This window comes from Nelumbo lutea, chromosome 2 (assembly GCF_056320005.1).
Source record: "Nelumbo lutea isolate HS-2025 chromosome 2, American lotus-T2T, whole genome shotgun sequence".
NCBI lineage: Eukaryota > Viridiplantae > Streptophyta > Magnoliopsida > Proteales > Nelumbonaceae > Nelumbo > Nelumbo lutea.
In genome coordinates, this window is record NC_142685.1 from 10,697,831 (window position 1) to 10,842,009 (window position 144,179).

The 144,179-nt window shown below is 39.6% G+C and overlaps 5 protein-coding genes, 1 long non-coding RNA gene and 1 pseudogene across 16 annotated transcripts in view; 4 read left to right on the plus strand and 3 right to left on the minus strand.

Annotated features, from left to right (window-relative positions):
* The first annotated feature begins 1,022 nt into the window (after positions 1–1,022).
* LOC148868519 (CHUP1-like protein) lies at positions 1,023–4,100 on the plus strand. Its single transcript, XM_088974120.1, has 5 exons — positions 1,023–2,261; positions 2,397–2,713; positions 2,895–3,006; positions 3,468–3,596; positions 3,691–4,100. The coding sequence occupies exons 1-5, from the start codon at positions 1,611–1,613 to the stop codon at positions 3,793–3,795; spliced, it is 1,314 nt and encodes a 437-aa protein (XP_088830246.1). The 5' UTR covers positions 1,023–1,610; the 3' UTR covers positions 3,796–4,100.
* Positions 4,101–6,747: 2,647 nt separating this feature from the next.
* LOC148868520 (uncharacterized) lies at positions 6,748–8,051 on the minus strand. Its single transcript, XR_016108354.1, has 2 exons — positions 7,231–8,051; positions 6,748–7,057 (listed from the first exon to the last, which is right to left on the minus strand). It is a non-coding gene; the product is annotated as an uncharacterized LOC148868520 (long non-coding RNA).
* A 13,029-nt stretch (positions 8,052–21,080) lies between these two features.
* On the plus strand, positions 21,081–57,004 carry F2KP (fructose-2,6-bisphosphatase). 7 transcript variants are annotated; one of them, XM_088974122.1, is made up of 23 exons: positions 21,081–21,610; positions 21,751–21,814; positions 21,925–22,220; positions 22,655–22,873; positions 25,207–25,416; positions 25,572–25,667; positions 27,450–27,548; positions 27,664–27,693; positions 32,023–32,076; positions 36,319–36,372; positions 36,448–36,525; positions 38,810–38,901; positions 39,035–39,092; positions 39,212–39,286; positions 40,295–40,342; positions 40,765–40,862; positions 42,141–42,219; positions 50,118–50,180; positions 50,445–50,536; positions 55,953–56,021; positions 56,131–56,194; positions 56,284–56,349; positions 56,651–57,004. In XM_088974122.1, the coding sequence occupies exons 1-23, from the start codon at positions 21,425–21,427 to the stop codon at positions 56,726–56,728; spliced, it is 2,268 nt and encodes a 755-aa protein (XP_088830248.1). In that variant the 5' UTR covers positions 21,081–21,424; the 3' UTR covers positions 56,729–57,004. The 7 variants fall into 7 exon arrangements, with proteins under 7 accessions (XP_088830248.1, XP_088830250.1, XP_088830247.1 ...); XM_088974124.1 differs by lacking the exon at positions 56,284–56,349 and adding an exon at positions 56,395–56,443; XM_088974121.1 differs by having other exon boundaries at positions 42,144–42,219; positions 56,284–56,443.
* A 9,490-nt stretch (positions 57,005–66,494) lies between these two features.
* Positions 66,495–69,797, plus strand: LOC148868522 (receptor-like protein 7; annotated as a pseudogene). Its single transcript, XR_016106957.1, has one exon. The product of XR_016106957.1 is annotated as a receptor-like protein 7 (transcript).
* Positions 69,798–75,160: 5,363 nt separating this feature from the next.
* LOC148868523 (receptor-like protein 7) lies at positions 75,161–78,998 on the plus strand. Its single transcript, XM_088967823.1, has one exon. The coding sequence runs from the start codon at positions 75,384–75,386 to the stop codon at positions 78,792–78,794; it is 3,411 nt and encodes a 1,136-aa protein (XP_088823949.1). The 5' UTR covers positions 75,161–75,383; the 3' UTR covers positions 78,795–78,998.
* A 20,455-nt stretch (positions 78,999–99,453) lies between these two features.
* On the minus strand, positions 99,454–104,162 carry ZIP6 (ZIP metal ion transporter family). The gene is made up of 2 exons (XM_088970230.1): positions 103,223–104,162; positions 99,454–99,879 (listed from the first exon to the last, which is right to left on the minus strand). Exons 1-2 carry the CDS (start codon positions 103,925–103,927, stop codon positions 99,565–99,567), a joined length of 1,020 nt encoding a protein of 339 aa, XP_088826356.1. The 5' UTR covers positions 103,928–104,162; the 3' UTR covers positions 99,454–99,564.
* A 38,614-nt stretch (positions 104,163–142,776) lies between these two features.
* Positions 142,777–144,179, minus strand: part of LOC148868525 (putative N-acetyltransferase HLS1-like) — a 14,343-nt gene continuing 12,940 nt past the window's right edge. For all 4 annotated transcript variants that reach the window (XM_088970231.1, XM_088970234.1, XM_088970233.1 and 1 more), the window contains exons 2-3: positions 144,129–144,179; positions 142,777–143,950 (exon numbers count right to left, since the gene is read on the minus strand). The exon at positions 144,129–144,179 is cut by the window's right edge and continues 129 nt beyond it. In XM_088970231.1, the coding sequence (XP_088826357.1) occupies positions 142,961–143,950; positions 144,129–144,179 (1,041 nt within the window). In that variant the 3' untranslated portion in view covers positions 142,777–142,960. The remainder of the gene's footprint in view (positions 143,951–144,128) is intronic.

Sequence of the window (144,179 nt, forward strand, 5' to 3'; positions counted from 1 at the left end):
TATTATCAAAAATGAAATTCAAAGTTATCATATATATATTATAAATAACTATAGACAATCCAATTATTTCGATTAATAATTAGTTCGGTTCTGATTCTGGTTCTAAATTTTGTGTCCCAATTATAATGTAACAGGCCCAAGACCAGACCCATTGACAGTTCTACCTACCAATTAACTCGTCCACCCAAAAGTTCAAATCCAGCAAAAATAAGATTAATTACAAAAAAAAAAGTCCAAAATTAAAATAAAAAGCTTTTAAATTGCTCCTATCTGGGAAGTTGGAAGTTTGCAATCAATCAAATGTCATTTGCTTTTTGAGCTCATCATCAATATAACACGACTCGCTGTTTTCACTTTTTGAGAGAGGCTATGTTTAAATTTGAATTTTGAATTAAAGCCCCAGTTGATTACATCATAGATTAGATTTGTGTACATGTTTAAAATACTAAAGCACTGGATGTGGATGCACCGACACGGGAACACCAGGTACGCTTAACTTGCACTCCAGTCTCACGGATACCATGTTTATACGACGCAAACAGGCCACCAAATTAAACTCCATAGCTCCTCCATATTTACAGAAAATGAACAAAATAAAACAACTCGCCTTGTTCTACCGAGTCCCGAATCCCGATCGATAAAGGAGTTTATTAGATACGTAACAAGCAACAACAAAGCAAGCGATCGACTCGCTCGTGTTAGAACTTAGAATTGTAATGATAGAAACTAATAAAACATCCCGACAGAATGACGATGATCTTGCCAGTTGCCAACTGTAATGATCATCATGGTCAGAACTCAGATGGTCCTAAATTTTGGTTTCGGTTCTAATGAAACCGAAATTTGGGTTTTGGGGCGAAGATATATATATGTAGGTAGGTAGGTACTATTACTAGTAGTAGATGATCATAAATCTGATTAGGCTACTGTTAACACACATGGAAATGAGGATGGGGCCCCAGGCAGGCAGAAGGTAGCCAAGCTACTGCTTGTACAAATGTCCTCTCCTTATCATTCACGTAGTTCCAACTTTGAAAGTGCACATGAGAGCAGAGAAGAAAAGAAAAGAAAGGGGAAGGAATCAGAATTAGCAAGCGTCTAAAGAAATTTTTGACCGGCCTATGGAGGAGAGAGGTACCTAACTTGGGCTTTTACTGGGACAGCTGCCTCCCTCACGCTAGCAGCAGCTTTTATGCTAGCTAGCAAGCTCTCAAAGTCTCATCAATCTCACCTACAATTGCAAAGCCACATAAAGATAAAGATGAGCCTGAGTCTGATGAGCTAAATTAAAGCATCCTCGCCTCGCCTTCCCCAGACCCAGAAGATATCATACACTTCTAAGTCCTACCTACGTACCCCATACCAGCATCATAGACATCCAATGGCACGAACTTAACATCAAACCATGGCTCTTACGTGCAACTACTGCCTTGCTTCAGAAGTTAGGCCGCGCGTATATTAGAACTGGAACTTTTTTTCCAAAAGGAGAGAGAGAGAGAGAGAGAGAGAGAGAAGCTCTGATCAGAGAGAGAGGTTGCAAATTATAACTGTAGCTCCTCCCATCCCAGTTATCATCCATTTTTTATTATAGGTAGAACCGGAAAGGAAGAATGCAAAAAGAAGTAGCCGATGATCCACGGTTGGCCATCCTTGAGGAAGAACTCAGATCCTCCCTGGAGAAGAACCGTTCGCTAGAAAAGGAGAACGAGCAACTGAAACAGGAGTTGGTCCACCTCAAAGCCCAACTCAATTCCATTAAAGCACGAAATTCAGATAGTACTAGATCTGCACTCTGGAGTAAGCTACAGATCTCTGTTGTCAATGGCGGCAGTAATAATACAGATGCAATGCAACATAAGCCAAAAGTTCTTATCGACTTGGGTGAGAACCCAACAACGGAAAATCTGTGTTCAGGGCGAGTTTCTCTAGAATCTATTGGTAGGAAGGAGAGACAGCCGAGAGTTCCGAAGCCACCTCCAAGGCGCACTTGTACTACTACACTTCTACCAGACGGAGTACATGGAAACAAAGCGCCACCCCCTCCACCACCACCGCCGCCGCCACCATCATCGAATTCGAAGTTGTTATCTAGGTCAACCACCGCACTGCGGAGAGTGCCGGAAGTCATGGAATTCTACCGCTCCCTTACAAGGAGCGATGCAAGGACCGACAACAGAGGCAACGTAGCAGGGATCCAAGAAGCTATAAATGCTAAGAAAATGATCGGAGAAATAGAAAATCGGTCGGCATATCTCTTAGCTGTAAGTGTTGTAGCTATAAAGTGATAATTCTCTAGGGTATCAATCTCCCTCCATTACCAAATATTTGGTTTATTGATCCACTTCTAATAGTCGACTATCTCCTAACCGTAAAGCACATATACATGTGGGCGGCAGATAAAATCTGATGTGGAAACACAAATGGAGTTCATCATGTTCTTGACAAGGGAGGTGGAGAATGCAGTATATACAAAGATATCTGATTTGGAAGAGTTTGTTAAATGGCTAGACGAGGAACTATCCTACCTGGTTGATGAGAGGGCCGTGCTCAAGCATTTCCCCCAGTGGCCAGAGCGAAAAGCAGACGCAATGCGGGAAGCTGCATTCAGCTACAGAGACCTGAAGAACCTCGAATCGGAGGTATTATCCTTCCTGAATAGCCATAAACAGGCCATTACTCTCACCCTTAAAAGGATACAAGCGTTGCAAGACAGGTAGGGATATGATATAGATCAAACTGAAGTATATAACTCGATATATCCTGATTGAACATCGATCACCACCCACGCACCATCCCCCAAAATTAACCAGCTGCATCACCACCATGGCACACAGAACAGAAGCATGAAAAATGAATTAGACATGCACCTCACATGATGAGTTTTATAATTGCAGACTGGAAGGAAGTGTTCACAACATTGGGAGGATAAGAGAAAGCACAAGCAAGAAATATCGGGAGTTCCAGATCCCCTGGGACTGGATGCTAGACGATGGCATGATTCGTCAGGTAGGCTTCATGGTCGATTTATATTAGCTTAGGTAGAGTAGCTATATAATTTATCAAGATTGGGAATTTGCCATCTACAAGTTTGTCATGATACAATCACATATCTCAACCTGCTGGTGGTGCTGGCCAATAAGCTATATGTTAAACACTGAAGAGAATGATGCGGCTGGATGGGGAGAAGCCATCGTCGCAGCATCTGATGTATGTAATGCAGCTCATGTCGAGGATCTAACGAGAGCCCCGATTCAATCTTTAAACCGACGTTTGATCAATTTAGTCATCTTTTATATTGATGCTTTAAATTTGTCCATCCAGACCCTGAAAATACACCCCCCCCCCCTAGCTTCCTCCCATCCTCCCAATGGATGTACATGTGCTTCAAATATCAAAATTTTAGAGTGAGGAAAATTATATATGGATTATATGATGCTTATTTTATTGTCTTTGATCAAACTTCAAAGCTCAAACTTTGCTCGCTGCGGCTAGCCAAGGAATACATGAAACGGGTTACTAATGAAATGAAAATCAGTGAAGCCTCACGAGAGGACCTCATGCTCCAGGCTGCTCGATTTGCTTTCCGAGTGCACCAGGTTCGTGATAATGCCCATCTCCTTTCTTTCTCCATCTATTACAGTATTACTCCTCCCCTCTCACCGTTTCTTTACTAACAATAAGTGTTTCCAGTTTGCTGGGGGTTTCGATGTGGAGACCAGGCATGCATTTGAAGAATTACGACAGGAAGGTTGTCGCAAACAGCAAGATACGGACGGCACGACCCACTCTTGTTAGCGACGCAAAATTGTTCTCAGCGGCATTGTAGATTTGTAGTAGTTCACACTTCAGTGTGTACATTGGAACGATAGAGATACTGCATATTTCATATTTCTGGACAAATACTCCAGATGGATTGCTCGAACACATTTTAAAACATTAGCTCAGAGGCACGACGAGGAAGGATGAAGCTTCAGTACCTTTTCTACTAGTAGTAATTAGATGATTGTACAGGGGGAGAAGTAAGACCAAACCGATTGGTACACAAGTAAAGGTTGGTACAATGAATCAATCAACTGAATGACATTTCGTTCCTGTGTCCATAATCATGATTTCTCTTGTTGTCTAAAAGAATTCGTTAAAATGAAGTTTGATCGTTGCTCACTCTCATCCATTTCCACCGTGGCCAACGTCAAAGTAATGCCGGCAATGACAAATCAATTCATAGTGTTTTGGTCTCCAACCACTACCATGTTTAAAGCAAAAGCTATACAACACAAAACCGATTTAACTGAAGGCTAAGTTTGGAAGAAAAGACAAATAGTACAAAACCATGTATTTTGTATTATTTTTAATGTATTTGCACTGTACATAAAAAATAATACAAAATATAAGGTTTTGTAATCTATATATTTGTATTTATACTCTTTCCAAACTTAGCCTAAGCCTCAGTTTAAAAATAGTAAATATATATTCATTACAAATACAAATATGTTCAGGGCCCTTGTATATGGCACTTCTAGACCTATTTATGCTGTTCCCATTGAAATTTAACACAAGCAAAACAAGCCATAGCCATTAACAGAGACGGGAAAACATTTGTTGTTTCGCTCCTGATTGATATGGAATAGTTACTAGTATTATACCATTAGTCTATTATCTCGCCTAAAAGGCATACATCCACATTTATATGGTCACAAAATGGTCACATGTGGGCAATCCAGAACAAATTAAAAGAAGTAGCCAATATAGAATAAGAGACACCTCTAGCCAAGCCACGTCAAAAATGGATAAGATAACAAAACGCTTGATTGAACATATAAACAGAAACAATCAAACAACCAACGCTTGCAGACTATGGTAGAACAACCGCTTGTGGAAATTCAAGATCAAATAGGCCATTTGGGCTTTCTATCAATTCTTTCTTATTTAAACATTTTATTTCTAATGTATATTGTAAACAAACATACAGGTTTTAGATCATCCTATCTAAATGCATCTTGTTTACATATGCACTTAAGAATTCATAGGATCCATTTACTAGTGTAAACATGCACTTGGTAAATCCATTACTTGTTGCCTTTAAACTTAAACCGAATTCTTAGGACAGACTACATTTTCTATTCAGAAAAAGAAATTCACTTTTCAACTCTTTATAAGAATATGTTGCCAAGCAATTCACAACAAAGGCATAAATATATGATATCCTAAAATTTTCTGACGAATCAACTGGTATCATAAACAAGGTAGCCAATCAGGTGTTATTTATCAAAATTCATGGGTAGATTTTGATTGGTCAAAACTCTTCAGATACCATGTCTTTCCCGTGTCATACATTGTCCCTAAGTATATATATGCAATTAGTAAATCCCACCCTCATCCCCACACAAAAAAACAAATAAATAAATAAGAAAGACAAACAAGTATATAAAAAGGAAACTTGGTTATTCTAGTACATCAGACAAACCGCCTAATTTTCATTGATGAAGTGAAGTGTAAGATTCATTTCAAATTTAATGAAAATAGTGAACAGTGCACAAGTACTTTTGAAAACAAGCTAGGCAGTTCTATGGGATTTCTGTAGTACAACTACAGCATATGTATATTTCGATATGGTATGTCGCCAAACTGATTCAAATTTGTGATAATATTAATTCTGTTTACACTTAAAAATAAATTTTGCACAAGAAAACGAGAGGGGGAAATATAATAGTATGAAAAAATGATGATGTTTTCAACCATTTTTCGAGATACGTATTAAGCAATCCCCATGCGTTTAGTAACCCAAGCATATATTTAATTCAAATTATAGGTTTTATCCTGAATTGTCAGAACCGATAGAGAGAAGGTGTGGTACAGTCTATAAAAACAAAGGAAAGTGCAAAACAAATGTAAAAATTGTCTGAACCATGATTTGCTTAAGTGTTTGAACCATGATTCCTGGTAATAAAGCATGTCTGGAATATGTGCTGAAATGTTTAAACATTCAATAACCATAGTTAAGCAAGATTACTTGTAGTGGAAATGTGGAATGCAGAGGTAAAGACTAAGCATACATCAGAGTGCTCCAGAACCTAAATTGTATCAAAACGAAACCACAAGGTTGTATCCTACATCAATATATAGTTACATACAAAGAAATGTATGACGGGCACCAAGACAAACAGACATGGATTGCATTAGTAGCATTACAATCCCATCGTGTTATGATTCCCCACGACCTCCCAAAACACAAAAAATTTTGCTTTTTCTCAATTCTCATCAATCAAGAATCTACCATCTAGATTTCTTCTTAAAATGTAGGCCCAGAGGCCAAATTTCAAATGAACCATATATTGGATTCTTAACAACTACTTAATCAAACTCTAGGATAGCAATGACTTTGTTGTTACAGTCCCCCAATATACGCTCTGGATGGTCAATATAATCTTATACGTGCCTGCTACAAATAAAGCAACAGAAAGATGGGCTAAAGTTAAGTGAAACACTACCCTCTAGATGAGTAAACACAATATTTTGTATGCACTTTCACTCATCAGCCCCGCAAGAAATATCAAAGACATTTATGAGTAATTTCAGACACAAATGAAGAACTATAGACCAAACAGATGGACGATGACAATTTCTACTCGGTGCATGGAAATCCTGAGTAAATCCATATAGATCTTGAATTACGCTTACAGTTATAATATAGGAGGACAGGTATTAATCAAGTGAAACACGGAATAATCAGAAGTCGCGGCTCATTCATTGGCATCATATCAAGGATGCATTACTGGAAAACTGAAGTTAAACATAAATAAAATCGCATTCCGATTGATAATGTCGTAAAAAGCATCAAAACAACCAAATGCATCAAAAAAAGTTGAAACAGATTACCATCTACTGTTCATCCTTGCTGCCTAAAGAAAACACTAAGAAAGAGAGGGGGTAAAATGAAACAGAAGAAAAAACGACCCTGAAGGTCGAAAGTGCAACAAGCAGTTCTCAAGTTCTACTTGGATCGCTGCCTCATCTTTCGGCGTTTCCTCTTCAATCTCCTCATGCGCTTCTTCTTCCACTGTAAATAAAAATGCGCAATGGAATGAATGACGACCGGACCGATTGCTATCCCGAACGAATAGCAGATAATTAATGGAAAATAATCTAAGTAAAAAGAAAGTAGAGAAATAGATATATGGAGATCGAATGGTTGAATGAGAAAGGAGAGACTTCGAACAGACTCGTTCTTACCTTAGCCCTCATGGTTAGTGTAGCAAAAACCCTTTCTGCAGCTATTCACCAATCCAAGAAAGAAACCCAAGACAGGGCAGGAGAAAAAGAGGGCGTTGCAATGATTTATATCTCGTCATCTCCAACCCTAACAATTGACTGGAGGAGGTCGTGTGTTCGAACTTTTGTCCCTCCTTTCCCGCTCGTGAAGCTAGGAGTGTCCACGGTTCGGTGGCATATTTTTCAAACCGAACCGGTACCATCGATTTTTGTATCAATTCAAATCGAAACAAGCGGTTAATCGGTTCAACGGTTAAACCGATTAACTGGTTTTCGGTTTTTGATTTTTTTTATTTTTTTATTTTCTTATTTTTATTAAAAAATGTTTTTTGTTTTAAATGAGAAAAATAACACAGGAAAAAACCTTATTCAAGCCAAATAGGTATCATTAAACATTCATAATTTAAACAAATTTTGTATGAATTATTTTAACTAAAAAAATCATTTACCTGCAAGTCTACCACTATTGAAATAAGGGAGAAGAAAATCAGAGCCCAAAGATTCAGGTTCGGAGAATGAGAAGAATGGGGGAGAAAGAGAGCCCGACGACGGCGATTGGAGAGGAGAAATGGTTTGGTTCTGTCTAAGAAGAAGAAAGAAGACTATAAAAGGACAGAGGCGATGGCGACGGAGAGAAATAGATAACCGGTGGACCAGACGACGGCAACAGAGGAGAAGAAAGAAGAGGCAACAGCGACTGTGTCGAGAGAGGAAAGGGCGGCTTACTTGCTAGGGTTTATGGCAAGTGGCTTCTGCTGTTCAAACAAGAAATAATTCAAGAGGAGTTTGTTTTGGGGTTCCAATGAATAAAAAACATTTATTTTGATGGGCTTGGGCCGAGAGAGAGGGGCACTGGGGGCTGGGTTGGGTTGGGCCGCTGGGGTGGGGAAACATATTAAAATAAAATAAAAATATATAATGTATAAAAAATGATCGATTTAATTAATCGCTGGTTTTTTGATAGGTTAACCAGAAATCAAATCGATCCTTTGATTTTTTTAAAAAAAACTAAACTAAAACCGAACCAACCGGTTTGATTAACCAGATTTTTTGGTTCGGATCAATTTTCAGTTTTCGGTTTCTTATGGATACCTCTATTGAAGCATACACGCAAACAGAAAGAGGCCCTTGTAAGATACGTGGTTTCGAACTTTCGACCTGAGGCCCTTGTAAGGTCATCATGGGCCGGGCCTGGGACTATAGGCTTTGGGCATTTGTCATTAAAATTATTTTTAATGACATATAATGCATGTATAAAAGTGAAAATTTATGGTACGGGAAGAGTTTTCACCAATTAAAGCATATAGTGAATATCATTGGATCGGTCACTTCTTTTATGATGGCACCATACCAGTTGATTGATTGGCATAAATAATTTTGACATTTTGAAATGTTATTTTATTTTGGCCCTTCATGAAAATTTGGATTTCCACCCTCCTACGGCTGTAAATGGATTATGATACAATCCGATCCTATTCGGTAGAATTTGGATCACCCTTATTTGGATCTTTAGATCGAATAATAGAATGATTTGAATCATCCCCCATCCGGTTCGAGAAGATTCGATCCAATATATATTATATAGTTATAAATATATATATATATATATATATATATATATAATACATATATATGTTATTTATTTATTTATAAGTGTATATATATACATATATTTATATATATTTATATTACATTTTTATAAATTTGTTATATTATTTTCTTTTATAAAGCATGTATATATATGACATAAATAATTATAAATAGTTGTATTTTTTTGTTTTCACTTTATTTAAATTAGTATATTTTATTCTTCTTTTAATAATTTATTAATTTTTAAAGAAAACAAGTCGGATCAGATCGGATCCAAAGATTTGACTCACCAATATGATTTGAATCCAAATCGAGTCCTATCAGATCTGATTTGATCAATTCAAATTCGATCAGATCTTTGAATTGAGTCGAGACTAGCATGAACCTTGTCGGATTGGATTCAAATATACTCTTATTCGAATCTGATCCGATCCGTTTGCATCCCTACCCTCGTCGAACTATCAATGTATGTCAAATATCAACTTTTCATAAATAATCAATGAAATGCAGAGAGAGAACTTTTAGCAGGGATTCGATGGGGAGACCCCTTTGTCTCCTTTCCTTTTCATTATAGCTTCTCAAGTTCTCTCAACGACCATCTCCAAAGCTTTAGAATTGAGAAATTAAAAAAGGGGTTCAACTATGATATCGAAAAAAAATGATATCTGAAAAATTTTTTACCAGTCAACCGGTATCTTAAACATAGCATCCAATCAGGTATTATTTATCAAAATTCATGGGTGGGTTTTGATCGGTCAAAAATCTTCCCATACCATATTTTTCCCACAGCATATATTTTCCCATTAAAAGTATTAAAATTTTCAAATAAGCCCCACACATTCAAACTTTTTTTTTGTTGATGATTGTATCCTATTAAATCTGAAGTTTATTTCAATCGTAATACCCAAGATGATTGCTCTAAATTAAGGAGATAAGTGTTGCTTCCAAATAATTGGGGTTGAATGTAGTCGCGGAGTCAAGAATCTTCTTTTGGGGGACAAGTTAAACAAAAAATGATACAAGGAATAAAAGAGTTAGGGTATGGAGAAAAATGGCCTGAGAAGGTTTGGATCTATTTGTATCTTGTACTTTGGGGCTAGTGCCACTTTGGTCCCCAAACTTTAGGGATGCAAACAGATCAGGTCAAATTCGGATCAAGGTATATTCGAATGTGATTCGACATTGCTTATGTCAGATCTGATCCGATCGGATATGATAGGACTCAATATAAATTCGAATCCTATCATATATATACATGTTTTTTATAAGAAAATATAACAAGTTTATAAAAATACAATATAAATAATATATTCATAAATAAATAACATATATATGTATTATATATATATATAGTTATAAATATATAACACATCATACTGGACAAGGGTGACCCTAATCTAAACCGATTTCTGATTGGACCATAGGATCCAATTTGAAGATCCGACTAGGAGTTATCCAAATTCGACCAGATGGGATCGGACCCGATCCGATCCGATCCATTTGCACTCCTACCAAACTCTAAAATGCGACAGTTCAGTACCTGGACTTTCAAGATGTGTCAATCCATTACCTACCATTAACCAGTTGTTAAGTAGTCGTTAAATGGCATTTGAAAAAAGACACAAAATGCCCTTTGAGTGTCATCTAATTTTCTTTTTCAAACATCCAAATGTTGACAAAAAATTAACAGATTGGATGGTTGATAAAGATAATTAGATGACACTCGAAAGTCATTTGTGTCTTTTCAAATGCCACTTAATGTCTAGTTAACAGATGGTTAACGGTAGGCATTGGATTGACACGCTTTGAAAGTTTGGATACTGAACTGTCGTATTTTAAAGTTCGGGGACCAAAATGGCATTAGGCCCAAAGCACAAGGTACTAATAAGGAATTTGCCCTTTTTAGGGGGGAGGGATGAGGACACACTTTATTATGTTTTTTACCATACAAATAATGGTTTTAACAAGAGGTTTTTGGGGGGAGGGAGGCAAGGACAACCACCAATATACTTGGCTCCGCCCTTTCCTTTAATGGAGTCCAGATCTCCTACTCACATAACATCGATCACAGCCACACATGGAGAATATCTGTCCTCCTACATAGTATTATGCAGGGGGAAATGTTTCCAATTCGCGAGGGTAATGTATCGTGAATAGACGTGGGATAGAGTTCTCATGGGGAGGACATCCCGTCCCTTTAATGCTTTTACAAAAGATTTTTGGGGGGTCCAGGGAGGTAAGGACAACCACCAATATACTTGTCTCCGCTCCTGGTTGAATGTTTAGATGGGAAGAAAGAAAAAAAAAAAAAGTACCTTGTGGAGATGTTGAAGACCACTTCCATTAAAGGATGGAAATGATCTCTCTAACTCAGACAAACAAGAGAAATCTTAATAAAAGAGGTAGTCACAGCCACCCCTTCCCATCTTATGAACCATTTAAAAAATAAAAATCCCCCACCATTCGAACCGTTTGGTTCAATAATTACTTAACTGTTGATCTTCTTAATCTGTCCCATATGATCCATTCACCATCTCACTAAATTGAGGTTCATTGATCCATTAAGGTTTTATTTATTTATTTAACTTTTGGTCTATAGTGGCCCATGCTCGGTTTAGCCTATAAGGCAGTTGGATGATCCATTAAGGTTTATTTATTTATTTATTATTTATTGGCACTATTTTGGTCTATATTTTGGATGTCATTATGATTGGCCCATTTTCAATTTGGCCCATGTTGGCCTATTGACAGTTCAAAAATCAATCCATAATCTCTCTCTGAAAGAAACAACAGCTCATCATCTCATGTCACGACTAGTCATTTACTACTTTCCCTGCCATCGTTTTTGATAGCAGGTTACATCATTATCACATCCGACTTGGAGGATGTTTATCAAATACATGGAGATCAAATGTTTATCAAATACATGCAGATTTTTTATCTCCGTGAGTTTGAGGGGCGTTTTAGGGAATTGAGATGATTCAATTGTTATGATAAGTACCAAGTACCAAAAAGAATAGAGTCTAAATTGATTTAGGACGTCCGCTTTATAAACATTGTTGTATTTATGAGATCCAAGTAATGCAGTATTCATAATGTTCTGAGTTCTAACTTCAGACGAAAAAACCCCATTTTGTCTAGTGTTTGGAATGTCATTGTATCATTTACACCGAAATTCCCTACTTACATTATTACAAGTATTACCCTAAATTCTAAAAGCTCATACTGACCAAGTCAAAAGGACCCATCATCCAATGATGGTCCTGGTCATCTGGTTCTTCTGTGGGGGCCTTGGGGTTGGGGTAGGTGAAACGTTGTTCTAACTTCTAATTCTTTGCTCTTCCCCCGGGTTGTTATCACATGCAAAACAAGAGATATTATCATTCCATTCCATCAACCCATGAGGCTCAGTTTAGAAGGAGTATAAATGCAAATATGTATAGCATAAATACATATAAAATATAAGGTTTTGCATTTTATATATTCGCACTTGTACTCCTTCCAAATTCAGCCTCATTCACAAAATATATATAGGGAAATTCTTGATTAGTGCCTTGTACTTTGGGCCTAGTATCATTTTGGTCACCAAAATGTGACAATTCACTATTCAAACTTTCAAAACATAACAATCCAGTATCTACTATTGATTAGCCGTTAAATGGCATTTGAAAAAGATACAAATGTCCTTCGAGTGTCATCTAATTATTTTTATCAACCATCCAAACATTGACAAAAAATTAATAGCCTCAAATTCTTGTCGCTTCTGTTCAAGAAAGTTGGGGTCACTGGAATGCCTACTCAAATGTGACACCAACTTTCTTGAATGGAAAAGACAAGGATTTGGGACAGTTAATTTTTTGTCAACGTTTGAGTGGTTGATAAAGAAAATTAAATTACACTTGAAGGGCATTTGTATCTTTTTCAAATGCTACTTAACAGTTAGTTAACAACTATTTAATGACAGGTACTGAATTGTCACATTTTAAAGGTTTGGATATTGAATTATCGCATTTTAAAATTCAGGGACCAAAATGACATTAGACCCAAAATACAGGCTACTAACCAGGAATTTTCCTTAAATAAAAAAAAAAGAGAAAAATACTGAACCAATACTGAAAGGCTTAGCAAACATAATATTAACACCAGAATTATTAAACATGGTGCTATCCAATGTGATTTTGTATTGTCACTTCTAAAAAACAAAATAAAACTAACTGGTTTGAAAATATATTGATTCTTAAAATAAAAAAAAAATGCAGAAAATATGTTATTTGTTATGTATGTATTTTTTGTTTTCAAAAATCAAAACTGAAACAAAAAAAATGCATTATTGAAATCCTCATTAATTTGTAGAATGTGTTTTCATATGATTATTTAATATCATATCACATAAATCATACAATCTCTATATTTCACAAATTGTTTTTGTTTTAAAAAAACATTTTTTTTGTGGTTTCAACAGCATGTATCGCTTTCAGAACAAAACCATCTTGTTTTAGTTTTTAAAAACAAAACCACATTTCAACATGTTTTGTTTTTTTACTGATGTGACGATTTAAAAAAAAAAATATGAGAATAAAAAACATTCATATTGTAGAACACCTCCCATCACTTATAAACAAGAAATTCAAGAACATTTTTTGGTTCCAATGTCAATTAATGAAAAACACTACCCAATCAAAGCCGTGCATTTCTCTTTCTTTCTGGTTGATTAACATGTTTATGATACCGTTTTTTTTTTCCAGTATCAAAACCCTTAAAATGAATGGTGGAGGGTGGAGTCAAGTTTCATATCGTTAATCATTATTCTGGTATGGAAGGATTAACATCTTTTGTTTTTTAACCCGTGAGCATGCAATTGATGTACCAATTTCATGCATGAATATAGGTAATAATACGTGAGTGCTCATTCATTTGGGAGGGCTTTTGGAACATAAATAAAATGATTTTTGAGGGTAAAAAGTTTAACCCCATTTTAGTTTTACAAGAATCTACAATGCATTATGAAAAAATCTGGAATTTATAATGCATGGACCAAGAAGAGACCTTTTCTCTCCCATGTCCCACTCAAGGTCATGGCTCCCCCCTCCCCCCAATGTATTAAAAGTGAATCTTGATGGAGTCATGGGTCCGCATTACTCTGGTATTGGAGTTATTATCAGAGACTCAAGAGGAAATTTTTACATGGCCAGAACTATGAACATTGAATGTAGTACCTCAATACATATCAAAGTTGTAGCTTTCCTTGAGAGTATCAATGTGACCATTGAATTATAGATTTCCTCATAGAAGTGTAAATTGGGTGGGGCCGCTTGTGGCCCTACACGATTTTGGACCGGCCTGATATGGCATGGCATGGTACGAAGCACAGCCCACTACGGCATGACCCGCTTGGGAATATAGCCATTGGGCCCCCTCCCAAAGGGGCCCAATGGCTAATTTCAACTTTTGGGGGGTGGGTTTACAAAAATACCCCCAACAACTATAAACAACCATATTAGGGGGGTATTTCTGTATTTTGCTTATGGGAGGTTGAAAAAATGATATAAATGCCCCCAGCAGCTATATGACAACTAGTTTATGGGGTCATTTTGGGTAAAGTTATAAGTAATTTTACAATGACCAAAATACCCTCCCAACAACTAAATAATAAATAGTTTTTTGGGTATTTTGGCAATTGAATAATGTTAAATTCATATAAATAGCCCCATCCTCCACCATTCTCATCACATTAATTCAATAATTCTCTTATTCTCTCTCTCTCTCTCTCTCTCTCTCTCTCTCATACTCATACATTCTCAATTATTTGCAATTTGAGAAATTCTGATTAGTTGATTGTCCGATTCAGCATTCTCCAACTCTCAAGTCTCAACTTTATCGAAGTTTCAACTTTCAACAAGAAAAATGATTGTTCAACCAACTCAGGTATCTCAATTCAGGAGGCTTGGACGTTGAAAGGCTTCAACCATTGAAATCAAGTTAGGATTTTGAACCGGCAACCCAGGTAAGTTGAATTAGATTAATTTTTATCTTTTTAGATTTAAAAAAATAAAAAATTGTCAGCCCTTCTCAAAACCGATTCCCAAACATGTTCACCATGGATGACATTCAATCGCATCAGATAGTATTAGTGTTAACACTGATGTTGATGGAAGTGGAACTTTCACCCCTGGAAATAGTGATACTAGGGGAAAAAGGAGGGCTTCTAAGCTGAGTAGCCCAATTTAGAAAGTTTTCAAAGTAGAGGATTTTGAGGGAAAGGGTAAAAGGGTCATTTGCCAAAAATGTAGGAAAGGCTTTAGTTATTGTAGCAAGGGTGGTACGGGTCATTTGAGCAGACATCTGCTCACACACTAGTGAGAGGAAGATGAAGGGAGATAAATAACCCAAACACAAATTGGGAGGGGGACTAATTTTAGTACTTTTGGATATTCACAAGAAAAAATGAGACAAGAACTTGCTAAGTATATTGTACATGTAGAACAACCATTTATGTTAACTGAAGATCCAAAGCTAGAAAAATGATTGCGTAATTCTGTAAACCCACAATATAAAAAAGTTTTTAGAAACGTTATAAGAACTGATGTTTTAAAAATTTTGTATTCGTATAAACAAAATTTAATTTCTTTATTACCAAATCTCATTTCTAAAGTTGCAATTACTTCAGATGTTTGGACATCTAAATTCAATATTAGTTATATTTGTGTTATCGGCCATTTCATTGATGAAAATTGGCTTTTGAATAAAAGAATTTTGAGTTTTAATAGGCTTGAATGGCCACATAGTGGCCCAACTATTGTTGCAAGTATTTTAAATACTTTGAATGCTTATGGAACTGTTTTCTATTAGTTTTGATAATGCTAGCAATAATGATTATGCAATAAATATTTTAAACTCAATTAAAATCATGCTTAAATGGTAAATTATTTCATATTAGATGTACATGTCACATCTTAAATTTATATATTCAAGATGCCTTGAATATTATTTCAAATCATATTTAAAAAATTAGAAATTGTATTATATATATATATATAAAGTTCAAGGGCAAGAAAACAGGAATTTAAATATTTATACCAAAATTATGGTTTAAAATATAAATATTTTATATTAGATGTAAAGCATAGGTGGAGTTCTACCTATGCTATGTTAGAAAGTTGTATATCTCATAAACAAATTCTTTTTTATTTTTATAATCTAAAGATGCCTAATGATATGATATTTGAGGAAGACTGGGAAATGACAATCTATATAAGAGATTTTTTAAAACATTTTTATGATGTAACAAATGAATGACCTGGAATTTATTATCCAACTAGTTATAATTTACCTATCAATTAATGATAATTAGTGATTGTTTTGCTAAATGTAGAAATAATCCATAATTTCAATGTATTGTTGAAATTATGAAAAATAAATTTAAAAAATATTGGGAGAACATTTCTCCCTTTTATTGTTTACCTACAATATTAGACCCTAGGATTAGGGAAGACGGTTTAGATATTTTACTTGAAACAAATTATGAAAATATGAATATTGATATAGGAAATAAAAAGATGAAATTAATAATTTATTATTTGAAATGTATAGTTTGTATGAATCTGAAATTAATAATTTATGAAATGTACCTTCTTCTTCTTCTCCTTTTGACTTTAAGCCCAGTAGTAGAAGATAAAAGCTTTTTTATTTAATAAGTAGAAGGTAGAAATCTGCTAGTTCTACAACAAATTCATTTATTGAACTTAATTTTTATTTGCAATCAAAATTTTCTAAATTAAGTGAAGTATCAAATAATTTTGAAATTTTAGCTTGGTGGAGTGAACACTTGAAAAATTATATGGTTCTCGCTGCTATGGCACGTGATCTACTAACCCCTCCGGTGTTTATAGTTCTATCAGAGTCTTATTTTAGTGTAGGTACCAGGGTGTTGGATGACAAAAGAAACTGCATGAACGATGAGAGCATAGAGATGTGCATCTGCTTCAAGGATTGGCTAGATGCAGAAGATAGATTACAAGACAAGGGAGGGCATGATACAACACCGGACATTTCACCCGAAGCAGATGATGAAAGTCATGAAATTGACTATTTTTAGAAATTTTCATTTTTTCAAATTATTGTAAAATTTTTAAATTTTATTTAATTTATTTGATATATGTATATATATATATATATATATATATATATATATATATATATATATATATATATATTTAACAATGTAATTTTGTATTTTCAATTTGTAACTGATGTAATGGTTTCTGGTCACGTATCATTTTTTTTTGCTAAGTACCTCGTCAACTCGTTTGCTCCCAAGTGGCCGATGACTCAGAGGCTGAAGTGGAACTCCTTAGTCCTGGCTGCTCATCTTTGTAGATGGTGGGGACTGAGGAACCTATCCTCCCCGCATGAGATGATCTACTCATCATTGTAGACGGCGAGGACTGAGGAACCTGCAACAACCAAATCAGAGAACCCGAGGGTGTATACCCGACGAGGTCACTCCAATGGCTAAGTTAGCATGTAGTGTGAACTGAAAATGATATTAGAGAATGAGAGAGCAAGAGAGCAGAGATCACGCATACCTATATATTGGAGTCCTCGTGGGTTTGGTGGAGCAATTCCTAGATCCCCGTTGTGATGGGACCTACTTTCGTGTTAGGTGGGGATAAAGCCACCAACCAGTAAGGTTGTCCATTTCCGCCTAAATCGGGGAGTGAGTGAGCTAATATAGCCGTTACAAGTCACAATCCCGTAAAATGTGGGGTATGGTGGTGAGTTCCTCAGGATTGTCATGCGATGGTCGGTCTGACTTGGTGGCTAGTTGTTCGTGCAGTGCCGAGTTGTCTAAATTGCCAAGCTACATGATGGTGAACTGCTTGTAAGTGGCGAGCTGCCTAGTTGTCACGAAGTGCCAGGTGTCATAATGTCATTGGAGGGCCAAATCCGCCCTCATTAGTAACCATTTTGTATTTTTTTATATTTTATTAATTTATTCAATTTTTGTATTTCATTCATCCAATTATGCAATGATCCAATCATTGTAATTGTAATTCACTAATTTGTACCATTCAAATTTAAATGAAATAAAATTCCTATTTTTCTTCAAATTTGTTATTCCATCATTCTTATTTCAATTTGGTTAAGTTTTTTTTTTTTTTTTTTTTTTTTTTCAGTTATGTATTAAATAATTTAGATTTCTCACTTCTTAATTTTTTTAAATAGTTCATAATTCCCAAAGTTCATAGGAAAGTTAAATATTTTAGTTTTACAATTTTACTTACAAAAGAAATAAAAAAATAGTGCAGCTCGGTTCAGTATAGGCCTAAGGCCCGCCTTGTGGCCCAGCCCGGCACGATCCAAGCTCACGGCATGGGCCTGGGCCGTGGCCATGCTGGGCCAACTCCCAAAATTTCTATCGGGGAGGATGACACGGCCCGTGGCGGCTTACTGGCCAGCACAGCACAGCCCGCCTTTAGGGCGGGCTGCCCACTTTATACCTCTATCTCTTCCATCATTTCAGAAGGAGATGCGCAAAAGATAGTCTCTCTCCTATTGAACCCCTCCTTAGTGGTTCCCTGGTGCATTCACCACTTGATGGTTGAGTGTAGGAGTCTTTTACAAATGTTATCTCTTTTTTCTATCTCATTTGTCTATCGTACGGGTAATTGTGTGGCTCATACAATTGCAAAAAGGGTTGTTCTTTGTCTAGGCCAAAGACTTGGTCTATCCCACCTGATTTTCTACTACTTGTGCTAATGAAAGTTGCAATGAGATGATTCAGTCTATAGGCTTTTGAAAAAAAAGGGCTTTTTGAGCTAGGCCTCATATGGGAAGAAATTGTATTTGGAAAAAAAAAAAAAAACTCAATATGAACTTTCCAATGCCCAAATCACTGCTATAATAAAAATTATTCTGAATAACTTTTCCGGAATAGATCACTCAATTGTTCTAAATAGAATATATATTTTAACAAAAACAATTGACAAAATATTGTATATGTTTGGTTCTGTGGGTGTTTATAGATAGGCCATTTATTGCTATAAACGTTTATTTGTTCAATCTTACTTTAAATGTTTATTGCTTTCTCTTTTGTTTGGTTAGGCATTATTTTAAATGTTTTTTTTTTACTTTCTTTTTTCTTTATCTTTTTTAGGTAAAAAACAAGAGGAACTATGCAAGACAAGGGTAACTCAGCCCCAAAACGTTTTTCACTTTCTTTTTCTTATCTTAAATGTTTTTTTTTTTTTTTTACTTTCTTTTTTTATCTTTTTTTAGTAAGAAACAGGAGGAGGAGCTATACAAGGTAACTCAACCCCAAAAAGTTTTTTATTTTCTACCTCAGATTAATACCCCATAAAAGTATATCACACAATTAAATAATCTAAACGACAATGCCCCATATAACAGGTGATGTGGTAACATTTTTTCTATAAATACCCATGAAACCAAACACTCTCATTATTCATACCATGAATAAAAGAGATGGAAAGATGCTCAAAATCAAACATTAATAATAATATAATAGTTTTAATTAACATCAATAATAAAAGTAACGACAAGTGACAACATCTGCATATTTCTGGCACTGTTGCAAAATTGCAATAAAACATAAAAACTATGGATCGAATTCGAGGCGGCCTTATTTCTTGGGGGTGGAATCCGGTCCCCTCTCTCTGACATGTCCCCTCCTGTTACAGGTTCTCAAAACATCCCGATCGACACTAGAATCCACTACCGTACAAAAAGAATGATATTCTAAGCATCAGATTCTTCTTCTATCTTAAGGTATTAAGATTGAAGGTCCCTCATCCCCACAACACATTAGAATCCACTACAATCCAATTCAACAAAGTCTCTAAAATATTAACCGTCATGAACAAAAGGTATTTGCTTATGACGTCGCGGCTAACTTAGCGCCAGGTTGGACGGCGACAGTGTATGTCCGTCGGCTTTCGGTGAAATGGGATGTGTTCCGCCTCACACTGAACTCACAGACGCATATTTTATTATGTATTGGAAACATTTTCAATGAATAATAACGTATAAATACGAGAAATATAATGGAATATACATGTGAGATCTTGTGGGGCGCCCAACTGTGTGAGGACCAATATCTTGTTTTCGTCTTTATATTAAAATATATGTTTATTGAGTTTGCATGCACCAAATCCGAATCAGTTACCTTGAACACAAGGTGTTGACTCATGTGATCATTCATCGTTTCTTTTTCAAGTTTTAAGTTTTTAACACATACTATAATAACGTACCGCTACATTTATAGGTGACGCACCTGATGAATGATGATGCTTCAACACATAGTTTTGAGCCCAACCATGTTCTTACTTCTTTGTTACCACTTAAAATTAATTCCACGTAAGAATAAGGTAGAATCGTGATTGGTTTAACATTGTTTTAAAACTAGGGGGTAATGGGCGTGACCATCACAAATTGACCCAAATGACTTGGTTTTTCATTAACTGTATCATCAAATTAGACTTTCCCCTCCTCATTCTTAGCAGTTACTAGATGTTTACAGTTGTTGAAAAGGCTCCCAATCCCATGGGTGATATGCTTTAAGCCATATATATATATATATATATATATTTATATCAACCTTGCCTTTCTTTTCTTCATTTTTTTTTTTGCTCTTAATTAAAAACTCCACACTGATTACACTGATTAGTGAATTTGCTAGCATCATCATTTGAATGATGAAATCATTCACCATTTTATTTTTCTAATTTCAATTATAATATATAATAACCACAGACTAAGCAATATATAATATATAATAAAATAATAAGGCTCCAAAATCCCGTAGGTTAGGTGATACAACTGTTTCACTGATTCAACTTTCTAAATCCTCCAAACGCACCTTGATTGGTGTATCTTCGTGGACTGTGACATGGGCAGCCCATCGGCCATTTAGACCAAAATAATTGGTTAAATAAAACCACGATTCTCTCTACTTACGTTCAGAACAATACTCTATTTACGTTATATAAGTTCTTAATTTTTTTTTTCCTTTGTCTTAGTCGCAGCCCATATGAACGAAGTCCAAAAAGCACGTATGGGCTTGGAACGATAGTGGGGTGGGCCTCATGAGGTCATTGAGGTACGTATCCACTATCCAGTGTGCAGTGTCCACGCACTATTGCAACTTCGCAAGAGATTCGCTGAATCAGCGTCTATTTGCTTCAAACGTCAATCCCATTATCTTTTTTTTGCTCGCTAATTAAAGATAATGCCTAGTATGGCGACAAAGTGTTTCAAGTTTAACCTTCCCCGGGTTTCCCCCCTACTCTCCCTACCCCGGCACCCGTGCGAGGTCCCTCTTATTTACCTTTCTCCATCCCTCTCTCTCTCTCTCTGAGTTCTAAATCTCATTCTTTCAATCTAATTCCTGTTTCTTCATCCACAGAAAAAAGAAGATACCATTGTATATACTTTTGCAGATAAAGCATTAAGAAAACCTAGGAAAAGGGGGACAGAACACAAGCAACGACCCCCATATTAATTTGATCCTGAAACGTGAAATTAATTTGCAGACACAAGGTAAACTATGGGAACAGGTGCTTCCAAGAACCCTGACAGCTCTCACGGCGGCAACCGAGATGATTGCCTGGACCATGATGGTGGTCAACTCTACATCAGTCTGAAAATGGAGAATTTCAAACTCAAAGGCGAACTCATCCCTCACATTTATGGCTCCGTCCCCCTTGTCGGCTCTTGGGATTGCTCTAAAGCTGTAATCAATTCCCATTACCTAATTCGATTCGGTTCAATTGAACTCAAGCTTCTATTTTTTCTTAATATACTCCTTTCTATCTTTTTTTCAAATTCATTGATTTTCTTTTTGTTTTCCCCCTTTATTGTGGATATGTTCAGCTTTCGATGGAACGAGAGTCCAAGTCGATGTGGGAATTGAGCTTTGTTGTCCCCCCTAATCACGGTAATGGTGTTTATATTTCTGCTGCAAGTTTTTTTCTTAAACGAAAAATTTTATGTTCAGGAGTTTGGTTTGGGCTTAATGTTCTGTTTGACTCTCTGGTACCATTATAGAAACTTTGGATTTCAAGTTCCTTTTGAAGCCAAAGCACAGTAATGTCCCTTGTATTGTTGAGGAGGGTCCGAACAGGCTCCTCACAAGGGGAACCTTGCAAGGTGATGCTAGGCTGGCTTTATTTAGGCTTAATGGTGATGAGGTGCTTGAGTATCGTGTGTTCATCAAAGCTGATAGGGTCTCACCATTTGATCTCGCGGCTAGTTGGAGAGCTTATAAGGAGAACCTTCAGCCTTCAACTGTTCGTGGAATTCCTGATGTTAGCATCAATGCAGCACCGGATACTGGTGTTGAGGTATGAAATAGTTTCTCTTTGCTCACAGTTAAGCGTTTGGAGTTGTTACATTGGGATGGGATCTGCATACTCCATGCAAGAAAGCCTATATTAATTATCAAACTACAAGAGGTGAAAGACAATTAGGGGCATTTGAAACTGTGTCCGATAAACCCATCTGAAAATTTTATTTTGACATTTGGAATCATACTTTCCTAATATAAAATTTTACATTACAGGAATTGCTACTAAAAATAGAAATAAGTTGTTTAAGGATTTCTATAAATGAACTTCTTCATTTTGTTAACAATCCCATATTGATTATGATTGATGTCCACTTTAGTTGATGTATCAATCAAATACACCTTAGATGATGGACCCATGCTAAGGCTTCACTGTTTCTAATTACTCGTAATTAGCTTACACCACTAACTTCCATTTTTCTTTTCTTTTAGAATGGCTCTCCAGTAAGTTTGGAGCTTGATTTAGAACATTATGTCATTCCGGCTCCCGTGACTTCTGCAAACTCAGCCCTGGTTTATGCTGCTAATATGGCGGAGAATCCGAGATCATTAACTTGTGGTGGAACCTGGTCCAATAGTTATGGCTCAAGTAGTGCTTCGTATTCCAATAAGGCTGGTAGTGCCTTGGTTGATCAATCTCAAAGTAAAAAGGTTTACCTTTGTAGCTTTTCCTGGAAATTTGTAAGCTATATTAATGGAATATGTAACATGTTCTATCAACTGATTTTATTAGATATTCTTGGTATACTTGTTTTTGATAGGAAACAGTAACTTTCATTAGATAATTGAAAAGATTACAGGCTTACCACCCACAAAATGGATGGAAAAAGAGAATAAAAAACTTACAAACAGGCCCAAGACAAAGCCTCCCTAGTAACTCCTTGCTTAGCTAAAGTGTCAGCGATTCCATTTTCTGACCTTCTTACCCAATTAAAGTGCACCCCAATCTCCCTTGCTAAGCTAATAATCTCTCTTAGAGGCTCTCTAAGAGACCACACTCCCGGGTTTCCAGTTAGCATCCACCCTATTACCAGCTTGGAGTCTCCTTCCACTTCTAATTGCTGCATGCCCCATTGTTTCACCAGTTTCAAACCTTGAAGTAAGGCCATTACTTCTGCCCTTAATGAATCTCCCACCCCAATTGGGCCCGAGTAAAGGGCCAAGACTTTTCCTTCCTTGTTTCTGTACACACCCCCAACTCCCAACTGACCTGGATTACCCAAGGAGCTTCCATCAAAGTTTAGCTTCACCTTGAACTGAGGCAGTGGTACCCAACAATCTTGTACCAAAGGGGAGGAAGGTGAGGTATAACAATAACACCCCAATTTCTAATTAAGTCCGCTGAGGAGAAATCCTTGAAGAGATGATGTACTTTCAGCCAGTACATAACCTCGATGGTGACAACCTCCACAAGTGTTTCCTTGGATTTTTCTTGCCCTATGAAGATCCTATTGTTTCTCTCTTCCCAAATTGACCATAGGATGACAGCTCTTGTTATTCTCCACATTGGTTGTTGGAAGAAGCTAGAGTCAAAAAGGTTCAACACACCCGAGGGGGGGTTCCATCTGTAACCAAACAAAGAAGAGAACCAATTCCACAAATAATAAGCAAAAGGACAAGAAATCAAAAGATGAATTGCCGTCTCACAATTTCTTAAGCAAAGGTAACAGACATGTGGGGAAAGGCACCAATCCAGCTTTTTTTCTTTGAAGTACATCCATAGTATTGATTTTTTGAAGAGCCACTTCCCAACAAAAAGACCTAACTTTTGGCGGCACAGGAGAATACCAGATTTCTTTAGCAGGAAAAGAGAAACACTTAATGAATCATGATCTTTAATGATAAAGAATCATGATCTTTAATGATATTGAATGCAACAAAAGTTCCTGCAATTTGATGCATCTATAAATCGATTGTTTAAACTTTATTTTTTATTTATTCATTGTTGTAACCACAAACTTTTCTAGGCAATAATACCATTTTATTGTAGAAGAAACCTGATATAAAACTGTATATATTTTAAATAAGATAACACATTTTTGAATGTGTAATGAATAAAAAGTCGTCAGGAAAACTTCCAAGTTTTGTAGTCTTGAGGAGCTTTCTAGATGATTTTGCTATCCAATGGTTGAGCATGCACAGGGAAACAGGATCTGTCATTCATTGATCAAGGTTTTGTTTCTCTAAATTGGATCTTTGGATCAAGCAAGTTTTTTTTTTTTTTTTTTTTTTAACTTGATATTAGAGCATAGCAGAGGAAAATATGTTAAAAAAAGATACGCATGCTGGATTTATGGCCCAAGCAAAAAGGAAGAAGCAAAAGAAAAAAAAAAACAGAGAAGAAATGAAGAACAGAAAAACAAGGAATGAAAGAAGAAGGAACCAAAACCTGCTGCCCCCTGTCTTTACACAGTATGTGCAAAAACAAGGCTACAGATAAATCGCTCCACAGTTCAACACAACCAGTCAATCATGTTAGTGTGAAACACAAAAAAGGAAGCAGCACCATCACAGAAAGCCAACAAAAACACCAACACACCAAAATAAAGTGGAGAGAAAAACATTCAAATCCACCATGAAAGCATACCATTCTTCAAACCAACTGACCAACATGGGCTAACTCACAATAGCTAATCGCACTTTTTCCCTTTACCACCTCTCCCCTTACCTCAACAACTTTTGGATGAACTCTTCTCATATTCTTTTTCTCAGTTTTCCTCCAGACACCTTCAATGTAGTCCTGGAGTTTTTCCTTGAACATCTTCTGGTGGTCTATAGCTCCATCACATATTGACTGGCAACGATAAGAACTTCCATGTTCTAAGATTGAGAATCTTTGGATTTAGCAAATTACCTATTTTTCTAAAGCAAAATAATTTGCCACTTCTTTTGTAACTTCTTTTGTATCTTTTGCTGGCACTGTTTTTATTTTGTTGATCTTATGCATTATGCAGTTGATATTACTAATTGGCTTTGTCATATAGGAAACAGAGGTCATGGTCACAGATTCTTCTAAAATTTATTCTACTGCTGGCATGGTTGAATCAAAGTCAGTTGGAACATTTTCACCATTGCAAAAGCAAGATGGTCAGAGGGGACTCTTTGTCGATAGGGGTGTAGGATCTCCTAAGCTTGTGAAATCAACTAGTGCAACTACCTTTGCTACTGAATTAAAGCTGGATACTGAATCCAAGGTTGGTGTACTGCTGATGGGTGTCGCTGGTTCTATTTCTTTTTCCTTTCAGTACTTCTTTTTGATAATATTGGATTCAATTGTTATATCTTCTTATTAAAGTCACTTCCATTCCCCATGATGGTTCTTATATTTTGTTATTTTCTAAATTGTTAGAATGCCATGCCAGCAGCTGCTGGAGCTGTTGCAGCTGCAGCTGTAGCTGATCAGATGCTTGGGCCAAAGGAGGATAGACATTTGGCAATAGTTCTGGTATTTTTTCCTTTATGACTGATTAGCCAGTTCTCTTCAGTAGTTTGATGCTTTCTTTCCTTGTCATTTCTCTTTTGTATTCCTTTCATTAAGTGACAGACTTAATAAGTGTAAAAATATGGTGCTATATCCCTTAGGGGTTAAAGGAGGATAGGCATTTGGCAGTAGTTGTGGCATTTTGTCTGAATGTACGATTAACAATAGTTGCTCATTGAGAATTATGCCACTTGCTGTCATGTGGAGCCTTTGAAAGAAGAGGAATTGGAGGATCATTGGAGAATCTTGAAAATTACTTTCATAGAATTTGCGAAGCGCCTCCTTTTTGTTATGGATTTTGCATTAGTCCTAAAGGAGTTTAAGACATGAATAAGATTTTGTTTTCATAGGAATTATTAGGAAATTGTATGAATTGAAGTAATTTTATTTTGTTGTATTTGCAAGTTTGTTTTGTCTTTTCTCTTGGGTGACTTCTGGTCACCTTCCTTGTGACATTCTTTTTATTTTATTACCAAAAAAATTATTTTATTGGAGCTCTTCGTGCCCTCCTCTTTTGTATGTCACTTGTATTTATAATTAATGAAATATTTGATTAAAAAACATAGTTCCTCAGTAGCTTAATGCCCTTTCCCTTCTCTTTTTATTTCTTTTGCTGAGTAGACGATTTGGTGAGAATGGAAAAAATTGATGTTAGTGTGCCTTTCAAAAGGATTTGAAACTGGGATTTTAGAAGCATTTGGCATGTTGATCTTGTACTTCATGAGTGGACTCCTGAAATCCAATAGGACACGACTTAATTTAATATTTTAGTGAAAAATTGATATTGAGCTTGCTGTTTAGTCCGTCTATCTTTGAATGGCACACAAAGAGAGGGAGAATTATGTGGAAGTGCATACGAGCAGCTTTGTTGTGAACAGTTTGGGAAGAAAGGAACACCAGAATTTTTTGTGAAAAAGAAAGGAGCTTTTCGAAAGTCAAAGAATGTATTCTGACAAGGGCAATTCAGAGGCTGAAAACTCTGAATCCCTTTGATGCATACACTTTTGATGACCTATGGAGAAGCTGGTTAGATGTGGCTAATACTTCTTCCAGGAAGGACAAACATGTGGTTGAATGGATGCCACCTGGGGAGGAGTTTATTAAGCTGAATTTTGGTGGAAGTAGCCGAGGTAATCCAGGACCTTCAGGCATAGGAGGAGTGCTGAGAAACAAAGATAGTAGAATTATATCTTTGTACTCAGGTCTTGCAGGTGTGGGAGACTCTTTAAGGACCGAATTACTTGCTGTTGTACAAGTAATTCAGCTTGCAAATCAGCTAGGCATAGAGCATTTGATTATTGAAGGGGACTCCCAGGTGATAGTGGGTTGGTTGAAGGATCCAAACTCTGTGATCTGGGGTTTTAGAGATCTTCTCAAAAAAGGTAAATGGATAATAAGGAATATGACAATCAGGGTTCAGTGGGTAGGCAGATCAGCAAACTCAATAGCTGATTCACTTGCAAAACAGGGGGTTCTTCAGGCTACTTTATTTTGGGCTTCTATGTAATTTCTTTTGTACTTATCTGTAACAAGTCGTAAAGGAAAGGTCGAGTCTCGTGCCTTTCCATGGGTTGCATGTAACTCTTGTTTGCTGGTTTAATAAAATCTTACTCATTTATAAAAAAAAAAGAAAATTTGATATTGAGCTGTCCACAATAAAAGTTTGCATAGAAATATATTGTACGAACCAAATTATTGAGTTGTTTTCTGAAGATGGATAGTTCTAACAAGTTGTTTATATTTTAGGTTGGCTTACCAGCTCGTGGCAAGACTTTTACTGCAGCTAAGCTCACAAGATACCTCCGCTGGTTGGGTCATGATACAAAACACTTCAATGTTGGGAAGGTGATTCATTGCTATTTTCTGTTTGTTTTTCTAGCATAGTTATGCATCCTTCACCTTATTGCTTCAGTCAGGACTATAGTAAAGTCTGATATGACTCAACTCTTGGTTGTAACAGTATCGTCGCCTCAAGCATGGAACAAATCAGGTATGCTTAAATATCTATACTTTATCATCACAAAATAATTACGTATTTGTTAAAATGCACATTCTTATGAGGATTTGAGTTTCTTAGAGGAACTTGAATTTCCTACTTTTGCCAAAAACTTAAATCAAAGTAGTTGTTAGCATGTATATAATCTAATAAAATAAGTTTTCATTGATTTAAAAAGGAGGAAAAGATCATGCATTACCTCTTAGTTGAAAATATGGCAAAGAGGAAAGAGACAGAGGGTTTGGGTTTTAATTATGTCTATTTTAGGTATCTAAGAGGAAATTGTAATATGCAATAGAATGAAAATAAGTAGGAGAGTTTTAGGTTTTCCGACGACGATGGTGCTCTTGGCAGCGGGAGGTTTTTCTGGCGGTGAGTTTTAGGTTTTAAGCGTTTCTGGTGGTGTGGCTGTGGAAGGGGTGTGTCCAGATGTTTTGTAGGAGGTTTGCAGAGAGATCTTTGAAGGGGAGAAGGAGATGGGAGGCGGAAAACTGGTATTATGGGGGGGGGGAGCAGATGTGAGAGTTAGGGAAAATTTTTCTTATAGTAAGGCTACTGCAGCAATAGGAGGAGACTTCAATGCTATATTATCAGTTGAAGAAAAGAGTGTCAGAAGTAGGACTAGAGGTATGAACCTTTTTGCCGATTTTGTTAACAAATTTGACCTGCTTGATCTTCTTTTAGTGGGTGGTTCCTTCACTTGGACAAACAATCAAGAATCCTCTAGTTAGATTGGATAGGCTCTTCGTTTCTTCAAACTGGGATGGATTTCTTCCCGAATTTCAGACAGGTGATCTTACCTTGACCAGTGTCTGACCATGCACCAATTCAGTTGATTAGTGGTGAACGAGTAAAAGTGAAAACCCCCTTTAAATTTGAAAGTGGTTGGTTTGAAGATGCTAGCTTTATTCCCTTGGTTAGGACTGCTTGGTGTGATTCTAAGGAGGGTGGGTCCAGCTCTTTCTTAATAGCAAAAAAGTTGAAAACGGTCAAAGAAAAAGTCAAGATCTGGAAATTGGAGAAAAATTTAATAGCAGAAACAGAAAAAAAAGCTTTTTTGAATCTGATTGAAGATATTGATAGAGCTGAAGAGGTTAAGCCAATTTTGGAGGTGCGAAGGGAGAAGAGACTTCAACCCAAAGCTTTATTTGACAAGTTGGCAGTTAAGGAGGAGCTAAAATGGAGACAAAGGGCCAAAGTCACTTGGCTGAAAGTGGGGGATAAAAATTCCCAGTTTTTTCATAAAATGGCAATTGCCTGAAACAGAATTTCCTCCACTAGTAAACTGGTTTGGGAAGACAAAGTGGGGGAATCAGTTGCAGATATCAAGCTAATAACCACTTCTTTTTATAAGAACTTGTATAAGGAGAACTGGACCCGCAGACCTCTTCCTTTTAAGCAGCTTAGTGAAGAAGATAAACCTTTCCTTGAAAGGCTTTTTACTGAGGAGGAAATTAAATCAGCAATCAGCTCTTCAGAGAATGAGAAATCACTAGGGCCAGATGGTTTTACAAATCTATTCCAAGCTTTTCACTCAAATGCCTCCTTGCAAAGAACTCTGGATAACACTTTTATTACCCTCATCCCAAAGGTAGCAGGAGCAGTGAACATTAAAGACTTCAGACCTATAAGTCTTTTGAACAGTTTTTATAAAATTTTAGCAAAAATATTGGCTGAAAGACTAAAGAAGGTGCTGAAAAATGTGATTTCTTGTAACCAGAGTGCTTTTGTCCTAGGGAGGCAAATGCTAGACTCAGTCCTAATTGCTAATGAATTGATTGACTCTAGGAAGAGAGAGGGCAAGTTGGATATTGAAAAGGCATATGATTGTGTAAATTAGAGATGTCTGGATTTTGTCCTGGATAAGATGAACTTTGGGCAGAAATGGAGGAACTGGGTGAAAGTTTGTATTTCTACTCCCAAATTTTCAGTGCTGGTTAATGGGCAGTTGGCTGGTTTCTTTGAGAGTTCGAGAGGGCTGAGACAAGGTGACCTCTTTCCCCCCTTCTGTTTATTTGTGTTACAGAAATCCTAACTCTTTTCAGCCTCAAAGCTGCTGAAGCTGGGTTGTGGGAAGATTTTGCTATCAGTCCTGGGGGGTGGGGGGAGTAAACATTCTACAATTTGCAGATGACACACTTTGCTGATGCTACTCCTGCCCAGTTGGAAATTCTTATTGGAATTCTCATCTGGTTTGAAATAGTCACAGGGCTGAAAGTCAATTTGAGTAAAAGCCAAATTATTCCAGTCGGCCAGGTGAGAAATGTGGAGTGTGCCAGAGTTATGGCCTGTCAAGTGGGGTCTCTCCCTGTTACATATCTTGGTCTCCCCCTTGGTGCGCAATGTACCTCTCCCTTCATTTGGGATCCTGTAATTGAAAGAATGGAGAAGAAGCTGTCCTCTTGGAAGGCTAAGTACCTTTCTTTAGGAGGTAGAGTTACACTGTTGAACAGTACACTTACTAATCTTCCCACTTATTTCTTGTCTTTATTTCCAATCCCTTCTAAAGTGGCCAAGAAGTTGGAGACTCTGCAAAAGAATTTTCTTTGGAAGGGTTGGGAGGATGAAAAGAAAATTCATTGTGTTGGTTGGCATCAGGTTTGAGGAAAATCAAGGTCTTCAACTCGGCTCTCCTTAGTAAATGGCTGGAGATTTGCTCATGAAGGAGGTGCTTGGTGGTGGAACCTTATTGCATTCAAATTTGGAGTGATTAGGGGGAGTTGGAGTTTTCAAGATCCCTTCTCAAGTTGGGACTGTTCAATTTGGAAGGGTATCTTAAAAAGTTTCCCCTCCTTTGTGGATGGTCTAAATTTCAAAGTGGGTAAAGGTGATAGAATTTGCTTTTGGAAGGACCCTTGGTGTTTGGAGACTCCTCTGGCTGTTTCCTTCCCTCTCCTGTTTCAAGTTGCTGTAAATCAAGATGCTCTGATTGCTGATTACTATTCCCTCTCCTGAACTGCTTAGCTTGTTTGACTGTGAATTGAAAGAGGTTGCAAGTCTTCTGGCAACTCTTCAAAATCAGATTATTGACATTAATTCAGAGAATGAGTGGAGTTGGAAATGGAGCAAGAATGGGTGCTTTTCAGTTAATTCTTTGGCTTGCAAGTTAAGCAGTTCAGGTGTTGAGAACTTTCCAAATAAGCAGATTTGGACCTCTGTCAGTCCTAAAGTTAACTTTCCAGTTGGACTATGGCCATTAACAAATGCTTGTCCAAAGTGAATCTAGTGAGGAGAGGGGTTCAGATCTCTGATATCTGTTGTAGGCTGTGTGAAACACATCCAAAATCCACTGATCATCTGTGTCTGCACTGTCCTGTAACAGCCGGGGTATGGGCTCATTTTTTCAAGGTGGTGGGACTCAATTGGGTCATGCCGAGAACTGTTAAAGAATTTTTTAGCTGTTGGAAAATCAGGGGTTTGAAGGAAAGAGGAAAAGTGGTGTGGAAGACAATCCCTGCAGCTATTCTTTGGACCATTTGGTCTGAGAGGAACAACAGAGCGTTCTGTAACAAAAAGAAGAGTCCTGAAGAGATTGTGCAATGTGCAGTTGGCAAGCTTGCTTCCTGGATTGCTGTCAATCCATCTTTTAACCAAATGAATGTATCTCATGTTCTGAGAACACAGTCAGTCTTGTGTCTGTAATGGTGATTGTTTCAGCCTTTCTTGGGCTGACTGCTGTTGTATTCTAGTTCTCTTTTTAATAAATTTACATTACCTTCTCAAAAAAAAAAAAGTAGGAGAATTAGTATGGATTAGGTCTGTGATATAGATATTTTGAGTTAAGAATTATAAATTGTCCATAGTTTTTTACTGGTTGTATCCATTGGTATACATATGACTTCTTTAGGTAGGAATGCTTGAATACTGGCTACATCTTCCTCCTTAACCTTGCCTTTCACAATTAATTGGTCCATTATGATGTTTTATGGATAGACCTGATAATTGAAGGGGATTCTAATACCATATAATAGGTTGGCTGAGGGGTGAAATGGTGGATAGGGGAAGTCTCAAACACCAAATTAGAGAGGCCAGGTACCTGGCTCAGTGTTTTCAAGCAGTTTCTACATGGGTCCCTCAGTCTGCCAACGCTCTAGCTCATGTAGAGTAAATAGAGCATGTGGGGAAGTTATACTTTAGACCGAATGTAAAAGATCAATTTATCTGCTAAGTAGATGTTGGTGAGTAGCAATGGGCTAGCTCCACAACACCCTGCTTATAGATATTATTATAAAGACAATATTATAAAGACATGTACACAGATGTGTAACTTACTGATAAAAAATATAATGTTAGCTCTAATAGAGTGTACTTTTTGTGATTCAGTCTGCTGATTTTTTTCGAGCTGACAATCCAGAAGGTATGGAGGCACGCAATGAGGTGAGTGCCCATTGAATGATCCTAAAGGCCATTATTTTCTATGTCCTGTCTATGTTTGCTTTTCCTTAAACTGAGTTTTTTTGTTTCTATTTTAGGTAACATGTTACTCCCCTAGGCTTTTGGTCAAATATTAAGACCTCTTCTCAAGTTTACCTATTAACTTATACTCCCTTTGACTATGAGTGAACTACAGCAAGTTTGTTAATGGAAGAGATGGAACCAAGACAAATAATAAGTTTACCTATTAAATATAGTTTTACCACTTAAAATTTTATTTTGTTGTTTTGTTTTTTCTTAAACTGTTTTCAACTTTTCATTCCCACCTTTCATTTTGGCAGAAAAATTGTCCCTTTAAGAAGTATGACTGAGGGTATTTTTGACCAATATACAAGGATGTATCAAAAAGGGTAGAAGGACTTTTGAAAAGTTTTAAATGTCGTGTAATGTAAACACTTTGCATCACTAAAACTGATGGCATCCTAGTAGAGGGGTGGAATAAATAACTTTAAGTCTCTAAGTTGCTATAAGGTGTAGGTTAATGGCTAAACTTAATGGGCAATCTACTATTTGACCAAAATCCTAGGCAAGGTACAACTGTACAAGTAATTTACCCTTCTATTTTTGTCATTTTTAGTACATTTTCCGTTCCCTATTTCATATGACACACCTCTGCAGAGACTAGGCAATTGTTGATGCAGATATTCATATTGCCTCTTGAAGATCAGTTGATGAATAATGCTTTTCCTACGGTTGTAATCTGTTTATCATGTGGTCAACACCTAGTTCTGGGTGGTTGACAGTTGTATATCTTTAAGTTCAGTAATGAAAGTAACTGTTTCCAATAAAAAATTCTTTTTCTACAGGCTTGTAAAGTTCCAAACTGGTAGATACTATTTACAGTTGATGAATAATTTATTGGCAAATGCAGAACGTACCAGGGGGACATAGTTTTCAAGGCGCCAAGGCGAGGCTAGGCGACAAGGGGGGTGTGCCTTGTTGCCTAGTCACCTAGGTGGGCACCTAGGCAATGGATTTTTCTTTTATGTAGAAATCATAGATCCTGGGGTAGTTCCCTAGGTACCATAACCATATTTCCTTAACAATTATTCATAAGAAAAGTATAGAGTTCATTTTAAAGTATAGAAAATCAACATATTCATGAGAAGAAAAAGAAGGAAAAGAAAATTCAAAAAATATAGGGGCCGAACCCTTATTTTTGTTATAGGAAAAGAAGAAAAGAAAAAGTAGTAGTTGTAGAAAATGTGTTGATTTGACAAAATTTTAAGTTCTTCCTTATTGGTTCAGGTTTTAAAGTCTTTGAGGGTTCAATACAGCATTTAGCAATGTTTTTATTGATTGAACCCTAACAAATAAGAAAATAATAAAAAGAAATTAGTATATAAAAACACAAAATGAATATTTTAGTTCAATAGTGCCTATTTTATAATTATAATGTCAAAAAATAAAGAATACAAAAGTATTTTATAATACATAGTACAAAACTGCTTGGTGATTAGGTGAGGTGAGCCTCAAAGGTCGCCTTGTCGCCTAGGCATCGCCTTGACAGCTATGCAGGGGGATGAAACCTCCATATTTTTATCTGATCAATCACATCTACACATTCTCCTATGCCAGAAATTGATCCAATTGAATGCTTTAGTTGTATGATCAATTGCTTTCTGCTATGTGGTTGTAAATATGGCAAATGGTCCACATAAATATCTAGAGAAAAAATCACTACAATCATCTAATTTGGCCAACTTTTGGTATGAGTTTCTCTGCAGTTGTTTGATTTGGATGACAGATACCAAATATGAAATACCAGGGAGCTTATAAGAGGGTGGAGAGTTGGAAGGGATAATGTACCACTTACACATCTACAATTTGCAGATGATACGATTCTGTTTTGCGAAGGTGGGGATGCCAATTGGATTAAAAATTTGAAACTCTCTATACAACTCTTTGAATAGATGTAAAATCTTAGGGTGAATTTTGAAAAAAGTTGTATAGTTGGAGTCAATATGGGGGGGTTTGCAGATATTTTGGGATGTGTAGTGTCTAATTGGCCGTTAAACTACCTGGGCTTACCTTTGGGAGATAATCCTTAGAGAGATGATTTCTGGGTCCCTGTTGTGGAGAGATTTGAAAAGAGGCTGGCCAACTGGAAAAGAAATTATTTGTCCCTTGGAGGGAGAATCACCCTAATTAGGTCTACGTTGGCTAACCTTCCTGTATATTTTTTGTCAGTTTTTAGGATACCGGTGAAGGTGGCTAATAGGTTGGAAAAGCTAATGAAGGATTTTCTGTGGGAGTCGTGGGAGGAGAAGAGGAACCATAGGGTCAAATGGGAGGTGGTTTGTAGAGTTAAAGAGGAGGGAGGGTTGGGTATTAGTAATATTAGGACTAGGAACCTAGCACTACTAGGAAAATGGTTATGGAGATTCTCACTGGAGAAAGATAGGTTGTGGGTTAAGGTGGTGGGAAGTATACATGGACTAGTAGATAATGGTTGGGATTTAGGAATTCTAGCAAGGGCCACAAGAGCTTCCCCTTGGAGAGCCATTCAAGCCATCTTGCCTTTTATTCTCTCCATGGATCAGGTATGACTTGCATTTTGGTACCCTTATCAAATTTTGGGAACAAGTCTGGGTTGGGGACTTCCCTCTGAAAGATCAATTTCCAGGCCTTTTTGCTTTGTCCTCCCTCAAGAATGAACCAATTTCTTCCTTTATTGCTCCTTCTAATTCACCCTCTGGGTTTGGTTGGAACCTAAGGTTGAGAAGAGGTGTTAGGGACACAGAGATTGCCTGTACCATAGCCTTACTTTCTATCCTTGAAGGAGTCTTTATTGATCCATCTAAAGCAGATAGCAGAATCTGGACACTCACTCCCTCGGGCTCTTATACTTGTGCCTCCTTTTTCAAAGCACTATTACCCTCTCATCCCGCTGGCTTTTCTTTTCCTATTAAAGAAGTGTGGTGTCGACCTATAACTCTTAAGGTTGGTAGTTTTTGTTGGTAAGCCTTCCTGCGAAGAGTTAATACAGGGGACTCCAAAGGAAAAGACCCAGCAGTTGTTTGTCTCCTCGTTGGTGTGTTCTCTATAAGTCTGATGGTGAGTCCAGATATCACTTGCTAATTTCTTGTCGGTTTGTTAAAGCTATTTGGGTATGGTTTACTTCTTTGTTTGGATGCAGGCGGACCCCCCCTTTGAATGTTCAAAGCTTGTTTTCTTCCATGCCTAATTGGCCAACTAAAAGGGCTAAAATCATGTGGAGGTGTGGTAGAGCTGCAGTATGTTGGACAGTGTGGGAGGAGAGGAACTCAAGGATCTTCTCAAGTAAAGAGAGAGGTATGGAAGAAATTATAGAGAGCATTCACATTAGAATGACACAATGGTTGAGAAGACTGGAGCTGTTCAAAGTGTTTTCAGTTGGTGAGTTGTTAAGGAATTGGAAGGAGATTGCAGGTTCTGGCCTATGTAGAAAGTTATCAAAAATTTGCTGGAGTCGTCCACCTATTGGATTCACCAAACTGAATTTTGATGGTAGCAGCAAAGGCAACCCAGGGCCTTCTGGAACAGGACGTGTGATAAGGGATGGAACAGGGAACGTGTTAGCCATGTACTCTGGGCCGATTGGGGTGGGAGATTCATTGAGGGCTGAGATTCTTGGAGCTATTGAAGGAATTCAAAGGGTCAAGGAAATGAAGATCAAAAAGGTGGTTATAGAAGGTGATTCTGCAATGGTGGTGAAATGGCTAACAGAGGACAGTGCTATGATGTGGAAATACAACAATGAAAAGAGGAAATATAAATGGTTAACCAGGGACATGGAAATTCAATGTAATTGGATAAAGAGAAGTGCAAATGCATTGGCTGATGGTCTAGCTGGGCAAGGGGTAAATAGAGACACATTATTCTGGGCTGTTTTGTAATCACTACAAGATCAGAAAGTTCTTGGGTAACTGGAGTTAAGACCTTTTAGCTCCATCCCATTGTAATCTTGTTTTTATCATTAATAAAATTTCACTGTTACGGATAAAAAAAACCAAATATGAAATATCTGCATGTGTCATATGTCCATGTAACAGGAAAAAACTTGTTAAATGTTGAATTTGGTTTTCTTTAGAAAATTGTGTCTTTCGTTTTCTTTAGGCACTGAGATGATTACATTAGGTTTCATCTTACACCTGATTAACTTTTTCTTCTTTCACATAGTCTTAATGTATCACATGCCACTAGGTAGCAGCCCTGGCAATGGATGATATGATATCATGGATGCAAGAAGGCGGCCAGGTAAGGTGCTTATATTTGATTTTAAAAGATTCTTCATGACCTTATTTGCTTATAGTTGTTCTGATTGAATTGTAGGTTGGAATATTTGATGCCACAAACAGTAGCAGGGCACGGAGGAATATGCTAATGAAAATGGCTGAAGGGAAATGCAAGGTAGAATAACCTATCAAGGAATTTTCTAAGAATATTTAAGATACTTGTTAGGTGGATTTTATAGTTCATGGGGCATGCACAGGTGGAGGGATACCTGCTACCATATATTGTTTCCACTTGAGAAGATTTTCTACGCAGAAGTCAACCTGATGAATAACCACTACTGCTATCCAAAAAGGCCATGGTCCAATGCTGGTCCCAGCAATCTGGTCTTGGAAAGAGTGGATGCGGACCTAACCTCTGGCATTTTTAGCACAAAGTGGCCACCCTCAAACTTGAACCCTTGTTTTCATGCTTTCAGCCTGAGGTTTTATCATCCCATAAAGCAATAGTCATTGTTTTTTCTCTTGGAAAATTCCTGTCAACAGTGGTGCCTGAGAAAATATATGGAGTGGTTGACTGCATTCACTTGGCCTTTTTTTTTGAGGATCTCGTGGGTTGGACTTGTTGAGTGACGGTTGTTTTCATTCACTGCTTTTCTATTGTTGGTGGGCTGCTTCTGCTTTTATAGTATATGTTTGGTTCCGTTTACGTTAACTGAGTAAACGGTGCCACATAGGCGCCCCATCAGCAAATGGCTCATTAATTGCTTCTGTATGTATCGATGTTTGCAAAAGCAAACATCGGTTTCTGTGTGCCTCTCCTGTTTCAGGAAGCTTCATTTTGGAGCTTCCTGAAACGGGTAGGCGTTTATTGGCACTTTGCTGATGTGGTGCCTAATGGCGCCTGTGTCATAAATACCCTCATGAATTGCTTTTCTCGGTTTTGCAGCTACACAAGTACAAAACGTTTACTCAATAAATGTAAACGGAACCAAACACCCTGATAATCTGGCTGGTTATGCCAACCTTAGATGTCTCTTTCAAAGTTTTGCCATGCATTTTTCTGATATTTAGGTTTTACTTGGTTAGCAGGTCCTGTTTTTTCTTTTAAACCTAAACATGTAAGAATGCATATTTTTTATTTTTTTTTGAAAAAAGGGTAATCTTCATTCAAGAATAAAAAAAGGTGGTGGTGGTGGGGGGGTTTACAAACACCAAAAAGAACCCCAAACCAATTACAATGGTAAAAAATCAGCACTATACAAAGAATCTCTGTCCATCCCCAATTTTGAAAAGGAATTAATCAAAGAGTTCAGCTCCCTCGGGATCCATCTAAAAATAATACAGCTAAGGTCTTTTGAAATCTCCCAAGTCTCATTTTGGTGATGGGTGATTCTCCAAGGTCCCCTCTTACGGTTACAGGCCGAACCAATCACATTCCTTCAGTTGTCTTTCACAAGCAGAGGATTGGTTCTTGAAATACTTATAACAAATGAACTAGCATCATAAAAGTGGGTGGTATTCGTTAATTTTTTTGTTTTTTTTTTTTTGGGGGGGGGGGTGATTGGTCAAAGTCATAGGTTTTCCCTTTTGTATTTCTTCTAATTAACAACTAGAAAATCATTGTTAAGCTGCACAAAAAAGGGAAGACAAGTAGGAAGTAAGAAATAGAGGCCACTGAGCTGAAGTTAATTCTTAGACAATATTAGTAAGCTTGGTTTACTTCTTTTGCTTTTAATATCCTTCCTGAGATTATAGTTTTCTTCATAGATTTTCACGGATGAGCAAATAAATTGACCTAATACATGTTTGTATTAACTGGATTGGGTCCTATATCCCTAACTATTTAAGTTTCAACAGAACAAAGGGAATGTATTTTCTTTGCATCTTGCCTATTCAGTTGATGTGAGTCATTGAATATAGTCTTTGTTCATCTGGTATCCTGGGAATGCCTTGTTAAATATCTCTGGTCAAGCTAGTTTTGGGCAAAATGGTTTAGGATGTATAACTGTAATTTGATGATGGATATGACACAACAGAATGAAATAGCGAAACATGATTCATATGCCCAACCCATACAGTTGGGACAAGGCTTAGATTATGATGACGATGATGCATAACCAATGTTTTCAAACCGCCATTGACCTGGACGGTCGGATCGTTCAGACTGGGAACCATCTAGGCAATTGGTTCCATTTTACCCCAAACCCGGTCCCCGACCAAAAACCATTGAATTGGTCAATGACCCATTGAGTCGGGTGCTTGAACCGTTGACCCGATCAACGTTTTTGGCCGTTTTTATTTTAATTTTTAATTTTTGTCAGAATGAGCCATCCATTCGAACCGGATGGTTGAACCGTTGACCCGGAAATCAGTGGCTAGAATGGTTCTGGTTCCGGGTTGGTATTTAAAACATTGTGCATAACTGTAATTCCTGACTACACTTGGCCTTTTCCTTGTAGATAATATTTTTGGAAACGATATGCAATGATGAGCGGATTATTGAAAGAAACATACGTCTTAAAGTTCAACAAAGTCCTGACTATGCAGAAGAGTAAGTATCACATGTAGCTTTGTTCTCTTTGGCCGAGGCATTGCTTAACATGAAATAGCGAATGCTGCAGTTTGTGTTTGTGGTTCATTCTTATCTTAACATTGTGAATAATGCAACTGGTGGTATTTTGCAGGCCAGATTTTGAAGCTGGAATGCGAGACTTCAAAACACGACTAGCCAATTATGAGAAGGTACTTGCTTCAAACTTACTAGTTATTTTTTATAGTTGCTGCTTCTGAGATTTCACTTGAACTTATGTTTGGTGCATTTCTTGTATCTGTGCTCAAAGTAATTTCTGCTTTTTCACCAGGTTTATGAGCCAGTGGAAGAAGGCTCATACATCAAGATGATCGATATGGCTAGTGGACATGGTGGGCAGTTACAAGTATGTCCTTTCTTTGTCTTCTCCCTGTTATACAGTGTAGACATCTATCTTTCTAATTATATTTTGCCAGAATCCTTTACATTCATGATCTGGCTTTTGTTTAGTATATCTTCTGTTGCCATTTTATTTCTTCAAGTTTACTGTTCTCTTGATGTTTTGATCCTAAATTTGATGATAGCAGATGGCCCAGTTATATATATTTTCTGTTGCATATCTTATCTTTTGACGTATAACTACGTAGTGTAATCTCATTGATCTAGTAGTTGGAAGTTAAATGCTTGAAAATTGAGGCTTAAACAAATTGTGCTCATAATGGGAGATCTAGTGGCTCTATTTCTGTTTTTTTATTTTTCTTTGGTCATTTCTCCATAACAAAAAAAAAAAAAAAGAAGAAAAGAAAAGAAGAAAAAAAGACTTTAGCATAGACTTCAAGGTAAACGGATGGATTTCATTTCCCAATTGGACATTCTGTGGAGATAGCCCCTTGTGCAATTATCTATGCTTTCTGAGTATTTAGTTATCCATCATTTTTCTGTGAGATATAAACATCCAATTTTGGAAGAAAATGGATGTTCTCCTTCTTAATACGTATAGTTCCTTAATTATTTTTAGGATTTAGGTTGCTTTTGTCAAAATGATATAGATTTTCTATGGGCTTCTGTTTAGATATGTTAAGCTAAGTTGTTCAGTTATGGTGTAAATTCAAATGAATTACATTTTAGGCTCAGTTGGGAAGAGTACAAATACAAATATGTACAGTGCAAATATGAGGTTTAGGAATACAAAATAGTAGAAAATAGAAGGTTTTGCACTGTACATATTTGTATTTGTACTCTTCCCAAACTGAGCCTTGGACCTTTCAGCATGCTTCTTTTTTTAGATTGAAATTTCTTTTGGTTTGTTTTGCTGATATCATTGATTTCCAAGTGTATGTTGTTTTTTTTTTTAGTTTTTGTAATTATTAGCTTTTGGTGTAATATAATTGATCAATCTTGTCTGTTGATTCAGGTGAACAATATCAGTGGTTACCTTCCGGGAAGGATTGTCTTTTTCTTGGTATGTCAAAACATAGAAATTCAAGGCTGCAGGCTTTGTTCGGAATCTTATTTATTTCTTTTATTCTTTGATTAGAATGGTGCATATTTGTGAACTGAAAAAAAATCTGCAGTGGGTAAGTTGTATGATAAAAAATGTCATATAAATCCATGTTATTTTTGGTCCTTCTTTTACAATCATGAATACCAAAAACCAAAGAAAAAAAAAGAACTTATCTACCTTTTAAGTGGATATGGAGCAAAAGAAGGATGCTGAAGTATATTTATAATGAAGCTGTTAAATCACTTAGACTAAGATGCCAGACTAGAGTGCAAGATCTCCTTCAACTGAAATGTTAGCTGCTTCTATGATTTGCCATTTTCATTGTTGAAAATTGTTACCATGTTTCTCAAGGATGTGTCTTATTCTCTATTTCGTTACAGGTGAATACACATCTTACACCCCGCCCAATATTGCTTACTCGCCATGGAGAGAGTCGAGATAATGTTAGGGGCAGAATTGGGGGAGACACAGTTTTGAGGTGCAGTTTATTATACAATATGATAAGGGAATTATTTCAGTGGTTTAGTCATTTTACCAAAAGCACAAACATGTCAAGATGATTGAAATCTTCTTCATGCATTTCATACAGAAAATGCCAGGGCTATGATTTTCTCAATGACCTTGATAGTATTTATAGGACTTCCTACACTGCAAGCAAGTTGCCATTGTTAAGAATGCGTATATTGTCTTTTAGTAATTGGATCCGAAAAAATGCAATATGAAGATGTAGACACAAATATCAAATAGAAAGTCATCCAACGTGGCAATCAAGATAGTAAATAGGGACACACATTATCAGCCTTAACCCCTAGGACCCCCAGAAAGGGGTTTGTGGTTATTGTTTAAGCATTAGATGTAATGTTATAAACAAATGGAGAAATATCGAAGTTGTTTACTCCCAGTTTGTGTTTTCCGTTCAATCTTTTCTGTGCTTCTTGAAATATACTAAAAACTTCTACCTCTCTGAAAATATATAAATGATGGAACACCTCGAAACATTGATCTCTTACTAAGAGCAGGTTTTGTTCAATTCAATGGATCAATGGGCCACTAATATGCAATTACATAAACTAAAATAATGTGATAATATTCTTTTTATCATTAATGAAAATAAAAAAGATCCATACCCTCTGAAATATAGAGAAGGTCAGAAGGGGATGAAGATACAGCACTACTGACAACATTTGAAGTAAAAACAAGCTAAATGCAGAAAAAAGGAAAAAGACACTTTTATACAATAGCCACTGGGCCTCGATCTCCTCATACAAAATCTGATCTCACAAATATGGAGAAAAAGTTACTGTTAGTACTAAATTATAAGAACAACACAGTACTAGTAACCATTAAGGAAAATTAATGTCTCATTGCCATCTTTATACATGTCCGTTTTTAAATTATGCATGAAGCATATAGTGCAATAAGTGTGAAATGACCCCCAAAATAGGATATATGCAAGGATATATTCTCTCTAGTTCCCTACATCTTTTCTACTCTTGGTTCTTTATCTGTGAGATCCAATTGTTATTCAACTCTATTCCATGATCATGCTATTTTAACCTCCTTGTCTGCCTTTTCTCTGCCATTTGCTCATTATGTCCAATTATGTCTTCCTTATCTCTTTTCTGCCTTTTAATTGTGGTTTCTCTCACAAGTGACCAATTTTCTTTTGATCCCCTTCAACCACTTTTCATGGTATATTCTTAGTTCCCCCATAAAGTTCTTCCCAAGTATTGATTTTGTATATTTTTTTTTCAAGCAGTGAAGCTGGACAACTTTATTCAAAAAAACTTGCCAACTTTGTGGAAAAGAGGCTAAAATCTGAACGGGCTGCTTCTGTAAGTTTCCTCATGTTTATTATATACATGCATATATATGTTTGTTTCCGTGTTTACTTTTTTTATTTATTAATTGGTTTGCCTTTCAAGGTTAGTTATCATTGAAGCATAATATGTTTTGACCAGCCAGATTTCTCAAATCTTCTATGGATGATCTGAATTAAATTGCTCTAGATTATTTCTCCTGTCATTTTTTAACACTCTTTGTTAAAGATCACCACTTATTAACCACTTCAAGCTTAAGAACATCTGATGGAGCCATGGAGGCTCTACCATCATGCGAATATTGCATGCTTATTAACAACTCCATGGGGATATCAAGAAACTCAAATGTAGACCTCTCTAAGCTTTCAGTAATATCTTCATGAGCCTTTTTCTTTTGATAAACTATCTACTTTTACCTCTGAATAGTCTGATGAAGGGAGCACTGCCAATTTGTTCTGTGCCATTAGGTCTGAGCTAAATTTCCCTGGGATTAAAACTGTTTTTTGAAGATAAAATGAAAATTCATTAAATGAGAGAAGGAAAGATTACAATCTAGCAGGTGATAAGGCATTATCCGCAACCAAAAAAACACAAAAGAACTGCTAGGAACAGAATTAAAGTAAACTATCCAAATTACAAAGTTGATATCCCAAAAATATATATCCCAGGTTCCCAACTTGTCCCCCAAATCCTCCCTAGAGACTTAATTAAATTCTGGAGTTAATAGGACTCAGTCTGCAACCGATTTACTGACAGCTACCACAATATTGTCCAGATTCCAATATTTGTCTTCAAAGATTTTCTATTTCTTTCCTTCCATATGTTCCAGCAGATTGTGAACAGGATATATCTCCAAAGCATTCTTACTTTCTTGCTACCTCTTAACTTTGGCCATGTAGAAAAAATTTCTGCAGCAGATTCTGGCTGAAAGTTTGAGAACCTGAACATAGAAGTAAAACCCAACTATCTTGCATGGGGAGAATAGATGACCAACAGTTTTCTCCTGTTCTTTGCAGAGAAAACACATGTTAGCCATGCTGAAGCCCCTAGATTTCAGATGGTCCACAGTCAATATGCTGTCCATGGCCACAAGCCAAGGCCTTGTTAAAACTCTCTCCCTAAACCAAATCTCCATAACCAATTCCCTACCAAGGCCTTGTTAAAAATCTTCACTCTCCTAAAGCCCAACCCACCCTTCCTAGGGATTAAAACTAGTCAAAACCCACAAGTTTAAATAGCTCCCTTGTCAGTTGAGGAGCCTCCCAGTCTGCAGTCATGTCCTCCCAAGTATCTAGCAACAAAAAGATGCATTTTATGATTCGAACAAAGTGACATTTCTTGAAAGAGAATTCTTTCATAGATTATCATAGGGATGTCTACCATGGGGAGGGAAGTTTCACCACCAAAAGTCTTATCTTCATATGTTGGCTTTCTTCCAAACAGCCCTTAACCGTGATGAATAATTCAAAGCCAAACCATATTGCAAGAATCTTAGATTTGGATATGGAAGGGAGGTATACTTTATAGGTCTTCAATGTGGGCCCTTTTTTGTGCATGTACACGTACTATCTTATACTTCAATAAACTTTTTTATACTTGTCAAAAGAAACAAGAATTTTAGCTTTGGTTTTGCTTTTGATTTATTTACAAGTTTCAACTTAATTGTTCACAATGCCTTTTGATAGAATTCAGGTCTGCCTTAGAGTTCGGCCTGACTGAGTTCAGTTATGTAGAAGAAGAAAAGGTGAGAGAGAGAGAGAGAGAGAGAGAGAATACTGGTTCGAACTGAAAGAGTCAACTTGACTTCTCCCAGTTGGCCAGTAAGTATTTATATTATCATTAAAACATAACTGAAAAGACCTATTGCCCTTACTTAAGTTAAGAGCACTTGTTCCAACACAACCTTACAGATCAGCAACATTAATCAAGGTATAAAGACAGAAATACCCCTACGCTAACACTCCCCCTCAAGCTGGTGAGTATATACCATATACTCCCAGCTTGTTACATATGTAGTCCACTCTTCCCTGATTCAAGCCTTTTGTAGATAAGTCAGCCCACTGATTTCTTGTATTAACATATGTAGTGTCTAGCTCTCCATTCAGCACCTTCTCCCTCACAAAGTGACATCCAACCTCAATGTGCTTGGTTCTTTCATGAAACACTGGATTAGAGGAGATATGAACTGCAACCTGATTATCACACTAGAGCTTCATTGGAGTGTTAATGTTGTACCCTACTTCCTGTAGAAAGTTCTTTAGCCACACTAATTCACAAGCGGTGTGTGCCATAGCCCTATATTCTGCTTCTGCACTGCTTCTTGCCACAACCGTCTGCTTCTTACTTTTCCATGTCACCAGGTTACCTCCCAGAAATGTGCAATAACCTGTAGTAGATCGCCTATCAGACATAGAACCGGCCCAATTAGCATCAGAATACCCTTCTATTTCAAGTTTTCCCCCACTCTTGTATATCAGACCGCGACCCGGAGCCCCTTTTAGATACTTCACAATTCTCAGAACTGCATTCCAATGAGGAATCAGAGGTTTTTGCATGAACTGGCTTACCACACTAACTACAAATGAGATGTTTGGTCTGGTAATGGTTAGGTAGTTCAGTTTGCCCACAAGTCGCCGGTATCTGCCAGAGTCTTCAAACACTTCACCCATATCACTGCTTAGCTTGGTATTTGTGTCCATGGGTGTGTCAGCTGGTTTGGCACCCAACAGGCCTGTTTCTTCCAGCAAATCAAGCACATACTTCCTCTAGCACAAGTTAATCCCATACTTGGATCTCGCTACCTCTATCCCCAAGAAGTATTTCAGTTTACCCAGATCCTTTGTCTGAAAGTGATCCTGCGGATAAGTCTTCAGCCTGTCAATACCAATGCTATCATTCCCATTAATAACAATATCATCTACATACACCACCAACAGTATTTTTCCTCCTGGAGAGTCATGACTAAATACAAAATGGTCAACTTTGCACCGTTTCATACCAAACTTCTTTACCACCTCACTAAACCTACCAAACCATGCTCAAGGAGACTGTTTAAGCCCATATATAGTCTTCCTTAGTCTGCACACCTTACCATCCTCCCCCTGGGCAACAAACCCTGGAGGTTGCTCCATGTAGACCTCCTCGAGTAAGTCACCATGCAAAAATGCATTCTTGATATCAAGCTGATATAGTGGCCACTCATACATGGCTGCAAGAGAGATCACAATACGAACTGACCCGATCTTAGCAATCGGTGAGAAGGTCTCTGTGTAGTCAATACCATAGGTTTGGGAGTACCCTTTTGCAACTAATCGCGCTTTCAGGCGTTCAACACGACCATCAGGCAGACACTTAACCGTATAAACCCATTTACAACCAACAGCTTGCTTCCTAAGAGGAAGAACAATGAGGTCCCAAGTATGATTATGATGAAGGGCTGAGAGTTCTTCCATGGCATGACACCACCCTGTAGAGGCAAGGGCTTCCTGGACATGTTTAGGAACAATAACTGATGATAACAAGGTAACAAACTGGCGATGGAAAGCGGAAAGGTGAGTAAGAGAAACATAATTAGAAATGGGATGAAGGGTGCAAGTACGTTCACCTTTCCGCAAAGCAATGGGTAGATCAATCTCAGATGCTAAGTGCGGGTCTGGTGCCGAATCCGTTGACGGAGATGTAGCCGGAGGATAGTAGCTGGTGCACGTGGGCGATGTGTATACACATGACAGATAGGTGGGTGTTCAACAGGTGGTGCCACCGGAGGCAAGGATTTGGTCACGATTGGAACAAAGGAAGTGGAAGTGGAGGAGGTGATGAGGAGGAAGAAGCATCACCATACCCCCAAAAGAACGGAGTAGACTGAAAGAAACTGACATCAACACACACAAAGGATCGTCGAGAACCAAGATGGTAACACCCATACCCTTTCTGGGTCCGAGAATAGCCAAGGAAGATGCACTTGAGAGAACGGGCATCGAACTTGTCGTTCCCGGGACCTAGATTATGAACGAAGCAGGCACACCCAAAAACTCTCGGCGTAAGAGGGAACGGAGATAAAGTGGGAAACAAGACCTGAAACGGAGAATGACCATCAAGGATGAACGTGGGCATCCGATTAATCAGAAAACAAGAGGTAAGCACGGTATCACTCCAAAAAGGTTTGGGAACATGCATGTGATGCATTAGGGGATCTTGCTGTTTCAAGGAGATGGCGATTCTTTCTCTCAACCACCCCGTTTTGTTGTGGGGTGTAGGTACGCGATGTCTAATGTATAATGTCGTGTTGGTCCAGGTATTCCTGAAATGACGAGGATAAATATTTGCGGCCATTATCAGAACGAAAAGCTTTGATGTGGATACCAAATTGGTTACGAATCTCAGCATAAAATTTTTGAAAAATGGTAAACAATTCACTTCTTTCTTTCATTAAATAGAGCCACGTCATCCTCGAAAAATCATCCACAAAAATGACAAAATATCTATATCCATTATATGACATCACTTTATAAGGACCCCAAACATCTAAATGAACTAATCGACACACGGTTATCAACCCTAGAACTAAAGGGAACACGGTGGTGTTTCCCAAATTGACACGACTCACAATCCAAAACAGAAAGCTGACTTAAGGACGGGACCAAGGACTTCAAGACTTTTAGTGACGGATGACCAAATCGGCAGTGCCACTAGAGAGGAGAAAGAGATGATTGGAGAGCTGTTGAAGTTCTACCACCACCACCACCGTCAAGATAATACAGTCCACCTGCTTCATGCCCTCCACCAATCTTCATCCCCATCTTGAGATCCTGAAAAACACACATAGGAGGATAAAAGGTAATGGAGCAGTTAAGTGATTTGGTCAGCTTACTAACAAACATAAGGTTAAAAGGCAATTTAGGAACATACAGAGCTGAAGAGAGGGATACAGGATCTAGGTCAACATTACCAACACCACAAATTGAGGATGTGGAACCATTAGCAAGGGTGACGGATTGTGATGTTGAGCAATGAGATAAGGAGGAAAACACACCTGGAGTTCCAGTCATGTGATCGGAGGCTTCAGAGTCAATGATCCAAGGATTGGGTGTAGATGCCAGACAAGCCATACCTGAGTGAGCAAAGTCGCCGTGTTCTGCTGTGATTGGATAAACCTCTCATATTCATCACGGGGAACACTCGCCATCTCCTTCATTGGACCATCTGTGGATGTAGGAGGCGTCTGGTAAGATGAATGATTCTCCTGTCTAAAGCTGGAACTTGAGTCACCGGTCGCGGCATGATTGGCCCAAGTTGAGGGAGGACCATGTAGATCATAACAATAGTTGATGGTATGTCCATCCATACCACAATGAATTCACTTCCTCGGGCCTAAGCTACGTCCTCTATCACGAGCTCCCCCTGAATCTCTACTCCCAGTACGACCACCACCACGATTATGAGTAGACCCACCATTGCCACTTCGGTCATATGCAGAACCACTACCACCACCACGGCCAAACTGAGCTCCCCGAGCTCCACCTCTAACACCACGGCCTCTCGATGCAGCAAAGGCAGATCTATCTGAGATATTAGAGTTCTTAGTAGATTCGATAGAAATCCTCCGAGCAAATACCTCTTCTAGGGATGGAAGAGCTGATCCCCCTAATATCTGAGCCCGTATTATTGGTTCATATTCAGACTTTAGTCCCACAAAAAATCTAGTCACATCAAGCTGCTCTCTTTGTTGTTGCTGAATCTTGACATCAGAAGTGAGAGGATGATAGACATTCAACTCATTACGTATGTTCCTCATGCTGGCATAGTACTCCTCAAGACTCTGATTGCCCTGTTGCAGGTTAAAGTACTCTTGATAAAGCTGATAAACTCTGGTTGTATTGTCCTGTCCCGAATACAATTTCTTCGCATGGTTCCACACATCTTTGGCAGTATCAAGGAACATGAAGTTCACACTAATCCTGGGTTCCATACTGTTCCACAACCATGTGATGATCTGAGCATCCTCTTGCTCCCAGTCTTCATACTCGTGAGAGTCAGAGGAGGGTTTCTCCTCTCTGATGTGTTTTACCTTCTTCTTTGCCTTCAAACAGACTTCAACGGATTTAGCCCAAGGCACATAATTTTCTCCATTTAATTTAATGGAGGTCATCTGAACATTCAGGTAGTCTGTAGGCACCATCACACTAGGTTTATAATCATTATTGTCTCCCATTACGTTATCACCGATTCTACACACTTGCTGAATTCTATTATCACTGAGATCTGCAAACTACACACCACTAGGTCACACCTGTCACATTGATTGCAGCACTTATTGTTGCTGGAATGTGTGCTCTTTACACCACAAACCCTAGATCACACCTGTCACACTGATTTCAGCACTTGTTGTTGCTGAAAGTGTGCTCACACCACAAACCCTACTCCTACAACTACCTGAAATCTCACCACTATATGATCATATTTCTTCCTTCAAAATGCACAAAGAAACCAACATAAACCCTAGCATATGGTCTGAAACACACCTCCTATTTAATCCATAACAGATATCATGCACTGAAATCTCTTACCTTATCGCTGAAGTAACACCCATACGAGTAGGAAAGCAGTCCACACATGACAGCCGCTGCACACACAACAGCCACTGCCCCCACACAGTTCGGCCCTCTATTCTTCCTCTACTAGGAGAGGGTGATCTCAGAAATCACAGCAACCGACCACATACGACCTGACTGGAGGCATAGAGACCTCCAAGGGAAGAGGGCGATCACTCCTTTTCAGCCCTTTCCCTTATCTCCAATCGAACACAGAAAAAAGAAAGGAAAACCCTAGATAGGGTGCGTAGAGAATGAACCCCAGGCAAGCAGAAATCTAGGCAGATTCAAGAAGCTCTGATACCATGATAGAATTCAGGTCTGCCTTAGAGTTCGGCCTGACTGAGTTCAGTTATGTAGAAGAAGAAAAGGTGTGTGTGTGTGTGAGAGAGAGAGAGAGAGAGAGAGAGAGAGAGAGAGAGAGAGAGAGAGAGAGAGAGAGAGAGAGAATACTGGTTCGAACTGAAAGAGTCAACTTGACTTCTCCCAGTTGGCCAATAAGTATTTATATTATTATTAAAACATAACTGTAAAGACCTATGTGCCCTTAAGTTAAGAGCACTTGTTCCAACACAACCTTACAGATCAGCAACATTAATCAAGGTATAAAGACAGAAATACCCCTACGCTAACACCTTTCAATTGTGCAAATACTGACAGATAGAACATAAGCAAATATACATGGAGGCAGTCAACCCACATGAGAGAAGTCCCAATCACCCTCATCATTCACAGTGTTAAGTTTTTAATTTGTGTGAACTCAAATGAGCTTGAGCTGCAGGGTTCAATTATTGTGGTTTCCCTTAGCAAAAAGTTGGTCAACTAATCCATAGCATCACCACATGAAGAGTACTTTGTTGATTGCTCTGCAATACAATGACCAAAAAATTATTAATGAATAATTTGGAAATAATTCCCTTGGAAACAAAAAATAGATAAAAGGAAATTTCGTTTGTTTATTAAACTAGCAGTTGGACCATGTAAAGGATTTTAGCATTTGAAGGTCAAAATATCTGCCACAGGCAGGTCTTATCCTCAGGAATTATGCTTATTAATCAAACTTTCTTATCAACAACTACTAGTATTGGTCATATCTCTTCTATTCATGACCTAAAAATGCTTTTAAAATGAAGGTGGAGGGATCATCTAATTGCTGCTTTCATTTCCTTTATCTAGATCTCCAAATTTGACCTGATAGAGAAAGGTCAAAACGTTTCTTTGTCAATTTATGTGCTTTGAAATCTCCAATAGACGGGGGAGCCACAGTATTGTTAATTCATGGTGATTGCTTATGACAGTTTTATGTTCTTTTTGGTGGTTCAGATTTGGACAAGCACACTGCAGAGAACAATTTTGACTGCAAGACCGATTGTTGGATTCCCAAAGGTAAGTGCTTAACTGCATGCTCATCATTCGAGATCACATCTGTGCCCCACAGAGCGCGCACCACGGGCACCCCACAGCACATCCCAACCCTGTATGGGGAACATCTCCCAGTGACAAGTATAGGAGATGTTTCCAATGCATGCTAAGATGTGCATGTGGGGCACGCTCTGTGGGTCGCAGATGTGAAGTCTCATCACTCCTTTGTTAATTGTGCATTCTGAAATGGCTAGGGAGAAAAATTAATTCCATTTATATATTTTCTAGATACAATGGCGTGCACTTGATGAGATAAATGCTGGAGTATGTGATGGAATGACATACGAGGAGATAAAGAAAAACATGCCAGAGGAATATGAGTATGTTCTATGTGCTTACACAAAATTCACTGTAAAATTTTCATTTTTTTTGTGGAAATTGTTTCACTTATGTGCCACTCTAAAAATTTAAAGACAGGAACATCCATTATCAGGTATCCTGTCTGAGAATATTATGGATCCTTTAATGCAGTGGGGCAGTTGAAAAATAATATAAAAAAGTTGGTTAGCTTTCAGAGGTTAAAAGGTGAGAAATCTAGAGTTTGTTTATATGAGGAAAGTTGCTGAGCTGTAAGGTTTTATTTGATGATTCTTAAGGGGCTATAGAGGTTTAATGAAGCAATAGGAATGAGCAGGATATAGGCCCTAACATGGACTTGTTTGGACTTCCCTCAAGGGGCTTGGTACAAAGGTAGCTTGTAGAACTAGGACTGAAAGATGTAACATCACATTAACCATTTGAAATAATGCAATTGAGAACAAAATAAAGAAATAAAAAGTTTGACATGCTTGAATATGTTTGGTATACTCTTTTTCATTTTACTTTTGCAATTTCACTTTGTTTTATATGTTACTAGCGGGGACCTATGCGATGCATGGGATTTGTTAAGTTAAAGATAAACAATAGGAACATGTAAGAGTATATAATTGTTTCATATAATAATTAATAATCATCTATATTTTATATACTACTTTTAATAATTTTTTACAATACAAAAATAACAATAATTAATTTTAGATAGGGTTGTTTATCAAACTTAGGGATGGCAATTTTCCCCATTTCCCCGATCCCTGTGGGGATTTGCCCCGAATGGGGTGGGGATGGGATTATTTCCCCCCTACGGGGATGGAGATGGGGAAATTTTCATCCCCATTGGTGGGGATGGGGAGAGCACTCCTTGCCCCATGTGAACCCTGACCCCTTGGGATCCCCGCTAATATATATGTATATATACACATACGTTTATATATGTATATACGTACACATACATATGTTAATATTTTTAAAATAATGGTTGAGTATGTTTGAATATTTTCTAATAGGATTGTAATTTTTAATTATTATTTTTTATTTTTTAAATAAAATAAAAAACAAAAACATAATGGTTGACATTATAAAGAATTATGAGGAGTGGGAATTTCTGTGGAGACGGGGATCAGGATAACTTTGTCCCTGTTAGCAGGGACGGGGATAGGGACGTGGATGGGGATTTTCGTGGTGACGGGGATGGGTAGAGGTTCCTTGTCCCCGCTCGTTGCCATTCCAAATCAAACTAATGAAACTGACCAACCCGATTTCTAGTATTTCCAATTGGCTTTGGTTCAACAATTTCCTAACTCGACTGGGTTGGATCAATTTCTCTTTGGCCATTTATAAACTGACTAAAATCGAATGATCCGACCATAGATATATATTAATATTTTTTAATACGGGAAAGTGGAAAAATTCAAATAATTCTTAGGCTAAAATAGTTTATATAATAAATTTAATTTTTAAATAATGCCATTGTTATTTTTTAAAAAAATTTAAACATAATTTTTAAGTTTTAATTTTTGAACCAACCAACCAAACCAATATAACTTGAGTGACCAACCCCCAACTTGACCAAGCCTATTTGGTTGGCCAAACAACCTACAACTGAACCGAACCAACCCGTGAACAATAGTTTAATCTCCAATAATTATTAAAAATTTATAGCAAAAATACATAGTAAATTAAATTTAAAAAGCTAAATAACAGTATTTAAACTCCAATAATTATTGAAAATTTTCTATTAAATAACAAAAGAAAAGTAGAGTTATACATAATTATTGAAAATATATTTATCAAAAAAGCAATAAATAAATACTGGAATACAATAAATGTTGATTTTAGTATAGATAAATATATAATAATTAAAGATTAAGTTTTTAAAATCACTATTAATAAAGAATAATTTTTTTGAGAGTTATTTTTGTAGAATTATTAATTGGTATAAATGAGATTAGTTATTTACAATATTATTTATTTATTGAAATAATATCATTATTTATTTTTTAAAATATTAATTACTTGTTGAATTTAATAATCCATAAAATTATAGTACTGTTAATACACAAATTTGTTATTTTAACTATTTTAAATCTAGTTATGTTAAATATTTTGTTATTTAAAATATTAATCTATTTATTATAATTGAAAGTTATTCAGTAACTATTTAAAACATATTATTAATTGATTTAAAATATTAATTTTAATATTTTGTTATTTAAGATATTTAGTTATTGAAATATTTAAATAATATTTCATTTTTAATGTTACATTTTTATTATTTGAATAACATTTAGATTGAATAACCTGGAAAATCATAAGTTAAATCGATTATAATTATTTTGTCTTTTTAATAAATATTTTAAAGTTATTATATAATTTTGTTAGAATATTTAAATAATTCTTATTTTTTTTAATTTAATCTTTCTTTAGATGGATGAAGATAAAAAGTGGGGGAGAAGATAAATAAGAATTAGAGATAATTTAGGAGAGAAACTCTCTTCTAAATTAGAGATAACTTAGGAGAAAGTTGGGGATAGTGGGGGAGGTTGTTTAGGAGAAATTTTAGGATATTAGATTATTTAGGTTATTGGAACTTGTGTGAGAGAGAGAGAGAGATTTGTTTTGGGGAAAGTGGAGTTTCTAATTGGTAGTTTTGAAAATGACATGATTAAAAAATTAAAAAAATTCAAAAAAAGGAGAAAATTTCTAGACTTCCTTCTTTTAGTATATATACACATAATTAAAGTTTGATTTTTTTTTTAAATAGCCTTTGCACTTTTTTTGTGCCTTGTGGTTTTAAAACACTGCACATGGGTTTAGATGGAACTGCTGAGCAGCAGCCCTATCATCTCAGACAAGATCCTGATTAGCATTTTTATTTGGAAGGTAGGAGAACTTTCCTAAACAGTTGACCTGCTTTATATGGAATAGCTAACCAAAGAAAATACTTGATTGAAAGTGGACGTACCAATCAAAAAAAAAAAAAATGGAGCTAGAGGCACCCCCTCTGGCAGGCCTCTCCCTGGCTGTACCCCTTTTTCTTGTCTGCATTCTATGTTTTCTTTGCATCTACATTCGAAATTTGTCCATCACCATTTGACACTTTTATTCAGGCTCCAAATGTTTAATGGTTGAATATTGAAAATAATGCTTTTAGGTTTGGTTCACTATCTCGCTGGACTCCGCCTTTGTCCTACAATTTTGAATATGATCATTTTCTTTGAATGCATTAGGATTTCGGGAGAAACACATGGAAGAGCTTTTGAAAGTTTTTCTTTATGAATAATGCTTTGCTAAATATGGCATTCTGCATGCCTACAATATTTTCAACTTTATTTTGTTCCAATAAAAAGACATGGCCTTCCATTTTAGGAGATATTTGGCATTGATGATGATTTTTTGAAAATCACTACCCTGTTGGAGCCACATCAGCAATAGAGGAATCGGCGTTGAAATTTCTGTTTGGTTGGCCGACTTTGGTGATTTTCAGGAAATCGGCCAAAAATCGATCATGAAATCAGCCCTTTTCAGGGGTCACTTTTTTTTCTGGTGATTTCCTGATTTTTAACTGGTTCCGATTTTTTGAGGATGACATGGCATTTTTTGATAAATAAATGAACTTTTTATTAATTTGGAAAAATTAGCACATACAAGCAGCCCTTGGAGAGGCGCGAGCTGCGATCTCTCCACTAAAGAAGAAAACAAAAGTAATAAGTTACAGTTGTGCCCAATACAAAACATCCCTAGCTGCACCTTGCTTGGCTAGACAGTCTGCCATAGCACTTGCTGATCTCCCCACCCATTGTATTCTTAGGTCCATGTTTCTTGTCAGCACCTTAAAATTTTTAATTTCATTCCTGAACCACCAACTTACTGACTCTGGGTCTTGCAACCAGATTATTACAACCTTTGAGTCACCTTCAACTATTAGCTGGTTCACCCCTAATTGAGCTGCAAACTGTACACCTTGCAGGGCAGCAAATATTTCTGCTCTAGTAGAGTCTCCCACTCCTAATGGACCTGAGAAGATAAATATCACATTCCCGACTTCATTCCTCAACACCCCACCTAACCCAGCTCATGCCGATTTCTCCCACTCCTAACAGTCATCCAACATGGCATTGAATGATAACTCTAATACAAAAATAATCAGCCCTTGAAAATCATTACCAAACAGCCTCAAAGCCGATTTCTCAAAAATAAGCTTACATGGCATAAATGATACCAAACAACAAATTTTTGGTGATTTCTGGCTAATCGGCAAAAAAAATAAATAAATCATCAACGATGCCAAACATTGCCTTAATTTACCAAAAAAAAACTTTTAGTTCAAAACTAAAGGGAACCTACTCTTTTTTTTTATTCTTCCTATTTGTGATGACAAAAGAATCAAGAATATTTCCAAGCACAGTGTCAACTCCAAATATTTGTGGAAAATATTGGAAGCTTTTGATAAATTCACTGAGCCTTTTTACAGAAGGTGAACATAGAGGATTATTTTTCAAAAAAAAGGGGTAAAGAAAAAGTCCATTAAAAGTTCCAAGGGAAAAGGAAAAGCTACAATTAGGGAGGGTGTTAGAGCAGTCATCAATCAATTGATCAGTCACAACGATAATCTCCTGTATGATAGAGTTTTGAATTTTTTGTGTCTGAACATAGATACGGCAGAGGGTGGTCTTTGAAGGTCCAAGAAGAGATGACTGGAATTGGTTGGGGAAACAAGTGTGGCCAGACCCCTGAGAGGGGCTGCACTAGATACCCTGCGGAGAGGGGTCAGGCCGGATGTAGTTCCTGTGATTTTCTCAGGTGGAGGGGGAGAGAGTGAGTCCTCTTTTACATGGAATGAATGCTATTTATATTTTTCTATTCTTTTCTTAGGTGGAAGGGCTTCTGCAACCTTCTAGCAACCATAGTTTCGGCCCATCCATTCTCTTACAGTCCTCCTTTACATTGAATGAATGCTATTTATATTTTTCTCCTCTTTCGTTAAGTGCAAGGGTTTCTATAACCTTCTAGCAAGTAGCAACTATGGTTTCAGCTTGTCCATGCTCTTACACGGGCAGAGCTAGGAATTTTTATTGAGGGGGGCCAAAAACTAGCAAGCATGGAGTGGGGGGAGGGGCATGTCTCCCCTCTGCCACCCCCTGGCTTTGCCCCTGAGAGAGAGAGAGAGAGAGAGAGAGAGAGAGAGAGAGAGAGAGAGAGAGAGTTCTTTTATGTGGAATGAGTGCTATTTATATTTTTCTCCTCTCTTCCTAAGTGGAAGGGTTTCTGTAACCTTCTAGCAACTATGATTTTAACCGTCCATGCTCTTACACTATGGTATGGATTTTGGACGTGAGACATGAAGGATTCCATTGGACTTGTTTGTTCTTTTGTCCGTCTCTGTCACTCAGGATTCTATGCTCTGTTCTCTAATCGCAGGTCCCGTAAGAAGGACAAACTGAGGTATCGTTATCCTCGTGGAGAATCTTACCTGGATGTTATCCAAAGGTTTGCAGCTTATTGGTTTTCAATTTCAATGGGTAGTCATGTTGGTTCAAGTATTCTAATTCTGCTTCCCAGCTAATTCTGATAAATTTATTTTACAATATAAATGCAGACTAGAACCTGTAATTATTGAGCTTGAACGACAACGTGCACCTGTTGTAGTGATCTCTCACCAGGTTATACACATTGAATTAAATTGTAGCTTATTTTGATTTTTAATCAGTACTCGGCAGCCATATAACTGTACCATTTTGTTTCTATATAGGCGGTACTGAGAGCATTATATGCATATTTTGCAGACAGGCCTTTAAAAGAAATTCCACATATTGAGGTAACCCGTACTGAAATGTTTTGGTGTTTTTTGTTCTGTTTAAAGACAAAAGGTGGGGATTGTTTCATATACATCGTGAAGCCACTAAATTTGGGTAATATCCATCGTTTGCATCCGTGAACATATCTAGTTTGGCATTGCCGATTTCTTTCATCCTGTGAACGTTTCTTGCAACATACTAGATGGAAGTTTAAAGAAAATCATATTACTAGGAAAAAAGGATTGGATGGTATTTGAGTACTTTGACCGCACATCATGATATATACTGTGGTCCTAACCAGCACAGTTTTTCCATTTTCAGGTACCACTTCATACCATAATCGAGATACAAATGGGAGTTAGTGGTGTCCAAGAGAAAAGATACAAGCTCATGGACTGACTTTGTTTCAAGACATCCATGTTTTGTTGCATAATGATACCGCAAACCCCGAAAGTCCAGGAGGCAATACCATAGCATTTCTCTGTTCTTTTAATATTTTATTGATTGACAAGATGTTAGTTTTTAGATGAAATGTATTTCACTGTTTCTATTCATCACAACATTTTCCACAAGGGTTTTACACTGCTCATTTCATAGCCCTAAGGCTGCTGTTGAAATGAATACATTTTTTCTGATTTTAATATTAAATCATTCAAGAGGATTGATTTCTGTTGATATTTTAAATCTGAATGATTAATTGGCACAACTTATAGGATTTGGGATTAAATCATTTTCTAATTTTAGCCAAAATTCCAAGTATCAGTATCACAAGGAGGCAATTTTAAGAGACATGTTAATATATACGCTTAGGAATTGCTAGGACACGGTGGAAAAAAAAATTAAGACACACACATAAATATGGTAGGGAAACCCAAATAAATCTTAAAAATACATCACTAAGTTTCACCGCTCAATTGGCCGTAAGCCTGTAAATAAGATAAAAGAATGGTAAATCTATTGTACATCAACTGTAATTTTATAAGTTATGATGGAAATAGGAAATCAATTATTGCTGCGTCTACATCATTTTAGTATGGGCACTAGAAAAGACCAATACAATGCATGGGGCTGGTGTTAAAAGGATGCCATGTTATCTTACATTCAATTTCTTAATTGAATTGGTTGTGCCTGAGTTTGATTAGCTGTGAGTGAGCTTAATAGAAGCCTTATATTTAATTTTTGTACTAGTGGGGATAGTGTGATGTACGAGATTTATTAAGAGAAAGCTAAATAATAAAAATGGTCATATATTAAAATATCCCTTATAGTTTGTGGATTTATTAGAGTTTATCTTATCGTTAGCATTTTATTAAAACACTACTTATAATTTATAATGGATTTAATCAATCTTTCATTAGATGATAGTGGAAAATGACAATGTTGATCCTAATGTTCATTTAAATAAATTTAATCAAAAGAAAATAAAAATAAACTACCATTTTTGCCCTTAATAAGATATGGACAACCACTCTATTGGCTACATTTGTTCAACTTTGTTTTTTATACAAAAAAAGTGTTAGGGGCATTTTTGGAATAAAAAATCATGGGCTTAAGGGCAATACAAACACTCCTTAATGAAATCGTGGGCCTAAGGCCCCAATCTCGATTCTGAAATTAACCCCTATCCCCTGATCCTTGATGGGGATGGGTTCCCCGTGGGGACCCAAATTCCCAAAATGTTTTTAGATGATAGTATTTTTTAAAATAAATAAAAAATTTAAATTATAAATAATGTTTTAAATATGTTTTGATATATATATATATATATATATATATATATATATTAATATAATATAAATAATATAATAGTATATTTAATATAAATAACATTTAATACACACACACACATGGGGGGGGGGATTCCTATTAATCCTCGTCCCTGCCCCCACCCCCGCCTCGCCAAAACAATCCCCATCCCAAGTCCCATTGGGTCGGGGAAGTCAGGTCCCAATCGAGGATGGGAAAATTGTCATCCCTAAAAGTGTGTTATAATAAACGACCCTAATAGAAACACATAAGAGTATACAATTGTTTTATATTTTTAACTTTTTAAATAATTAGTAATTATTCATATTTTATATACTACTTTTAACAAAATAATACAAAAATAACAATAATTAATTTTAGTTAGGTTTATTTATCAAACTGAAGAAACCAACCAACCCAATTAACTCGACTCGAGTTGGTCGGTTTTCTAGTATTTTAGGTTGGCTTTGGTTCAAAAATTTCCTTACTCAACCAAATCGGATCAGTTCCACTTTGGCCATTTGTAAATCGACCAAAATCGAACGACCTAACCATGTATATATATATATATATATATATTAATATTTTATATTTTAAATATAAATTTTAATATGAAAAAGTGGGAATTTTCCCATATATCTTAGTCTAAAATGTTTTATATCATAAATCTAATTTTTTAATTTATTATTTAATAATTGCACTATAATTTTTAAAATAAAATTAAAATTTTAAGTTTAAATCTTTTGAACGGACTGACCAAACCAAAAAATTGACCCAAACCAATACAACTTGAGTGGTTCGGTTTTCACAAAAGGTTAGTCGATTTCAGTTAACCAACTCCCTAACCTGATCAGGTCAATTTAGTTGGCCAAATAGCCAATGACCGCATCGAACCAACTCATGAACACTCATAATTTCAACTAAATTAATAGTCTTATCTCTAATAAATAGCAATAGTTTAATCTCCCATAACTATTGAAAATTTATGGCAAAAATACACAAAATTTGAAAATATATTGATAATGAAAACTACAATAACTACAGAAATTACAAAAAATACAATAAGTACTAAAAATATATTAACTTAGTCAATAAATAGTGTAATCTCAAATAATAGTTTAATCTCTAATAAATATTAATCAATAACTTATAGCAAAAACACAATAAATACAATAAGTACAATAAATTAAATGTAAAATTTTCAATAATAGTAATTTAATCTTCAATAATTATTGAAAGTTTTCTATTAAATAACTTAACAAAATAAATTTATAGATACTTATTTAAAATACGTTTATCACAAAAGACAATAAATATTAATTTTAGTATATATAATTATATAATAAATATAGATTAAGAGTTTAAAATTATTATTAATAAATATGATTTTTTAAAGTTATTTTCTCGAATTATTACTTGATATAAGTGAAATTAATTATTTACAATATTATGTAAAAATATTAAATTATTATTAATTTCGATATTATGTTATAATTATTTTTCTACTTTATATATATATATTTTAAATTTATTGCATAATTTATTTATTTTAACTATTTAAAATCTAGTTATGTTAAATATTTTTTTATTTAAATACTTAAATAACTATTTAAAATCTAGTTATGATAAATATTTATTTCATAATTTCGTTATTTTAACTATTTAAAATCTAGTTATGATAAATATTTAAATAATCTATAAAATATTTAAAATTTTATTTATTTAAAGCTATTACATATTATTAAATATTTAGAAAAAATTTAAATTGATATCCAGAAAAACATAAATTAAATTGGTAGTACATAATCTTGTCATATATTTTGTAAAAATATAAAATTATTTTTTGTGTTTTTAATAAATATTCTAAAGTTATTTTATAATTTTGTTAAAATATTTAAATAATTCTTAATTTTTTTTTAATCCAAACTTTCTTTAGATAGACATAGATAAAAAGTATGGGAGATGATAAATAGGATTTAGAGATAATTTAGGAGAGAAACTATCTACTAAATTAGAGATAATTTTGGAGATAAATAGGAATTCGAGATAAATTAGAAGATAAATAGGAATTAGATATAATTTTGGAGAAAGTGGGGGATGTAGTTTAGGAGTCAATTTAGGAGAATAGATTATTTAGATTATTGGGAAAGTGCATTTCATTGGTTGTTTCAAAAATGACATGAAATTAAAAAATAAAAAATTCAAAAATAGAAGAAAATAGATAAATAACTTCTCTCAAAGGAGAGACGTGCTGACATGGCAGGACCAATTTTAATATATATATTCTACGTGAAAGTCCTCTTTGTTAGGGAGTGAAACTTTAAACAATCTCCCAGGAGAGATTAGTGGAAACATAATCACTCATTTTTAATGCGGTTATTAAATGAATCGCTGTTTTGTATAAACATAATTCCACGTTATAGAGACTTCTTTGTTTAATGTTTACCGAGTGAAACTTTTAAACAGTCTCAAAAGTGAGATCTATAGAAACTTGATCACTCGTTTAATTCAGTTATGAAATGAGTCATTTTTTAGAATTCGTGGAGGTGGGTGTGCTTTTTTGGGTTTGTAGTATAAGAATAATTTATTACTTATAAATAATCAAATCAAGTATTATTAATAGGTCAGATTTATTAATTATATTGTTAATAAAGCATACTATGTTAACTATTTTATTCATGAATAAAGTATATAATTAATTATAACTTAACTAATCTTAACTATTTGATAAATATAACATGAATTATCAAAAACTTTTAGTAAAATTAAAACTAAACAAAATTGTTAATTTTAAAATTAATATTTATTAGATTAAAACCCACTTAGCTTTAGGGGTGCTTATTTTCAGTGTGGCCCTATATTAGCACAACAAAGTAGGAATGGCAACAGGGCGGGTTCAGGGTGGGGATTATATTCCATCCCCAACCCCGACCCCCAAATCACCCCCCATTCCCGTCCCTGATCCTTGATGGGGAAAGGAGTCCCCCCTCCATCATCCTTGTTGGAGACCCGAGTTCCTGACGAGATATGTATGCACACATCCTGGATCATATTGTGAAGGACTGAGAGTCTGAGATAGAGAAATTGAGACTGATGAGAGAGAGAGAGAGAGAGAGAGAGAAAAAGAGAGAGAGAGAGAGAGAGAGAGAGAGAGGACCAATGCAAGAGTTGAGGTTGGCGACAAGAGAGAGAGAGTGCGACAGGCGACGACGATGGCAGTCGGGGACGATAGATGAAGGTTGAAGCGATAACAGTTGGTGAATGGCGACAACCACTCTTCTTTGAGTAGCTCTTCTTTCTCACTCAAGTATCTCTGTCCTTTGTTCGATGTGTGACGGGCAAGTGGCTACAACGACGATGGTCGGTGAATCAGTGATCAGCGACAAAGACGAAGGAAGAGTGGAAGATGAAGGCACGAAGCTAGGGACCTAGGGTTCAAAGATAGAGTTCTCTCTTCTCTTTGTCGAAGTATTTTGTGTTTTATGTCGAGGGTTTTAATATTTCACTATTTTTTAAGTTTTAATCTTTTAAAAAATGAATAATAATTATTATAGTTATATAATATAAAATTATGTATATATATATATTAATCGGGGATGGGTCAGGGCGGGGATTACATTCCCCATCCTCGTCCTCGAACCCGATCGGGGATTCAGGGGTAGCCCCATCCCCGACCCCGACCCCGCCAAGGTACCCCCCCATCCCCAACCCCGTCGGGTCGAGGAGCTTGGGTACCCATTAGTGTCGGGGAAAATTTCAACCCCTACAACAAACTGCAAAGCTGTGCTTGGGCTCAACAATTCAAGTTTGGCCCAAGCCCCGTATGTCTCAGACATAATTATATTATTTATACATACTTATACTACATATGATATATGATATTTTATATTATAAAATGTATAATATAATTTTATATACATATCATATGACATATAATATAAAATATTAAGGTCCGTTTGATTTACAATTGTAATCAGAACCGAAATAGGAATGATCTATTCCCAAAGTCTATTTGGTTCAAACAAGAAAGGGAAATGAGAATTAGAATTAGAAGAAATGAGATTTTATTCTTAGGAAAGGGACCGGAAATGGCCATTCTCTCAAATGGAAAAATGCCATTCCAACAGGAATGGGAATGAAATTCTAGTTCCACACAACAAAACAGTTGGGATTGGAATGGGCAATTCCTTTTCCAATTCCAGACCCCTATTATCGTGAATCAAACAAGGCCTTATATGTATTCACTATTTTATACATAAAATTCTTAGGCTCAAATTTAAGCCCGGTTCTATTCAGGCCTAGGCTATTAGCCCTTATTACAATTGCTAAGCTAGGCGAAGCCCATGTAAGATTGGGTACGAGCTTTTATGTTTTTGGCCTAAAATCCAAGTCTAACCCAAGCATGGGCCATAGCGTTATTACATGTGCTAAGCCCAGCTTGAAGCCAATTAACCAACTTGGCTCCACCCATGATCATCACTACTTAAATTTTATGTATTTTAATTATAATTAATAAAATGAAACAAGTATAATCAATAAATGTAAGAATAATAAGCTAAAATTTATAATTAATAAAAATAATAAATATATTTAAAAAAGGATTGGATGACATGAAAAAGATATGATATCAGAAAAATATATGACCAGTCAACTAGAATCATTAACGTGGTAGTCAATTAGGTGTTATTTATTAAAATTCATGGATGGGTTTTGATTCGTCAAAACTCTTTTCATATCATATTTTTTCCGCATCATAGATTTTCCCTTTAAAAACTTTGTTGCAAGACTCTTTTGTTACAATTACTATTAACGAAATCCATGCGGTCCGACTAATTATTTGTTATTTTTGGAGATTCCTCACACATGTCGCCTCACACCGATCTCACATGCACATCCCATGGTGCATTGGCGTACTTATAACATGCGTTATGTTATTTACGGGAGATGTTGCCAATGCACGGTATGTGCATATGTAAGGTCGGTGTGAGTCGCCCTCTGTAAAGAGCAGATGCCAATTCTTATTTCTGATGGAGAAGTCAAAAAGTCTAATATGCACTTACGGTCTAAGTCAAGAACTCTTTTGATGATTTTCAACCTTAGGAATAATAGTAACTACCCCCACTCACATCACCGCTGCAAGCCTGCGACCAGTCATCACCAATGGAACTCCGGTGCAAGAAGAAAAAAATTTCGGCCCCACAAGTAAGGAGCTCCAAGCTCTCTACAAGAACAATAAAATTCTGGCAAATGTGACTGACGCTCTCAATTCAAGGTTCTGTCAAGAGTGTATGCATTCCTTCTAAGTAGAACTGATGATGGCAGATTTGGCCCTCCAGTAAAATTGTGACACGTGGCACCTCGTGATAACTAGGAAAACACCCAGCCACCAAACTTACGAAGTTGGTGACCCACCTGGGCACCTGACTGGCCGGCCTGGCGCGACCTGTGCGCGGCCTGACACGCGCCTGCGCGACCTGCGCGCGGCCTGCGTGAACTGCGTGTGGCCTGCGCGACCTGGCCGACCTAGACCAGCCCAGCGCATGATCCGGCCAAGGCACCAGCTTGACGACTTGATCTAGACACTGACCCGCCGACTGACACAGGCGCCAGCTTGACGACCTGATCTAGGCACTGTCCCGCCGACTGACACAGGCGCCGACCTGACGGCCTGGCCTAAACACTAACCCGCCGACTGACGCAGGCACCCCTCTAACAACCCGGCCCAGGCGCCGACCTGGCCGCCTGACACAAGCGCCAGCCTGACGACCTCGAGGAGTTCACCACTGTACCCCAGTTTTGACCGGATGCGACGAGTCTCACCGTTTGGAGGCTTTTCACCCACCTAACCCGCGAAGACTCCGGTATATAAAGACCTCACCCCCCAAAGGGGAAGAGGGGAAAGGAAAGGGAAGTAACCCTGCTCTTTAGCTCTCTCATATTATCTTCAAAGCTCTCTACAATAAGAGTGCTAACTTAAGCATCGAAGAGCCCCTACCGGGAAAGTACCCCCGGGACCTCTGATTCAGTTCTCGCAGGTCCTTTAGCTCTCGCCGCCTACGAAGAGGAGGAAAAGATGGAGTTCTCGGAGGTCCCTTAGCTCCCGCCACCTACAAAGAGGAGGAGAAGATGGAGTTCTCGCAGGTCTCTCAGCTCCCGCCACCTACAAAGAGGAGGAAAAGACGGAGTTCTCGCAAGTCTCTCAGCTCCTGCCACCTACAAAGAGGAGGAAAAGATGAAGTTCCCGCAGGTCCCTCATCTCCCGCAGCCTACAAAGGAAAGAAGACCGCCTCATGCTGAGGGCAGTCGGATTGCGCCGCACCAGGGAGTTCCAACATTCTCTAAGGCATCGACCGCCTAGTAGGGAGTTCGCCACCAAGGCAGTTCGCCCCCAGGCAGTTCGCCCCCAGGCAGTTCGCCACCAGGGAGTTAGCCTCCAAGGCAGTTCGCCCCCAGGCAGTTCGCCATCAGGGAGTTCGCCACCAAGCAATTCGCCCCCAGGCAGTTCGCCACCAAGGCAGTTCGCCCCCAGGCAGTTCGCCACCAGGGAGTTCGCCACCAGGCAGTTCGCCCCCAGGCAATTCGCCACCAAGGCAGTTCGCTACCAGGGAGTTAGCCTCCAAGGCAGTTCGCCACCAAGGCAATTCGCCCCCAGGCAGTTCGCCACCAGGGAGTTCGCCCCCGGGCAGTTCGCCCCCAGGCAGTTCGCCACCAGGGAGTTCGCCCCCAGGCAGTTCGCCCCCAGGCAGTTCGCCACCAAGGCAGTTCACCCCCAGGCAGTTCGCCACCAAGGCAGTTCGCCCCCAGGCAGTTCGCCACCAGGCAGTTCGCCACCAGGAAGTTAGCCTCCAAGGCAGTTCGCCCCCAGGCAGTTCGCCACCAGGGAGTTAGCCTCCAAGGCAGTTCGCCCCCAGGCAGTTCGCACCCAGGCAGTTCGCCACCAGGGAGTTCGCCACCAGGCAGTTCGCCCCCACGCAGTTCGCCACCAAGGCAGTTCGCCCCCACGCAGTTCGCCACCAAGGCAGTTCGCCCCCAGGTAGTTCGCCCCCAGGGAGTTCGCCACCAGGCAGTTCGCCACCAAGTAGATCGTCACTAAGGTACGCCACCACCGGGTCGAATAACGAGGTACTTTGCCAAAAAAATTTACATCACAAAACATTGGTACGTGGCTGAAAACGGTTACATCAAGAACCTTTCACGTTATTGTCTCTTTGTTGGTTTGATCCTTTCTTATATTCTTCAGGGTTTTTTTATCATGTTGAAGGAGGAATAAAAGATGTCAGAGAATCGACAACTGTGACTGAAACCCACAATCTTTAGCAGAATCACCATAGAAGACGGAGAACCGATCTCTGGGTCTCCCTAAAGCTTGTCGCAAAGCCTTCACTTACCAGAAATTCATTAAAGATCAGGCCATTCCGATCGAGAATGAACCCCCAAATTCTTTACCTTTCACTCAGACTCTCTGGAGTAGAGGAAGAAAAACCGCTTATAGGAACAAGATAATGAAGACCCCAAGATTTTAACCGAAAAGGCAGCTTTCTTTTAAAGAAAAACAAAAACTTTCGACCCTGCAGTAAAAGACATGTTCAACCCATCGATACTCTTTTAACTCTTAAGGAGAAATTTCATCTTCTGCTACAAGCTACGAGGAATTGGGGAATGAATGGCCTTCTCTCTCAGAAGTCCATAAATGGCAATCCGCTCTGAAAATCGATTCTCTCTTGGTTGGGTTACTGTTATGGTTTACGATGATGAGATTCCCCACAAGAGGTCAAATGCAATTGGATTTTAATAGATTCCTAATTAAGGAGGTTTTTGTCTGATGACACCACTATAACAGGGCAAGTATTAGTCCATTTTGAAAAGAAAAGGGAGGTCTTTAGTCTTTAAAATATTACCATTGTAATTTAAAAAATGGCTAAATGCGAAGGCGTTTTCAGATGGGAGAAAAGGAGAAATTCACTCCAGCGACAAAAGGCCCCCCATAGCCCATAGCCAAAAAAAGGGGTTTTTACCGTTGAGATTTTTAAGGGTGTTGAATCCTGACCGTGAATTGATGCCAAATCCACGGGCAGGGGGGCTACAAGTAGACTGGGAAATTGTATTGATACTTGGAGTTGGGGATCGATCGTTTGTTCGTTTCTGGTCCTAATCTTAGCCCTTATAATAAGACCCCATAAAAGTACTTGCTTTCAGGAGAAATTTTATTTCAGTATTCTTCCCTGTCTATCCCTTCTCTCCGTCGTCAGGTCAAAGCTGATCCACTTAGTCAAGTAACCCAACTGATATTCCGGTGGCACCCGTTTTTATGCTCCAAAGCTACTTTAATGGTCAACGCCACTCTCATCAAAGAATTCATTTTTGATAGTTATGGATTGACTCTTCAGTTTTCTACTTTTCGTGGAGGCATATGCTCTTGTCTTGCGTTGGCACTGGGTTGGACAGTCAATACGCTTACCTGTAGGCTGTAGCTAGATGAGGACGGGGGCTTTGCAGTTACTCGCTGACCAATTAAAGAATCAGGCCATGGTTAGATGGAGGAGATTCTTGTTTGCCGATGTACTATTATATAATCTTTAAGTGCCGATCCTTTGTGCGTTTCTCATCGTCATCTCCAATGAGACATTTACTCCTTTTTCTCTCTGTTTTCCTTCAAATCTGTAACGCTTCCGTCTATGGCATATGCCGGGATGACCAGCGCTCCTTGTTGCTTCAATTGAACAGAAACCTTTCTTTCTCAACTCCTCTTCGTGCTAATGTTGCTTCAAAGTTTGCCTCTTGGGATGCAAGCATCGATTGATGTCAGTGGGGCGGTGTCACCTGCGATGAAGAGACCGGACATGTCATCTCTCTCGACCTTAGCAGAGAATTCATTTCCAGTGGAATTGATAGTTCCAGCAGTCTATTTGAACTTGCATATCTCCAGAGCTTGAATTTGGCATACAACGCCTTCAATAATGTTCGGATTCCGTCTGGGTTTGGCAGGCTCCTTAATTTGACTCGTCTCAATCTCTCCAACTCGGGCTTCGCAGGTCAAATTCCAATCGACTTCTTACAACTGACGAGGTTGGTTTCTCTTGATCTCTCCACATTATTCACCGGAGGCACATCTTTGAAACTTGAAAATCCAGATCTCAGAGCGCTTGTCCACAACCTTACAAGGTTGACAACTCTCCGTCTCGATGGAGTAAACATTTCGGCACAGGGACCCGAATGGTGCCAAGCCTTATCATCTGCACTTCCAAACCTGCAATGCTGAGCTTGTATAATTGCCATATTTCAGGGCCTCTGGATTGTTGCCTTACGGCTCTTATTTCTCTCGCTGACATTCGTCTCGACCTGAATAGTATCTCTAGTAATATACCGGAGTGCTTTGCAAATTTCATGAATTTGACCTCCCTGCGCCTCAGTTCTTGTGGGTTGACTGGGGAATTCCCGCAGCAGATTTTCCGACTACCGAAATTGCAGTCCCTCGATGTATCACTCAACCAGAATCTCAGTGTTTCTTTGCCACCGGAATTACCCAACTTGTTTCCTTGGACATGTCGTCTAATTACTTGAACGGATCAATTCCATCGTTGGGTTCGATTGAGAATCTCACCCAAATAAACCTTTCCAACAATCGTTTGGCAGGTCCTATTTCCTCCATTCAGTGGCACAGACTTGGAAAACTTGTTAATCTTGACTTACGAAACAATTCGCTCAGTGGAAGAATTCCATATTCATTCTTTGCCCTCCCATCACTAAGGAAGTTACAGCTCTCCCACAATCATTTTGGTGGTCGACTCGACGAATTTTCCAATGGATATTTGTCTCCCTTAGATACCCAGGATCTCAGTAGCAATAAGTTGGAAGGGCCGGTTCCCAAATCAATTTTTGGACTCCAGCGTCTTAGTATCCTCACCTTATCTTCCAACAATTTCAATGGCACGATGCAACTCGAAATGATTCAGAATCTAAAGAACCTTACAAGCCTTGATCTTTCCTATAACAGATTGTCAGTCGAGATTAGTGTTGATAATTCTACCTCGACGTCGTTCTCTAATTACCCCTGGATTACAGCGTTAAAGTTGGCCTCCTGCAACCTGACAGAATTCCCCGAATTCCTGAAAACAAATAAATCAAATTTGACCTTTCTAGATCTTTCTAATAACCGAATTCGCGGGGTTGTGCCTTCTTGGATTTGGAATATTAGCGATAGATCTCTTGCTTGTCTAAATCTTTCTTTCAACATGTTGGAGCATCTGCAGCGACCGTTGCCCGACCTTACTTCTAGTTCGTTGGACACCATTGACCTTCATTCCAACCTGCTCCGAGGGCCAATTCCAACTCTTTCAACACCATCTGCCATCTATTTGGATTACTCAAACAACAGCTTTAACTCCACAATCCCCGTTAATATTTCTTTGTGCTTAAACTTCACCATTTTCTTCTCTCTTTCAAGCAATAAACTTACGAGAGAAATACCTGCGTCCATATGCAACGCTAGTTATCTCCAAGTCCTTGATTTGTCTGATAACAATTTGAGCGGCAGGGTTCCTTCTTGTTTGGCTCATTTAACCAATGGGGCACTTAGGGTACTGAAACTGGGACAGAATAAACTTGTTGCAAGTATACCTGAACAATTTCCTGTTGGATGTGGCCTGAGGACGTTGGATCTCAATGGGAACAGATTGGAAGGACAGGTACCACAAACTCTTGGGAATTGCAAAATGCTGGAGGTTTTAGACCTTGGGGACAACGAGATCAATGGCACGTTTCCCATTTGGTTGGGGAACATGACCCAGTTGCGGGTCCTGGTTCTACGATCCAACAGATTCCATGGGCACATCATGGAAAATTCAGCATGTAATGACACCTTCCGGGTGCTGCAGATCATTGATCTGTCTTCTAATAATTTTACAGGTGCTCTGCCCGCTCCGTTCTTCAGCTGCTGGTATGGGATGATGGCCGATGATCAGGATGGGAAAAGTAGTGCAACATTGAAATTCAAGTTTTTTGATTTCAACAACCAAGTGTACAATCAGGATACTGAGAAGGTTACCAGTAAAGGTCTAGAAGTGGAATTGGTGAAAATCCTAACCATCTTCACTTCTATTGATATGTCAAACAATAGTTTCGATGGGAACATTCCTCCAGTGATTGGAAACCTCACTGCTCTCCGCCTGCTCAACTTATCACACAATGCTTTCACAGGTGAAATTCCATCCTCTTTGGGGAATTTAGCGCAGCTGGAGTCGTTAGATTTCTCTCATAACCATCTGAATGGGAAAATCCCTGTGCAGTTGGCACGCTTAAATTTTCTTGCAATCTTCAATTTGTCGTGGAACAATCTTATGGGAATGATACCCAGCAGCAATCAATTCCAGACCTTCTCCAGTGATTCTTACCAGGGAAACGAAGGATTATGCGGATCCCCTCTGTCGAAAAAATGCCGGACCACAAAAAAATGCAAAGATGGTAAAGGCTCATCAGCAGTGTCAAGACAATGCATAGATTCTGAGGAAGAGGGTTCAGATTCATCGTGGAATATGTTTGAATTTGACAGAGAATTCATATGGAGTGGACTGCTTATGGGCTTTGGAGTGGTAATGAGTATCCTTATGTTCACCCACAAAGGGAGGAAATGGTTTTTTGTCCCCTTTTAAATTACAATACTTTCAGAGTTTTGAGATTTGTTGGCTCCATTCCATATAAAATAAAATGGTTAACTTTTGTGACTGTGAGTACTGAGGAGATGATTGAAATGCATTTGTGTTTTGTAGAACAAAGTGGGCCCCTCTCAGTCTAATCAACATTCTGGTTAGCAGTCAAATATGGGGCAAATTTAAGCCCACAACCCCTTGCCACCAACTCACCATACCAAGACTTCACATCTGCTAGGACCGCTACCAATCTGCCACCATGGCCCATGGGTGCGGCACTTTCTTGCATCCCCCGAATTAAACAAGGACAGAACATCTATGGAAATAAAATTCAAAACATCATGTAATCATGCTTTTTCTATTTCCTAGCTAGTGATGGGTTTTGGTTTTCCTTTCCAAAAGATACATAATAGTTGCATCCAAGTCTAACGTTTAAAGTATCGATACTGGGCGTATCGGCCTGTATCGATACTCTTATTTTGTTTTTTGTTTTTAATTTTTTTTTTTTTTGAATCTGGATCAAGGGTCCTACCCCCTGAATCATTTGCCGACCCGAAACACCTCTTGTAGAGGCATATCGGGAAGGCTCCGATATAGTACGTATCAACTAATACGGGCCAGTATGTATCAATACTTTAAACTTTGGTTGGATCATCTATTTAAACTCAATTCTAATGGGGATATTTCTTCTGACTTTTCAGAAACTGACTTAACATACCTTGAAATTGTAAAATAGACTTAAATATACCCTTCATCAAGGAAAGTTCACATGTAAACTCATTTAAAACATTTTTAAAATCCAATTTTGTCCTTCTATCTCTTTTAATAGATTTTTTTTTTTTTTTCTTTTTCTGTCAAAGAAAAAAATTCTTATTTCATCGTCTTACAATAATCCTGAATGCATTATGCAAGAGAGATGTCAATGCTAAACCAAGTCAAGATACTCCCTTATCTTGGACATTCATGAATTTAATTGATTTGTGAGGTTTCAATTTGAGTATGCATGGATCATCATCTTTTATCTATAATGTGTCACTACGAGAATGCATTATGCAAGAGAGATGTCACTGAATTCTGTCTTTCAGTACTGTGCACCATTTTCCTGCTCTATATTTCTTGGTTCTTAAAGAGAAATTTATTTTTATGAGGTCCACTTGTACATCACTTTTGAACACTCATCAAGGAAAGCCACAAAAGCTTATCAGGTCCACCCACTAACAGGTGGAACAGTCAATAAAAAAGTTTGGAAAAGTACAACAGATTTAATACAGATTTCTGAATTTCACTACAGAGCTATAAACATTTAAAATATCAAAAACCCCATTTTATACATCAATATTTATCCATGAATTGGCATCAATTCCGAACTGGCACCTATCCCAACTATATTTTAGACCTAAAAATTTTAACCATAGACTGAACCATCATTCTCCCATAAAATTTATTTCCTATTTGATTATTTTTAAAAATTTGAAAATATAAAAAGATAAAACAGTTACAAGATATGCTTAAATCTATAGGGTATGTTTAAGTCTTATACCTAAAATAAATGGAGGTTCGAAGGGGTGCCGCAATTGATATGCTCTGTATAACAAAGCCCTTATTTCATTTGACAAAATTAAATATTCAGAGATTTTGTCGAAACTCTAATACAGAGACATTTTGCACGGTATATATGATTAAGTGGCCAAGTAGTTGGATTGAGCACATCATCCTGCAGAAATGTGACAGTTTGCCCAGGTAGCTTTTTTATCCGGATACTATATATAAAATAGTAATATAAGTTTAGGAGGATTTAAGCTTTAAATGAGTTATATTAAGAATAGTTTCACCAGAAAGTCAATTTTTTGGCTTAATAAAGTATAATGTGGTTTTTCAAGTTTTTCACCAAGCATAGCTAAGTTTTATATGTAGGGTATAGGCGATAATGACTGTTCAGCGCATCATTAGAATTCTTAGTTCCTCATTCGGAATTGATGTCCATACACGGATAGGTATTGGTGTTTAGGGAGGGGATATTTAACATTTTGAATTATTGTAATTTTAAGTATAATTCAGAATTCTGCAGGGAGGTGCAGTGCACTTTTCCGTAAAATCAGAAGCCGTTGTGTAAAAGCCCTCCCAAAGAAGCAGTGCTACTTTCACCGACTTGCTTTGATGAAATTAATTGGTCTGTTTGGCTCATACAAGTGTATTTCTAGCTTTTCAGGATTTTCACCAAATACTAGGGGTGAGCATTCGGTTTATTCGGTTAAAAACCGAACTGAATAAAAACTGGACTAAAAAAATTAAAGTCAAACCGAAATAACCAAAACTGAAAATTTTGGTTCAGCTTTCGGTTATGAAATCAAAATTTATTATATTATATGTTACAGATTATATATTATATATTATGTATAATAATAGAAAATTCGGTTAACCAATTTTTTAATTCTAAAAATCGAATTGGTCAAAAACTGAATTAACTGAACCAATTTAACTAAAAACCGAAAAGACTGAACCGAACAAATCAAAACCGAAATTTTCGGTTGGTTTTTCGGTTTTAACCGAATAGTGCTCACCCCTATCAAACACGGCTTCTAGCTTTCTGTGAGAGGCATACCTTGCAACACTTTGAAACTGATGTGTGAAAAACCTCCCAAACAGGCACTAAAAGAAGTTTCACCAAAAATCCATTTTTTAACTGAAAAATAACTCACCGGGAATTTTTAGATTTTTCACCAATTATTACTTATAATCTGTTAGGGTGGGGTCACCAAAGCCAAAAACAATTGCTTGAAATCCAAGGTTTTTAAAACCAGATCGGACAGGGTACCGTTTTGGGTCTGGTTCCTAGGTCGAACAGTCCGATCGTTTGGTCCGAATAGATGGCCCATTTTGACAACAAAATAAAAAATTTAAAAATTAAAAAAAAAAACCTAAATAAATAGACAAAACCCGTTCCTAGGTCGAATGGTTTGACAGTTTGGCTGCTCGAGGTTAGTGGTTTGCTTACCGGATCAACGATTTTTGGCCAAATAGCGGTTTTGGGGTAAAATGGAATCAGTCAGGTAACTAATTCCTGATTTTCTGGTCCGATCCGGTTTTGAAAACATTGCTGAAATTTTTGGAACTGGTCACTTGACGACCAGTTCTGTTTCACCCAAAACCACTTTTTAGTAAAAAATGTTGATTTAGTCAGCAAACTGCTGACTCAGGCAGTTGAACCATCAATCTGGACAATGGTTTTTGACTATTATTTATTTTTTATTTATTTGTCAGAATGTACCATCTGTTCGGTCCAAACAATTAAACCGTTTGACCCAAAAACCAAACCCCAGAACGATTCGTTGTTCAGCCCGATTTTAAAAACGTTTGAGCGAAGGTGTCTCCAAAGTGACTCAATCCACTGTTGTTAACAAGACTTCCAATACTCATAGTTGAAATATACATATATTAAGTAGTATGGTGTGGTCTCGAGGACAATAAGTTAACGGTAGGCAGGATTGGTAGAACGGTTCGAAAACATCAAATTTTATTGGTGCATTTGTGGACATTATAACTCTGGTATTTTGTTTTCTTTCTTATTACATCTTATTAATGAACCAGAAGAATTGATTAAACAAATCTACATCAAATTAAATTAATAAAAAGAAAGAAAAAAACCTAAACCTAAGGAAATGAACAAAATATAGGTGAAAACTTGATAACCTAAGGAAAGGAAGAGGAGATAGGTAGGAGCTCTATGGTATGGTGATAAGACCCTCAAAAGAATACGTGACATTACCAAAGAGAAACTTTCACATTACCCAGATGATTGATGTTTAAAGATGGGGCTAGCTATTCAAAAGAATACGTGACAAATTAAGGATGTACATCCGTTGTTTTTTGTGTTGAACTGAACTATTAATCTTGTGGCCGACCATATATGGGGGTTGCTCGGTTCTATCATGTCGTCGTCTTCAGCATGAAACATAACAATCACCCTGTACTGTACATAGTAGAATATCTGGAAATGGAATCCCTGTATATCCCATCCCTTTGCCTTGACCAACAACACTAAAAGGTTCTGGACCTGAGACTAGCTACCTAGGAATAAGTTGATGAACACGGGGTTTACGATTAATATTCCCCTCACCCGCACTATTTGACCATTTTTTATTTATTAGGCAAGGTTCGAAATTTTGATAGGTATCAGTCGATACATATCATATCCAGGGAGGCTTCCCGATAATATTTTAGGGTTTAACACAGGTCTTAAATCGATCTCTCTAAAACAATTTAAAAAACCAAACAAACCCCAACAAAAACATATCAGACTGTATCAATATCTTAAACCTTATTTCTAAATACTTCTTATGAGATACGGTAAACGTGTAAGGCCACAATAATGGCCTGTCTGTCTGTCTGGTCATGACTCATGACTCAGTGGCTTTTGTTTTTACGTTAGTCATCAGAGCAGCCTGCCAGGGAGACAAACACAATCGTCTTTTCTTTAATTATATAATTGTTGAGGTGGACCTAACTGGACCCGAAAACCCACAATTTATCCGTGTGAACAAGAGTACTTTTAGTCATCATTATTTGCACCCAACTTAGTATTGAATTTTTGAAATATCTTTCATCTTATTATTTGTCACTATTCTTTCCCTGATTTGACATTTAAATGATGGGTCTTGACTTCTCATAACATTTATACCTCAACTCCAAACAGGTCGTCTAGCTCCACATGTTTAACTATGTTCTTTTTTACTTTTTAATTTTCTTTTGAAAATTTTATTAATCTTAACAAGGCCTACCCCCAGTTATATTAAAATTTCAAAAAAAAAAAAAAAACCTAACCTATTATTTCACTTATCAGGGATAAATACAACATGATACGACGCTCAATGGCCCTGACAAAAAATATGAAATGGCTTGAAGATAACTTTTACAACACATTAACATATCAGATGACTCTTTAATAATAAACATATAAAATTCAAACCAAAATAATTAATATTGATTTTACATTAGAAGTATCGGATAGGATTGAGAAATTGAGATCGATTCATATTCGATCCGGTTAAACCGGAATGAATTTGAACCGCTTAACCGGATTTGATTCGTATTCCATTTCGACGCCCCATTGTTTGACACTGACTCTCTATATATACAGATGGGAGGGTGAATCTACGATGTGGACTGGATATGAAATTTTATGATACCACTGGCACTGGGTGATTGATTGGTTACAGTTTTTCCAGTGCCATGCCTTTGCGGTATCATAATCGAACCCGAAAAAGGATCTAAAGGTGATTGATTAGTCGCTTGGCGCGATTTTCACTGGCCTAATCCTGTCAACTCTCTCCCCGGAAATCCACATAAAAAGTCTTGGAATTAATTATAGGAGGATGGCCAAGCAACAACCGCCTCGACTCCTACTATATTCATTCTACTGTTCAACACTTCAACCAAACGCGTTTTTGTTCGGGTTCGACCTCCTCTCTCTCTCTACTCCGTATTGGTCTACTTGGTGCCGCCCCGAGCCCAATCCGGACCAGTTTGGTCGGCCACCACGACTCTACCCTGCTACCCACGAAGGTCAATGTTAATGGGTCTCCAATCTCCTAAACTCGTTACCCTATCTTAACTTTCTCAATCTCGGTCAGTCTCATGGGTGTTTCTCATCACATTCACCTCCAATGAGATTTCTACTACTGCTTTCATGGCTTCTCACCCTCCATTCTCTCTCTATTTTCCACGGGACCAGTAATTTATCCGTCTATGGCATATGTCCGGATGATCAGCGCTCCTTGTTGCTTCAATTGAACAGAAACCTTTCTTTCTCAACTCCTCTTCCTGCTAATATTGCTTCAAAGCTTGCCTCTTGGGATGCAAGCATCGATTGCTGTCAGTGGGGCGGTGTCACCTGCGATGAAGAGACCGGACATGTCATCTCTCTCGACCTTAGCAGCGAATTCATTTCCAGTGGAATTGATAATTCCAGCAGTCTATTTGAACTTGCATATCTCCAGAGCTTGAATTTGGCATACAACGCCTTCAATAATGTTCGGATTCCGTCTGGGTTTGGCAGGCTCCTTAATTTGACTCATCTCAATCTCTCCAACTCGGGCTTCGCAGGTCAAATTCCAATCGACTTCTTACAACTGACGAGGTTGGTTTCTCTTGATCTCTCCACATTATTCACCGGAGGCACATCTTTGAAACTTGAAAATCCAGATCTCAGAGCGCTTGTCCACAACCTTACAAGGTTGACAACTCTCCGTCTCGATGGAGTAAACATTTCGGCACAGGGACCCGAATGGTGCCAAGCCTTATCATCTGCACTTCCAAACCTGCAAGTGCTGAGCTTGTATAATTGCCATATTTCAGGGCCTCTGGATTGTTCCCTTACGGGTCTTACTTCTCTCGCTGACATTCGTCTCGACCTGAATAGTATCTCTAGTAATATACCGGAGTGCTTTGCAAATTTCATGAATTTGACCTCCCTGCGCCTCAGTTCTTGTGGGTTGACTGGGGAATTCCCGCAGCAGATTTTCCGACTACCGAAATTGCAGTCCCTCGATGTATCACTCAACCAGAATCTCAGTGTTTCTTTGCCACCGGAATTACCCAACTATGGATCCCTTCGGAGCTTGGTTCTTTCCAACACAAAATTCAGCGGTAAGTTACCGGATTCCATTGGCAATCTCAGGTTGTTGTCCAATTTACAGATTGTGAGTAGCAGTTTGTATGGATCAATTCCGTCTTCATTGATCAAACTTGCCCAACTTGTTTCTTTGGACATGTCGTCTAATTACTTGAACGGATCAATTCCATCGTTGGGTTCGCTTGAGAATCTCACCCAAATAAACCTTTCCAACAATCGTTTGGCAGGTCCTATTTCCTCCATTCAGTGGCACAGACTTGGAAAACTTGTTAATCTTGACTTACGAAACAATTCGCTTAGTGGAAGAATTCCATATTCACTCTTTGCCCTCCCATCACTAAGGAAGTTACAGCTCTCCCACAATCAATTTGTTGGTCCACTCAACAAATCTTCCAATGGATATTTGGCTCCCTTAGATACCCTGGATCTCAGTAGCAATAAGTTGGAAGGGCCGGTTCCCAAATCAATTTTTGGACTCCAGCGTCTTAGTATCCTCACCTTATCTTCCAACAATTTCAATGGCACGATGCAACTCGATATGATTCAGAATCTAAAGAACCTTACAAGCCTTGATCTTTCCTATAACAGATTGTCAGTCGAGACTAGTGTTGATAATTCTACCTCGACGTCGTTCTCTAATTACCCCTGGATTACAGCGTTAAAGTTGGCCTCCTGCAACCTGACAGAATTCCCCGAATTCCTGAAAACAAATAAATCAAATTTGACCTTTCTAGATCTTTCTAATAACCGAATTCGCGGGGTTGTGCCTTCTTGGATTTGGAATATTAGCGATAGATCTCTTGCTTATCTAAATCTTTCTTTCAACATGTTGGAGCATCTGCAGCGACCGTTGCCCGACCTTACTTCTAGTTCGTTGGCCACCATTGACCTTCATTCCAACCTGCTCCAAGGGCCAATTCCAACTCTTTCAACACCATCTGCCATCTATTTGGATTACTCAAACAACAGCTTTAACTCCACAATCCCCGTTAATATTTCTTTGTGCTTAAACTTCACCATTTTCTTCTCTCTTTCAAGCAATAAACTTACGGGAGAAATACCTGCGTCCATATGCAACGCTAGTTATCTCCAAGTCCTTGATTTGTCTGATAACAATTTGAGCGGCAGGGTTCCTTCTTGTTTGGCTCATTTAACCAGTGGGGCACTGAGGGTACTGAATCTGGGACAGAATAAACTTAATGCAAGTATACCTGAACAATTTCCTGTTGGATGTGGCCTGAGGACGTTGGATCTCAATGGGAACAGATTGGAAGGACAAGTACCACAAACTCTTGGGAATTGCAAAATGCTGGAGGTTTTAGACCTTGGGGACAACGAGATCAATGACACGTTTCCCATTTGGTTGGGGAACATGACCCAGTTGCGGGTCCTGGTTCTACGATCCAACAGATTCCATGGGCACATCATGGAAAATTCAGCATGTAACGACACCTTCCGGGTGCTGCAGATCATTGATCTGTCTTCTAATAATTTTACAGGTGCTCTGCCCGTGCAATGCTTTAGATGCTGGCATGGGATGATGGTCGATGATAAGGATGGGAAGAGTGCAACATTGAAATTCAAGTTTTTTGATTTCAACAATCTAGTGTACTATCAGGATACTGTGAATGTTACCAGTAAAGGTCTGGAAGTGCAATTGGCGAAAATCCTAACCATCTTCACTTCTATTGATTTGTCAAACAATAGATTCGATGGGAACATTCCTCCAGTGATTGGAAACCTCACTGCACTCCGCCTGCTCAACTTATCACACAATGCTTTCACAGGTGAAATTCCATCCTCTTTGGGGAATTTAGCGCAGCTGGAGTCGTTAGATCTCTCTCATAACCATCTGAATGGGAAAATCCCTGTGCAGTTGGTAGGCTTAAATTTTCTTGCAATCTTCAATTTGTCGTGGAACAATCTTATGGGCATGATACCCAGCAGCAATCAATTCCAGACCTTCTCCAATGATTCTTACCAGGGAAACGAAGGATTGTGCGGGCCCCCTTTGTCGAAAAAATGCCAAGATTCATCAATTCCTCAGTCACTGATGTCTGAGGCTGTATTTGATTGGAAATTCATACTGACTGGATTGGGCTTCGGAGGAGGAGCAGGACTGATAATTGGACCGTTAATGTTTTGGAAGAAAGGGAGGAAGTGGTTTGACCAACACATTGATAGAGTCATTCTCATGATTTTCCCTTCAGCAGGATTACTTTGCAACAAGTGTGATGTTGAGAGAATCGAGGCAGAAGAGACGATAGAAATGGAGCTTACAGAGATGGCAGGGGACTTTGATGACGACGATGAAGAAGAGAAAGAATATCGGAGACGGTACTGTGTTTTCTGTTCTAAACTAGACATCAATCTGACCAAGGTCATCCACAATCCCAATTGCTCCTGCCATACCCATAATATCTTATCACAAAGTTCTCTGTAAATCCGCATTTGCCAAACCCTGGAATTGGATTTCGAGCGTATCCTTTTTTTTTCTTCTGGTATTGTATATAAACACAAAAATGAGCTCCCCATGAGAGAGTTGGGGTGAGGAAACAACTTGGAGCCCTATATTTATTAGTTTCTGTAATTATCTTTACAAAGTATACAAACTCTGCTCTGCATAATTTATGAATCCCTTCTTGAAGGATATAATTGTAATATGTATAAATGACAAATTGACGTAGGTCATTCCTTGCTGGAAGGCAGCTCGGATGTGGGCAGTTTGGATGTTATGTGGCCGAGTTAAATTACAAAAACTGTAAAAAAGTAGAATCAGATGTCTCACGATATTTTATCCAGTGTGGGTATTTCGATGCTTAAGTTAGCAAAGGCGATGCCCTTATATAAATAAACTGCCGTGAGCCTCACAAAATGTGTCCAAGATCACTAGGCCACATAACTTGGAGTCTGTTCTGGACCTGAAGATGGACTCCATATAAGCTAATAAGGCTTATCCGGGTTCCTCCGATCCAGACAGTATAATGATAAGATCCATTGACACGCGACTTGATCCCGAAAAGATCAGAAACAACTGGCTCGTTTCTAGAAGGAGATTACATGGTGCGTCAATAGGTCAGTGTATGATGAGATGCTCGGGCCTCGATCTTAACTCAATGACCCGAGGTACCCGAGATAACTTGGACTGCTGATATGAAAAGTAGTAAATCAATGCTAAGAAATATAGTAAATTGAAATGCAGATATGTTAACAGGGAGAACAGAAAATGTAGCAAAATAAACCAGAGAAACCAAACCGTTTATGTTACCACGTGATAATGTAGCAACCAACAAATAAGCATCCTTTGCAAGAAATTGTGAAATTAAATCTGCAGAGAAAGTAAGAAGAAAACGAATTGCGTTTAAGCTGAGACATAACAAATACCACTCTCCTAAAAAGAAATGAGCCCCCGATGGTTGGTTTGATGTATAAACTCACCCGAAATAACAGCGAACCTATATACCAATACCATATGTACACCTACAGGCTACAGCGCACACATCAAGGAAGAGGAAATATGTAGTAATATAGGAAAGAGCAGAACGTAGAACAACGGTTTTCTTCTCTGTGACTGTTGTGCTCCGGTAAAATCCAAGCTAGCTCTCTTCTATTAACCCATCTTCAAAACCTCTCTTAAGAAATTTGGAGAAAAACAATGAGGGTCCATTTGGTTTGTAGTCAGAAATGGAATCGGAATGGTTCATTTTTATAATCTATTTAGTTCAGACAGGAATGAAAATAAAAATTAAAATCAGTAGGAATAGGATTTTATTTTTAAGGGAAGAGACAGGGAATGACCATTCTCTCAAATGGGGGAATGTCATTCCAGCAGGAATGGGAATAGGATTTCAATTCTGCCCAGCCAAATAGTTAAAATCAGAATAGTCTATTCCGATTCTGATTTCAAACCCTTATTCCCGTAAATCAAACGAGCCTTAAAAAATTCAATTTAAAAGGAGCACAAGTATAAATATGTAAAGTGCAGAATCTTATATTTTGTATGTATTTATAATCTTTCCAAACTGAGCCTACAACAAAAAAATGAAAAGTAGTTCGGGACTACCTTCACATCACGATACAATACAGCAGGCGGGTAGTCTAATTTTGTTAGCTCAGCTCAGCAGCATAGCTCCATACACAGACCTTTATTTCCAGTTCACACTGTCTGTAAGATATATGGTAACTAATAATGAGGTCAAATGGAATTTCTTTCCTAGTCCACCTGGAATTGCGCAATACTTTCAACACGTCAAATGAAGATATAACAATTAAAAAAAAAAACCCTGCATTTTGTCAAGAAACAGAATATTTAGCAGAAATAAAGAATGCTTTGAAAAGCATCAACAAACCATAGTTTTTAAAACCGACCCGGAGACTGAATCGGTCAAGGGTTCGGTTACAAGGTTGAACAGTATGATTGTTTGACCTGAACGATTGGCCCGTTCTAACAAAAAAAATGAAAATCAGTTAAAATCGTTCAAACGGTTTGAATGATTAACCGTTCAGATCAGTGGTTTGCTGACCAAAATCAACAGTTTTTATAGAAAATCCGGTTTTAGGAAAAAACTAGAACCGATCACCTGATCGATTCTCAGTTTTTTTGATCCGACCATCCAATCTGATCCGATTTTGAAAACCATGCACAAACAAACAAAACACCAACACCAACATTTTTATTTGATCTTGTTGGCATAATGCATATTGCAGATGAAAGAAAGCATTCCAAACAAATTCTGTAAAAACTCCAAGGAAAGGAGTTAAAAAGTGAGAAGCGTATTCAGTGACTCCTTCCATTATTGAGTATTGACAAAGAGACGCGGATAGGAAGGAATCCAAAGCCTCGGCTTACTTTGACAATAATCCCATGTTAGAATTGAAGTTTCAGCTGATGCTTCCTGCCAGGCATACAATTCTCCCCTAGAGATGGTGTCAATGCACTGGTTTAGGGTTGAACCCCATCCGAATTAAAATCAATTCCAATGGAATGGATGGACAAAAAGGCATATTGAGTTGGATCCATTCAGAGATTTAATGATGTAAAATATTTATTGGATTGGAGTCCTCCTGATTCATCCGTAATGTATTTATATTGGATTGAGTCAGATTGATCCATTATCAGGGCACTTGATAGAAGATAAGAATACAAGTGTCAATATACCAGGTTTGGGTTGCAACAAATCTAAATTAAAATGATTGATTTGAATTGATTGGATGGATCAGATATTAAATTTGACTGGCCCAAAATGGTCCAAACTATTTATCAAAGTGGATCCATTTGTAATGGATTCATATGGATCAGATTGAATTGGTCCAAATCCCGTCCAATTGACACTTCCTACGGCCCTACCTAGAGAGTAGAGAGTGCGGAACTGGCTTAAATTCACTTCCAAACATGTAGCCTCATGCACACACATGCAAGACATGATATTTAATTATTTTCACATTTTGTCTTGTTGGGTCCATGCAGAGAAACAGAATGCAATGCAAGTGTTTGAAATGAGACTAAGTCAGCCCCTCACAAGATTGCCCCCCACAATGTCCCACAACACATCCCTGTCGTGTATTGGGAACATCTCCTGATGATAATCCCAGAAATGATGATGTCATCATTGGGAGATGTTTCCAATACACAACGGAGATGTGTTGTGGGACATTGTGGGGGGCAATCTTGTGGGGGGCTGATTTGAACTCGTTCAAAACACCAACACTCATGAAACCCTAAACAGAAGACCTAAATTAAGGGGGTGTTTGGTATGGTTTGTGATTATCAAATAAATGGTGCCATGTCATCGCAAAATCAACATTTGTCCCATCATAGGGTTTTTGTATGCATAATTGTGCATAACCTTTGGTCTTGATTTACGTGTATATCAATCATTGGATGAATTTTCATTTTAACGTATCTCCCAACAGCTAAACATTTTTTAATGTTTCACTAAGGTGGCGCCTAGTGATGCTTAGTTGCTAACAAATTATAACAGAAAGTTTGTCAAGTATTGTTTCTCAGTTTTGAAGACAAATAATATACAAACACTTATTTAATAATCGGAAGCCAAGCCAAACATATAGGGGTAAGCATTATTCAGTTAAAATTAAAGAACCAAAATTTTCGGTTTCTGTTTTTTAGTTTGGTTTTTTCGATTTTTGGGTAATTTGGTTCGGTTAGTTCGATTTTTAGGAATTTGAGTTTTTGGTATCAGTTTTTATAGTTAGAAATTCAGTTAATTGAAAAAACTGAATTAACTTAAATTCATTATATAATACGTAATATATAATATATAATATGCTATATATTTATATATTAGTATATTATTTATAATGTATTATAATGAAATTCAATTTCATAATATATATTATAATATATAATATTTTTATATATTAATTAAATTTGACTTTTAACCAAAATAACCGAAAATTTCAATTCTGATTATTTCAACTTTCTTGTAATTCAGTTTTAGTTCAATTTTCATCTTTTTTTTATTTTAAATTTTAAATTTCGATTTATTCAATTCAGTTTTTAACCGAATAAATCAAATGTTCACCCTACAAACACATACCTAAATAACATCAAGTGGTCAGCTGCCGCGGATTGAGTTCCGCGTAAACCACTTTTCCTTCCCTGCAACCCCCTTTCTAATTAATTTATGAATTAGGTGTGGGACTATAACAGATTAGTGGCATCGTCAAACAAATGGGACTCATTATCCATAAATTGGCTATTTTGATTAGTGGATCTTCTCAGCTTTGGTTTGGGTACATCTTAGATCTTACATGGAGGTATCACACTAACATACAAGATTGGCGCAATGTTTTCCCGTTTTCCCTGTTCTTTCTAGTTTTTTTCTTTTTTTTTTTTTTAATTTCAGAAATTATTACATACTTCATAAAAGAAAAATAAAGCCTCTATCAGCAATTCTTTGTTTTTTGAAGAAAAAAAACTTCTATCAAGAATCACTATGTTATTTTTCATTGTTGGACGAGTCATAATCAAGCCGATTACATTTGAGGCAGATTATATATTCATTTCAACAAGAACCTCTCCAATAGTTTTGAAAAACCCTGGCATTACCTCCATTCCATCATTGTCCCATCCCAAAAACGTTGGGAGTGCAAGTTGTATTGCTGTTGGATTGGTTAAAAGAAACCCAACAATGTTGGGCTTGAATTCCACGGGATTCAGTTTCACCGCTAGTAGCAAAATATAAGGATCTCAGTAGAGCTTAGTGAGGCGTGGGTAGATGTAGATGTAGATCCGAACTCCTCAGTGAATGTGGTTAAACGATATCACCATCGTCTTACTTATTTGATATTTTACTTAATTAAAAAATTTTAAATTATCTAAGAGTGTCTTTTTTTTTTCGATAAAAACCATTATGTGGTTTTTCAAAACAACAATAGCACAGCCATATCAAGAATGTATTGGAGTAGACGAGAAAACCTAAAATCTTCATCTAAATTCCAAACACCCCCCAACTCCACTCACAAACCTTTAGCTTTAGCTTAGCAGCATGGTAGGTTGCACTTAATTACAATCTAAAATGTAAATGCGATATTATTTTATCACTTAATTACATTACACGGAAACTTGTATTGTCAAACAACTTATTACATTGACATGTAAAAGAGGGAAGATGTGACATTTCAGTCATACTACGTATATGATTCTCCTTCTCCGGTTGTGTTGTTTTTTTGCTCTTTCTCCCACAAACACATGTAAACACTCCTCCGGTATTCATATAAATTCTTGATGTCCTTCTACAACCTCATTATATAGCATCAAATGTAATTTTGAAATTTCAACTTTTAGCAGTTTTTTTTTTTAAGTGGGTCAACTAGGGAGCTTCCCTTTTTGAACCCACATATTTCTGCATGTAGAGTTGTATACGGATCTTGGGCCCATATCCATCAGTTGGTGGACTCGTTGGATTTGATTGCATGTTCAATTCTATGCATGGTCCATATGTTCCGTATGTCCTATTTTTATGTATTTGAAGGCTTTACAAAAACGATCCAGGTTTTCGGGTTGATGGGTTGATGATTCGACCGCCCTGTCCAAAAATTAAAAAATAATAATAATTAAAATAAAAAAACCAAAAAAGTCATGAATCGGTGGGCGGTATGCCTGAACGGTTCTCGGGCCAAACAATCCGCTGTCTGACCATCTGGGTCAACGGCGGCTCAAAAACGTTCAGTTCATTTCTCTTAATATTTCACTTTAAATGGACTATTTTGCACCAGTGGAATTACTTTGGTTTTTTTTTTTTATCTATTAAAGGAGGGTAGGGATAGGTATTTCTCAAGTCTGCATCTGTTTCCTGGATGAATATTTAGATTATTAATTAAGCTCCTGTTTGGATGCAACCTGAAATTAATTGATTTCATTGTGGTTTACCCGTAAAAGTTAGAGCAGAAGTTCATATCTAGAATGAATCCATTACCCCAGATAATAAAATATTAGGACGAAGTCAGCTTATGTTGTCAGTTCCACCTCAGACAGCTAACAAAAATGGAAACTAAGAAAACGTAAAAGGGATGAATTGCAATTTACGCTTCAACTGGTGGAATTTCTTGTTGACTGAATTTATTAAGACTCTCAAATGGAGACAACTCTTGTAAAAGACGAGAAACACAGTATTCCTATTTTTTTTTTGTTTTCTCCGAAAGAAAGGGGCCTTTACAAAAATATTCTATATTTGTTATATCAAGAAGCTTATCCATACAAATGGTGGTGGACTAATGGATGTTCCAAGCAACTGGGCTTGTAAATGCGTGATACACGTATAGAGGGTAGTCCAATCATGTGATTTGGACAATATGAGAGAAAATTGGAAGCCTCAAACTTGGCCCAGACCCAGAGGATTGAATATTTCATGCCTGTGTAATTCATAGGCCAGGCCAGTTGGGACTTGGGAGATACGCAACTGACTTGGCTTGAGGCCTTAAAGCTTGAAGGCGTAAAAAAATAATGAAAAGAAAAAAAAAACAAAAACTCTTTAAACCAGTCCCCTGCCCAAAAAAGAAATAAAATAAAGCCAGCCCACCATCGTTCCAAAGCTGATCAAAGGTAAATTGATACGTTAATAAGAAGCCGTTGCGTAGGTACAAATCTTCCTGGGTCCAATTGACTTAAATATTAAGAAATTGAATTTAAAAAAATAACGACCTAAATTAAAACAACAACCTGCATGCTTGCTGGTCCCGGCGGGGCTCGAACATCGGAAATCAAAATATGGATACATCCGTAACTTAACCATGATCACAGATGTAAGCTGTTTGATACAATAGTCTATTATTCCTCACAAGCTTTGGAGTTTCGACGCGTTCCATGGTACTCATCCATCCAAGTCTTAAGACACTAAAAAATAAAAAAAAAAAGGCAGATCATCACTTGGCAAAGTAAAGAGTACAGAAGCTAGCACCTTATCATAATAGTAATTATCCGCACGAACAACTTAACAAGCTGATTCTGATTTACAAATGCGGCTTTCACACGTACAAGTACAAGCGATGGGGGGTTGAGGTGAGAGAGAGAGAGAGAGAGAGAGGGGGGGGGGTGTTATCTTTGCTAACAAGGACACAACTACTCAAGTTTACTACCACTAAATAAATAAGAAGGTCTAGGCTAGTAGTTCATAGACAGATGCGAGAAGATGGTATCGGTTCCTTGATAGTAAGTGGGTGGTGGCAAAGACGGAGTAACTGGCGGAGGCAGTGGTGGTGGTGGCAAAGACGGAGTTGCTAAGGCTGCAGCTGACGAATACACCAAGTCTGGAGGAGAGAGGAGGGAAGTAGAAGAAGAAGAGGAAGAAGAAGAGTCGTCGTGTAAGAAGTTCATCATGGCTTGATGCAACCATATTTGGGTCTTTAGAAACTTAACATAGTGAATGGCCTCCTCTAGCATGGAAACGGTGTCCATCTTGGTGCCTCCAGGTACTAAGCTCTGCAAGATCTTGAAGCGGTCGCTGATACGGTGCCTCCTCTGTCGGGCTGCTACACTTTGTGGGTCCGTCGACAGCTTCACTCCTTTGCTTCTCTTGCCACCTCTCTTCTTCTCCTTGGAGTTGGCAGAAGCCATCGATGCGGTTGAAACAGGTGGGTTGGGTTTACAGGGGAAGCTGTCCATCCGTGGGTATATCTATTGTAGTTATTGGGGAGACACTTGCTGATGGTTATATATAGAGGAAGAAAAGAGTAATAAATATACATATTACATGCTCGGAGTCGGAGACAGACAGAGACAAAGACAGGGACAGAGAGGGAAAAATTAGTGATGGCGGTACGTTGGTTAATTTTGAACGAATGAATGAAAGAAAGAAGAATGAATGAACGAACAAAAGGGGGAGCTATCATCTATCTGATGCTTGGCGCAGGATTCGGGTGTCTCACGTCTGGTATACGAAAGCCTAGGACTCTAGAGGACTACTCTATTGCTATCAAGAGGTTCAAGGGTGAGATGAGAACTAGAGTAGTAGAGGGGGGTGTAGGCGGTACGGGATTCACCTGTGCAACTCTGGCTTTGCAGTTTGTACGGTCTTACTTTTTTGTGTTTTTTTGACTCATTTACGTATATGTGACCCACAACTAACAACCGTAAGGAGTCGTCGGCAGCGGATTTTAAGATCTCATGTTTCTGCTTCTCAACACTCCCAATCGGCCATTTCTAGTGTTTTTCTTTTTCTACTTACCGCAACTAATAATTACCATCCCTGCCATCTGAAGCGGAAGAGACTCGTGCGACGTAAGGTTAAGAGTTGTTCGATAAGATAGTTTATTAAGGTTAAATTGTATGATTGGGGCGTTCGGTTGGTTCTTGTTGGTTTATGGGAGGCGATTATTACGTGTTAAAAGGGAACGTCTATGATGAGAAACGACTGGGCGCTGATGTGAGGATACTCCTGCATGCCGATGATGTTGGCATATGAATGTTGATGATGATAAACAATTGTTGGGCCGAAACACACTCATGCACTATAGACAATGGGATAATTCATTTAGATTAGACAAGGGACTAGCGTGGTAAAATGTCATGCTTGAGCCAAACTCGTATGGCAAGTGTCCCTTGAGTAACAATGGCATTGTACCGATTCATGCATTGTCCACATGAGCATATATGCATTTATGAATAACTTTGGTAGTCATGCTATTCATTAACTAAAACTACTTCACAAGTGATATTGGTACAGAAGTACCAATGTTAGGCATCCAAAGAATTCGACCACCCCTCCTCAAAAAATACGTTAATGTTAACATAAACCCACAAAGCATAGATAATACTAAATCTGTATGAGAATAGTGACAATCTGATTCAACTTTAAAAATATTAACATACAAGACATGCATCTTATATTCAGGATATATATGCCAGCCAAAAGGGCCTATGGAACTCAGGAGATCTTGTCATATTCATGTAGCTCTAGCTAGGATGACTAGATATTATCACTTGTATCAGGTAGCAGACTGTGCGGAGTCCGGCGCAGTGAATCCTTCCTTGGGCACATAGAAACCAAACAAGTGTAACACTTAAGATGATTGAGATGACTAGTCAAATAGATGAAGTGATCTTTCTTACGTTTTTCTCTTTCCTTTTTGTTTAGAAAAGAAAAACGAATGATTCAGATCACCCAGTAGTTGTACTTGAGTTATGGAGATTCTGGATTCTAACCGGACCCTCCAGATGCTTGGATTCTTTTCTGCTGCATTCCCTGCCATGGTTATCAGTGTATTGTAAGAGATCATTTAAGAGGAGACTGGAGTTATGGCTACGTACTGGGTTGGGCTTGGATTTGGGGTTTTCCTTTTTGGTTGACAAACAATAGATAGATTGGTTGCCCAGGCCCCCAGCAATATTTCCAAGTGTTGCTCTGGTTTACGAGAGTGAGAGAGAGCGATAGTGGGAGGGTTTAGGGTGGGTCGATGATGGGGGAGTTTTTTTCCTCTTTTTCATTTGTGGGGTTTCAAAGATCGAGGTGGATTTATGTCAAGAGCACTAAATCCAAAGAGTCCCAATCTTTGCCGGCTTTGCTGTACGGGTGGGGCAATGCCTTTTCCCTAGGTTATGCACTGTTTCTTGTGAAAGTGATCAACTGTTCATCTCCTTGTTTCAAAAAAAACAGAGGAGAACTTTGAAAAGCACTTTAACGTCTCATCGTCATCCCTCTTTTCTCTTTTGCTTACGCGTATGTCTTCGGGAAAAAAATTCCTTTTTCAGACAGCAATTAAATTTAAATTTGGGAAAAGAAAAAGTTAACACCACCTTGTCACTCAGATTCTAACCCAACGGTGATGTGGTGTGTTTGTAACAAGTGAAAAGCATCTCTTTTTGATGTATCGTGGGCCACTTAATTTGTCAATGTTCCAAATTTGGGTGCTGGCAACTGGCAAGAGCTTGAAGCTTATAAGCACAAGGTTGCGTTTGGGATCAGTTTAAAAACATCATCAGTTTAGTTTACATGGATGATGTTTTACACTAACCGTTATTAGTTATTGTTGTATTTTTGTCTTTTGAATAATCGGTGTAAAGTTCATTATTATTATTATACACTCTTTCCAAATGTAAATTAAACCAAAGCGATCTAAATATTTACATCGATTCCAAACGCAGTCTAAAACATTATTAATCCCGATACAAACATTTCGTGACCGCGGCAGGTCAGGTTGGAACCCAATTCGGTGGGATCATCTGAAAGAAATAACAAGTCAAAATATGAGGCAGGGATTTACATTTTTACAGCTTTGGGGTAAAACGAATTGGGGAGAGTAATGACCATGAGAGAAAAAAGAAGACAGAAAGGACGAGGGGGAAGCAAGTGCACATGCCACATGTGGGTGGCACCGGTTTTCTCGAAACCCTAATTAGTCGCTTGCTTGTCAACTGAAAATTACCTACTTTACCTGTCCTTACATCAATCACTGCTGCTGCTGCATTTTGCTGATGCTGACGAGGTGTGAGATTAATTAGAATGGCAAGTGAAGAGAATCATCATCACTATTCACTCATACGGGTTTGCTACTTTGGATGCTATTTCTGATTCCTGTACCAAGTAACCCTCCCCCAAACCCAAACTCAAAGGTATCAAAGATCGCAGCTTCTGGAGTGGGTTAGTGGGTTACTAGTATTTGAGGCCTGCCGACACGCTCTGTTAATGCCATTTTGAGCCAAGCACCATACTCTAAATGCAGCATAACTAACCGCCTCTTCACTGTCAGCTCCATTATTAATTTATAGCTTGTTCAACCATTCAAATTTTGTGGTGCTTATTATTCAGTTATTCTCCTCCCTCCTTTATTTCTTCTTCTTCTTCATGATGAGATTAAGACTAGACTAGACTTGACGACAATATGGGTTATTAGCATCTTACTGGAACCAAAAACACCGTTACCAAGAGAAAATCTCTCGAGTGATAGTTAAATGGAATTTGGACAAACACAGTTGTCAGGGTTTGATTGATCTCTCTTCTGTAAAAGCTTTTTGATTTGAGTCGGAGTGGGAGACACTTCGGTAGGTCCGATCTCCGGTCCAGGCAATTTTCATTCCACAATAGATTTGATAAAACATAAAAGAAAAGATTTGGGATTGCTTACCATATATTTTTTCCCAAGTCTAACTGGAGATAGGGGCCAAATAGCCGGCTGCATGCATCAACTCAAGAGTACGAATTACAGAAACACGTCATCTAATATTCGATTAATATATTTGTGTAAACTCATACACAGTTCAATTAATATATAAAAGAAGAAACAAAAAAAAAAAGGAGAGAGAGTTTTGACTGATTAGTCAAGGGTAATTCCCTAGACAGACAGTAGATTTTTGAATCGAGCGGAAGTGGAAGTGAAAGTGAAAGTGGAAGTGGAAGTGGAAGTGAGGGACAGAGGGAGTAGGGAGTGGGGTGCCACGACTCACCCAGACAGAGATGGCTTTCGCCTTTCAGTCTATGCCGACTTGCCGAGAGAGAGAGAGAGAGAGAGCATATTCGTGGAAATGAGGAATCCTGCGACGCGCGTACAGATGAGATGTGTGTGAGAAGAGTGAAGTGAGAAGTGAGAAGAAGAATCGACATTCGACACATCGTAATCATCATCAATCTATCCATCTAGATATCTAATATTCCTTCTCCCAAAATCAGGATTCAGGAGTGAGTCAGGCATAGGTGCAACACGTGAAGGTGATGGCTTCTTTACTCCACTCTTTTTCACGGATCTATAATGTGAATGTATGCAACAATGTATAAAATAAATGAAAATCAGTCTCTAGTCTCCGGACTCCGGTGCCGTGGCAGCCGTGAATATCGATTTTGATCTTTGAGGAGTGAAGAGAAGACCACCCACCATTGGCATTGGCATTGGCATTGGCATTCCAGGTGGTGTCTGGTCCGTCTATTCCGTCTGGCTTCCGTCTGGCTTCCGTCTTCACCACGAGACTCGAGAAGTAGACAGTACGATGGAAGGCGTAGTACGTAGATAAAGAAGTGGAGCTATAAGCTATTTGTCTCACCCGCACGTATGGGTATGCCTGCTGGGGCTGCCCTTTTTTGATTTTGAATCCCTTTACTTTTTCACCTTCCATTCCAGTTCCGGCTCTATCGGTCTATCCCTGTCCCCCGGCTGCTGGGTCGGTTCTCCCCGATTGATCGAACCGATTGTATTTCTCGATTTTGTCTCCATAATAATGGTATCCGTTCTTTCTTTTTTTATTATTTTTATTATATTTATGTTCCAAAGAATAAATTTCAAGCTGACTTATAAGATTATTTTGGTTAAAAAACTTATTTTATTATTAAACACAAATAATTTACTATTTTATAAATGTCAGTATAATTAGGACCAATTATCCCAATTTAATCACGACGGTATCATCCATCTTTCCTCGTTATTAGTTGAAAAAAAAAAAAACACTTAAATCCATTGAACTTAAAAGTGAAATTGAAAATAATTTCAATATAAAAGAAAATTTGATAGAGGCTCCCAACATTACAAGTAAAAATGGTAAAAGTTTAGTTATATATTTAATCCTAGTAGAAACACCACTTCCACAGTTCCACTACTACCCGGAATTTCTCTGTGCTGATATTGGAATTTCGGTATCCCAAGTGAAACCCTTCGTTACGGTATGCTAATGGAATTTCTCTCTGCTGAATCTGCTGATATTGGAGACTGGAGAGGGTTCAAGTTCCGTTGGCCTACTTTTTTCCCTGGGTCTCTGAATGAAGGCAGTTTTCAAGTCACCAAGGCCATGAAGTTCTCTCATCAGGTTCCCATACGAGGCACTGGGAGTTTTCTTCTATTAAATCTTACTACTCTGTGACATGATGAGATGGAGGAAAAAAAAATAATCTGGTAATCATACTCTGGTTTTCCCAAGTTCTAAGCGATTTCTTAAATGGCTTCCATTTTCATTAACACAAGTGCTGAGTAAGATATTTTGAAGGAATCAAAATCGGGGCGAAGTATGGTGGTATGAAAGAAAAATAAAACATATATGAAGTTACTAATCATGAAAATCTATATGTGCCAGGAGAAGTGGAGAACTATTTACCCGCTAAGAAATGAACTTGTTAGGGGTGTTCATGAAAAATCTTTAAACCAAAAAATCGAACTGAACCAACAAAATCAAACCAGGAAATGTGGTTAACCAAATTGATCAATTCGGTTTTGGTTTGATATTTTAGAAAAACTGAAGGATCTGTTTGGTTTTTGGTTGATATGTATATTTATAATATATGCTACATATTTTCTATATATTATATATAAATATAAATATTTATAATATATTATATATCATTTATTATTTATAATATAATATAGTACACATATTTATATATTATATAAATATAAAAACCCAAAAAACCAAAGAACCAAATTGGTCAAAAACCGAAATTGACAGATTGGTTAATTGGTGGTACCGGTTTAGTTTCGGCTTGGAGAAATGGAAAATCCAGTGGTAGCAATTTAGTTTGCAAAAATTGCCCATGGTTCAATAAACCAAACTGTGGACACCCCAAGATCTTGTCAATTCCAATGACAATATCCTTACCAAACATATTTATTTTGAACAATGACTACTTTTAATAAAAAAGCCCCTACAACTGCAAAACATGATACATGGTGATGTAACCGTTTTTGGTCACGTACCAATTTTTTGTGATGTATCAATTTTTTTGGCTAAGTACCTCATCATTTGACCTAGTGGTGAACTGCCTAGTGGTGAACTGCTCGGTGGTGAGCTACTTGGTGATGAACTCCCTGGTAGTGAGCTAACTGGTGGCAAGCTACTTGGTGACGAGCTCCCTGGTGAGCTGCCTGGTGATGAGCTCCCTGGTGGTGAGCTAACTGGTGATGAGCTCTCTGGCGGTGAGCTACCTGGTGACGAGCTACTTGGTGATGAGCTCCCTACCCCTAGGCGGCCTGTGACTCAGAGAATGGTGGAGCTCCCTGGTGCAGCGCAACCTGACTGCCCTTTGCATGAGCTGATCTTCTCTCCTTTGTAGGTAGTGGGAGCTGAGGGACCTGTGAGAACTCCATATTTTCCTCCTCTTTGTAGGTGGCGGGAGCTAAGGGACCTACGAGAACTCCATCTTTTCCTCCTCTTTGTAGGTGGCGGGAGCTAAGGGACCTGCGAGAACTGAATAAGAGGACCCGGGGTATTTTCCCGACGGGGACTCTCCGACGCTTCAGTTAGCACTCTGATTGTAGAGAGCTTGAAGATGATATTGGAGAAATGAGAGAGCTAGAGAGTAGGGATTACCTCTATTTTTTCTATTCTCCCCCCCCCCCCCCCTTGGCTTTGGGGGTCAGAGTCCTTATATAGTGGTGTCCAGTCACATCCGGTGTAACCGCCACTACCCAAGCCATTACTGCCATGACTGAGGTGGCAGGTGTAGGCTGTTGTTGCAGGGTACGGACTTGTCAGGCGTGCCATGCTTTTTAGAGACGGCAGGCACGCCGCCGCCTGGCAAGAAATGTGGGTGCTGCCACCAGATCTGTCAGGTACAGTCGTCAGACAGGAGATCTTCCTGCGATATGCCAAACTGCTCTTCTGTACCGAGCTACCCTGCAAGTGGCGAGCTGCCTATGGCGACGAGCTCCCTGGTGGCAACTTGGTGGCGAGCTCCTTGGAGAGATGACTAGCTCCTTGGCAAGCTCCTTGGAGAGCTGGCGAGCTCCTTGGCAAGCTCCTTGGAGAGTTGCCGAGCTCCTTGGTGAGCTCCTTGGTGAGCTGCCAAGCTCTTTGGTGAGCTCCTTGGTGAGCTCCTTGGTGAGTTGTTGAGCTCCTTGGTGAGTTGTTGAGCTCCTTGGCGAGCTCCTTGGAGGTAACCACCATGCACGTTGACCAACTTCTGGAACGTCGGTCGGCCTCCACATATCGTGGGGTATGCATGTCGAGTTTATCGGTGGGCACGTCTTATGGGTTGCCAGGTCGGCTAGGTCGGATCATGTGTCGGGCTGATCCAAGTCGGCTAGGTCAACCAGGTCGGATCATGTGCTAGGCCGATCCAAGTCGGCCAGGTCGGATCATGTGCCAGGCTGATCCTGGTCGGCCAAGTCGAATCATGTGCCAGTTTGATCTAGGTCGGCCAGGTCACGCAGGCCACGCACCAGGCTTCGTACAGGCCGCGCGCCAGGCAGCGCGCAGGCTGCACCAGGCTGGCCAGGCTGGTGCCTGGGTGGGACACCAACTTGGTAAGTTGTTGCCTGGGTGTCGCCTATTTGTCACGAGGTGCCACGTGTCGCAATTTCACTGGAGGGCCAAATCTGCCCTCATCTCATGGTAAGTGGCTTGTCAAAGGTAAATTATTATATAGGAAAAAAATTTACAGAAGGTAAACTTTTTAATTAAAAGTTTATTGAAAAAAAAGACCTATTTAAAATAAACAAAAATTTATGGATAATAATATATGTAATTTAATAAAATAAAATAATAAATAAATAATCATGGACATCAAGCAATAAAGTGAAAGAGGGAGAGATGACTTTTTTCATTGTATTTTTGTTTTATATAGTGGAATAATTGTAAAAAGTTAAATAATAATTAATTTAATTTAACAAATAACTAAATTTATAAAATAAATGAGATAAATAGACAATCAAGTGAGAGAATAAATATATATAAATATATATGCTTCTATGTCTTACTTTGCTAGCAACAATAATTTGTTAGATTATTAAATTATTAACTAATTAAATAATTTAGTAAAGTAAGTAAATAAATAAATAAAACTTTATGTACTATCAACACTTGGTAAATGCTATCTCAAATTAATAAATTAATTAATTTAGTGATGTTACTGGATTGAGCTGAACTACTGGGCTACCGAGCCCATGAACAAGCTTAGCTCGATTAGTGGCCAGGCTTGGCCCGTAGACAAACCCGGAATGACTGTCAGAGATATTCTAAATTCAGATCCACTTCGAATTTGAACTTACACAACTCTTTCATGAAGCTGATACAGAGCAAATAAAACAAATTCCATTAATTAAGCAGTCACAAGTCACAACTCTTAGCAATAGCATGCAGCCATGCACCAAAGAATCGCATAAACAAGGCCCGTTTGGCACATTTTTCTCTATGGGCTATCGGCTGTTTAAAAGAATTGCATAAATAAGGCCCCGTTTGGCACATCTTTCTGCCTGGGTTATCAGTTGTTTAAAAGCCTAGCAGCCTGTATTTTCATATTTTCCCGTTTGATTAAGAAAAAATCTAACCATAAAAAAATGTCGTCCTGAAAAGATGTATAAAGTTCGTTTAAGGTTATTTTCGAGAAATTCCAAATGGTTGACTTTTTTCATTTCATCTTCACGTAGAAAGATGCATCTTAACCAAATGATTTTCAGGCTGCTAAGATTGGAGGTGGCAATTAGACGGGTTGGGTTGAGTTCGGTTTGGATTGAGTTTCAACTCAACCCATCTAACCTGCCAACCCATTAATGACCCAATTAGATATAATTAAATGAATTGGGTTCAACCCAAACCCACCTGAACCCAATCCAACCCACCTGGACCCAAGCTTTTTTCCACTAGGATGTCCAGGAGCGTTTTAACCACAGTAAACCAGTCTCTCTCAACTGAAAAGGTGAAGAGAAATTTGAACCGTGAATGGGAGAAATTGGGACCCTCTGACTTAGGGTTGCTATTCCTTTCGAAGTGAATAGCCATCCAAGCTCATTCAGGAAGTGCAGAACATCCTCCCTGGACTGTGGCCGCCCTAAATCCTGAAACTTATCTTCTGTAACGATGCAAGCTGTTCTAGAAACTTGATCAAACTCTGACTGAGCCCCTCAAAACCGAGGACCACATCTGCCTCAAATGGCAGGCAGTTGATTAGATTCATTGCCTCTACAAGAAAACCAGCACGAGTAAACAGATCAGTCATGCATTAGTAGTGTTCAATCTCTGGCTCAATATGATAATCTTCTTTCATTGTATAAAACCATCTCTCTCCCCACTGACTAATCCACAATGGTTGCTGGCAGACAATACACCTGTATAGGTGACATTGTTTGGATCAACACCCACATCATCTCATCAAACAACTTCAATGCTCCAAGTCCATAACCATTTGTAGCATAACCAACCAACATTGAGTTCCATGGGACTTCATCAGATTTCACCATCTGATCAAACAATTCCCGTCCATCTTTAATGTTACCACACTATGGCTGTCAAGGATCAAGCATGTATTAAACATGTTTAGAGAGGCTATTATTTTCTAAGAAAACAGCTCCTTTTCTTCATTTTATAGAAGAGTTTAAGATTAGAATAAACCTGATATTACACAAAAATTCCCACAGAAAGAAAGAAAAGAAAAACAAAAAATAGATGTAAGCAATGGCTGATCACATGGTGTGGGTTTCTCAACTGCATGAAAACAAATCAGCAATATATTCTTTTGTTGTTAACATGGAAAGTTTTATAGTGGATGGATCTTGGGATCTGACTGGTTGGATCCCTCAGCCCATTCCTGCAAATCTAATGAATACTTCAATCTCAGATTTTATAGTGGATGGATCTTGGGATCAAAAAGCCCTCCAATCTCATTTTAGTAGGGAGACCCTTGGGGGATTTGGACTGCTCATTCATCTAGAAAATTCTCTACCAATCAGGCTTATGTGTAGGATTAGCAAAATCAGTTATCCTCAATCTCTTCCATCCAGAAGAAATGTTTTAAGTTTATTTGGAAGCTTCCCATTCCCCCTCGTTTCCAAGGGGTGCCCTTTTGAATTAGCCTGCATTTTTCAGTTTATCACCCGAAAAAGGAAAGCAAATGAACTAGTTCTATGTTACAATGAACCAATGGTTAAAAGTGATGGCACCTAAAGCAATGGATTAGATGCTGACTACAGGCCAAGCAGCTTGGAATTTTTCTGCTACCCGGCTACCCCCACTGCAGAGGGAAAGAAGAAGGCAGAAACCAAAAAGAAGGCTTCCACTGCCTGGAAAACTCTCAATCAGTGGAAGATCCTCACTAGATGTAGATGTAGATGGAAGTAAACCTTGCTTCTCAACCCACAGGCGAGCAGACAAGGTTAAGGATACAGAGAGAGAGTTTGAGTATTGATGTAACCGTTTCTGGTCACATATCATTTTTTGTTATGTATCAATTTTTTTTTGCTAAGTGCCTCGTCATTTGATTTGCTCCCACGAGAGGATGGTGGAGCTCCCTGGTGGTGAACTGCCTGGTGGTGAGCTCTCTAGTGGTGGGATGCTTGGTGACGAGCTCCCTGATGGTTCATTGCTTGGGGGAGAGCAATGCCGAGCTGCCCGAGCTATGCCGAGCTGGGGAGAACTATGTCGAGCTGGGGAGAGCTATGCCGAGCTCCCTGATGGCGAACTGCCTGGGGGAGAGCTATGCTAAGCTCCCTGGTGGTGAGATACCTTGGTGGACTCGCCATTTGACCTGCTCCTAGGCGGCCTGTAACTCAGAGGATGGTGGAGTTCCCTGGAGTACCACAGGCCAACTGCCCTCTGCATGAGGTGATCTCCTCTCCTTTGTAGGCGGTGGGAGCTGAGGGACCTGCGAGAACTCCATCTTTTTCTCCTTTTTGTAGGCAGCGGGAGCTAAGAACCTACGAGAACTGAACTAGGGGGCCCGGGGGTATTTACCCGACAAGGACTCTCCGATGCCTAAGTTAGCACTTTGATTGTCGAGAGCTTGAAGATGATACTAGAGGAATGAGAGAGCTAGAGAGCAGAGATTACCTCCATTTTTCCATTCCCTTGTAACTTGGTTGACCACAAGCTGGGAATCGCTGCAGATAACTATGTGTTTTGCCTTTACCTCTTGCGCCAGGGCTAATCCGGCTATCAATGCCTCGTATTCTGTCTCATTGTTGGACGCCGCGAACTTGAAGCGTAGCGCGTACTCCAGTTTCGTGCCACTCGGACCGTGGAGAACTACACCGGCTCCATTGCCCTGTTGATTTGAGGAGCCATCTACGTGAAGGATCCAGCGCTCTTCATTCCAGTTCACGCTCGGCCTAACCAGGAGAGATACCGAACTGGGTGCGAACTCACGAGGCTCGGACTCAACCGGCCTAGGAGCATCGAGCTCACTCGAACTAGGAGCCTCGCGCTCAACCCAGGTTGAGGACCTCGGAGCTGAACGTGCATTATGCAACAAAATCAGCAAAGGCTTGGGCTTTGATAGCGATTCGTGGTTTATACTGGAGGTCGTACTCCCTGAGTTCGATGGCCCACTTCGTCAATTGACCAGAGACCTCGGGCCTGAGTAATACTTGCCTCAAGGGTTTGTCGGTGAGGACGATGATGGTATGGGCTTAGAAATACGGACGAAGTTTGCGGGTTGCAATGACCAGCGCATAGGCTAGCTTTTCTATCTCTGGATATCTCGTTTCTGCTCCCTGCAATATTTTACTAACATAGTAGATGGGTTGTTGGACCCAATCTGCTTCCTTTACCAGTACTGAAATGACCACTTCGTACGACCTCTGGTAAGTTATTGCCTGGGTGTCGCCTAGTTGTCACGAGGTGCCACGTGTCACAATTTCACTGGAGGGCCAAATCTGCGCTCATCAAGTACCTAAGATGGAAGCCTAAATCGCCGTATTGGTCTCTACTAAACCCTAGAATTCGTCATTCACTTTGCGTTGTCCGATAGCCTTAATCGTCGTATCTCTGCTAAAACCTAGAGTTTCCTCTTCGTTCTCCGACAGCTTAAATCGTTGTATACTTGTATTGATCGAGTGGTCTCTGCTAAAACCTAGAGCTCCCTCTTCGTTCTCATTCAACTCTAGTCTCCACTTCTCTGCATGTTGTATGGAGTATTGTCTCTGAGACTGACTCTATGCTCCTTAATGGGTTTGATGGTTAACCATCACCCAACCCGCCCAATCCATTAAAGCCCATCCGTATTGGGTTAACCGACCCACAACGACCCGGAAATAAATAAATGGGTTCAACCCATTAATAATTGGGTGGGTTGGGCGGATTCAGCGGGTTGGGTAAAAAATTGCTGCTCGTAGTTAACATCTCAATGCAAAAGTTCACCCAAGTCTATTCTCAATGTTTGTTTGACATGAACAAACATGGTACTGGTACAGTAGGCAGCGCGTGGCAGAAAATAAAAAATAGAATAAAAAAATAGGACGAAGGAAAAACGGACCGTAGCAACGTTTATGTGTAGTAATCGACATGTAGCCTACATAGTGTACAAGCTCTGGAGTAGTTTTGCCACCTGGAAATAGAGAGCTGATGTAGACATGGACACAGGGTCTTGACAAATCGGGAGGGTCATTGTTAAACTTTGATATTTCAGGGTAACAAGTAATAACTGGGCTTACATTGAACTCAGAGGAATCGATATCCATTATGGCATTGTGTACTGTTTTGTCTGGAAAACGAATCAATAATACTAACCCCAATTGCTTTGTGAAGATGTCCTGAAGCCCCAGTGGTTTGTCAAGTATAGAGGGTGCTTATATACTTTTGTACCACATCTACATGATGATGAGAAATCATCCATATATGTGGCCTACATCTACGTGCAAATGATATAATTTCTTTTTTTCATGGGGCCACACCCACAGACCGGGGTGTCCGCAACTAGCCAGAGACCTGCCTCTATCAGTTGGTATCTACGGGAAAATGATTTAAGGATAATATGCGGATGGTAGGAGGCTAAACATAATATGCACTAATTTCATTTTACATGTATCCTCTGTTTGCTTTAATAACAAAGATAGAAGAAAAATAAAAAATGTCAAGCCCATAGAGCAAGCACGGACATGGTAGTAGACCCAAGCACTAGGGCGATGTAACAAACCTTCTTCAACCAGGGTTTAGAACCCATCATCTTGTTGTGGAAGAAATCAACGGCTATGAGATCCACAAGTCCCATGTATATCAAAACACCTGAAGACAGAGAACCCAGGAGCCCTTCCAGTATTAAGGCTTTAGGGCTGCTATCATCGTAACCAGTCATGTAGAATATCATCAGCCCCAAAACTATTCCCATTGGAGTTGTCACTGAAAACATGAAGCTCATGTAAGCGGTCGTTCCCATGCTGAAGCCCGCCTGTCCATCATCATCAAAAACAATTAATTCATCACGCAAAATCATTGTTTCAGTTACATTCCCCATTTTTGAATATCATGATTCATTCTACCAATTTTCAACATGCTAGACTTGTAGACACAGTGCAACCATGGGGAGAGTTAAAAATAAAACGTGTAATGCACTTCATGCTATCCATTAAGTATGCACATCCAATCAAATGAGTAGTACAAGTATAAATAGCACCCAAGTTGCTCATTAAAGCACACCAAAAGGTTAATACTACAAATTAAAACCAAGTTTTGCCGTTGCCTGATATGGAACTAGAGGGGGAACAAAAGCATATCGATCATCCATCCATTAAAAGAAGTTCTTTTATTTTTTCATATGGGATTTTCACCCAGGTCTGCCGGCACCGATCCTATCATCTGGCTGAGGTAGTACCTAGGTTCTTTAAATATATAGCAAGACGAATAGGTCAGATGTGGTTCTTTTCTATTTGACATATATGCTTGGCTAATAAACAATTGTCTTTACAAGTCAGTATATTTACTTAGAGGAGAGACTTTGCATATGAAATGAAGAAAAGAACTAGAGATGATTATTTAAACAAAACTAATGGGATTAGATGAATTTTAAGAGATGTCCATGGAATAGGTACAGTAAAGTTTCAGGAAATAATTATAAGTACCCATGAAAAGAGGCTAAGAAATCCATTTATCAAAAAAGAAAAGATTAAGAAATCTATTTAAGTTCAGATACCAAGACAGGTTTTCTCATCCTGAGGCCAAAACCACTGTCAAATGAAGCTTTTGCTATGGGGCTAACCAGGTTATGCTCATATTGCTATTGCTTTTGCTACATAAAGAAAACAGGTCCTATAAACTGTCAATTGGTGACTGCTGCAGCCATGCAGCATCAATATGCCCAAAACAGCAGCCCATCCTGGCATGTTGGACGCCATCATAGCTAGCTATTCTACAAACCAGTGTTTTTCAATAATTTTTAACAGTTCAACTTTCGAACCAATTAATTAGCCAACTTTCTAATACCGAAGGTATGATTAAGAGAAAGAAAAGAAGCAATATGCTTTTTAAAAATAAACATTCTTCTGAAGGGTAAAATCATCTCATAGAAAATAATTTTTAAGAAAGAAAAGAGTGTCTTATAATTAATGCTTCTCTATTTACAGTAGATACTTCAATAAGTAACATGATCTTGCTGGATAAATATTCTAATATTTACAGATAAGATAATTTCAAGTTATTGCCATATCTATGTATTTTAGAAAAAACTTCATTAACAAAAAAAGGGATGACCACTGGCATTATGCAAACTTATATGCCAATTTAAAATACCAATTTATCCAAGTGGACTATATATTAAGGGAAAGATACTAATCCAGCCTACAGGTGCATTCCATGTTGGCTTCTCATAGTACAGGGGACAACTTGCCACCTAGTTGCTTAGCATCACATAGACAATGAGTTTCTTTTAAACAAAAACCATGAATTCTAGGGTAACTCCCTATGTTCAATGGCAACCAGCAATCATCTTTCACTGGTAATTATCAATAAACTACATTACTAGTTTGAAGACTTCAAGGAGTCAAGAGAGCATACACTGACATGTGTCTAATTATCAATATACTACATTCCCTACGTTCAATGGCGGCCAGCAATTTCCTCTATGTGGCTTTCATGGCAAACCACTGATGGCTTTGTAAACTAATGAAGCTTGACTTGATGGGCTTACAATTTTGGTCTTCAATAATTCCTCAAGTGAGGAAATTGTACCTTGTTCTGATTTACATTTGACACTTTGGACTGTAGTTAACATTTCTCACAATGCATTGAGGTTTTAGAACATCCTTCATTTTTTTCAATCTTACTTCAGTATCATATTTATCTAGTAATGATAGTATTGGTTAAAAAAGAAAAAAAAAAACATTTACAGTTGTTTGACCTCTTATTTCTACCATTTCATGTTTACCTATGGTAAAAACTTAATTGGCATCTGAGTGATAAGAAAAGGGTTTTAGGTTGCATTTAGATCAGCAAAGAATTGGAATTATCAGAACTGTCATTTGGGTACTTTTAAAATAGTGAAGCAGAATTCAGCAAATCGAGTTCAGCCTTCAAATTTGATATCTTAGCGGAATGAGAGATGGCTAAGGAGGGGAGGCGGTCATCTTAATTCTGCAGAACAGAGACAGGAATGAAATCCAGTTCCAAATGCACTCTCCGGATCAAAATAGAGATGGAGAATCAAGAAAATATTCAATATTTGTTGGTATATTTTTTCCCCACTCAATCTCGCTGTACCAAGTGGACAGAGATGACTTCTGTCCTTACAAACAGTCAAATTCTTGTTTGGCTAACATGTGTTGCCAAAATCACAGCTTGTACTTACCAAAACAATTAAACAAAGAGAGAGATTTTGGTACGTCAAAAAGACCTTGTTCCTTCCTCTTCTCCTCCCATCCCGACATTTTCTCTTCTCCAGACATCTATATGTTATCATTAAGACATTAACACCCCCCCCCCCTTCTCTTTCTCTCTTGTTTGGGTGTATGAGTGTGTGTTACAATCAAAATAATAATACATCGTCATTCTTTAAACTGTTCTACCAAAAGATAATAAACTGTATGTCTGTAATAGAAAAGTAGAAAATACATCCATAACACATCTACAGGATAGGTTACTGTTTGAATGGGCTACATGTCTACATACCCAATCCACAGGAGCTTTATATCCACCATTTTAAGATGCTTTTCCCAATATTGTGATTGTTTTTTTTTATCAATTTCCCAATATTATGATTCAGAATTTAATTTAATGATACCAAATAATGAGCAAGAAGGTTATTTGTATGTTATTTTAGGAGCAACATCTGATGACTGTTAATCCTTAGCACTAAGCATAGAAGTTTCTAACTCGACTCCGTATTCGGTGGAAAGCTTTGTGTTGAGAGCAGAGGCTAAATAATTCACAGATCACTCATCTTTTACTTTATAGGTCTTGGATGCTTGCCAGTCGCCACATTTTTTTTTTTTCTTTTACTAATTACTAATACCACTGTTGTCTCAGTAATGAACTAAGCCGCAGCCGGCTTAGGGTCAGACCAGGACGCGTCTCCAAAGTAGAAAGTCATGATATGTGGCCCACGAAAATTGAGTTGACGAGGACCTGAACCAGTCTATAGTGTACCGCGGACTTTATGATTAACGGATTAACGATGATTCCGATGGAAGAATCAGTGGCTACAATGCTCCATCAGGATCAAGCCATCTAATTTTATTTGCTGATTCTAATTTTATTTATGACGATAGAAAGATTGTGGGCAATGGGTTCCTTTGCCTAACCTGTGCAATGCAGCCTCCAAGGCCCATCCCTTCGAAGATCTGGTGGAACGCCAAAGCAAGAACAAGAGGTCTAATGGTGCACTGGTTCTGAGACATCCCCAACGTCACTCCTATGATCACCGAGTGAAATACGATCCCAATTTCCAAAACCTGGGACACCAATCTCTGCTTTATCTTCGCCAATTCATCGGCGTGTTGGTCATGGCAACTCACCGGCATCGCTCCCATCTCTATTCCGCTATCCACCGATTTCTTCCCCACAGAAGAAGCCGTTACCGCTGGAGACTCTTCTTGTGTGCCAATAGGCGTGTAGTGGCTCGGCTTGTTATCGACGTGGGCACTGGCTGTCACGTCCACCAACAGAGCAAGTAAAGCCCCAATCAAGGTGACTAAGCCGGAGAAAGGGAAGTCCTTCCATGGGTGATGGCTGGCGACCTGGCAATCGGAGAGGGCATCAAACGCATCAGGGAGGACGTGGACCAGAGATGTGGAGAGGATTACCCCGGCAGCGAAGCATTTGATAACCAGGAGAATCTTCTCGTACGCGGGTTTCCCGTGAAATTGGCGAGCAAGAATCACCGGCAAAGATATACCTAAGACACTGGTGAGGAAGATCACAACGATGGATATGAGCTTGAGGGTCGTCGCCGCTCGACTATCTCGGCACAAGAGCTCACGGGCAGTGTCGCTCTCGCACCGAGCCATCGATTGATGCGGAGATTAGGAGGGAGGGTAGAGAACACAGACAAAGAGAGAAGAGAGGGAGGGAGAGAGAAAATAAGGAGAAGCGCGTAGGGAAGTGTTATATCTCCTCCCCCGTCCTTTGTGTGGACTTTTTGTTGAGCTCCTTGTGGACTGCTCCTAACTATTTCTATTTGTTCAGTCTCTTAAATGCGTGAACGGCTGATGAGTGATGAATCAGAAATTCGGAAACCTACTCGCGACTACTCGCGAGAGTAGGAGTAAAGATCTACTCGACTCTCTCTTCTGTATAAATTTACGTGTTGTTATTCGAGCGTTCGTGTAAATCAGCCCCCACCAGACTGCGCCCCACAACGTCTGCACATCCCCGCCGTCTATTGGGAGATGATGATATCATTATTTTTTTATATATATTTCCAATACACGGCGGGGATGCACTGTGGGAAATTGTGGACGCAGTTTTGTGGGGCTGATTTGATGTCAAATTGAGAAACTCATATCATATTCTCGTAAGGCTAAGGAGATTGGAGAATCATGTATGTGACGCGAAACGCTTTTACACGTGTAAATGTGAAGGATACAATCGTCTTTCCAAACGAGGGTGTTTTTTAAAGACGAATGATTTCGTCTAGGTTTCAACCTCTCATCGCGAGAGTAGTTTTCTTATTAAAAATTTGGGTTAATCGGATAATTAAAGCCTTAAAGGACGATGGTGAGCGACAGAAACAGCCACAAGTGAGCACGGAGCAGTGGACAGACGTGGATGAATTTGAAATTTGGGTAGGGGCCCCACAAATTGCAACTTTGACACGGCCAACATCGCCCGTTTCCATTCAGCATCGAGATTGGTGTGACTAGTCTTGTTTTCCACTTTCCACCCTCTTTCTCTTTCTCTTTCATCTTTTCTTTATTTATTGATTATTGATTATTTTAAAATTTAATTATGATAAATAAATAAATGTACATTTAATAGTTTATATATATATCTGTTCGATTCGAGGCGTGTTGACTCAAACATGCATCAGTAACAATTGATTATTCAATAAGTCACTCTGACACTTAAATTAGTAATGGAGATAAATAACCGGTTAGGATGGGCTGAAAATAGCAGACTGGTTCGAATGGAAGAAGATGCTATAGAAGCAATAATGACTAGTATGGTTTTTAAAATTGAACGGGACAATGAATCGTTAGTGATGGAGCGCGATCCGGCTGGTCTAGCTGTCTGCTGCCTTGCTTTCGAACGAGGTAGCAGGGATCCTGAAACGGGAGAGATGGGAAAGCTCCGAGGGGAACCCGGTGTAGAGGCTCCGAAGCTCAAGTTAGAATCTTTCAAAAGCAAGGTAATACCAAATAGCGCAAAGTTTTTACATACCTCCGTTGTCGGGGGGGCAGGGGGCTCTTATAGTCGCTTCGCGTACTCGTCCCGAGGCCCTTATCAAATCGGGTATGATTACTCTTGCGCTTGTCAACTCGGCTGTCGTCCCTTCTGCTGAGACAGAACCGTCACTGCCTAACCGTCTAACTGGAGATGGCGGCGTCAGTGGCGGTGGCAGGTGGCCGTTTAGAGTGCTGCTGCCAAAACGTCAGATCCCAAGTCAGTCAGGTGTGGCACCCTCGGGCACGGAATTCCCTGGTGCCAGGCATGGTACGACTTGTTTGGCTTTGGTGCCTAGAAGATGATGCAAAGTGCTGAGCGAGGCGGTCTTGAGCTCGGAGGTATCCCGAACTGTAACAAGGTGGGTCAGTTCGGCGAAGTGTGTCCCGAGCTGTTACAAGGCGGCAGTTCGGCGAAGGCTACCCCGAGCTGTTACAAGGTGGCATTTCGGCGAAGTCTACCCCGAGCTGTTACAAGGTGGCAGTTCGGCGAAGTCTATCCCGAGCTGTTACAAGGTGGCAGTTCGGCGAAGTCTACCCCGAGCTGTTACAAGGTGGTAGTTCGGCGAAATCTATCCCGAGCTGTTACAAGGCGGTCAGTTGGGCGAAGTCTATCCCGAGCTGTTACAAGGTGGGTTAGTTCGGCGAAGTGTGCCCTTGTTCCCGCCTAGGCTTGACCCCTTTTGCCGAGCTGTCGTTTCTGCCACATGTCTCATAATAAAGAGGTCGGGCCAAATTTTCCTTCATCAATTGCCCCCCACTCCTTGCGCCGAGGGCCTTGCCATGGTGCGGGGAGTTTTCACGAGGTGGTTGTAGATTTGTCCCATCCTTCAAACCTTCACTGTATGAGATGCTTTTGCTAGGGTTTTTTCGGTTTTCGAGAAGGCTAGAAACGTGCCTTACTCAAGAATTCAAACCAACTCGCGCCGCTGGGACGTGACAGCGGATCATTTCAAAAAGGCACGCCACTGCTGTACGTACGCCGTCGACTGTTAGGGAGACGTGCGACGCGTCAGATTCGAAAAGACGCGTGTCGAAGCGACGTCGGTTTCAAAAAGACGTGCTGACGTTTCGCTTTTTTCGGAAAGACATGCGCCAATCATGTCTCGACTTTAAGGGTTGCGCGGTTGGTAAGAACGTGGGCCGTCAGATCGTCTTCAGTCTACACGGTCGATTCTTGGTTACTGTAGCTATAAATAGTGGGGGACCCCGGTTGGTTTGTCACTTCTGCGGTTGTCTATCGAGTTCGCGTCCAACCTTCCAACTCGCGTCTGAGTCTCTTCCAGCTCGCGTCAAGGCTGGTTATACAGTCTTCACGGTTCTTTAGCTTGTTCTTCAAACTTTCCGGTGAGTACTTTCTTGAATCTATCTTTTCCCCAATGTCTAGCTTTGATAGCTCAGACGATTCTTCGAGTAGGGCCGACGTAGGTTCCACCAACCGAGCCGTGTCCCCAGACTGCCTCAGTGACCCCGAGGTGGAGCTTGAAGACTATGAACTAGTGGGCCGAGTTGCTTCGGGCAGTTTGGCGTCTACCTCCCGCCGAGGTCGGATGCTAGACAGGTTTGGTCCTTCGACCATGACGCCTGAGGGGCTTCAATCCATACTTCTGTCCTACAATCTTCCTGGGGGGTACACATATTTCATTCCTTCGGGTAACTTTCCTTGGGAACACGGTCCCGACGAGATCGTGATTTTTCGAGAGCAGCTCGCCGCAGGGTTGCGACTTCCTTTCCATCCCCTCCTCGTCGAAATCATAAACCACTTCGGTGTCACCATTGGCCAGCTTCATCCGAACTCTATTCGGAACCTGGTGGGGACGATATCCCTTTTTTGCGAGCAGAATTTCCCCTTGGACTTAGAGATATTCTCCTCTATCTTGATGCTCAAGAGACAGGCGGGTCCTCTTCCTGGGGGGAGACGGGCGTATTACCTTACTCCTCGCCAGGGTTTTAAGCTTCTGCACGATCTCCCTAACAAGGTCCCGGCGTGGAAGCGGGACTACTTCGGCGTGTGAAGTGCACAAGGATGGCCCTTTCAGACCGGGTGGGGTGAGGCCACTCCCGACTCGGGCGTAACTCTTGATAAAGAGACGGTGAAGGGTCTCCGGCAGTGGGCACGGCAAGGCTTAAAGTGCCACCACTACTTAACGGAGGCTAAGCTTTTTGCAGCCGGCCTGAGTTCGGGTAGGTTTCTGGCTATGCGGTTTCTTACTTGCTCTGTTCCTTCATTTTTTCTAATGTCGAACTCGTTCTGCAGGTGTGATGGATGCGGAGAGAACTCGCAGCGGGCGTTTGTTCCAAGGTATGAAGAGGAGGAAGCAAGTCGCCAAGTGAACTCGTAACAAGCTGCCCCTGGATGAGGAGCCCCAAGCCCCAGACCATACGATAGAGGATCTACCCAGGAAGCCCGAAGTGACTCCACCGGTGCACGAGACTGCCGGGGCGCCTTTCGCTGAAACCACTCACACGGGCGCTCCTGCGTACTCAAGTGCTCCTCACTCCGGGTCTGCTCATACGCGGGCTGAGCCCTCAGGCTCGGGAGCTCAAGGGGAGTTTAGGAGCGTGTTGATACCGAACTACGCTCTTCAAAAGAGTAGGGATGCTACTTTCCCCGAGGAGGTCGCGGCGTGGACCGATCTTCCCTTGAATCAGGTCGCTTGTCGCGCCGTAACACATGCCATGGTGGTAAGTGAGATTCTGTCTTCCTTTTTTATTCTGTTGCTTCTGCTGTTATTTGCTCACTTGTTTCTTTTGGTAGGTGAATTCTTCAATTCATGCCTTGGCTGCCCAAGTGGAGAGGAGCTCGCGACAGGCGCGAGCTGCTGAGGCTGCTGCTCATGCTGCTGAAGAAGCCTTCCGTGCTGCAGAGGCAAATACCCGGGCTGCTGAGGCAGCTGCTTACGCTGCTGAAAAGGCTGCTCGCGTCGCGATGGCCAGACAGACGAGGTCTCAGCGTGACGCCGAGGCCATGGGGGTAGTTGTCAAGCACATGGCGGACTTGAAGTTGGATTTGCAGCATCAAGTCTAGTATCTTCAGGAGGACATTAGGGAGAGAACACAGATTTTCTCCCAAGGCATTGAAGACGCCAAAAAGAAGGCAATTGAAGACTACATTGCCTCCCCGTGCTTTGACGATCTGATGGTGGACTCTTACAGGAAAGGGTTAAAAGTTGAGCCGGTGGATGATCCGGAATACATACCCCAACCTCGATGTAAGTGCCATAACCACTTCGCGCATAACTCAGGAGATGGCCAATGCTGCCGATGGCGAAACGAACTCTGAAGGAGAGGCAGGGCCTTCGGGTGTTGTTGAATTGCCTTCCGATGGCGAAGAAGTGGCTCCGGGCATGTAATTTTTTTTTTTTTGCCAATGTACTGTTTCTTGCAATGGAGTGTCTTTTTCCCCTTACTCATCTTCCCCGAGCTGTTTCATTGCCGGGTTTTTAGATTTCTGTGGTCTTTTATGCCGCGAACTGATTTTTTGCCGAGCTGATAATGTGCTGAAGTTCCTCGGCTTGCCTTGTGGCACGGCCTGATTTCGTCCACTTCGCTAAGTGGTTTATAGGTAGTATCGCCTCAAGTTCACGATGTTCCACGTTCGGGGTACTCGTTTGCCTTCCAAGGTGTCGAGTTCATATGCGCCCCCGAGCGCTGTTTTTACTTTATAGGGACCTTCCCAATTAGGTCCAAGCTTGCCGACGTCGGGTTCGGGCACCATAATTTTCCAAAGGACCAGGTCGCCGACTCGGAAGCTTCGTCGCTTTACTCTGCTATTGTAGTAGCGAGCTACCTGCTGCTGGTATGCCGCTGTTCGGATGTGCGCGAGGTCCCTTACCTCGTCCATTAGGTCGAGGTTGGTGCGTAACTCGTCTCCGTTCGTCCGATCGTCGTATGTTTCTAATCGCAACGTTGGTATTTCGATTTCCGCCGGGATCACCGCTTCAGTGCCGTAGGTGAGGTTGAAGGGGGTTTCTCCCGTGGCTGCTTTTTTGGTCGTTCGGTGAGCCCATAAGACACTTGGTAGCTCTTCCGCCCACAATCCCTTAGCTCGATCCAGACGTGCTTTCAGTCCGCGCAGGATGGCTCTGTTCATTACTTCCGTCTGACCGTTTGCCTGTGGGTGCGCGACTGACGTGAAATTTTTCCGAATCCCCATGTCCTGGCACCACTCTTGGAACTTGATATCCTTGAACTGTTTGCCGTTGTCGGAAATTAGAACTCGAGGTAATTCGAACCGACATACTATGTTCTTCCAAAAGAAGTTCTGTATGTTTCGGGCCGTAACAGTTGCCAGAGGTTCGGCTTCTATCCACTTCGTACAATAATCTACTGCAACAACTAAGAATTTTCTCCCGCCTATTGCTGGTGGGAATGGCCCAAGGAGGTCGATGCCCCATTGTGCAAAGGGCCATGGGTTGGTGAGGTATTTGCTTCTGCCTTCATCGTTGGCCAGTAGTATCCTTGTCGAAGTGCCTTTTGGGCGAGTGCTCTGCCCCCCAAGTGTCCGCCGCACAGGCCTTCATGAGTGTCACGGAGTACAAACTTGGCTTCGGTAGGTCGTAGGCACCGCAAATAGGGGAGCGTGTACGACCGTCGGTATAACCGTTCGTCTATTATGACATATTTGGCCGCCTGGCGCTGCACCCTCTTGGCGGCATTGCGTTCTACAGGGAGGGTTCCGTCTATCAGGAAGCTCGCGAGTGGATCGATCCAGCTCGGCTCTGCTTCTAAGATGGGAGCGACCTCCTCTGTCCCCCCGAGAATACTAGGCCTAGGTAAGTCTTCTATGTACACAGTTCTCATATTGTTGTGACTCGTGCTGGATAACCGGGACAGGGCATCGGCCTCAGTGTTTTCGGACCTCGGGATTTGCCTGATGATGTGTGACCGGAAGTTGAGCAGGGCTTCTTTTACTTTGGCCAAATATGCGATCATGGAGAGATCGCGTGCTTCGTACTCGCCTATAAATTGGTTGACCACGAGCTGGGAATCGCTGCAGATGACCAAGTGTTTTGCCTTTACCTTTCGCGCTAGGTCCAGCCCAGCTATCAGTGCTTCGTACTCTGCCTCGTTGTTGGATGCCGCGAACTCAAAGCGTAGCGCGTACTCTACTTTTGTGCCGCTCGGGCCGCACAAGACTATTCCAGCTCCGCTGCCCTGCCGGTTCGAGGAACCATCCACATGAAGGATCCAGGGCTCCTCATCCCAATTCGCTCATCGCCTGATCAGGAGAGATGCCACACTGGATGCTACTTCACGGGGTTCGAACTCTATGGGTTCAGGAGCTCCGGGTTCGCCGCAAATGGGGACCTCGGCTCGACCTGTGGGGCTTCGTGGCTGAAAGTGCATTCGGCAATAAAATCTGCCAAAGCTTGGGCCTTGATAGCGGTTCTCAGTTTGTACTGGAGATCGTACTCGCTGAGTTCGATGGCCCATTTCGTCAGTCGACCGGAGACTTCGGGTTTGAGTAAAACTTGTCTGAGAGGTTTGTCAGTTAGGACGATGACTGTATGAGCCTGGAAGTACGGGCGGAGTTTCCGAGCTGCTATTACTAGGGCGTATGCTAGTTTTTCTATCTCCGGGTACCTTGCCTCTGCTCCCTGCAAAATTTTACTAACATAATATATGGGTCGTTGGACCCAGTCTGTTTCCTTTATTAGTACCGAACTGACCGCCTCGTCGCTCGCCGAGAGGTACAGTTGTAAGACCTCGCCCACCTCGGGCCGGGCTAAGGTTGGTATACTAGCGAGGTAACCTTTTAGTTCGTCGAACGCGAACTGGCAGTCCTGGGTCCATTCGAACCCTTTGCCTTTGACTGCCCTGAAGAAGGGTAGGCAGCGGTCTGCTGACTTAGATTAGAAGCGGCTTAGAGCGGCTATGCGGCCGTTTAGCCTCTGGACCTCTTTTACTTTCCGAGGTGGTTTCATATCTAGAATGGCTTTTATTTTGTCCGGGTTGGCCTCAATACCGCGCCAATTGACAATGTAGCCTAGGAACTTGCCCGAGGTGACGCCGAAGACACACTTGTTGGGATTCAACTTCATTCTAAAGTGTCACAGGATTTGGAAAACATAATCTAAGTCTTGTATTAACTCTTGTGAAAACTGAGTTTTGATGACCATGTCGTCTACATAGCACTCTATCTTCGTACCAATCAGGGGCCGAAATAGCTTATTTACAAGTCTTTGGAAAGTTGCCCCGGCGTTTTTTAGTCCGAAGGGCATGACTTTGTAGCAATACAGGCCGAAGTCGGATGGGTCCATCCTAACTTGGTTGTAGCCTGAGTAGGCGTCCAGGAAGCTTAGCAACTCGTTTCCCGAGGTCGCGTCCACTATGCGGTCAATCCTGGGGTGGGGGAAGCAATCTTTCGGGCAAACTCGGTTCAGGTCGGTATAGTCGACGCACATGCGCCACTTGCCGCTTGCCTTTTTTACCAACACCGGGTTGCCCACCCAGCTCGGGTAGTGGACTTCCCTTATGAAGTTTGCTGCGAGGAGCTTCTCAACCTCCTCGTCGACCGCTCTCCAGCGTTCTGGGGCTAAGTTGCGTTTCTTCTTTCTAACGGGTCTGACTACAGGGTCAGTATTAAGTTTGTGAGTTATCAGTCTAGGGCTAATGCCGGGCATGTCGACCGCAGACCAGGCAAAAATATCTAAGTTTTGGAGTAAAAAACTTACCAGTTCGGCTCATAGGGGATCTTCGATGGAAGCTCCGATGCTTAGTGTGCGAGCTGGGTCCGTAGCTGAAGCCTGGATTGCGACTGTTTCCTCCGTGGGCGAAGCTCGCTCCTCACCTTGCTCCGCCGACCGCTCCAGCTCGAGGTCGTCGGCCGCCTTGGGTTTTCCCTTTAGGGCGGCAACGTAGCACTTGCGGGACTCGAGCTAGTCGCCCCGCGCTACCCCTATACCGAAGTCCGTAGGGAACTTCATGGCCAAATAGTAGGTGGAGACCGCCGCCCGTAGGGCATGCGTGATCGGCCGCCCTATTATGGCATTGTATGGGGAGGGGGTCGCGACTACCAGGAAATCATGGTTTAGTCTGACCGCACAGGGACAGTTATTTTCCCGAGGGGCCTAACTTCCTCTCCGCTGAAACCTACCAGGGGAGTGTTCACGGGCTTCAGCTCGCTCCTCTTTAACTGCAGCTGGTCAAATTCCGATTTGAAGAGGATGTCCGCTGAGCTGCCCGAATCTACGAGCACGCGCCTGACCTCGAAATCGCTGATCCTTAGCTTAATGACAAGCGCGTCATCATGGGGGTAGTGGACTCCTCTCGCGTCGTCCTCCGTGAAAAAGATTGGCTCTTCGGTCTTTGGCCTCTTTGGGGGGTTCCTTTCTTCGAGGGCCACTTCGCGAACTGAAGTCCGGGCTGCTGCCGAGGTACACCCCGCTACTACGGATCCTCCCACTATTACATGGATGGTTCCCCGAACTGGCCTCTCTTCCGGAGGCTGCTTCTGCAACGGTTCGACAGGTCTATTGCTAGACTCGGGTGCATCCTTTTCTTGCTCCCCTTGCCGACCTGCTTTATTGTTATTGTTGTGCTGTACAAAATTTTTCAAGTATCCGTGACGGATGAGTCCCTCTATCTCGTCCCGGAGGTTATTGCACTGTTCGGTGCTATGACCATAGTCTCTATGGAAACTACAATACAAATTCTTGTTTCTATCGTTCGGATTTCCCTTCAGGCAAGGTGGCCACTTAACGTACGGAGCGTCTTTGATCGTCATTAAGATCTCTGTCCGCCTCGTGTTCAACGGCATGTAGTCCGTCCGAACTGCTAAGGGGGCGCGGAAGGACTGGTTCGGCTTCGGCTCCCGGGTTGGGTTTTTTCTACTCACCGGGTTGGAGAGCTCGCCTTCTCTCTTTCTTTTCTCGTTCCCGCCTTCGGTTCGTTGGTTGATCTCTTCCTCAGTCCTCATAAACTTATCCGCGAGTTTGAGGAATTCGGCCACGGTCGCGGGCTGGTTGGCCACCATGTGCTATTTGAACTCTTTGTGCGTCACCCCTCTTTTGGCCGCCGCGAGCTGCACTGCGGGGTCCAACCGTGGTATTTGCAAGCATACCTCGTTGAACCGCTTGATGTAGCCCCGAATAGACTCTCCTTCTCTTTGGACCACTCCAAAGATGCTTTCCTCTGTTCTGGGGCACCGTCGGCTGGTGACGAAGTGTGTGGTGAAGACTTGCACGAACTGGTCGTTGGGGTCGAAGGACCCGTCGTACTTGTCCAGAGGTGGGAGTTTGAAGTCTCTAGGTAAGGGGACCGCCAGGAGTTCCGATGCGAGGGGGGAAGGAACGGAGAGAGCCGGGGTAGCCCCTACCTCGTCCGAGCTCGAGGCTTTGCCTCTGACTTCTGACAAGGCGCGGGTGGCGGTCTGGCGACTTCGTCGTTGAGCGGGCCTTGTGCTGGCACTGCTGGCCTCCGTGTTACCGAGCTCGATGGGCCCGGAGTGCTGGTAGTTCGCCGCCAGGGCGCTGAATCGATTTTCGGTGAGCGGGAGCTCGGGCTTGGAGCATCGGGGTGCCAACCTCGCGGGCGAGGTTCCCGACCCACCCGCGGGTTGCGAGGCGGGGATGACATTTCTCTCTCTTCGGCCTGGGGATGAGACCTGGCTGTTGGGGTGGTTTTGGGGCCGGGAGGCCTTCGCCTGGCGGGGGTGCCCATCCTGCGGGGAGGCCTTGACCGGCCTCGGAGTGGGGTGGTGAGGTGGAAGTAGTGGTTGGTTCAGTGGCAGTTGGGGGAACTGCTGTTGGTAGTGATACTGGGAGATGTTGTGCAGCACTTGGTGCTGGTGAAGCTGGTGTTGCTGGAACTGTTGCATTTGGGCTTGCATTGCCCACATGCACTGCACCAGGTCCTCCAACCGGTCTTGGCTAGCTGCTAGGGGGACGGCAGTTGGTTCAGTGAAAGTTGTCTCAATGGGGAGAGGAAAGGGGACGTTTGTGGTAGGAGGGTTTACGGGTGCCACTGCTTGTGGCGTGTTCAGGATGGGGATCCCATCCACCGAAAGGGGGATGGTGAACTGTCCAACTTACACTACAGGGACTTGAAGTTGCTCCCCGGTGGCGTTTGTCTCCGTGTCGCGTCCGGTGTTGCTGGAGGAGGCCATGAGTGTTGGGATTTTTGAAGAAGAAAGGGGGTATCGAAGGTTGGAGGGAGGCTTTTTGAAGCGTTTTCGCACAGACGGCGCCAATTGATGGAGCGCGATCCGGCTGGTCTTAGCTGTCCGCTGCCTTGCTTTCGAACGAGGTAGTAGGGATCCTGAAACGGGAGAGATGGGAAAGCTCCGGGGGGAACCCGGTGTAGAGGCTCCGAAGCTCAAGTTAGAATCTTTCAAAAGCAAGGTAATACCAGATAGCGCAAAGTTTTTGCATACCTCCGTTGTCGGGGGGCAGGGGGCTCTTATAGTCGCTTCGCGTACTCGTCCCGAGGCCCTTGTCAGATCGGGTATGATTACTCTTGCGCTTGTCAAATCGGCTATTGTCCCTTCTGCTGAGACAGAACCGTCACTGCCTAACCGTCTAACTGGAGATGGCGGCGTCAGTGGCGGTGGCAGGTGGCCGTTTAGAGTGCTGCTGCCAAAACGTCAGATCCCAAGTCAGTCAGGCGTGGCGCCTTCGGGCACGGAATTCCTTGGTGCCAGGCATGGTACGACTTGTTTGGCTTTGGTGCGTAGAAGATGATGCGAAGTGCTGAGCGAGGCGGTCTTGAGCTCGGAGGTATCCCGAACTGTAACAAGGTGGGTCAGTTCGGCGAAGTGTGTCTCGAGCTGTTACAAGGCGGCAGTTCAGCGAAGGCTACCCCGAGCTGTTACAAGGTGGCAGTTCGGCGAAGTCTACCCCGAGCTGTTACAAGGTGGTAGTTCGGCGAAGTCTACCCCGAGCTGTTACAAGGTGGTAGTTCGGCGTCTATCCCGAGCTGTTACAAGGTGATAGTTCGGCGAAGTCTATCCCGAGCTGTTACAAGGCGATCAGTTGGGCGAAGTCTATCCCGAGCTGTTACAAGGCGGCAATTCGGAAGTCTGCCCCGAGCTGTTACAAGGTGGGTTAGTTCGACGAAGTGTGCCCTCGTTCCCGCCTAGGCTTGACCCCTTTTGCCGAGCTGTCGTTTCTGCCACGTGTCTCATAATAAAAAGGTCGGGCCAAATTTTCCTTCATCAGTTAAGGTTCGATTCGCAGTTAGAATGGTCAAATCATTCAAATCGAATGAATGGCCTGTTCTGATAAAAAAATGATTAAACTATTGAATGATTCAAACGGTTCAACTGTAGGAATGAGTGATTTATTGATCAAATTATTGACTTTTGGTGAAATAACCATTTTGGAATAAAACGAAATTGATCGCTCCCCAATTTTTTCAATCCAACCGTCCGATACGATCCAATGTTAAAAACCATGATGAATAATAACAGAGGAATGTCCATGTTTTAGTAGGATAGGGACTTTGCGGGATTATAAGATGAGGGTGTTCGCCAAGATTCTCAAAAGACTCCGCCCTCCTGACAGAGATAAGTCTCCTTCTCTGTGTGTTGGACTTCGCTTCCTTGCGAGGTCTTCCATGGGCGGCTACATATGTATTAGCGTGGTGTACGGTGTATACCGGGTCGTGTCGTTTGTGGCTCAGTTGGTCCGTGGGCCGTGTCAGTCTCGTCATGATCATTCAGATTGTGTTGGGCATGGGGTTTTAGGTTTATGGGCCAGTACGGCTCAGCCAACAATCCGACATAGCCCGTGGCATAGTCTGGCACGACTCATATATATATTTATATAATATTATATAAATTATAATTATAAAATAATATATAATTTATAATAAATAAATAATTTTTTTAATTTTATTATACTAATTTATTTAATTATTATATATAAGTAATTATATACACAAAATTCATATAAAATTAAAATTTTTAAGTTTTTTGTCAGTTTTTTTAAATAAATAACTTTGGCTTGATACACGACCCAACTAGGCCCAAGACTCAGTCCACGGGCCAGCCTGACTTGCGGCACAACACGGCACGAGCCCGCATAGGCCTAAGCCATGGTTCATGTCGGGCTGATGCCCAAAATTTTCACCGAAAAGGGTGGCACAGCCCATAACGGCCCGCACTTTACACGAACCATCCACGGGCCGTACCATGCCAGCCCGGCACGGCCCACTTTACTCCTCTAACGTGGTCCGAGAATATATTTATATATAAACTCTACTCTGATACCACATGTTAGTGATCTAATACACCGAAAGGCAATTAGATTGTAGACCTTTTCACCATTAAATAAATCAAAATGGATTATTTTTCAAAGAATGTCATTTTTTGTTTTTTTTAATCATTAAAGAAATGGTTCAATCTTATAATTAATTGATTTATTCAATTGGGTTAACTTATATTTTGGATGGAGAATGTATAATAAAGAGATAAAGAATTGAGCATTACAGATCAATAAATAAAAATTAAAGGATATATAGATGAAGTGGGAAGCTCCCACTTCGGTTCGGATTCGGAATGAGACTGATGGTCAAATCAATGGACCAGCTCAGAGATGAGATTCCGCCCCCGCTTGGGTTCTGTCTCACATATCACCACAGCCAATATATGCATCAACCATGTTTTGATTAAACATTCTAAAATCTGAATGGCCCCCACACGATTCCTTACTCACGTTTTTCCATTAGATGGCTTTAATTCAGCTAAAAAGTTCAAACCACGCTTATAACCCGGTCAATAGGAGTGCTGTTATGATTGAAACTTCCGGGATCTTGTATCGGTTTGACACAACTTTGTAGAGCTTAAAATCATATATTTGTATTATTTTGTATTAATATAGATGTATTTGCATTTATAATTTTTTCAAACTGAGCCACATATATATATATATATTAACTAATTGATAAGTTAATAATCAAATTTTATTGTTAATTAATTAAAAGTATTCAAAGTTATTGTTAATATTTAAAATTTTAATAATTATATTTTCACTTAATAATGATTTATAAAAAATAATAATTATTAATTTATATGAACAAATATTTTTTAATAAATTTAATTTTATTAATCATTTGTAGTAATTTTAATAACTATTATTATTTTCATTATTTTTAAATACAATTTTGATTGATTTTAAATAAATAAAAATAATTACAAAAGCTAACACTTTTACTAATTTCACTAATAATTAACAATTATATAGGAATGGCAATAGGGTAGGTTCGGGATGGGGCACCTCATCCTTGTCCCCGCCCCTTAGTCAAGACACTCTATACCATCCCCACCCTGTCCCTAGTGTCAGGCGAGTTTAAGGCAAAGCACCCACTCCTCATTAGGGATGAAGAATCCTCAAATTTCCTCACCTCATCCTCAATGTTGGCGAGTTTAGGGCAAGGCACCCACTCCTCATCAAAGATGGGGAATTATCAAATTTCCCCACCTCGTATTGTCACATGGTAAAAATCGTTGACTTGGTTAAGAACCATTCGACTCGGCCGGTTTGACTATTGACCCATTCGACTTGGCTGATTGGGTCGTAGGTTGCACACTCAAAGCATGCAAACTTTTAGAGGCCATAACTTTGCATGTCCGATTGGGGTGTTTTTTTATTTTGGGTCACTTTTTGAGATCTATGCATCCCAAGGTGCCTTAAGCGCCTTGCCCCACTATTTTTGTGAAAATAACCCTTTTTTGACCTCAAATTGCAAATTTAATATTTTATAAATAAAAATAAATAAAAAACTAATTTTAAAAACATAAATTAAATATAAAATAATACATATGACATATCTAAAACATATTTATACATTATTTTTTGCTAAAAATATATATTTGTACACACACAATATGTATATATACATATATATTTAATACATATATATACACTAACATGACACGGTCTGAACCGTTCGACTGGGCTGATCAAACTGATGACCCACGACCTGGAGGTAAAAATCGTTTGGCCTCCATATTGGTTTTTAAAACATTGGGCTTAGCTATTTCTAACAACCATAAAGAAAAAGGGATTTGCTTTTAAGTTCGACTTTGGTCAAGGCAAAGCCCGTTCGAGTAGATTTTACAACCTTGCATTGAGAGTATCTCCCTATTTATGTACTTTATTTCATGGGGAGATATTCCTAATGCAATGTTGTAAAAGGCAATTGGAACAGTGTGGGCACAGACTTGCCCCAATGGATGTCGATCTCTTTGCTTTTATAATGTTTTGCCAAGTGGCACTACTTTCCCTCACTTTCTCCTAAATTGTCTCTAATTCCTATTTATCTCCGAAATTATCTCTAACTCCTACTTATCTCTTAAATTATCTCTAACTTAATAGAGAGATTCTCTCCTAAACTATCTTTAATTCCTAATGTAGGGTGATTTGGCCCGATCTAGTAATAGGGGGACATAGACACGACCTAACTAGTAGGATGATAGCTCAGTCCGACATAGCAACTCTGCAATGAATCAAGCTCGGATAACCAAACCACCTCGGGACAAGTTCACCTTGGTGCATGATCGCATCAGGACCACCTTGGTCTCAAGGCACTTCAGCATTCGTACCAGGCCGGATCCAAAGGGCACTAGCTCGGGTAATACTAACCAGCTACAGCATGGCAACCCCGAAGATCTCGCCACCAGATTCCACACCTTATGGAATCACGCGTCGTAACAGTTAGCATTATCTCCCCGGTCTGATTCAAGCAGAAGTGATGAATCTCATCAGTTGACAACATTATCCCCAATTAACGCGAAAACGGACCTCATCGTAACGAGGATCTCAGAATTGCTCCGCGAAACCCGCGAAGGCTTCACTATATAAAGGCTCCACCCCCCGGGGGTGAAAGGTACATGCAATCTCTGCTCTCTAGCTCTCTTGCATTCTAAGCTATTACCAGATCGCAACCAAGTACTAACTTAAGCATCGAAGTGACCTCGCGGGTAAGCATCCCTGGGTTCTCTGATTCGCTTTTTGAAGATCAATCGGGTCTGTCATCTATTGGAATCCAGATCACCTCCAACTGGGAGCATCCGAATTGCGCTACATCATTTGGCGCCATTTGTCGCTTGTATCGGATGTCATGCTCGTTGAGTTCGATGGCTCACTTCGTTAGTTTGCCAGATAACTCGGGCTTGAGTAAGATTTGCCTCAGAGGTTTGCTGGTGAGAACAATGACGGTGTGGGCTTGGAAGTACAGACGAAGCTTCTGAGCTACTATGACCAGCATGTACGCAGTTTCTCGATCTCTGGGTACCTTGTTTCGGCATCCTGCAAAACTTTACTAACATAGTAGATAGGTCGTTGGACCCGATCTACCTCTTTTATCAATACCAAGCTGACTACCTCATCACTCGGGGAGAGGTACAACTTCAAAACATCTCCCTCCTTGGGTCGGGTTAGAACCAGGATGCTAGCTAAGTAATTTTTCAGCTCCTTGAAGGCGAGCTGGCATTCTTCGGTCCATTCAAAATCCTTCATTTTTTTAATTGCATTGAAAAAAGGCAAGCAGCGATCTGCTGACTTGGACATGAAGCAGCATAGAGCAGCTATACGACCGTTCACCCTTTGAACTTCCTTCAATTTACGAGGTGGCTTCATATCTAGGATGGCCTTTATTTTTTCAGGGTTGGCTTCGATGCCACGTCGGTTAACTATGTAACCTAGGAATTTACCCGAGGTGACACCGAAGGCACACTTGTTAGGGTTTAACTTCATATTATATTTGCACAAAATTTCAAAAACACAATGTAAATCATTTATTAAACAATTTGAAAATTGGGTTTTGACAACCATGTCGTCTACATAGCACTCAACCTTGTTGCCGTTCAACGACTCAAAGATTATGTTTACAAGGGCATGACTTTGTAACAGTACAATCCTAGTTTGGTTATGAATGTTGTTTTTCCTCGTCGGCAAGATCCATCTTGATCTGGTTATATCCTGAGTACACGTCCAAGAAACTTAGCAACTCGTGCCCTGAGGTTGCATCCACTAGATGGTCGATCTTAGGGAGTGGGAAATAGTCCTTCGGGCAAGCTCGACTCAGGTCAGTATAATTGACGCAGATGCACCATTTACGTTGGCCTTTTTTACCAGAACGGGGTTAGCAACCCAGCTCGGGTAATGGACCTCTCTGATGAAATCGGTTGCGAGAAGCTTCCCAACCTCCTCGTCGACTATCCTCCAGCGCTCCGGGGCGAGGTTGTGTTTTTTTTGTCTAACGGGCTTGACTACAGGATCAATATTTAACTTATGAGTTATTATCTTTGCATATACCAGGCATCTCTACCGCGGACCATGCGAATATATCTAAATTTTTAAGTAAAAAACTTACCAACTGAGAACAGAGAGGTTCCTTGACCGATGCACTAATTTGGAGAGTTCTAACTGGATCTTCTGTTGAAACAGGGACGTGTATTGTCTCTTTTGTCGGTGTAACTTGCTCATCGTTGTACTCCGTAGGTCGCTCTAGCTCGAGGTCATCTGCTACCTTGGCTTTCCCTTTGAGGGTGGTGACATAGCATTTGCGAGACTCGAGCTGGTCGCCTCGCGTTACCCCTACTCCGAAGTCCATGGGGAACTTCATAGCCAAATAGTAGGTGGACACCAGTGCATGAAGTGCGTGGGTGATGGGCCAACCTACAATGGCATTGTACGGGGAGGGAGTCGCGACCACTAGGAATGTGTACTCGAATCTCACGATGTTAGGCCATGTGCCGACCTCCATAGGTACTGAAATTCACCCTAGGGTACTGACTTTTGCTTCGTTGAATCCTACCAGAGGAGTACTTGTGGGCTTGATGTCGCTTTCCTAGAGCTGGAGCTTGTCAAAGGCGTCCTTGAACAAGATGTCAGCTGAGCTCCCTGAATCCACTAGGACACACTTAACTTCGAAATCGTTGATCCTCATCTTTATGACTAGCGCGTCATCATGGAGGTATTGAACCCCGTGCGCATCGTCTTCTGTGAAGATATGGGATCTTCGAGCCTTGGTCACTTGGGAAGATTTTGTTCTTCTCGTTCTAGTTCACGAACCGAGGTCTTCTCTGTTGTCGAGGTTCTAGTTCACGAACCTCTGCGGCTGCTCAGCTTGTCTACTACTGGACTCAGGAGCATCTCTTCTTTGCTCCCCCTGTCGATCTGTTTAATTTTTATTATCTTTTTGTACAAAATTTTTCAAGTATCCACGACGAATGAGTTCTTCAATCTCGTCATGGAGGTATCGACAATTTTCGGTATTGTGATCGTAATCTCTATGGAAATGACAGTATACATTTTTGTTTCTTGTGTTTGGATCTCCCCTCAACCGGGGTGGCCACTTCGAATAAGAGGCGTCCTCGATCGCCATTAGAATCTCTTCCCGCTTAGCGCTGAGGGGGGTGTAATTTGTCCTTTCAACCGGAGGAGTTCGAGAACGCTAATCCAACTTGTTACCTCCCCTGGTTGGTGACTTGCTCTTTTTTTCTTGTTGTCCCCATTGTTCAAGGTATCACCTTCTCATTTCCTCTTCTCCACCGGATTCTCACTTTTCTGTTTCATCTCCTCTTCTGTCCCGACGAACTGATCAACGAGCTTGAGAAACTCAGTGATATCTTTGGGCTTGTTGGCTACCACGTGCCACTTGAACTCCCTGTGAGTGATACTTCTCTTCATTGTCGTAAGCCTTACAGTGGGATCCTGATTGGGAATTTGTAGACAAGTGTCATTGAAGCTTTTGATGTAGCTTTGAATCGACTCCCCTTCCCTCTGGACTATGTTGAGGAGGCTTTTCTGTGACCTCGGGCACTTCTTGTTGGTGATGAAGTGCGAGGTGAACATTTGCACAAACTACGCCCAACTCTTGATCGTCCCAGGCGCGAGGTTCCTATACCACGTGCGAGCTACTCCTTTGAAGGTCGTAGAAAAGGCAACACACGTGCAAGATTCATCATCCCTAGCTTGGTGCATCTGTGACTGGAAGGAGTCTACATGATCATTTGGGTCGAATGACCCGTCGTACTTACCCAGCGGCGATACTTTGAAGTTCTTCGACATCGGGGTGGCCAGAAGCTCGGAGGACAAAGGAAATGGCACAAAGAAGAGGGGAGCAATTTTCGTGGTTCTCGAGCTTGCCTCCTCTTTACCTTTAGGCTGTTCGGGCTAGCTTGGAATTGTAGCTCGGCATGCCTTATGACGCCGCTTCTGCTACTTCTTGACTAGTTTTGCATTTGTGCTACTAACTTCGGTGTGATCGAGTACGGTCCGGACACGGGGTAGTTCGGACTGTTGGTGCTGGCTGTTGTGGATGGAGGGGCCTCGCCTGGAGTCCGCGACCACCCCGAACCGATTCCCCATGAACGGACTTTCTTGACCCGATGGCCTAGGTGAGATGGCCTTGGCGGGCTGAGTATTTCTCGATCTGTTGATGTTCTCCGAAGCAAGAGGAGTAATCTATTTGTCCCTCCTGCCGCGAGACGAGACTTGGCTCCCAAGGCGATGTGGAACCTGGGAAGTCTGTCCTCGGGGAGGAGGGCAAGTGTTCCGATGGCAGGATCTGCTTTGCTGTGGGGCCGGATTCTGAGGTGGAACCGGCTGTTGATTCTACGGTAGTGGAGGGAACTTTTGTTGATATTACTCCTAGTAAAAGTGGTGTAGGACCTGATGCTGGTATTGTTGGAATTGTTGGACCTGTTGCATTTGAACCTGAATCGTCTGCATGCGGTATACCAGGCATCAAGCTGATTCTGCCCGACAGCAGGAGGATTACAGAGGGTTCAACAAAGGTTGTACCCACCATAGGAGGGAGTGGGGCATTCACTAGTGCTATGACCCGAGGTACGTTCAATGTTGGAATCCCATTTGCAGATAGTGGCACAGTGAACTGTCCGATGCACATGGTTGGGACCTGAGGTTTCCCCTGGAGACGTTCATTTCAACATTCTGTCCGACGTTACTGGAGAATGCCATGGATGCTTTTCGAGGAAAAAGGCTTCTTGTACCGTATCCCACAGACGACGCCCAATGGTGTAGCGCAATCCGGCTACTCCCAGCTAGAGGTGATCTGGCTTCCAGTAGACGACGGACCCGGTTCATTTGCAAAAAGCGAATAAGAGAACCCGGGGTTTCTTACCCGGTGAGGTCACTCTGATGCTTAAGTTAGTACTTGAGAGTTAGAGAGTAGAGATTACGCGTACCTTTCACCCCCACGGGGTGGAGCCTTTATATAGTGGAGCCTTCGCGGGTTTCGTGAAGTAGTTCTAGGATCCTCATTATGACGATGTCCGTTTCTACGTTAATTGGGGATAACGTTACCAACTGATGAGATTCATCACTTCCGCCCGAATCGGACGGGGGAGATAATGCTAGTTGTTACGAGGCGTAATCCCGTAAGGTGTGGAATCTGGTGGCGAGATCTTCGGGGTTGCCACGTTGTGGCCGGTCAGTATTACCCAAGCTAGTGCCCTTTGGATCCGACCTGGTACAAATGCCGAAATGCCTTGGGATTGAGGTGGTCCTGATGCGATCGTGCATCGAGGTGAACTCGTCCCGAGGTGGACTTGCCCTGAGGTGGTTTGGTTATCCGAGCTCAATTCGTTGTGACTTGTTATGTCGGACTGAGTTGTCATCCTGCAAGTTAGGTCATGTCTACGTGTCCCCCTATTACTAGGTCGGGCCAAATCACCCAACATCAATTCCTATTTATCCTCTCCCCAACTTTTTATCTACATCTATCTATAGAAAGTGTCAATTAAAAAATTTCTACATAATTTAAATACTATAATGAAATTATATACTAAGTTAAAAATATTTATTCAAAACATAAAAATAATTATAATAGATTTAATAATATTCATATTATTAATATTTCTATATTTTTACAAAATTCATTACGAAATTATGTAGTAATAATATAAATTATAATTTTACAAATTATTCAATTTAAACATTATTAAAATAATAAAAATTTAACATTAAAAAATAAATCATTATTTAAATATTTCAATAACTAAATATCTTAAATAAAAAAACGTTAAAAATAGCTAAATAATTATATAACAAAATATTTAATATTGCATAATAACTTTAAAACAAATAAAATTCAAGTAATGAAGATTTTAAATATCTTAATATTATTTAAATATTTTTATATACTAACTTAAAAATTTTTATTCAAAACATAAAAATAATTATAATATATTATTAATATTCATATTATTAATAATTCTACCTTTTTACAAATTTCATCATAAAGTTATATAGTAATAATATAAATTATAATTTTACAAATTATTCAATTTAAACGTTATTCAAATAATAAATATTTAACATTAAAAACTAAAGCATTATTTAAATATTTCAATAACTAAATATCTTAAATAACAAAACGTTAAAAATAGATAAATAAGAACATAAAAAAATATTTAATATTGCATAATAAGTTTAAAACAAATAAAATTCAAACAATGAAAATTTTAAATATTTTACATATTATTTAAATATTTAAATTACAAAATATTTAACATTACTAAATTTTAAATAGTTAAAATAACAAAATAATGTAATAAATTTAAAAAATTTCTTAAAAGTAGAAAATGGTTATAGTAGATTTCATAATATTCATATTAATAATAATTTAATATTTTTCAAAATAAAAAACGAAATATGCACTAATAGTACTAATTATAATTTTACAGATTTTTAAATTTTACAAATAATTAATACTTTAAAATTTTAAATAACTAAATGATATTGTAAATAACTAATTTCACGTATATCAATTAATAATCAAAGAAAATTACTTTCAAAAATTAATATTGATTGGTATTAATTTTACGATAATAGTGTCTATTCTTTATATATTTATATGTGCTAAAATTAATATTTATTGTATTTTCATTAATTTATTTTTTGAGAAATATATTTTAAATAATTATTTATAAATCTATTTTTATTTTTTTATTTGTTAGAAAATTGTCAATTATTATTGGAGATTGAACAACTACTATATAACTTTTGAAATTTAATTTATTGTATTTTTGTTATAAATTTAGTTTTAGTAATTATGTACTTTTTATAATTTATTGATTAATATTTATTATAGACTTAACTATTATTTTATATTACACGATTTATTGACTAACTTAATATATTTTTCAGTTTGTATTGTATTTTGTTAATTATTTTATTTTCATTGTATATTTTTTTTCAATAATTATGTATTTTTGCTATAAAATTTCAATAATTATTGGAGATTAAACTATTAATTTAGTTAAATTTAGGACTGTTCAACGATTGGCTCAGTTCGGTTATAGGTTGTTTTGCCTACCAAATCGACTTGGTCAAGTCGGGAGTTTGTCACACAAAAAGTGACCAACTATTTGTGAAAACCCGTCAACCTGGGTTTTATTGCTTTGGGTCTATTTTTGGTTTGGTTTATTTGTTCAAAAGATTTAAGCTTAAAATTTGAATTTAAATTTAATAGATTATAGTGGTATTATTAAAAAATAAATTAAAAATAATTAAATTTATGATATAAAATATTTTAGATTAAGGCCCTGTTTGCCTTTTGGTAAGTTACTTACCTGAGTAAATGTAGTTACCTGGGTAAGTTTTCCTGTGAAACACTTACCCAGGTAAATGCATTTACCCATGTTCTTTTATTTCTCATGTAAATAAGACAATGGCCATTTTAGCCATAAAATTCCATTATCAAAAGGAGTATTTTTCTCCTGTTCAAGTGTTGACAACTTCCCCCTAGGTGGTCAATGGGAACCAAAAAGGAGTATTTTTCTTGGGTAAGTGATACCCGGGAAAATAAAATTTTCCTGGTCTCCACATAAATCTGAAAAAAGAACATGAGATTCTTGGTCAATGGGAACCAAAATCTCATTGACCAACTTTCCCCCCTCTTAAAATATGAAGAAAGAATGCCCCCTAATAAATTTGGTGAAACAGAGCCAATCAGAAATACTAGAAAACCCAAATCGAGTGGAGTTCTATCGAACTGGTTATAAAAAAGGTAACCTATAAAACAATTATATACACTTAATGTATTTCTATTATTTAACTTTCGCTTAATAAAGCCCGTGCATCGCATGGGCCCCCGCTAGTATATATATTTATAGTAAGCTAGTCAATGTTAGAGGGTCTCTCCTTGTTCTAAATCCTCTTCCTAATTTCCTGGTTTTTAAAATTTTTTTCATATTGTCACTAAAATTTTAATAATTAATTATAATAATTTTAATTTAAAAATGATTAGCATAATATAAGCTATATACAAAGGAAAGTTTGAAGCTCAATAGCTAAGAAAGAAAATAAATTTTTTATACTATTCTACACATAAAAGAGTAGAAATACATTGCATGGGTCCAGGGGTAGAGCCAGGAATTTTTTATGAGGGAGGGGGGGGGGGGACCATTGGGTGGGAGGGAGGAAACTTCCATGGAAAAATGTATCAAATGTGGGATTTCTGGACCATAGGGGGGCCATGGCTCCGCCCCTACACAAGTTACCACCACTAGTACCTCTATATATGTGCTTATCTTTGTCATCAATTGATGGGGCAAAGACATGGTGATGGTGCTTGATGTTTTTATGCCTTACCAATTAAAAATTCATCTTAGGCCCCGTTTGTTTTTCAGTAAATTATTTTCCTAGGTAAATGCAATTAATTGGGTAACTTTTTCCTAGGAAACACTTACCCAGGTAAGTTCATTTACCCATGTTCTTTTATTTCCTAGGTGAATAAGGTAATGACAATTTTAGCCATAAAAGTCCATTACTAAAAGGGGCATTTTTGTCATATTCAAGTGTTAGCAACTTTCTACCTAGGTGGGAAAGTTATTTACCCACCTAGGAGATAGGTATGATACCTAAGAAAATAAACTTTCCCTGGTCCCCACATTAATCTGAAAAATGAACATGTGATTCTCGGTCAATGGGAACCAAAATCCTATTGACCAACTTTCCCCCCACAAAATCCAAAAAAAAGAACACCCCCTTAAAGTAAGCCCGTAATTTTGGTTTGAACATGAAAGCCTTTAGAATATTATAGGGCTACAATTTCCTTTAATAAAACATTTCTATAACATGTACATAACACCCCCCCACCCCCCCAAAAAAAAGAATTCATTTAGATTAAAAGTGGTGGCCTAATTTGAATGCACAATAACTCCTTTTACATCAAGTTCTTTGAACAAATCCCATACATTGAACAGTCCCAACTAGTGACTAGTATAGGGGATGTTTAGAACCGTGGCTGTTTTCAAAAAAAAAAAAATGGTGCCACGTCGGATCCACATAGGCGTTTCAACAAACGCCCAAATATCTCATTGTTTGGTTCAGCCAATTATTAAAAAATCGGGCATGCCTAAAAAATTGGGACCCCACCAATGCATGACCGGCAAACTATTTTCCCCAACGGTTGACTGATGTTTATCCTATGTGGTGCTTACCTGTCAGGATATACATGAAAAACGGTGATGAAAATCACCTTATGAAATAGCATAGTGTTGCTCATTGCCTATGTGACAGAAACATTTTTCTTTTTGTGTGTGTGAAAAACGGGTCTTGAAAGTAAGAGTATTTTTTCTTGAAAATTGGTCCCAAAAAGCACCGATGATTCCAAACACTATGATAGAAAGGAAAAAATGAAACGGAATTTGTTCCTCACAAAGTACACCTCATACTAACCTTACAACACATCCCAGACGTCAATTGAGATCATTTCCCATGAATCACAATATACAAGTAAAGCAGATGCCCGTTAGTGAATGGTCAGTGTTGGATCCTTAGGGCTCAGTTTGGAAAGAATATATGTACAATATAAATGCATACCAAATAATACAAAATACAGATTTGCACCCTACATATTTGTATTCTTACCAAACTGAGCCTAAAAGGTATTCCATATCCCACTGAACCCACCCAAATTGTCACTCCCATCTAATCTAATTATGCTCGTGAGCATTCGTGCATGAAACATGATTTATTTTAAACGAAATGGGCCATTAAAATTGATACCTCCACAGTGCCTAAAATAAAATAGATATGTGAATCCCTGTTTCACATGTTAGGTTTTTATTGGGTTAAATCCAACCTAATATTAGCATGTTGTCCCGATTATGGGCTTTTTCTAAGAAAATTATAATAGTATGAGTGGCTTGCAAAATTAGGCCCATGGACCAGAAGGGTCATTTGAAATGGGTCCAGTCGAACCTTAACTGGCCTATTAACATGCAATGAAAATTTTGAGAAGGCGGTACTAATTAGTAATTACAAAACATTTGGAAGGTCAGGAAAATGGACTAAGAAAGAGTTGGACTCCGCCCTACCCAGCTACCCTAGTTCTATAGGTTGGTGAAGGAAGGACGAACATGATTGGTGTTGTTTATGGGCCTAAACCCAATCTTACTGAGAGCTACCTGGATTTAGAAATCGCAATTAATATCGTAATACCTCCAAAGCATCTGATGAGAAGAATTTTGAGTCGAGTTCCGTTCAGTTTAAAATACAAACAAGTATATGTCTATGTATATTTTCATCAAGTTCAATTCATAATTATTGTCCACACCATGGGACTGAAGCGTGGTGGCCCATCCAAGGTTGGGCTACAGATAAGCCCAATGTCCTTGGAAATAGCCGAAGGGTCCAATATGGCAATATCTACTCATCCGGGGCGATAGTTATGATAAAGGGAAAATGATTACAAGAATTCAAACAGAAAACTGTTTTATATTTTAGCATGAAAGAATGCAATATTTTTTGCACCTCCTATAGAAAAACGGCTCAAATTATGCAAAAAATCATAGCCTAAGGGTTTTGCTTGGGCCTTTGAATTAACCGAAGGAATATGTTTGATAATTGCTTTTTCTAGTCTACTATTTTAGGCCATGCCATGTTTCCATCAATCACAACTTAGGGTTATATACTGACAATTACAACCAGCTTTGACCGAATCCAACCCAGATTTTTGGTTGGTTCTGACGCCTGCTCCTCCACACATACATTGTAAAAACAGATAGAATAAATGATAATAAACTCCTAAATCCCATATTTTCTTAACCACCCATTACCAATTTTCAGTTTCCAAAGGAAAAATTATTTGGCCAAGGAATTTATTTCCAACATTTTCATATAAAAATTAGGGGTTGCCCTGATGCACAGTGGAACTAACTCTTTCTCCTTCAAATGTTCCAAAGATGGATAATTTTGGCAAGAAATATTTTCAATGGATCTGATTCTGATGGGTTCCTTAGCTCATGGTAACTCTTTTAACCTCCTAGAACTCGGTGGGAAATTTGGAGAATTTCTTGGTTTGCAATTGCAGTCTGCAGAGATGAAAGAACCAAAGACTTTTAAATTGTCAAGTGAAAACGATGTTCGAGGGGTCTGTGTTGTTCAGGTATTTGGGATTGGGTGAGCAGCATTGATGATTAATTGAAGAAGAGATGGGCTTCTCATTGAAAATTATATTTAGTAGTGGAATTTAGTTAATTAACAAGGATGGGCACACTACACAGGATGCCTCTAAAAACTGAACCACAAATTAAACGCTTTTATTTATTGGATGATATCTGAATATTACTCAATTAACAGTAGTTCACGGAAAGGTTATTGGGTTTAGGTCTTATGTAAGTAATTTTCAGACCGACTTAATTATTATTTCTTTATGATATTGTTGCAATATTCAAAGTAATCAACTTCAATCTGATGGAGCTCGGGTTTAGCTGGGTATATTCTATCTGAATTTCCAATCTGATCCATTTCGACAAACAATACACGTACGGAAGACCAACACCTTTCAATACTCAATAGTCTTTTTCTTTTCTACGGTGTTTGTTTTAATACTATGAAGTATGAGCACTTTAATGTCATTTGTCAATTAATTTATATATATACAAGTAAAGGCAACCACGCTTAGATGACCTTTTTGTGATATGAACCACACAAGGAGAAAATTCACCGTAGGGCCAGTAGAGCAAGAACCATACCATATCCATTCTGGGGTCTTTTCGAGTTTTAGATATTCTGGACCACCTACATGATGACTAGTTACTTCAGTCTAATCGTGTAAAGTGTTAGAGACTAAAAAGGCCATACAACCAAAAGGAGGCTCTGGGCCACAGCTTACCTGTAAAAGCCCACAGACATATTGTTATTTCGCCTATCCTTGGAGAATGACGACAACCATTTAATGGGTTCACCATCTAGATTTAATGCGTTGATTATCAGTTTCAAAAAATGGTTCAGAATTAAGTGTTCGTTTGGTTTACAGGAATAGGGATTTGGAATCATGACCGAATCCCCTTGATCAGGGAGTTGGTTTCAAAAATTAACACAACCATGTTTTAAGATGAGATTATCTTCTTGAAGTGCCACTCATTGACCCGGGAGTTGTAATATTTTTCCGATCTTTATTGGTTTTAGGATAACAGATTGAGGTGTATTGTTGCCTTATACCTAAGCTTGTACATCACTCTTTGAACTTGGAGTTGTGAAATTGGCGGTCATTGTTAGTGACAAGCATGTGTGGAATGCTGAAGCGACAGATAATGTTTTTCCAAAAGAAACTTTAGATCATCCTTGCTATAATGGTTGTCAAGGTTTCAACTTCTACCCACTTTGTAAAGAAATCAACTACCACAATTAGGTGTCTTCTGTTCCCCGTAGCTAGAGGAAAAAGGTCCAAGTATGTCCATCCCCCATTTACCAAAGGGCTAAGGGCTACTGAGAGCCGAGAGGGTTAAGACAAGTTGATGAAAAATGTTAGAGTGTCGTTGGCATCGGTCATATTTTTGAACTAGCTAAATGGCATCCTTATGAATGAAAGGCTAGAAGTATCTTTGTCTCAGCCCCTTTTGTGCATGAGCTTTGCCCTAAAATGGTTGCCACAGAGGCTTTCGTGGACAGTAATGATCTCCTGATGTAGGTATCTAAGGTAGGGTACAGTAATAATCTCATGTACAACTTATCCTCTAATATAACATATCTTGTCGATTGTTGTTTGATCCTTTGTGCTTCATTCTTATCCAATGGTAGATGCTCGTGTTGTAAGAGGCAAGTATATGATCCATCTAGCAAGGCTCAGCTTGAATTGGGCACACATGGTTTTCGTTTATGTTGGGCCATGCCAAGTTCTTTATTTATATGGTGCATCTTAGGCCAATCTCGAGGAGCTAGCTAACTTGGGGAGGGCGTTGGCTTGGGAGTTCTTGGCACGAGGTACTTGGTGCAAAGTGAAGTGATGGAACTGTTTGACTAACTCTTGGACTTTGTTTAGGTACTTGTCCATGTTAGGTTATTTGGCCTCGTATTCCCCATTCACCTAATTCATGATCAACTGAGAATTATTGAAAACTTCAATGTGTTCGGCTCCAAGATCTTTAGCTAATTGGAGTCCTACAAGCAAGGCCTCATATTCGATTTCATTGCTGGAGGTAAAGAAGTCGAATTGAAGCACATATTCCAATTTGTTATCGGTTGGAGTCACAAGGATGAGGCCTTCTCCACTCCCCATTGTGCTGGAGGATTTGTCCACATGTGAAGTCCAAGAGGGTAGAGGTTCTTCCTACTTGGGAGCACTATTGCGATTGAACGCGCATTCAATCAGAAAATTTATTCGCGCTCGTGCCTTAGTTGCAGGCCTCAACTAGTAATGGAGGTCAAAATCTGACAGCTCTATAGCCCATTTGATCAGTCAACCCAAGGTCTCTGACTTCTGCGTATCTGATTCAAAGGTTGATTGTTCAAGACCGTGATAGTGTAGCTTTGAAAATAGGGTCTTAATTACCTGGTCTTGGCGTCGTGGAGGACCTTAATAACATAATATACTAGTTTTTGCAACCCTTCTTCTTCTCAGACTAATACTGAACTGATCGCTTTGTCTCCAACTGAAAGGTACAAGAATAGGATCTCTCCCGATTTAGGTCGAGTGAGCAATGGTACTGAGGCTAAGTATGCTTTCAACTAGTCAAGGTCTTTCTGGAAGTCCTCCGTCCATTGAATGTCTTTTAATGTTTTGATGGCCCGGAAGAATGGTAGTGTTGGACAGTTTTGTATGCCCTTAGCTTCAATCTGATCTGATGTACTTTTGATATTTAGTGTAAATAAATAAAGTGCATGTTTGATTCATGTTGTTTGGTATAATTCTGTGTAAGACCCTAAAACTAGACACTTATTGAGACTTGTGTTAGTTTTAAATGTTTACAGCCATTGGATAAGTTTGGGGAGATTTATCCTGCCAAGGCTGATATTGGTGTGCCGCCAAGTGTTGGGATGGCCTATCTTGGCCACCAGGGTAAGACCCAAGGCACATGCAGTACGGAATTACTTGAATCCTTGAACCAGACCAGATTTCCAGTATTTCCCTGGACCTTGGAGATAGATGGGCAAAACTGGAAAATTACACCTGACCCCTAGACTCGATTAAGATACTTTACTAGGTGTTAGATCGGACTATCTTTGATATGCCAATCAGTGAAATCCTTAGCGGGGGTCGAAACCTGGGCATGTTGGGGCAGTCTGAGAATTCATTTGAGTGGGTGATCATAGTGACAGGATCAACCCCTTTGTCGGACAACAGTAATGATCGGGAATGCACTATCTCTGATGGAAACCAAACTGCCAGCAGTTGATTTCAATCGTTGTAATTTTGTTTTGCAAAATTTATAATATTATATATATATATATATATATATATATATGTATGTATGTATGTATGTATACGGTTTCAACATGTTTGCAAATGGTTTTAATTCCTGGAATCCATGTGAGTGGAGAGTGTAGCACTGTTTCTTGCAACCGAGGGAGAGATCCTCTCTTGTCGGGCAGTGCTTGATCATTATGGGCTGAGAGGTTAAGTGTAAGGTCATTTAGGATAATACCTGATGGGCTAATCTTGCACCTGCCTACAGTCCTTGGGGTTTTATAAGATGGCTTGGCCTAGGGACCACTTAATGTAATTGTTGGCCCCATAGTGTCCATGTGATGGGCTCAGAGGTTCACTGAGCTTCTCAGTGAATTCGGCTATGCCTTGTAATGAAGGCTGGGCTGAACCCATGTGGCTGGTGTGTAGATCATTGCTTAGGTCCCACACCATACAAAGAAGCCCAACTGGGCAGCAGATTGGAAACTAGTTAAGCATTGAACACTTAATGGGCCAAAAGCCCATTTTGAACTAGGCTGATATTATCACCAACTTAAGGGGCGGATATGAGATTAAGGTTAGCAAAAGGATTGGGCCTTTAACCTAATCCACTCTGGGAGACCAAATTCAAATCATATTTGAATCTGGTAACCTCCTGATAAGATCAGGAGTTAGCTAACCTAATCTGCAGATAAGATTAAGATCATCCTCTATCCAGATGCTGATTTGGATTGAGATAACTCCTAATTAGGAGGTTTCTTACAAGAAGAAAGGAGGAAAAACCCTAAGGAAAAATAATCAGAATTCGAACCTAGGGTTTGTGTGCAATAAATCATCCTACAAATTGAGATTGGATCTCATACACACTCTAGAGAGAAGAGAAGCAATTTCAGCCATCTTCATCTCAGGAATTCTCCTCCAGTCGCCGCCATTCTCTAAAAAGATTGGATCTTTGAAGGAAAGACATCAAGAAATTAGTTCTTGATATCGGTTTTAAAAAATTACTGAAAAGATTTAGTGCTCAGAGTTTCACATATTGCTGGTTCCATTCCACATATTGCTGTGTCATCTTCAGTAGAAATGGATCTTGGTGTCCTCTTTGGGCGTGAACACCAACTTTGGGAGATACTACTTCTCTGGATCAGGTATAATTCCTCCCTTGTCTTTTGGTTCAGATCTGGTTCGATTATGGTTGAAGTAGGATCATTGAATATTGTATTCTAAATTTAGGGAATATGATTCCCAGTTGGAAGAAGGTAGGAAAATTTTTGAAATTCGCCCACCCATTCTGCGACCTTTTTGGCGTCCATACAATGGATCCTACCATTCTTTCAGCTAGACACCTATTAGCCAATTTAGACATGAATCTACTAAGGGCTGCAATTCGGACGGTGAGCTTCTAAGTCTCCTTGATCGACTATGGCAGCTCTTTGTCAAGGATAGCTTGTATTTTCTCAGGATTGTCTTCGATGCCCGTTGAGGGACTACAAAGCCAAGGAATTTTTTTGAGGTGACCCCAAAGGCACACTTAGTGGGGTACAATTTCATATTATACTTCCTTAACACACCAAATGTTTTGTTGAGGTTAGTAATATGTTGCCTTGCTTTGAGGCTCTTCATAATCATGTCATCGACATAGGCCTCGATGTTTTAGCCAATATGTTTAAAAATTTCATTCACCAACCTCTGGTATGTGGCCCTGACGTTCTTCAATCTGAAAGGCATCTCTTTGTAGCAGTAGGTCTCGTACTCAATGATGAAAAATGTCTCCTCTTCATCATCAAGGTGCAATCTTATTTGATCGTAGCCTAAAAAGACGTTCAAGAATTTCAGGAGTTCATATCTTGTTGTAGCGTTGACCAAGTGATATATTTGTGGCAAAGGAAAGTTGTCTTTGGGAAAGGACTTGTTGAGACCTATGAAGTCAATGCATATTCCCCATTTTCCATTCGCCTTCTTAATCATAACCACATTAGATAACCATTTAGGATAATGTACCTCTCTAATGAAATCGGTGTTGAGTAACTTGTCCAGCTTATAGTTTGGTCCACGCTTAACTTGTGAGTAATGACTGAGTGATTAATTCCTAGCATAACAACAGCAGACCAAACAAATACATCGACATTGGCTTTGAGAAAGCTTATTAGTTCGAAAAGTTTGTCCTTAGGGAGGAGAGACTTGACCTGTACTATTTTTTCAGGCTCAACCTCGTCTATGGGAACTGAGATGAGATCTTCCATTAAATGGCCTTGGCTAGAGAGTTTGTCACTGAGGTTGAGCCCTTCTACTATTAGGGCTTTCTTTATTTTTTCCTTTTAGCAATGCAACATTTTCTAGTTGTTTGCTCGTTTCCCCTAACAAGTCCTATGCCATGCTCTGTGGGAAAACTTCATGGTGAGATGATATGATGAGATGATGGCCTTGAGTGCATGGAGAGTCGGCTGACCAATGATTGTTTTAAAAGGTGAGCCAACCTTCACGACTAAAAACCCAGTCATCCGAGTGGCGTGCCAAGGTATGTCCCTACAGTGATGGGTAAGGCTATTCTTCTATTTGGTCTCACGTCTACTTTGGAAAATCCAATTAATGGCACATCGATAGGTTGTAGCCAGTCTCGGGTCAGTTGTATCTTCTTGAATGCCTCATAGAATAGGGTGTCGGTTGAAGAATCGTTGTCTATGAGGATTCTTTTCACTTTGTAGTTGGTGATTATCATTGAAATTACCAATGCATTGTCATGGGGTATGGAGACCCCTCTCTCAGGTCATTGTTAAAGAAGGAAATGATTTCCTTTGACCTCTACTTCTTTGGAGTCCTGTGCTCAACGTTCAACTATCGAGCATAGGCCTTTTTGGCCGAGGTGGTCTCACCCTGAGGCCGAGCCACTAACGATGGTATCTCACCACTATCATAGTCTTTCAAATGTCCTTGTTAGATGAGGGTCTTAATCTCATTTTTTAGATTGTAGCAATATTTAGTGTCATGGCCCATGCCACGTTGGAACTTACAATATTTTTTTGGGTTTTCCCCTTCTAGGGTTCCTTTTTAACTTAGTAGGCCATTTCATGTACTCCTATTTCCCTACTTGCATTAGTATATGAGTTCGAGAGGCGTTTAGTAGAGTGTATTTATCAAATGACGGCATTGGTGGCTTTTTCTCATTATTCTTGCTATTCTCGACATTGACCAATCTGTTTTTGTCTTCCTTTTCTTATCACTAGGGCCAACTTCTAGGTTTTGTAGACGCTTATTGGCCTTGGCTTCCTCAATCACTATATATTTTTACATTCTTTTAAGAAATTTTGCTTTGTTCTTACATGGCATTTTGGAGATAGACTAGCTAAGGGTTACGAGCGAAGGCCACTGATGGCGACAGCCATAGACATCGAGGGGTCAAGCTCTATAACCTTGAGTTCCACCTGGTTAAATCTCTTCATATAGGCCTGAAGGCTGTCCCTAGGCTTCTACTTGATAGACATTAGGGAGATGACGATTTTCTGGCAAAAAAAGGTCTACAAAGTAGTCCCAAGAGTTAATGGATCGAGAGGGGGGGGGATCATGGAGAACTATTTGCGGGCTGCTGCCTTGAAGGTAGCTTGCAAGACCCTACACATCAGGGCATCAGAACTATTTGCAGGCTCCTGATCCGTACTTCCATTGTACGTCTCAAGTGTGGGTGCCTTGAAGTTGGTAGGGAGTGACTCTGAGGTGATGGAGTCAATGACAACCTCCATCCGATTGGACGATGTAAGCTAACTGGTGGAGGCATCACTCTTGCCCTCCTTGACCTATTTGATTTCATCCTAGATAGCGTCGATCTATGCTTGGAGGTCCCCGAGGCGTCAGTCGATTTGAGGCATCGGGGTCTCAGCTTGGTCATGAGGCACAACGATCATTAAGGTGATCATGAAGGTTTGAAACTGGTGGGGGAGAAGTGTGGCATCGGCCAGCTCTCGATGAATGAGGGGGACTGTAGTAGCCTGAACGCCCGTCGTCATCTCTATTATGGTTGGAGGCTTCGCAATTGGAATGACGATCCTTGTGGTCATCTCGAGGGTTACGGACGTGGGAACCAGGGTGATTCACACTTTGGTTGGGGGAAGGCGGGAGGTATTGGAGTGATGCTTGCTCGACCGACAACTACTACTATTGGACTTTGAGGGGTCACTACCAACACATCTGCCTAGACGCTAGCTTACTAAGATAGGGGCAAATCTTTTGCCCTGTTGTTCCTGGCCCCTGATGGGGCAACCACCTTGTGGAAGGCCTCATGTCGAGTGTTGCAACTCATCTAGTTGTTGGGCCAAGTTGTCTAGTCGTTAGAGTACTATGTTAAACTGCTCATGTGTGATCGGGTTTCTGCATTTGGGATATTTCTTGGTTATCAACCATTGTTAGAAATATTAAGGAGTTTCTTAAAGTTTGTTAAGGGGAAGATGTTAAGTCTTTCCCATAAAACGACACCGACTGCTGCTATCAAGTTTAGAACAGAGGGTAATGAGATAATTTTTGAAGTTTGAGGACTTCGGGTCCCACCTACTAAGAGTAAAAGACACTAGAGGCCTTGAGAGTGTTCCAAGGAATGAGGACTCCGATGATCAAGTTAACCAAAGACTCAGAAGAAGCTAAGATCACCACAATAGAATAAGTGATGGCTCTAAGTATATATGCATGTCATACCTTTAATTGTAATCCCCTTTTTATAGTGGTAGTCACCCAAGAGACAAATAATGAAGGACGAATAACCGTCCTATAGATTGCAATTATGTAAGGGGAATTAGAAAGGAATTGACCAAGCACAACCCCTTTATCAACGACCTGGGAGTAAATGTGTTAGGATCATGCGTTTGCATTAAATGCTCTGCAATAAGGAAGGAATTACCCCGTTGCCCTTTGGGGAATTTTCAACCGGCAAAAGTACCCTTGCCAATGCCACATGTCAGGGTTTGATAAATCGACTAAATACCTACAAGACCTACTATGGCTGTCATGACATGAGTTGTCAGAGAGTAAACCCAGATGCATATTCATCTCCAAAATAAAGCGACTCACCCATAACTTCCTCTAGAGGGATTGGAATCGGAATTGAAATATGGCGAAGGGTCTGCTATCTAGTTGGGCCTTTTAAGTTGCGTTTGGACCAGGGTGTAATTTAGAATTAATTAGGGACTGAATTCTTTGCCTCCCTAGACTCCATCGTTAGGCTGCTTTTATGCAGCAGAATTAAGTATGAGAAATGCAGAGTTTAAACATTCTAAAATTTGTGGTTTTAGTGAAATAGAAATTTCAGGGAGGGGATGATCACATTTTAATAATTCAAATCCACTTATGTAAAAGCAAAGCAAAGCAAAAAAGAAAAAAAAATGCAGTCCAAAAGGGCCAGAAATGGCCCACTGGCAACTCTTGTTTCGAGCCGAATTGAACGTCCCCTTTCCTTTCTGAATTCTCAATCAAGGATCCCAAAACAATTTCTACATGTAGATTAACAAATCATCATATGAAACCCTCCAAAAGAAACTATACAAAAGGGGCATGATTCTAATCTATACCCATGTCAAAGAAGATTACCAGGGATGATAATATTTGTTTAATTGCTCATGATTTCCCAACTATGTCTGATTGATTGTCAGGCAAAGTCTCATGCTTCTCCTTATATTGATTCTTTTTTTTCTTTTTTCTCTATTATCTTCCATTCTTCATTCTAATTAATCATCCTTCAAATTTCTTTTTCCGATTTGATTTTACTTCTAAGAAGAATTGGCCTAATGTTTTTTTTTATGATAAGATTTTTCATTAGTACGGATAGATTTACCATAAGCGAGATTGATTCATTTTTTAGACTCATTAACTCACCTCCTGGTCGAATTGAATAAAACAAAATTTTAAAAACCAAACCTGAAAAAATGAAAACTAAACTGAAACTGAATCATAGAAAAACCGAAATAGTCAAAGTCGAAAATTTTTGTTTGTTTTTTAATTACAATCGAATTTCAATAATATATATATATATATACTAAATTATATATATATATTATATTACAATATATAAATGTATTATATACTATATAGCAAAGTTCGCTTAATTTGATTTTTCAATCAACTGGATTTCTAATTCTAAAAACAGACACCCAAGGCAAAATATTCAAAAATCAAATTAACTGAACCGCATTAACCAAAACCTGAAAGACCAAACCGAAAAACCGAGACCGAAACTTTCGATTCGGTTTTTCAATTTTAACCAAATAATTCTTACCCCTAAAATCTTCTACTTTCTAACTTATTTCCTTCGTTTGTTGTTCTTCCTCCACCATCCAAATAGTAGTCACATCATTCCAGCATCTCCTCCTAACATTAGATTGTGCGGCCACCATTCTCTCTACGAATTCCTTTCCTGCTCTAACACACTTAAACTGATTCATCTAATGTTTCTTGATTCTTCAAGTAAGAAGATCCTGTAATGCAGTATGAGCATCAATTCTTCTAATGGGAATTCATTTCCAAAACATTTCTTAAACATAGATCGCAACATCATCTTTCTTAAGTCCCTCTTCCTTTTGAAATTCCTTTCAATCATTAATTTTGGTAGAGGCATTTTGTCGAACACTATCTTCTTCTTCATTTTATATCATCATCGATCACTACCTCCTTAAATGATGGCTGAATAGGATCTTGCATTGATCAATTTCCATCAAAATAGGATCATCACCGTCTCTTATCCCATGATTTGACTGTTCTTCCTTCTCATCCCTAAAGGACAGCTGAATAGGATGTTGCATGAATTGATCTCATATAAGTTCATCACCATCATTGATCTTATGATTTAATTGTTCTTCCTTCTCAAGATGTAATTGTTCTTTTTTTCTGGCCCAGTTTTATTTTATTGGACCACTATCCTTTTTAAGCGTCTACTATATCCTTTAATTTGTTGCTTTGAACTACTATGATAATCTTTTGTTTTCAAACTTTGTCTGCACTCCTATTCTTCACAACATTGTTTGTAACAACAGGTGTAGTATTTTGGTGAATTTTCAAAGACAATATTTTGCCAAAATCCATCTTTACTTGTAAGTCGTCAACATTCGTGTTAGTTTCAAAGTTGCTGGATCAATGCATAGGACCCTACCACATATACATACATAGCTACGCAATAATCAATCTCAAGAAGCTTTCATCATAACAATTTAGAGGGAGTTTCGATAGAGTAATCTAAATAGCTAGGCATAAGAGATAAATCAAAACCCTTGTCGAAAGAGAGTATGGAAAAATGAAGAAAATCGTTGATTTTTGTGGTCTTTCTCAACCAAACCTTTAGAAACGAACTGGGCTTTGCTTTCAAATTTGTTCAAGATATGATGAGAATCAAATGGAGTAGTGATGATAATACCATGTTAGTTCCAGTTGGAAGGGTGTGATATAGAAAATCCTTGCTTAATTTTAGGGACCAGAGACGACATGAGAGCACTTACCCACTGGAGCAAGTCTGAAGGGATGATAGCACAGAATGTTTTAGTCTCCTCCTCCTAAAAAAAGAAAAATATCACAGCTTCACCACCGCTCAATAATGGTTTCTTTTCTTCAATCCTTACATGATCAAAATTCAGCAACATTAATACTTGCACCAGATCTGCAAAAGTAGATTTGGGATCAACAGAGATATCCGACGATGGTATACCAATAATGGCTTATGGCTGGCTCCCCCATCGGCCATCGCTCTAAAGATTCCGTATGCTTCATTAATGATTTTTCTTTTTAATTTTTTTATTTTTCCCATTCCAGAATCCAGATTATATTTGAGCACTAAACTGCATAATAATTAAGCTGTATCATATTTAACTATAATTATATTACTAGAGAAGTATAAACTGGTGTCCATCATCATTTAATTTATGGGCCATATGTTTTGGTATATGGCTCCAAACTGTAGAACCAATAATGCAGCAAAAACAGGAAACTTTTGATCATTAATGGCTTTTATTTTTTTCCTAATAGCGGGTAGAAAATTGATGATTGAGAGGCAAGGTCTCCAGGCATCAACTCAAGGGCTTAGACGCCTAGTGTGTTGAGAGTGAAAGCTGAGTTGAGTTGCCGACAGTCATTAGCACAAAGATTACGAAAGGGTCCAAGATCGAATCAATCGGTTTTTGGAGTTTGGTTCGGTTGTTGGCATATGTTCTCAAAAGTCACATCCATGGATAGGATCCCTTGCCTTGCACACATGTTCTGTTGCCTCCTTTCCCTTTTATATCAGCATAAAACCAAAATTAAAGGTTCCCTTAAATGGTAACTCTATGGAATTTGTTTTAATCTATCTCCATCCGATATTATTAATTAAATCATTTAGCAGAGACACAACTCACTAGGCAGAAACAAGTGTACTGGCCTGGTGGCCTGGTGGCCTGGTGGCCTCAGACCTCACATCGTTTCTATTATCAGCTTTTTAACATAGAGACATACATGGCTTAAGGCTTAAGCCCGGCAGCAATTAGAGATTTGAATTTGGACGAGTGGTCTGAGTTTGATCCATGCCGTGCCCCACACGGCCACACCACACAAACTTATTTAATTTTTGATAAGAGGACAAAGGCTGGTCTCTCTAAGTATTGGAATTCATGAGCTGATGGAGTTGATGGGTTTGGGTTGTTTTTTTTTTCTTCTTTTGTGGGGGTGGGCAATATGGATTTATCAGTCATCACCATTGCATGCCATCGTCAGGGTGGTGGTGGTGGTCGTCGTCCTGGTTGCCATCGGTCGTCATCATTGTCATCTTACCAAATGCTAATCATCGTTACAATCAGTTTCCCGGTTTGTAGAGGATGCTTCACAATGTTCACATGCATGCATATCGAAATACACTCGATCAAATAAAGGCAATAAATAGTTAGCTAGCTGGGTTCCTTGTTTCACGGACAGGGAAGGCTACGGGCTCTGACTCCTGCCCAGTTTATCCATATATGGTCTTGACTATGACTTTCCACTTGTAATTGCAACCACCAACTCACCGATTATCGGTGAGTGAATTACATTCCACGTGCATGCTCGACTCTGTCTGCGGATTGAGGTTGACACATCCCCTCCCCCAGTTAAAGTAATGGCCAATGGGCATTGGGCAGTGCCGCCGGAACGGGATCTGCTCTTCACACATGAGGCGGGCGCCTCACAGGTACATCCATCGTGCATTGTGAACATCTCCCGTAAATAATAACTTATAAGTAGGGAGATGTTCGCAATGCATGGTAAGATGTTCGTGTGAGGAGCAGATCTGGTCTCAGTGCCGCCCGCAACGGTAATGCAAGATAACCGGGAATGACTTATACTACTACTGACTGGGATGGGGAATGGGGGATATGGGGGTGGGGATTGATTGAGTGAGTGAGTGAGTGACTAGTAGTCTAGTACTGACCGAGTAGTGAGTACTGATCAGTAGTGACTAGTGAGACAGAGAGAGAGTGGCAACGGATCATCGATGTATGATGATCGAATCCCCCCGTCGATAGACGAGACGACGAGCCATTCGCCAGGCCCAGGCGGGGGAGGTACTCAGTTACTCAACTACTCAGTATGTATTCTTCTCACTGAAGAAGGGGGGACCCCTAGGGGCTAGCTATTTCCCTTGTCTCTCGCGCGCTATACGCTTCCCTTGTAAATCGCATCCCATCTCTTCTCTTTGCAGTTTGCACTGCAAAGTTACACTGCCAGTCAGACTTGGCAGGCTGCGAGGGGAAGGCCCTTTCGGACTTTGTACTGTAGCGGGGACACACCAGAGATGGACCACCACTCCCAGACGCCTGACTGGTTCATGTCACGAGACTACGAGAGAGAGAGAGAGAGAGAGAGAATACAACAGAGCAAAGCCACTGAGGGCGGACTAATTAAGGAAATCTCTTGAGATTCTATGTCGTGGAATTGAAAGGAACAAGAGCAAGGCATCCCATAAGGAGGGTCTGGGATGGAGATGGACTGCAGGCATACAGATTTTACATCTGAGTGGGGGGATTGGGTTGTAGTAGTTGTAGGGCCCCTTTGCCCTTTGGATTCAATAATCATCAAAAATCAAACTTCTCTAGGGTCGACGAAGACTACTCTTGTAGTTGTGGTTGGGGTTTTTGTCCATCCCATTACAGTATGTTGATCTTCCTTTCTCAACGCTTTTATGCACCACAAGTCTTCAGGGCAGGATAATAATTTCCAATGTGGGATTTCTTCAAGTCTCACTGCGTCGCAACCCCCTACCTCCGTTACGATTACTTTACAATCCTTACATTCAGTAGCCATGTTATGTACAAACCGGCATAGTGCACGAACCAACTCGCCGGACCTCCGGCCCTCCCAATGCAAGCCATACATGAAATAGAAGCCAAAGGGGTGGAAGACATCCGGCAGGGCCGGTATCCTCAGGCAGGGGAAGATTCGATCCATCATTCTCGAGCTCTTCGAATAGATATGGCAAGAAAGAGGTGCTTTGCCTACCCTTAGCTTGAATATGCCTCCGCTGTTCCATACACTGACCATGGCCCAGCTAGAAGGGACAAGCCCAGCTGATCTCAACTCATCCCACGACTCGCCTCGCGGGTAAGCGACCCACGTACCCAAGCTCAGTTTGTTCCTCAGGATTCGGTCTATGTCATGAGGAAAGAACTCAGTGGAGCCCATAAATCTTCTGTACAGGTACTCAGCTTCTTCTACCTTAAGCTTCACAACCTTTACCTCCCGTGAGATACGTATTGCGTGGTACTGCACTGGGTTAACGAGTATCGAAGGAGTTCTGAATTTGACAAACCCAAGCTTCTCGGTGAAGAGTTTCACCGAGGCTTCATTATCCTTCTCGGTGGCCATGTAGGCGAAGTCGACGTGATTAGCAATGAACCATTCTTCCAGTCGTCGCACCAGGCTCAAACCAATGCCCTTTCGTCTGTGATGAGGCGAAACTCTGAGGCCCAAGATATAACCCACCACGGCTCGATTCCTGGTTGGGGTAGAGAAGGTTACCAACTTTATTGAACCTTGAATGACACCAACCAATTCGTTATTCAACTCGGCCACCTATAACATATTTTAAGTAAGATTACGATTAGAAGTGAATTGTAATTTTATTTATTACTAATTTCTTCATTCCTAGAGAGAGAGAGAGAGAGAGAGAGAGAGAGAGAGAGAGAGAGGGTGAATTGAAACAAGATATAGATCACAATTAATGGAAAGGAATCGAATGAATAGGTGGTACCAGCATTTTGTAGAGCGGACTGTTTCGGATTCTACAGATGGGGTCGCCCAT

Coding starts and splice junctions, on each gene's coding strand:
- F2KP (XM_088974121.1), top strand. CDS start 21,425: ATGGGAACAGGTGCTTCCAAGAACCCTGACAGCTCTCACGGCGGCAAC. Junction 38,902..39,034: donor AGTCCTGACTATGCAGAAGA/GTAAGTATCACA, acceptor GGTATTTTGCAG/GCCAGATTTTGAAGCTGGAA. Junction 56,195..56,283: donor TTGTAGTGATCTCTCACCAG/GTTATACACATT, acceptor GTTTCTATATAG/GCGGTACTGAGAGCATTATA.
- LOC148868523 (XM_088967823.1), top strand. CDS start 75,384: ATGAGATTTCTACTACTGCTTTCATGGCTTCTCACCCTCCATTCTCTC.
- ZIP6 (XM_088970230.1), bottom strand. CDS start 103,927: ATGGCTCGGTGCGAGAGCGACACTGCCCGTGAGCTCTTGTGCCGAGAT. Junction 99,880..103,222: donor TTGGAGGCTGCATTGCACAG/GTTAGGCAAAGG, acceptor GATGATGGACAG/GCGGGCTTCAGCATGGGAAC.
- LOC148868519 (XM_088974120.1), top strand. CDS start 1,611: ATGCAAAAAGAAGTAGCCGATGATCCACGGTTGGCCATCCTTGAGGAA. Junction 3,007..3,467: donor ACGATGGCATGATTCGTCAG/GTAGGCTTCATG, acceptor CAAACTTCAAAG/CTCAAACTTTGCTCGCTGCG. Junction 3,597..3,690: donor TTGCTTTCCGAGTGCACCAG/GTTCGTGATAAT, acceptor AAGTGTTTCCAG/TTTGCTGGGGGTTTCGATGT.